Consider the following 144179-nt stretch of genomic DNA (forward strand, 5'->3'; position numbering starts at 1 on the left):
AGAGTGGAAATGGTAGGATATAATTATTATTAGGCACAAAACATTGAGAGAAGGGGCCCCTTTTTCCAATTAATTCATTCATTTTCCCTTATACTAGGGAATAGCTTAGGTAGGTAGTTCATTTGTTAAATTAATATTGTGTTCCACTACCACCACGAACATGAATATAAATATGATCAATATGAATATGAATACGAACATGATTGTGATTATGATTATGATGATGTCAAATCTTACCAGCCCTTTTGCTTAATAACCAAAAACAAAGACAGATTTGCCCCACCACTACCACCACTTCACTATATAGTTTAATGCATCCCCATGTGAGCCTCACATACTTCAATCATAACTCTAAATTTTACTAATTAATATGCTTCTTTTCTTTAGGACATTCATTCTCAAACTATAGCTTATTTTTAAATTAAGTTTTACTAGCTTTTACCACTAATGTTGTTATTTAAGTTTTAAAACCTTTTTATCATGGATTAACATTGTGTTTGAGATGAATTTTGAAAAAAATATGTGTTCAATGCGTACTTGATCATCAATCTTCTATAAGTACTTGATTATATGAAAACACTAGTGAATCTTTTCTTAAAAAAGTGGTTGAGAATTTTCAAAAGTCGTCTTGAACTAGGTGTGCATAGAGAGGGTATTGTATGAGAAACTTTTTTAGGATAAATAATTTACAACTTCAACGGTAAGTGCTAAAGTAAAAGAGGTGCGACTTAGACACAAGAAATGATCACTAGTTCTGATTACTTTGCATTCTTGTGTCTACATCATGATCAATACTATAAAAATAAATGACGGAACTTTACAAGAAAAATGCATTTTTGTGTCACTCTCTCAAACTCTGATTTTGAAGAAGTGCTTTTAACTGGTACAAACTTTAGTCCACAAAATTTGTTCTAACCTAAAATAATGTGAGAGTTGAATTATGAATGATATTTGAAAACAATGCTCTTTTACTTTTTTTTTTCCCTCGTTTTTTTTTTTGCAAGAAAAAAAAGAAGGTTATGTTTCCTAAAGTATTTTCTTGGAATTTTTTCAAGGCACTTCCTAAGATAAATTCAGCTACAAACAAAGATTTTATTTGTAGATTCTAAATGTTTCTTAACTATTTTAAAAAGTCATTCAAAAAAGTTAATTAATTTTACAACCTAACACACTCATCAATCCATTATAATTCAAATTTGTGCACTTTGACCATGAAAGGGATTGGTGATTTATTGGGTCCAAAGTTATATGGTGAAAATGAGTTCATGTTTATATATGATAATGAGGAATATATGAATTTAATTAATACAAGATATTAAAGAAAGTCTAAGGTTTTAAGAAGATTAGATGCTTAGACTTGAAATATCAAATCATGATGATTTTCCATTTGAAAATAGAAGAATTTTAAATGAGACTTGATATCATGCATATGCAAATGGCTATGGAGGTGCAAAGAGATGGCAGGGGACCTCCAAATAGCATCTTTCCCCCCAACTCACAAAGTAGGCCCATCAAAATCACCTATATCACTTCAAAAACCACTTTCTATTAACTTTATCTTTTTAATTCTAAATACATACACACACAAATACATATACATGTGTATGTGTATGTGTATGTGTATGTAGGAAATGAAAAGATTATATATAGAAAAAAAATCCATTTATACTCATAAATTTTTGTGCTATCACTTTATCAATTTTTTTAGTATATAAACTTATGCATCATCCATAAATAATTGCAATGGTTCAATGAAGTAATAAAACAAAAATGCTTAAATGCTTCACAAAAACACATTCACAAACATTATTTTGGGAATCTCATGATACAAATATGATACATAAAAAAATGGTGTTTTTTAACCATTAATGCAAAACTAAATAAACATGTAACCCTACAAAAAATAATAATTTGGATAATGAACTTGAAATACACCATTAATGAATGTAAACATAAAGCATCAATAACACTAGGAGGCAGCTTACTGCATAAATAACGATACAGTGAGAGACTTCCTTCGAACAAAGACAAATCTTAGTGTAAAAAAAAAATTGCTTTGATAATAGATATGGAATGGAGAAAAATGCATGAAGAAAAATTAAGGGAGTAAATGAGTGGTTTCCTTTAATACATATTTAGAACGACTCATTCTTTCACTCGTTTTGAAAAAGACTAAGTGAACCACAAACAAATTGTTTATTAGATGATTAATGGTACTTAAGAATAAAAATGTAATTACAGGTGTAAAACAATAATTGACTCTGTTGTAATAATAAACCAACTTGGAAATGATCGACTTATTTATAATGATTATATTCATGGACACAACATGTAATTCTACCGTGCAACTATTGGTTTATGGTGATTCACATCTTTCATTAATAAATTTCGATGTTGATTAATTTAATTAAAAAGTTTAATTAATTAATCTAAGATCATTAGAGTTTATAAGTGAAAGTTTATTAGGTTCTGTGGTTAGCTAGCTCTTAATGTAAAACAAAAACTTTTTAAAGAATCTACTAAGAGAATGTAGTTAATGGTTTGAAATGCAATTAATATAATTAATGTAATGTATATAGATATATTTAATAAAAAGTAAAATTTGAATAAAATTACAGAGATATAATTGAATAAAATTAGAACAATAAATAATATGAATAAAATTCATTTTAACACTGTAGATTAGGGGAGAAATATGCCTTTCAATGTTTAATTAAATATAAGATAATTAATTAATTGATGAAAAGTTATTTTAAATTAAAAATATTTATAGATATAACAAAATTTTACAAACTATTTATAATAGACTACAATAAAAAGTAAGATAGAGGAATGTACATCTAAACACAATTTGTATTGGATTTGATAAAAACTATTCAAAAAACACATTCGATTATTTTGAATAGTTGGACAAACACTCCAAAAATTATATTCAAACACTCTCTTGGTCTAAATGGTTAACTCAACCTAAGATATTCCTTAAAACATATTAATTCTAAAATTGAAATACTTCAAAGCTAGCTACAATATATGAAAATGCCATAAATATATCCTTAAAAGAATGCCATAACTACAAATTGAAAATCCCATATAGACACATTTATTTTGTTAGAAGTAAATACAAATATACACAACTGAAATTAGAGAGCCCTAGTTGACCCCTTGAACAAAATGGGATATGTCAAAAGAATTGGAAAAAGCAACACCCTTTTTCAACTTATATTGAAAGGGATAGATATCATTATCTTTGAGAGCCAAAGAAACCAAATTTAATCACAATAGAAACGTTTAGAGAGAGAGAGATACTAAAAGATCTTTTTTTTTAGTCAAAAAGATTGTGCAAAGGACACAAGTCTTCCTTCATAAAGATAGAAAAATTAAAAATAAAAAGATTGTTATTATTATTGGATTCTCAAGAAAAAAAGAAAAAAAAAAAAAAAAAAAAGAAAAATGGTCAACCCTCTCCCAATCCTACATAACCCCCTCCATCTCCCATCCCTTCCTTTCATTCCACAAACCCAACAAAAATTCAAACTCTTCTCCCTCCTCCTTCTTCCCTCCGCCACCACATCATGCATAGCTTCTCCCCCGCCGTTGACACCTCCATCTTTCACCTCCACTCCCCCGACCTCATCGTGTCCCCCCCACTTTTTCCATCATTCCCTAACTTCTCATCTTCTCATTCCTCTTCCTTTCTCCTAGCATACAGCCAGCTCGCTCTGAACCCGGTGCTCGAGTCACCTGAGCTTTTACCCTCAGAGGTGATCAGTTATAGTGGTAGTAGTGGACCTTGTAGTAGCTACGGGTCTCCGACGTCATCGCAACCTTCCCTAATACAGCGGAGCATGAGTAGCCAGTCGCTCCAAAAGGATAGGGTAAGGCATGGACCGGGTGCTAGGATTTCCTCGTTAATCGACACGGATATGCCGGCCGTGAGAAGGGTTTACAGCTCCGGTGATTTGCAGGTGAACCCCAAAATTTGGCTGCAAAATTCTAGTGTTTCATTATTCTTTCGCACTTAAGACATTGCATCTTAACAACAATTGTCTTTGAGAATCATATGATCTTTATAAAATCATAGTCAAACACACCAATTATTTCTCCCATATTTTGTTAAATAAATTTTACAATATGAAAAAAATATAATGGTATAATTCATATATGTTCTGAAATCTATTTCTTTTACCATTAAGTAAAAAATATATTTCTCTTGTAAATAGAAAAGATTATACTGAAAAAATTGATATGAAATAATTCAGGGAAGAACAGAAAGAGGGTGCTCAAGTGAAAGCAGTTTGATAATAGAAGGAATGACCAAAGCTTGTAGATATAGTCCTGAAGAGAAGAGAGAGAGAATTGAAAGATATAAAACCAAAAGAAATCAAAGGAATTTTAATAAGAAGATCAAGGTAATTATTTATTTTTCAATTATTTCTTTATTATTATTCAACGAGTTTAAATTTGTGGTTCCTAAGCTTTCATAATAGTTGTGTCTAATAAATCATTCAGGAAGTTTAAACTCATCAAATAATTAAACTTATGAACTTCTTTTAATACTGTGTTTAATAGATTCAATAGATTCATGAATTTTAAAAATAAAAGACTCTTTTAGAGAACAAATTTAAAAATCTATTAACCTCTTAGACTGGAAATTAAAATTACTACAAATCTATTATAAACATTCCAAAGTTTAAAACATATTTGGCACAGTTGAATAATTAAACTTAAAACTTAACCTATTCTCTTATTAAAAAAAACTATTTCTTCTTCTTTCCCTGCTTTCTTTTTCCTTTCTACTTTTACGTAAACTATTACTACTATAAACAAATAAATTATAACTGGGATATAATTGAGATTAACTACTAATTATTTTTAGAATTATTTGTATAATGTAACGTATATTTTCATAATTAAAAATAATTCTATTTCATATAGTCATCTACAAAGATATATCGTAATAGACCATATTAGGTGTATTAATAATCTATTGAATAATGAGACTATGACCCTCAAATTTTGAGTTTGAGTTTAAAATATAACTAAGTAGGCAAATAATTAGTGCTTTTTTTTGCTACATGAATATGGTTTAGAAAAAGAAGAAATAAGGACAAGACATTTCTAAAATAATTGAGGCATTTTGGAAGTTAAAAGACAAAGTGGACTGAAAAATGATTGTGGATAGGGTTTCTATTCATATGTAGCTAACAATAGTGATATGTTATTTTTCTACTCCAATCACATTTTTAATTCGATTTTTTTTAGTTGCCTCTATTTTTCGATTTTGTTTTAACAACTTCTAAATATTTTACATTTGTATCAAATAGGTCATTCAACCTATTGAACTATTTTAAAAGTTTGTAAACTTAAAGGACATATAATAATTAATTTAACAGTAATTTTATTTACATTTTCATGATTAATCTCTTTAGTCAAACTTTAGTTTTTTTTTTTTAATGGAAATTGACAAGTTTTCTTAATTATTTTTATCTATAGTTAAGGTTATATATCTAATCATTTGTTATATAATTTAATAGTATGAATGTAGAAAAACATTGGCCGATAGTAGAAGACGAATAAGAGGAAGATTTGCAAGAAATGAAGAAATTGAAAATGGTAACTCCACCAGCTCTCCATTAGAGGCATGGAGTTGTTATGAAAATCCCATGGTGGAGGAAGACACCGTCCAAGATGATGGCTCATGGATCACCTTTCTAGATTCGTACCATCGCTAAATTGATAAAAAAAATTGAACAATCGACTTTTAAAATGGTAAAAATTAAATCTTTTTTGTTCTGTATCGTTAAACTTTGTAATTAAATTGAAGTTCACTTCGAATGTACTGTTGTAAGAAGTATGTGCATTGTGCATATTTTTGTATACGTGATATCAATTATTACTTTAGTTCTGCCAATTTCATTGTCTATTTATATTTAAATTTTAGGTTAAGTAACTTTTACAACCTTTGTTTTAGTTCATTTAGGAAGAATCAATTCAAATTGAGTGAATTGCTAATATAAAGAACAAAATAAAGGACTGAAATAGAGGTTTGAAGAATATAAAAACTATATAATAACACATACTGAAATGGGATTTAAATTAAAACCTAGTTTTTAATCATCATGTTCTTCCCTTGTAAAGTAGAGTGTATTATTTGGATATTTTTCATTTTGGTTTTCTAATTTTATGTTTTAAAAGTAATTTTTTCAAAATGTTTTGCAATCTTTTTGCTCAATTTGAACTATTTCTCTTTTGCTTTAATTTCTTTTAAGAAAAAAAAATTATAGAAAACAAACAAAAGACATTATGAAAGGAAGTGTGGTTTTTTTCTCTCTTTATTTAATAAAAAGAACTAATACATGAACATTAAAATATATAAATGTTATCAAATAGGCACTACTATAAGACAAACTTATTGTCTACTAAAATATAAATATAGAAAATATTAGAATATATATGTTTTCAGAAAAGAAAAAAAAGAATAAAATAATATTTTAAAAGATACTTTTCACTCTAAACTTTTAGAATTGGTTTATGAATAATAATTTTAGTGGTTGAAATTTTAATTTTGGTGCTTTATTTTACTTTACTTTATACTCTAGTTTCTTTAAATATATATAAACCAAGAAGGGGATTGAGGATTCAATCTCTCTTAATTTTACCTTGACGAATTTAATATGTTATAAGATGAAATAATTCTTAATAATGATTACAAAATTTTGTACCAATTAAACATTACATCTAATAAACCCCCTTTTAAATATTTATTGTATATAAAATATAGGTTTTTATAGTATATTAAAGTCTCAATTAATTTTATCTGTACTTTCCCTCAATTTATATACATTCGATATTCATTTTAGTTTTGATTAAATTTTGAACTTTGCGTTGGAGTGATAATTCTAGATTGGATCGATTTTCGATCAAACAGTCACCAAACCAACTATATGGTAAGATAATAAATGTTTAAACTGACCTCGTCTGTCGAATAGTAAAAGACAGTCGATTAGTTTAACCCTTTTAAATTTTTTAAAAAATTTTCTCAAATCGACACCAATCGACTTCTCTATAATTTTAAAACTATATATATATATATTTAACTCTTTCAAATATTATCATTGATCTTCATCAAAGTTTTGCTTACCAAATGGCAGTTGTGACCAATAATAAAAATTAGGATATCACATCCTCTTACGTTAATACACCATATTGTTGTCACCTAACATTTTTTAAAAAAGTATACTTGAAAGTAGGAAGAGAGTTTGGAAACATTTAGGTAAGATGAAGGGTAAAATGGGTAGTATTATTGTAAATTTGGCAAACGTATTAGGATATTTTATACTATTTTTTAAAACGTAAGAGTATGATTTTCAAAATAAGTAAATTATAGGTCGAAATACCATCTTGGTTTTAATATTTTGAAATTTTTAGTACTTTCAGTAACTTCTAAATTTAGTCTGTTGAAAGTTGATAAATAATAACAATCATAATTTTTGGATACCATAGGTGAATATGTTTTAAGAGAATGATAGTAAAAGTGTTGGCATACATAATAAAAGGTGTTTAAAAAACCTACAAAGATTTGGGGAGGAGGGAAAATAATTTAAGTTTATTGTAAATATATAATATCAAATTGGATATATTTAAAAATACATTAACTAAAATTAAATAGATATAATGAAATTAGGAGACCAACAAGTTATCACACCAACGAGTGCAACAAAAATTCAAAAAAACTAATCCAATTAAAATCTATCAATTCGTTTAGTTTGATTTTTTAATATAAAATTAAACATATTGAATTAGTTCGAGAATATAAATATACATGAAAAGAAAATTTTTAAAAACAACAAATTTTACAAAATATTTAACAACATTTTAAAATTTCATATAAAATTTCATATAAGTGAGTGATTATTTAATAGAATCCAAAATTTTATTATAACTTGTAAATATTTTAATTTATATTGTAGTTTTTAAAAATATCCATAAATAAAACATCTACCTATTATTACTTTTAAATGTAGTAGTTTAATTATGATGCATGCATGTAATTTGTTATCAAGGAAGAAAAGACTTAGTTATTATCCAAAAGAAAAGAAATAAAAAATCCAAATTTCAATCCTAAAAAACCAAATTTTAATATGAGAATTCGGAATAAAATTGAGAGTGAAAAAAAGAGAGAGGACGTATATAGAGTCCAAATCAACGTTGAGCCAATCAAATAATTAAAGAACCAAGTCATTAAATTTATTTCTTATTAGATATTGGATTGGATCCCTCACTATTTTATAAAGCTAATCGAGTTAGAATTTGTATGAGTTTAATTAATTTGCGCATCTGCCATGAAAAACAATGATCACAATTTTGAAGACTAAAACTAAAATTTAAAGCCCATATGATTATAGATATTATAGAAGGAAAAGAATAATGTAAAAAGGATGAAGGCAAAGTCATTATATAGTTGAGAAAGAAACAGGAAAGGGAAAGTGGTGATAGAGATGACAATCACAGTCACAATCACACAATTACTTTTCACAATATATATATATATACACTTTGAAATATGAAGAACTGTTTTGCCTAATTTTGTGTACTATTTGAGAAGACAAAAATCAAGTGCTCTTTCATTTTCACTTCCCTAACTCATAACACACTATAATATTTCTATACACAACTCTTCTTCTTCATTCAACTCATGTGTATCTTTCATGAATCTTCTATTTTACTTGTCTATTCAAAATAAACAACAATAATAAAACAAGTTTTTGTTAAGTTATCATTTTAAACAAAGATATCATTTTAAACAAGAACAATACATTTCCTATCTTCTACTTAATTTACAATTATTTTACTAAAAAAAGAAACAAGTTTGTATCTAGGTTTGTTAGATTCACTTTTAATAGTTTTTCCTTCCTCAATCGATAGCCATCTACTTTTATAAAGATGGACTCAGTTAGACTATTATGCTTTATGGTCGAGAACAACAACTCTCTTTTAAACTTTGACCTAATTAATTCTATTTGTGCGTCTTCAAATTGAGAAAGCAATAAAAAATTAAAAAACTTTAATATTCAAGATTATATATCAACTTTTAGAACTCATTCAAAATAAGATTATAAGATCAAAATTGCAACGCTTCAGTTTCAAGATTTGGCATTCAAATGGCTCTCACATTCCCTAGCATCCTCAACGATCCAACTATGTCACCATTACTTGTCTTGAATGCTTTTAAGAATGAAAGTTGTCTCTATACACCAACGGTACATGCATGATTTGTTCTCAGCTACATGCACTTTAGAAAAAATTTCAAGAAACCATCTAACACAAGATTGCTTCAAACTAAACGCATTTAATTCTAAAGTTTCTACGATTGAATCACAAAAAAGGAAAACACACTTTTATATAGTAACGTTTATTTCCTTGGGACACCTTGAATCATTACAAAGTCCATTGTGTATATATATTCAACCTAAAATTTGATGAAGACATGTAAACTAGTGGGTAAGTAAAGTACCCAAAAATATATATATATATATATCTTTCATTTCTTTTTCCTCTCTTCTTCCAACCTAAATTATATCAATAATTGATGGAAATATCTCTTTTAATTTCTTTCCTTCTCTATACCTACAATCCTAATTTAATGTAATTATAACAAAATTCATTTAAAGTTAAAATTTTTTTTTTTTTTAATTTAACCAACGTGTAAACACAATAAAATATAATTAGCTTTATTGGAATTTCTTTTTTAATTAGTAGAATAAATGAAGAAAGTTATATATAAAAAGTTCACTTGTTTGAATAACTCATTTAATATGTACTATAAAATTTGAAATTTAACATCTTTACAAAAACACACAAAATAAAATTTAGAGGTAAAAATAAGAAAAGAAATAATAAAAACTTGAAATTTGATGCTTTTTGGAACAACAATGAATTGAACCCACTTGGAGAGTGATATAAAGTAAAATAGCGACGTTTCACGATATCACCATTTGTGCTACCCTCAACCTTAGCCCCAAAATCATGATGTTGAGACCTATTCCAATTTTTTATTTTAAAACTTTTAGTTATTAAGTTCAGCTAGTTTTGTTTCTAACAAAAGTTATATTAAATTACTTATTTATAACAGTAAAACTTAGGTTCGAAGTTTTTTCAAGTCATTAAGATGTTTACTTGACCTGTTGGACTTGTAAAGTGATTTGAAAGAAATAGGAGGTTGTTGACTATTAATTATATTAATGTTTAAGCTTTCTCTATAATTTTCTACAAATTCAAAACGAGTTTGTATTATACTTGATTTGTGTCCTTTTATGGGATTATTATGCATCTATCTTATACAACTCAACAATAATCTAATTACACTTTGTTACATGACACTTTTATTTTATTTTTCTTTTCATTTTTAAATATCTTTTAATTTCTTTTCAATAATCAAAACTTAAATACAAAAATCTAATAATCAAAACTTAAATACAACAATCTAATTAGTATGGACTCGAAGGAAAAAGTGATAGAGTTTTTTAAAACTTCACAAAAGTAACTTTTTGAAAACAAAAACCTATATATGAGCCCAATTAAACTAGAAATTCAACTGAAGGTACCGATCAAGTAAATCAACTACATTAAACTTAATATATTAACTATATTAATAATTTAACTTTTCATCTCACTAGTAAACTTAAAACTTGGTAAAAAGATTAACAATCATGCGTCAATATTACCCATTTAAATTAACCTAAAAATCTTTCAAAGTTTAATGAAAAAGGGTCTATATGTGTGTGTGTGATCTCATTCTTAACCTACCATAAAACAAATAATAAAAACTAAGAAAAGAAGTTAATCAAACAAACAATATATATAGATTGATAGTATAATATAAGAATGAATAATTAAAATTTTCTCCACATGTGACATCCATTCTCTAGACACCAATGCCCCCACCACCAACCCTCCAACATATATTATTTTCCCTTTTTCTCCCACATATTATTATTTTAAAACAATTTAATAAAAAGAAAAAAAAAAAAGTTGATTTCATGTTACTAAATCATAGCACTGAAAAACTTAATGAGAAATTAAAAGAGAAAAAAGGTTTAGACAAAGGCTACTCGGGGATGAACTTTAGGGAATGTGGGCGGCGGCGGCGGCGGCGACGGTGACCCGCCCACTGATTTTAATGGCTTCTTCTTTTCTACAATTGAATATAACAAACTAATAATAATAATAATAATAATAATAATAATGGGCCAATGAAATGTCCACTCCCATTTGTTTGGTTTTGTTTTTATTATTATTATTATTTAATTACTCATTGTATCATCATTAATTATTATTAAATTTTAATGTTGTGCTTAGGACAGGATCTAGCTCGGCTAATTAACATTTTTAATTTAACTTAGGATTCTCTAAGGAATAGTTTAAGAAATTATTAATAAATGTTCCTCTTTATTTCTTCACGTGGGGCTGGGAATGTTTGTATTAATATATACCATCAATACTTGATTGAATATACGTTTAATGTATGAGTTAGAGATATATATGAAGGAAAAGATCAAGATCCTATTCGAACAAGAGGAATCCTAAATATAGGATAAAGTATAGAGTTAAAAGGGTTTAGGATTAAAGTAACTAAAAAAATGTTAGTTGTAATTCTACACCGAGTGAGTTCTTGGAAATTTTTCTATAACACGTGTGAAATTAGTTTCTTAAGACGTAGTATGTGAGTTAATTAGGTCAAAACATGTTGAAAAGGTTTGTGTTAGATTGGTCACAAAGATGTTTAAAAACATTGAAACTATATCGTGCCAAAATGTTGATCCAAATCCTAAGCTTAGAACATTACAATATGTCAAGTTAGAATTAGAAATATGAATGTGAATATGGAGAATAAAACATTTTTACATTTAATAATCGCATATATTTTGAAATATACTTTTAATTATAGCATACTTTTATTTTCTCATGGTTCTTTTAAAACTACTTTTGCTTATATACGTATTCATTTATGAATCGAGTTTTTTAAATAAAATTTAATGATAAAAGTAAAAAGACTAAAGTTTGAAAATTAATAGAGAAGAAACTAAATTAAACACATTTCAAAATATATAGATAAAAGAGTATTTTAGTTATTTAAAATGCTTTCCTATATTTGATTTGTTTTATTCAACTTTATATTTCGTTAAGTCAAGGTACATTTAATAATATAATACATGTATTTTTATTTTTCAAAGTTTCTACCGTAAAGAGGAGAGCCTAGCTTTGCTTCTCGTCTTGTAGTAAGGGTTAGGAGGATATAGGCTCTCCTCGTCCTATACATTTTTCTTCCTTTACCTTCTCTATATTTATATTGTTTGACTTATATTGGTGAAATTATCTTTCACAGGCATATTGCTCCTACACGTATGTCATAATATACTAAAGCGCGTTACTAAGTCATGTGTTCTATTTTATAAAGCATAGATACTTACAAATGAAACTTTGAGCCCTACGAGGTTCAACAAAATATATTTCACTTGAAACTTTTTTTTGTTTATCTTCATACTTCTTTTTTTAATCTTCCTCTTGCTTTAATCAATTTGAGTCTCTTTGCTATTACATTCTATTGACTATTGTACTTTAGTATCTATTTAGTATCTATGATGTTGCTTTTGCATGGTATTTTGTCCTGATGTCAAGAACTTCCCATTTTGTAATTTTTTGTGTGGATTTAGAGTATTATATTCAGTATTTTTTTAATGTTAAAATTGCTTATAACCTAGATTTTAAAGGAAAATATATATTCAATGTATCAGTTTGATGTATCATTATATGCTATTGTCCTCGTATCTCGTATCTGTATGTTTCTATCGTTCTTCCAATTTTTTAGGAATTGATGTATCCTATCCTATTGTATCTGATATATCATACCTACCATGTTTATTGTGCTTTACCGTTTATTCTTGCAATTGTTGTAACACTCAGTATTTATAACAAGTTATAGTGTTGTCAGATAACCCTTCTTTCATCTCTGCTATGCATATAGGTTATTAGTTATGAAAATTTTCACAATATTCTAATGGAAAGTATCATGGCTTCTACTTGGACCACTGTGTTAAGATGGCCCACTGATCTTTGAAGGCCCAACCCCAAACCCACTAGAATAGAAGGGTTGAAAGGATGGCCCACTGATGCTGAAGGCCCAAGCCCATTATAATAGAAGGGATGAAAGACAGTAAATTAGCTGGACATGATAATTCATATTGTTATTGTGCTATTCTAATAATTACATAGAAATTTGGTAGTGATTACTCTAATTTGGTCCATTGATTGGAGAAAGTGATTTTGTGGATCCATAATTTGAATTAACACCCTGAAATTTTGAATCCAATTGAATACATGTAAACAACTTTCTGTTTACAGAGCCTTTACCCTAGACACTTAGAACTTGAATGAACAATGCAAAGAACCAAATTGAAATATTCACCAATTGAAACTTGAGAGTGAACCAAATAATTCAACCTAAAAGCGAGTACTAAAATAAGCAAGGAAATGGTAAGGTTTGTGTATATAAATGCAAATGGCAGTAATAAAAGAATGAAATTCACTTTAAATTAAGCAACAATGAAACCATATCCATCAATTTTTCACTAATTGGGGAGTTAACTAAAAGATGTTTTTAGGAATGAAAATAAATCTAAGTTTTACTGTTTCACAGTAGTAATAATATGCTCTGCCACAACAGCTTCAAAAATATTGTTGATGGTAAAATGAAGTTAAAGAAATGGGAGTTCGTAAAACAAGACCCACCCATTTTCTCTACCGCCAATATACTCTTCCTCATTTCAACTTTTTCAGAAACATCAACTCTACCTTTCCTCTCCTTTCTCGTTAATATTGATGAATTTGTAAATGCCGTTGACCATGATACCTTTCTACTTCCCGAGATGTTTACTCAGATTTCTGCTTAGATAATCTGCTCGGGCGAGAAGTCCTCAACCCACTAGTGCGTCTTCCAATGAATTTCAGAATCTCATCGATTATGATTACGGGCAATGCCACAGCTAGAACCAAGAGCCATTCATTCAAGGAAAGCGGGACAATGCCGAAGATCTTGGCGAGGAATGGCACATACAGAATCAAAAAGTGCAAGCCGAATGAAACTGACATGGCGAGGAGGAGCCAGGGGTTAACCCAAGGGGGCATTGTCAACAAGCTACCGTCCTCAGAGAGGGCGTTGAGGGAATTGAACATCTCAATAGCAACCAGAACAGAAAGTGAGAGGGTTGATGCCTTGATCTTGCCTGAGCGGAAATACTCGCACGGATCTGAATCGAAGCTGAAGACTTCATCCCCGGCTGTGAAGGGTGACACGGAGAATCCTTCCCAAGACGGGCACTGACCCCAGTTGGCAAGCTGAGAGTAAGAGACAAGGCTGTGACCATCTCCAGACAGGTCGATGCCCAAGAATGAACCATGTGTAAACCAAATAATAAAAACGCCTACAGTTGCTAACCCTACGTAGAGTCCAATCACCTGTGCACCAACGTAAGGAAATTATGGGAAAAGTACAAAATGATATCATTTCACACGAAAAGGTATTTTATTATATAGTTTGTTAAAGGAAGCGATGGAGCAAATACCAAATAGCGGAACAAAATCCATGTTGTGATCAATGAGTCATCACTTTTCCTTGGCGGTTTCTTCATTATATCGTTATCAGGTGGATTAAATCCCAATGCAGTTGCTGGGGGTCCATCTGTAACAAGATTAACCCAGAGAAGCTGAACAGGGATCATCCCTTCGGGAATACCCAGTGCTGCTGTCAAAAATATCGATGCAACCTCACCGATATTCGAGGAAATCATGTACCTACAATCATTGTTTGGCATTTGAAAGCAATGGTCAAATCCTAAATCCTGTGAAGACGCTTGATTTTTTTTTCAAAACAAGTCTTCAGGCAAAATGCGAAAGTTGAAACTGTTTAAACTTATAACTGAAATCACGCATGCCTGCTTGAGATATTCATGTTTGATGGCAATGAAAGACCAACAAAATATGTAAAATGGCATACTAATACATTATCAACGAAAATGGATAAGAGCTTGTTCAAGTGGAAGAAAAACCTGATAAAGGCCTTCATGTTGTCGTAAATTGATCTTCCTTCACCAACTGCTGCGACTATGGTACTGAAATTGTCATCGGCAAGAACCATATCAGAGGCTTCCTTTGCAACCTGGAAAAATAAAATCATATGTGGCCAGATGTTAAAACCATATCAGACACCAAGCGATTTAGATGTACAAAATGCAAAAACAACCAAGATTAATTTACACATGCCTCTTCTTTTTAACCTTCTTTTCTCAAGTTTACATGGGTGAAAATCTCAACATTTAACATTTTGGTCTGAATATAATGGCTACCACAAGCATTTCAGTTTGTTCTAAACAGGATAAGTACATTCGCTCCAAACAGGGTGTGAAGGGAAAAAAAAGTGCAGGGTATATAATTAGTATTACACAGTGACTTATTTGAAATCGTGTTTCACAGAAAAGAGCACATCAAAGTTTGTACCTCTGTCCCAGCAATGCCCATCGCAATCCCAATATCAGCCAACTTCAAGGCAGGTGCATCATTGACTCCATCTCCTGTCATTGCAACAACTTCACCATCTTCCTTGAGCAATCTTACTATCTCTTGTTTATGTTTTGGTTCAGCCCTAGAGAAAAGAAGTCCTCCATCTTGTCTTAGATGAAATTTCTGATCCTCCCGGCTCATTGTCATGAATTCTTTCCCAGTTAAACTTCTGGAATTTATAGCTTCATGTTGTCCAAATACACCTATTTCTCGACATATAGCTTCAGCTGTGTTCTGGTTGTCTCCTGTGATAACCATGACGCGAATACCAGCAGCTTTACAGTCTTGAATTGCTTGATGAACCTCTTTTCGAGGAGGATCCTATAAGAACAAATTGTGGTGCAAGCTCAAGCAATTGAAAAAGTATTAAAAATAGTAATAAGTATTAAAAAAATCACTTGCTCACAATTACAAAATATCAAGAATAAATAAACAAGACATTCACGCTGAGCAACTCACCCTTAACCCAACAAAGCCAGCAAAAATAAGATTGCTTTCAATTGTAGAGTATTTGGATGGGTCAAGAAGAAGCTGATGTGCTGGATGATCTTCGTCACCAATAGTATAATCAGAAAATTCTGGAAGATATTCCTTGTATGCAAAGCCTAAACACCTTAGTGCACTAGAAGACATCTCACGCAAACAATCTAATATACATCTCTTCGAGTCTGAGTCCAAATTCACTATAGTTCCATCAAGCAGCTGAATAAATGAACTCCGATCCAGAAGATTTTCAACAGCACCCTGCCACATTTCAGTGAATAACCATCTTAAAAAATGATAATTACCATAACACATTCAAAGAAGCAGTGAAGAAAATAATGAGAAAGAAACAAGTGATTACAATTGTACAGAATTACTTTACAATAACGAAGGCTTAAAAGATGAGGGTACAAAAGTCACAAGGTTGATTGAGCTAAAAAGTTTTGTAACCATTTCAATCCTCTTTCATGAGCTACTATGTGGGGTGAGGTACAAAAGTCACAAGCTTGATTGATATCAAGCGCTACAAACTAAAATGTTTTGTAACCATTTCAATCTTCTCTTTCATGAGCTAGTATGCGAGAAGAATTTCATCGCATGACCCAAAGAAGAGGTGAGATGAAGAGGGAAATAGCACAGCACATTCATATAAAAGAGGAAAATTAAAATTTTAAAAATCAGCAAAATAATACAATATCTGAAAGTAGGAATTATAGTAAAATTTATGACCAAACCAAATAAGGCTTAAATAATCAGATTATCATGATATACCTTCACGAGTAATGATTTCTTCCCCGATTTAGAATTTGTGATAACTCCCATGGATTTCCGGTCCCGGTCAAACTCCAAAGTAGCAATGCGTTGCTCATTCTTGTTCCAAGCTTGGCAGCATCCTTATTTAATCATATTACCGTGTCAAAGACATGTCAACATCAAGTTGCATAAGAAATAAAATAAGACAATAATAGCAGTCAGGAACTTACGCAGGACATCCCCATTAGTTTCAACTGAACTTGAGTCATATCCTTCAGGAAGCCCCATCTTTTCCACAAGAACCTTAGCATGCAGATACAAGGAATCAGTAAGAAAACTACATAAAATGTACAACACAATTATTTGTTGGCATCTGGCCCTTTTCTTCATTTCCAACACATCTTAGTAATGTTTCGTCATACTCTATCAACAGGCAGATCCATAAAACAACAGAAAGAAGCTTATCAAACATTACACTCTAAAATATCCTCGTTATTAATTGTCCAATCAGCCTCGTAATTTTCTGTTCTAAGCATTAAAACGGTTTAGCTTTCAAGGTCATGCCAAGTCACTCTTAGATATCCTAAAAATCATCTAGGGGCTAGTCTTCAACATACAAAACTGCTATCGGGGTTGAGAGATGAGACAATTAACTAAGTGACATAAAATCAATGCATCAAAAAGTCATGAGAATAGTTGGTCACCTTCAAAGCTGCTTCAGTAGGCATTCCATTTGCAACAAAATGATGGCCAGATTTTTCAACACCTGCATCATTACAAACGGCAGCAATCTTTCCCAGCATTTGTAGATTAGCATCCAGTTGACCTCCAAGCCAACCAATTATTTTTCCATCCAAAGGATCATATGTAGTCCCCTCCACATCAAAGGCTCGTAGAGTACCAACACGAGAACCAAGAGCCACAATTTTCGCCACAGCCATCTGATTAGTCGTTAGAGTACCTGTCTTATCAGAACATATCACAGTTGTACAGCCAAGTGTTTCAACACTGGGCAGCTTACGAACAAGGGCATTTTTTTGGGCCATCTTCCTAGTGCCAAGTGCCAAGCATGTTGTTATGACTGCAGGTAAACCTTCTGGAATTGCTGCCACAGCCAATGCCACAGCAATCTCAAAGTAATATGTACATTTCTCAAATGAGAACTTAAAATTTGCAGGCCAACCATCGACGTATTCCCAAGTGAGGAAGTATTTGACATTAATAAGCCAAACTAGAGCACAGATCACTCCAATTATTGCTGTTAGAAGCTCTCCAAACTCATTCAACTTCTTCTTCAATGGTGTATCATCTTCGCTCTGGGCTGCTTCTTGTATCTGACAATGCACCTGTCCGAGTTCAGTGCTCATTCCTGTTTGGGTAACAATGCAAATACAATTCCCATTTACAACTGTTGTCCCTGCAAAAGCCATACATTTTTTCCCTTGTATATCTGAATCTTCTGGCACAGCCTTAGAAGTCTTGCTCACTGCTTCACTCTCACCTGTCAAGGAACCTTGCTCAACTCGAAAAGTAGAGCTGATTAAACGCAATACTCTCACGTCAGCAGGCACCTTATCCCCAACTCTGAGTTCTACTATATCACCGGGAACAAGTTCTTTTGCAAGAATTGAAGTTCGTTTACCATTTCGTAATACTGAAGCCTGTTCAGACTGAATTTCTTTAAGAGCTTCCAATGCTTTCTCAGCATTATTCTCTTGCCAAATGCCAACAATGGCATTAACAATCAATATCAAGAAAATAACTAGAGGCTCCACAAATGCTGTGATCTCCATCTCACCTCCTTCCTCTCCATCATACCACGCAAGAACAAAAGATACAACTGCTGCCGCTAATAGAATCCTAACTAGTGTGTCATTAAATTGTTCCAAAATCAGTTTAAAGATTGAAGTACCTTCATGTTTCTCCAACTCATTGTAACCATAGATCTTTCTCTTGTTTTCAACCTCTTCAGTTGATAATCCAAGATCAGGGTTCACTTGGTATATCTCTAAGCATTCTTGAACATCTCTCGCCCAGGCTGGATACGTTTCTTTCTTCGATGAGGTAGTAGCAAAAACCTCTTTTTTCCCGTAGTTTTCACCGCCTCTACCCATTTAGATTAGAAAATCAATATCGCCTGCAAATCAGCAGTTAATTCAGACGAAATCCAACGCAAGAAAATCCCATGAACAAAAAAAAAAAAAAAATCAAAATTACAAAATCAAACACCCAAATCTCAGTTTAATCCACTAAGAATTCAGAATACCCGAACATGAACACTAAGAAAGGAAATCACAGAAAACAAAAAACACCCATTTCATCTATCGTACTAAAACCCAACTGAAAATATAAACAAATGATTCAAATTAAAACGAAATTGAAGGCGTTAATCGACAGATCAAAGAAAGAACAACACCCCCACCTCCCCGAACATCCTCCAGGAGAAAAGAAGATCAAAACAAGAAATCAAGAGTAAAGAGAAATGATTACAATCTAAAAAACCACAGAACATAGTTACCAGAATTCCTGGATCTTTGAAGCAAGAAAAGCTTCCGTTTCTCTCTCTAAACTATGAATCGACTAACTAGAGAGAAGTAGAGAGAGAAGGAAACCCAAGTGGATTATAGGTTAAATAAGGAACGATTCAACCGCATGATCTCCTACATCCGATACTACAGGAGCACGAAGGGTAATTATATTACATTGGGACACGTGTTGGAACGTGGTGGTAGAGTGGGTGATTTGTGGTGAAGGTGTAGGGTAAGAGAAATGTGGGATCCACATGGAATATGGTTTTAATCGTTATTAAAAAAAAAAGAAAAGGCACGAAGCTTCGTACTAATTTCTCTTTGGAATACCAAACTTGGGGATTTGGAAAAGGTACATTTGCTTATATACCCTTCTACTTTTGTTGAATTTCAAATAAGGGCTTGATTCCTTACGATGCTTTACGTCATCGTCCACTTTGGGGTTTCATTTTTGAATTTGCGTTGAACAATGATGCCCTTTTGGAATTTATTTCAATATACACAACAACAACAACAATAATAATAATTTTATATCTACTTTAATCATCCAAAGCTATAATAAATTATGTTACTTCATATAACACATAAGTATTTAGTGTTCCTGTAACAATCTGATAAAACTATTTTTTCATAATTCCATATTTGTTTATAACAAATTTTCAATTCTTTCTTTTCTTCTTCTTTTCCATATTTTTCATCTTCAACTTTTCTTATTTCTCATCTTCCACCATTATCCTTCTCTTTTTCGTCATCTTCAACCATCAAAATCATTTATATTTCTTTCTTATTCGATAATTATTCTAAATATTGTTTTTCTCTTGAATTGTTTAGACGATTATAAAATTTCGTTTAGAATTTTATATTTTATTGTGAATATCGTTTTATTTTTGTTTTTTTTATAAGAATTACAATTTTTTTTCCTTTCAAATGTTTAGAAATTTAAGTATCACCATAAGAATTTTGTATTTCATTATAAAGATCTTTAGTTTGAAATTTTTTATGATCATTTACATTAAATTACATGATCGTTTATCAATATCAATTCAATCACTTACCAATATCCCAACAACAATTGTGTAGCCAAATAATCTTGAAAAAAAATTGGATAGCCAAATCTGAAGAAAAAAAAAAACAATAGTCAAATCTAAATGATCAAATAAAAAAAAAAAAAAAAAAAAAACGTTGAGATATTGGTATACGATCTTTTAGATTTGGGTACACGAGTCTAAATAAAACAATCACGTAGTCAAATCCAAATAATCGTATATAAGATCAAGTGGCCAATAAATTGCACGTTGACTGACGCATTTTTATATTTTTCAGGGGTATTTTTTGTTATGGGTCTACTCGCTTTTTCCGTTTTCAAAATTATTCTAAGTACAAATATTTTTCCGGTTTATTATATTTTTTTAAAAAAAACCCCTTTTACTTTTGTATAACAAAATAATAATAATAATAATTTGTTATTTTCACATGAGATCCCAAACTAAGTAGTTACCCATAAATTAGTAAAATGACAAAAAAATAAATAAACATTTTGATATTTTACTATGTTTGTTGATCATTTTGCTATTTAAAATTCTCTAAAAAAAAAAAAAAAGATAAAACACAATAAATATAGTATTTAAGGGTGTGGCCTCAATCCAATTTTCTTTTAAATTAAGATATGTTAATATGTATTATATTTTAAATTATATGAAACAAAATACTAAGTACATAATTTTTTTAAACATACCATTCAAAATAAATAATCTTCTATCCCCTAAAACATTTTCATAAGTTAATTTATGATATCCTTCAAAATTTTAATTAATAAAACTTTATATTAATTTAATATTTAATGAGATAACTATACTCCGTTATCAAATAATTAAATCACATTTTTATATTTTTGTTTTTTTAAGAATAATAAAACTGTTAAATAGGTAAATATTGTAATTAATTATCGATGTTTTTTTTTTTATTTATTTAGGTACTAAAAATTTTCAAATGTAAGAACTTAAATAGTAAGTAGAAATTAACAGAAAAATAATCATTGTGATATATTGATTAGTTAATTTGATTTAAAAGAAAAAAGAAGAAGAAGAATTATGGTAATGATACTTATTTCATTTCAATTCATTTAAAATGTGAATGTGGACAACCTTCCTATGGTTTATCCAAAAACAAAATACCATAAGTTAGTTGTTGAATTCTGGTTCTTCTTTGCTCTATGAATCTAGGGTCTTGTGGTTCATGTTTTTTAGTTCTAAAATTTGATTATATATCTATGTTAATGAGAAATCAAATAATGTGATGATGATGGTCCATTTGAGTTTGTGCTATGCCATATACATTAGTCCATCAATATTTGAAGTACATGACATAACATATAGTATAAGTTAAATTGAATCAAATTGGTCCCAATCATTCACATAAACTAAAACCAATCAAATTGTACCATGTGTATTTATGACATAAATTCATCAAATTCAATTGAGCCACGTGGCCATAGACTTCAATCAAATAGGGGCCCAGCTCTCTTCTTTGTTCCATTTTCCCATTACATTATTTTTAGATATATTTTTACGCATGTACATCTAAATTTTACTACAACAAAAATATACCACCACCACCACACCCTACTACATATATGTCTTTAAAACTGAAATTTTAAACGGAGGACTGGAAGGTCTAGGAGTTTATGAATTTAAGGTCACTACTGGTTCCACCGATGCAGACAAATGAATTAGTACACTGACTCGATGTTTTCTAGACTACTAGATGTTCTGAAAACCAAAATATAGAATTAGTTGAGGTTATGTTACATGGAGATGAGAAAATGTAGTGGGAGATGGTCAAACAAAAGTTGACCAATGAAGAAAAAATTAAGTTCGAAGATGTTCTGAGGTATGTTTAAAGAAACTGTAGTCTCAAGGGAAAAAAGAAAAATTCTTCCTGGGCTCTGCTCCATGCACGCTGCAAAATTTACAAGAATGATGAAATATGTAACTATTCCTTGTGTTCCAGAAAGAGAGTTGTGTAGGAAATTAATAAATGACATTCTGAATTGAATTCCATACACCGAAAACCACTAATATATAATAGGTAGTCAAGTTTGTACTTACAGACACTTACTGACTGCAACCTTAATTGATATATTTTCATCATTTTCAAAGAATGTACCATATTGTAACTTATGTAATAATATGGTTGAAATATGTTGTTGTTAACTCATTACACTAATCACGTTGGGAGATTATAACCACATAATCCTGGCTATTACACGACTATGGTGTTAGGCCACGATTTGACTATGTGATCCCTAGTATTGCAATAGCACCAACGTTAATTAACATCTAAACCAAAATTAAATTTTGTTTTTATTTACTAAATTACATAATATTAAATTTATCATTGTCTATTGATTTAAACTTTTAGATCGATTTAACATCTTTCTTGTTCTCAGTCAAAAAATCAACCAAAACTTGTTAAATCTAGCTAACAAGGATTTTAGATTTTTGTAGTTGCACAACATGTAAAGGTTAATAATAAAAATCATTTGATTGTTTTGGTAAAATTTAGATGAGGGACAACCAAATATAATTAATTTTGCATTTAATGAGTGGTTAGTGGCATATTAGTAAGATCACATGAGAAAAAGGTTGGATCTTTCTTTCCTTTCCAAACTTTATATCATATTTTGTTTGAAGTTTATGTTTAATAGATGACTTCTAGCCATTAGCATTCAACATGAATTTAACTTATCAATAGTACATATAATTCTTCTCTTGAAATAAAGATAATTTAATATTTCATCTACCAAATTCTTCTCAAATTTATTATTCTTACATTTAAAAGATTTTTAAATATAACAAAATGAACCAAAATATCAAAATATATCAAAACGTTAGATTCTATCAATGATAAACACCGATAGAAACTGATAGAAGTCTATTAGTATCAATTATGAATAGAATCTAAAATTTTCAATAATAATTTTCCTCAACTCTTTCATGAAGACTTTAGTTTTTGGTGTGCAGTTACAAATATAACAATAAGATCCAAATTAGTAGATACAACACTAAGTAAAAAAAATACACATCACAATTTAGATCTAGCTCTTAGTGTCAATAAGTTGATAAACCCACATCTCTAATAGAAGTTTATCAAGAAAAGAATCTATCACTAGTATGTATCTATCAATAATGAGTTTATCACCAACAAATTTTGCTATATATATTTATATTTCTTTAAGAATGTTGCTATATAGAACCAATACACTTTTCTTTCTTTACAATATGTGAGATGAGATAGTCATACTACTAATGTCGAAGTCTACAGTACAATCTACATTTAAAAAAAAAAAACAAAAAATCTTTTAAATGACAAAATTGTTAAACATTATTTATAGAGTAAAATGCGAAGACCTTTCAACAATAGACTATGATGGATCACAATAGACTATTAAATATATCTATCAATGACACAGATAAATGCATATAGTAGTCTATTGCAGTTAATCAATCCAAATTCATTCCTAATAAACAACAAACGATGTCGTACACTATATAAAAATATTAAAAAGAAAAGCTTAAATGAGGTAAGATGATAGGAAAAGAGTTAAATGGGATGCAAGCAAAGTGGAATGGCCAAAGATTGCATAGATGTCGTCTTGGTATAAGACAAGCAAGAGGAAAGAAGAAATTGCAAGAAGAGGAATATTATAACTAAAAACAGCATCTTTTCACATGCCACTTTCTAAGTTAATTTGAGTTTAGTTTACTTTTCACCTTTTTGGTTTTTTCCTTTAACAAATTTTGTTGTTTTTCTTTTTCATTAAGAAACCTTAAATTGTATTATTATAATTTCAATCATTCACTTTACAAATTTTCTCTTTAAGTCTTCTTCACTTTCAATATTACTATTATTTTTATTTTCAAATATAATAAAATCAACCAAAATATTTATAAATATACCAAAATATCACAATTTATTTACGATAGATTGACGAAAATACACGATGTGTCGCGAATAGATTGATGTTTTATTGTGTTTATAGGTATTTTCAATATATATATATTTTTTTGTAAGGATATATATTTGTTTTCACTTGTAATTGTTTAACCTTATTAATACCATTTCGTAAGCTTCATCCATTTTTCTTCTATTTAATGTTGAGGGTGTGGTGATATGACATTATTGTTTAAAAATGGTTTTTTATTTTTTAAAATACTATTGTTTTCAAAAGCTATTTTTATGGTCTCCTTAGCTCATAAGTTTTGTTTTATGAATAATTGAATATGAATATTAAAGATCTAAAAGTTGAAATTTTGAGATATTTAACATTTAAGATCATTGACATCTTGAAATAATAATTAAAACATTGGGTTTGTCTTACAACTTTTGCGTACAAAAACAATAACTTTAATCAATTAAAATAAAAATAAAAACCATCAAATTAGTACTTTACACATCAAAATATTAATTAAATGTAATGTTGAAGATTAAAGAAATTGAATTACTAAAAGATAATAAATTAAGTAGAAAGTAATTAAAATATTACTAATTAATCCGCAATTAATAGTAATGGTAAAGATTTATATTAAATATCTAGAATGCTACCAACAAAATTTAGTGAACAAAATGCATTTTTGGTCCGGTCTTTAGTCCCTAAGTTTTGAGTTTGGTTTAATATGATAATTATTAATTATTATTTTGAAACTAACGGCTATAGACCTAAAATTAAATTTAGATCTCAAACGGTTATTCTTTTTCTACATATTTGAGAAAAAGATTTTGGTGTTAGGAGTTCTTCTTTTCAAACATTTGATTTTTTTAGCAATATTTTTCTTGATTCCATTCTATACTTTGGCGATTAATGCACACTCCATTCCTTACTCGGGTGAGTGCATGCTTGAGTTTAATTTAAAAGATGTGTAAACAGAAAAATATGCAATTTAACATTGAGGTTGCTCCAAATTTTGCTTTCAAAGAAGTGATTCGTTACGACATAACAATGATCGATTGACATTATTTCCAACAAAAGTTGATCTAATTTCTATCAAATTTCTCCACATTAAACGCTACTGAACTCATAAAGCTCGACATATCTGCTTATTTGTTTCCTAGCACAAGAACAAATAGTGAACAATCCATTCTATTCATAATAATATGCAGCTTGTTTCAAGAATTTGTGTTGTATCCCTAGAACATATTTAAAAAATTCAAGAAAAACTATAGACCTAATACTCTAATACCACTTGTTGGAAAGAACTTCCACTTTTATCGTTGAAAATAAGCATAAAAGTAACATAAAAACTAAAAGAAAGCAATATAATTGAAAATACAAGAAGAAATGTGTGCATGGAAAAACTCTAAACTAACAAATCACACACTGTGAAGATAGAGATTCGACTTGATGGAGTTAGAATAACACAAGCAACACAAAACAAAACTCGCACGAACACAACATATTGATCCCCACATTTGTTTCAAGTTATTTATCTGTCCAACCCTTCTACTGTAGTTTAATTCTAATTAAAATCGTTGTGATCCGATGCTTCCACTATTGAAGAATAATTTGTTCATTCCATTCAAAACTATATATCCATATGCTTAAGTTATTGTTAAATTTTCAAACAACTTGGATGAAAATGATGATTCAAACTACAATTTGGAGCAATTATATATCATGGACAGTTTTGCATTTTAGAGCATTAAAGTCATAAATAGAGAGCGATGCATGCAATAATAACCTTACGAAAATATTGTAATAATCCAACCAAGCTCGAACTAATATTTAAAGTGGATATAATTACAAACGAGATGGTCATCGTGTTAGAGCTATGATCATCAACACGACACATTATAAAATATTGTGGTACATATACGTCCCTGACATGCATAAACAGAAAGTTAGATTTTATACGCCCGTGGGAAAGTGGCCGTTTTCAAGGTTCAAAAATTGGAAGAAGAAAAAAACCCTCAAATGTGAAGATAGATAGGAGTGGCCGTTTTCAAAGTTCAAGCAATTGCTCCCTTGTTTTGGGCCAAAAACAAAGATTCTTGTAGGGTATTCAGCTGCTCTATCCTTTAAGATACTTAATTCTATTGACGTTAGTGCTAGCTTCTAATACTGCTTTCTAAGCTATATGTACTTGTCTATAGAACTGCTTTTTTTACCTTTATTTTCACATTTCAGTTTAATTGTTTCTAGAAAGAGACTATATTGGCTTTCATTTTCAAGGAATGGAGTTATGGTTGCTGCTGATTCTCATGCTACCATGGGAGGGATGCTATATATTATATAGTTTATAATTACTTCTATCTCTAGAATGCCTTGAATCTTTTACTTTAATGCTTTGAATGAGATCAACTTGTTGGAGTCTAAGTTAACGTTGTTCGACCCATAAACCATCTATAATGGTAAATGTGTGTATTATATGTTATTTATATATATGACATTTCTCTTTAATAATAAAACTCCTCTTTCTCCTTTGTCCATGAATAATGTAGCTAACACTCAATAAAAAAAAAACTCATCTCTTTCTCTTTTATGGTTGATTAGATTTTAAGATGGAATCCATGTTATCTCTAATTACAGTATTAGAGCTCATAAATCAAGCCTAAAGGGACACTCTTTTTTCAAAAAATAAAAAAAATAAATTTAATCCAAAATAATAAATCCAACGAGACATCACATAAACCCTAAACTTTGTGATTTCTCTACATGGGTGTCAACCTATGTTTATCTTGGAAGCACAGCCACTTTTCTTAGAAAAATAAGCATAAAGACAAGAAGACACAGCTGCACTTTGCAAATTTCCAGAATCGTAAATGTGGATATTTTAAATTTCTTTACTATATGCTTTCATTCCCATGGTAGACACAGGCACACACATTAATATTTCACTTAGAGAAAGAAAAACAAATTTAAAAAGACAAGGTAGTGATTTCATATTCAATACTAAAAAACCACTGAAATTATAAGTTTTCCAACACACTTCTTTTTAACACTTGATTATATAACATTATCGTAATATCGAGCTATATTCATGTTAGACACGTTGTAAAATAGAGGTATTTAGAATCCAATTTTTGCCCTGAAAGGATCACCATTGTGTTTGTTAGGCGTATGGGGTCTGTATAAAGTAAACAATAACACATTTGTAAGATAGTGAGGAGAGAATAAAGGTATTATTATTGTTGTTGAGTTAATGGGGAATAGAAACATAGAAGGGTGGAACAAGCACTATCATGTCTATGTCTTCATCACCATTCACCTTTTTTATAGAAAAAAATTAAAAGGCATCATCTTATGTGACCACTAAATGTGTGGTATGCAACTTTAGACTTTTATTTTATTGTTACCTTTTTATCCCTCCCATTGGTTGTCTCGATTTTGGATAAACTAACAATTCAATCAAACCATCAGTCCATTTTATAAAAGAATATCAAACCAATGTCTTTTATGTTTAGTTTGAGACTGTTATGTATCTTTTAAATGAATGACTAATGGGTATGATTATTTTAGAAAAACCTTTTGATATAAACACGAGTAATTGAGAATAAATTGTTATTGTATTTAATACAATATTGTTACTTATGTAGGGTTGATTTTAAAGTACAGTTGGAAAAAAAAATGGTGTGACTTCCATACTATTAACGTGGATGAGGTGAAATATTTTAAAGAGAGCATTTCACTTTTTTTTCTAAATACTAAAATGATGGAAAATCAGTTATATATATATATATATATATATATATATATATATATATATATATATATATATATATATATTTAATTTCACTGCATAAACGGTCTAATTTCAAAGTTTAAATTCTTTTTTTTCTAATCTTTTCATATTATTCGTGTCTTAAAATGGAATGGTCATATGGTCATATGGTCATGTACAAATGTCATCGTCCATATAGTGTCATTGAAATAAAATCCAAGAGTAGTTAGATAAATAATCATACTTTGAACTCCAAGGGAATAAACCATTAGAAATTAAGAACAAAATTAATTTTATATATCCGTGGTCATTCAAGTAACAATAGAAATTAAATCGAGGTTACATTAAAGTGAAATACAAATGCAATACACTACGACTAATCTTGGTATTTCTACATTAAATGGTATTTTAACCTAAAAGGATGGGTGATTTGGAAAAAAAAAAAAAAAAAAAACTAAATATTTCATATATGTTTACGAACGTACGCTGGAATTTAAATCATTAAGTAATAATGTAAAAAATTAAAAAAAGGAATTAGGCAGTGAAATCAGGTAGTTTAGACGGTGAAATTAAAAAAAATGAGAGAGTACCAACTGATTTTTCATAAGGTGAAATGCATCCATGCCAAAAATTTCATTCCATTCACTTTGATAGTTTTGAATCACCATTTTTTTTTCAATTTTATTTAATATTACCTTATTTTTTCAAATCACCTCGAGACAAAATAGACAACAAGAAAACAAAATTTTTAGTGTATGAGTTTGATACAAATCAGTCAATTGATGAAGATTTAATTAATTTAGGGTTGTGTAGATAACATCGAAGCCAATCCAAATTTGTTTTGGTGTATTTTTATTGTCCATTTTGGTTGGCTCTTTGTAAAAAAACTTTATACTATTTTTCATATATAATGCAATTCAATTAGCACTATTTATATGGCTTTCATTTCTATTATTATGTATTATATAATTGGTTTTGTCACATACTCTCACTTTTCCTTCCTTTCATTTATATTTCTTTCTTTTATTATATAATATATACTATATTATCATTTGGTTAGGTTTGGACTTTTAATTTTATAATTAGCATTTCTACTATGATATCCTAGTATAATTAATTATCACAATTCTATGATACTTCAAATGTAAAATACTTGACGACTTTTTTCTTTTTCTTTTTTTTTTTATTGAAGAAACCTTTTTTATATCCTTAAAATTTCATAAAGTATTAATTTAGTAATTGATGCGGGTTGGTTTATAACCATTTAAAGTATTAATTTAGTAATTGATGCGGGTTGGTTTATAACCATTTAATTCTTCTGTTTTCAGTTTAAAATATCATCGTAGATAACATAATCCTTAACAAAATAATATAATTTTATATTTCAATAATAGACACCTATAGAAGACTGACACTTTCTTTGAATTAATTCATAATACACAGATTAAATTGTTACATAATAAAGTTTAAGAATAAAAATTGAAAGTTACGTTCAAGGCGTAAATATAATTTTCAGGGACTAATTAAATTGTTATTTCTACGAAAGTTTGAGAACTAAAAGTGATTTCCAAACAACGGTTTTAATTAACTATGAGAATCCTACATGTGGTATATACACAAGAATTCACCAACGTTTTTATCAATAATGATAAAAGAGCAATGATTAGGTATATCATACTCCCTCCTCTTTACCATAGAAATAGATTTTTTTAAAAAAAGAACATATATATATTTTTTTAAAAATCAAATTGTCACGTGACAAATTTTTATTGGGTGCATCTTGAAATGCATTGCATACTTAGATTATGCAACTAAGTATTTTTCGTGAGAAAAACATCAGTTCAATTCATCAAATTATCTACGCACAACAATGTTTCAATTTACTTGAATTATAAATATCATCTATTTAATTATTGTGGGATAGATGTATTCTTGTTTTTGTCTAAAATTCTCGATTGCATATTTCTTAATTATAAATAAAGAAACAACTTTACTGATATGGTATTGTATATATCATCTCTAAAATTTGTTCGTTGTTGAAAATTCTCTTCTCTTTTTGAAGCGCAGATCAACCGACTCATTAATTGTCATTGCTAAAATTTAGATGTATCTAGCTACCATTAGTGTGGTCAAATGTTAATTCATCGATCCAATTTGATGGTTCATGGTACATATAAGTTTGGTTGTTAGCTAGCCCTAGGAATGTGTGGCATTTTCAATTATTAGTGTTGCGAAATGTGTCATAAAATGAATTGTTAATTTTCAATTTTGACAGGGTTTCAGTATTGAATAATTAATTCAATACAATGATGAATTCATTGTCAAGATCTTCAAACACGAGGATCTCAAAATATTCTACATGCTTAATAGGAGACAACCCATTCTTGAGAACATCAAACGAGCCCACATACAAGAAGGAAAGAAAATATCACATTAAGGTTTAGAGACGACTACACTAATTACTTTCAAAGTGATGTATGCTTTTTCTTACCCTTGAACTTTAATTATTTTTTTAAAAATTACCAAGATTATATTGAAATTATTATTCTTTCTTCATTAATAAATATGATTAAACTTTAATATTAGTACTAGTCATGCTAGTTTATATGAATGATGAATTAATTAATGTGCTATGTGTTTCTTCCAATTTTTAGCCATTAGTTGCATCATCAAATTTATATCTTATTTTAACTAGAAAGCTGATCCTTTTTTGAACAAAAGTTCAAAATTAGTCGAGAATAATCAAACTTTTCACAATTTAAGAATATAATTCATACATTATTCAAATTTAGAAGCATAATTGTTACACGTATGTAGATTGAAGTGAAGTTTATATTATCTTCAAATTTAGTTATACACATGAGTGAAGATAAATCTAATTAATATATATCATTCAACATCTCCTCATTTTTAGGTTTAAAATAGGGATATTTACAAAAATAACAAAAAAAAAAAAATGGTAATAATAGGATCCATGTTACTGCATTTTCTAAATTACAAAAGCAGCAAATTTAAAAGTCGATAATCCTCTAATAACCGTCTAATAGCCTTATGATATCACTATTATTTGTCATATTTGTCGTATTCGCAATATACAAAAAGATGTGTCATTGACTGTTTTTTTTTAAAAAATGTTATCATCTGATGTAATTTCCTTTAAAATATGAGGAAAACACTAAAAACGAAAATGAATATAATATTAATTAGGGAGAGAAAGTTTTAAACACAGAGTGTCCCTCAAATGATAATATCTTAAATCATTACTTCACTGAAACATTTAAGTAAACTAGTAAAAATAAATTTAATACATATCATTCTAACATGTAAAATTAGTAAGTGATGCATTGGTTTGGTATGGAGCACAATCTACACACCCAAATGATGGTGATAAGATCCTATTGTATTTTATCTTTTTAAAATGGTTTTTGGAACGAGGGAATGAAGTCCCTAATCTTGCTGTTGACTATACAAATTTTATACTAGTTAAACTATTCTCAATTTAACCATAAACAGTACATAGGTACCTATCTAAGATGTTTAACATTCATATAATCTATATATAAGTATATTTTGCAAGATAAAAGTTTGAAAAAACTACTTTCATTATATAACATCTCTCCTCTAAGCCAAAGTCTCATTAACTTTTATTTGTGGATCACATGGTCCACCTATAAATGAGAAGGCCAACTTGAATTTACTATGCATCAAATAAACCAAAGTAAATTTGATGTATTAGAAAATGTTAATGTAACATTATTTCCATAACTACAAAAGTACTATATATTCTTATTTCGTCCTTCGTATTTCCATTTTATTGTTAACGTGTCCTATTCTATCTTTAATAAAATAGGGTGATGTGACATATACATAAAACCAATGTTAGCACTACAAATTTTTCATAGATGTTGTACACCAATTTTTTTATTTTTTTGGTTAGAAAATGAGTTTTGATTGGAAATATAAAAGATTAAAATTACCTAAGTTGAGAATCACTATAACTTCTAAATAATAAAGAATTAAACATATAATATAAGGACAAAACTGTAATTAAACAAAACATAAATAAATCAATACTTAATCCATCTTTCTTAGTTGTATTTCTTTAACAATCAAACTAATCTCTCTCTCTCTTTCAATTTATTTCTTGACATTAATCATCTTTCTTAGTTGTAATCTCAACTACACACAAAAATCCATTTCCCCATTTTCAAAATTCTCTAAAATTCTATCATTTTCGCCGGAATTTCTTCATCGACGCTACGATGGCCTCCGTCTGCATATCCGAATGCGTCGACAACGCCTGCATCGTCTCTGCTGCCCGGCCGACGTACGTCAACCTGCAGCGGTGGTCGGAGGAGGAAAAGTGGTCTACAGAGCGCCGCCGTCCAAGGCCGAGAGCGGCTGACGGAATCTCTCGCCGGCAAATGTACTTGCGGAGTTACACCTTCTCTAGAGAGGACATCGTTGTCCCTGAGACTACAACTCAGAATTGCTTTGGGAAGATCAGGCGGCGGCGCCGGAAGCCAGCGACGATTCGCGGCGGTCGTAGGAGGAGCCGATGTTTGGCCATGGTGAAGGCCGCCGCCAGTCAGGTTTCTTCCGGCGCCTTGCTCTTCTTGTTCCGAAGGTTGCTTTGTTGCGTCGCGAAAGTCGACGGTCGTCGCTCACGGCCGTAAGTGTTTGTGAATTTTGTGAAATCAAAGGTTTCTTTTTTCTTTTTTTTGTCTTCTTTTCAATGAAATAGGCAAATATGAAATAAAGGTAAAGGAAACATAAAATTACAGTCCGTGGAGGGGCACCATGATCACCATCTAGTTGGGATGAACAATGGGTCATGTTCACTTGGCACCTATTAGTCGACGAGTCACTCTATGAGTCATCAATTAGTTTACATTCGACCTCCTCAATAATGACGTATAACAAGTCTAAATATTGTGAGCTTACATCTTCACTTCATTAAAGGATCATCTCCACCTCCCAAATTTCATTTCCTTTTCCTATTGTGTATGAATCGATGATAAATAAACATTGTTAATTATCTGCTTTGTTCATATGTGTGTTAATTTGTATGTATATATATATTTGTCTTGTTGTTTCTAAAGTGCAAATGAGCGAAGATTTGAAGAGTATATCATATTTTTAACTACTTTGAGTTCTCCTCTATTCTTTCTCATGACTATGTTTGAGATTGACTCTAAAGTAGTTTTAAAAAAAAAATCTATATAAATATGTTTTCAATATCCTTCTGGCTATAATTGCATTTGGAAGCTAAATATCAATTTTATTATTAGATTAATTTTTTATATAGTAATTTTAAAAATGACAAAAATAATTTAAACAAATTTAGAATTTTCACGAATATAGTGGAAGAATAGAAATTAAACTAAATTTATTAAATTCAATCACTCAATAGTTTGAGCTTAATCATCTCTAGTTAACCAAGGATATTAACGAGATTTGAAATAGATGCTTTAGAAAATTAATCTTAAAGTATTTTGTTCTTATCTATTATGTGGTCAAAGATTTGAAATCATCATAATAATGCATATATGGTAAACTCTAAAAAATAAACACCACGTTTTTTATCATCCGCTAACCAACATCACTCTCCTCATCCAATCCATTGCACCATCTTCGTCCCTTTAAGATGTGTTCTTCCATAAAATGTCGTTAGTTAAATTTATTGTTTTAAATATACATTTTTTATTGTTAAATGATATTATATTAAATAGTTTTAGCTACGACTTAAAGCTTAAATATCGATTAATGATTTAAGATTCTATCAACTAAAACAATTTTTTGAATTCTCAATGCTTTTCCAAGTAAGTTAGGCTAATGCATCTAGATGTCCCAATTTGACATACAAACTGCCTCCACCTATTCAGTTTTATGAACGGTTGTCAAGGACTAAAGTATCCATAGATATATCGATGTATTCATGAATATATCCATAAATTCAAGGATTGGATTTGATATTAAATATTTATGGATATTTCCAACATTTATTCAAAATGTTATCTATCTAGTGTAATAAGAATAAACATACTAAATAGTTATATTAATAAGAATAGACATGCTAATAGTTATATTTATAACTTAGTTTTGGAGTAAAAACAGAACTAAATAAATTTTGTAAATTTTGTAAATATATGTCCATATCCATAATTTATTAATATACTCTTGGAATTGAAGTTTAAATATAGACATTATCATTGACATTTGAATCGTTGATTGTAGCTATACCCAAAGAAAATGAAACATTCATGTTCCTTTCAATTACCATTCTAAATTTAAGAAGTCACCTTCTATCAAATATATATATATATATATATATATATATATATATCTAAGTATGGAATATAAAACTATTAAAAATATCCAAACAAAATTGAAAAAAAAAAATAATGTTTTTCTTCATATATCCCCAAATGTAAGTAATTATACATTATCTAATATTGAAATGACAAGTTTTATGAGGGTGAACATCTTATTTTATTTTTGCTATATGGTGAACTTGAAATGAAAATGTTTATATTATATCCTTAGCTATACACATGGCAATTTTGCATCCGTTATTAATGCCATTTTTTTTCCAAAAAGTTTTTTTAATGTTAATTAATTGTGTATTTGACTCATTTGATTTAACAATTGATGTGATAAGATTTTATATTATTTGATGTTTTTTTTATAAAATGTAAATGATCTAATTAATTATCTAAGTCAATGATAATATGCTAACAATTTTGTGGTCATTATTCATTCCAATAATAGCCTATATATATAATATTATAATGTTATCTTCTAATTCCTACTTCAATTCTCTGTCTCTAAAGTATTTCAAAATTATTGAAGATTAAAGTATTGAATTTTTCTCAATCACCAAAATTACTTTTGTAATAGAAAGATACGTGCTACTTTTTTTTTTTTTTTTTTTTACAAACACATATATAAATATTAGTTTGGTTGGCTATTTTTTTAGTAAAGGATGGAAATTCGAACTATAAACCTCTCGATCAAAAACACATATTATATATCAGTTCAGTTGTGTTCGTTTTGACTAGTAAAAATGCTCATTTAATTAGTATATAAAATAAATTTTAATGATACTTAATAATACCCAATTCCTATATGAAGTATGTGGCTTTTCAATCAATAGTGTGTATTGATCAAATTTTTGAAAAAAGAAAATAAAATAGATGTAATGTAAAATGTATAAATGTGATACACTGATATTGTAACATGATTACTGACAAGTAAAATAACTCAATCAAATAATTATAAGCAGAGATAATGAGATGCAAAGATTGATAGTTTAGTTCGGTGAAATATATCACGAAGATTACGTGCTTAGAAGAAAGAAACTTCATTTATATAAATAGTTTAGTAATTACAACTGAATACTTTATTTGATAGACTTCCTCTTCGGTTTCAAAATCTAGGATTAAAATTCCTTCATTTCTATAATAATGCATTTTCAGACTTTGTTACGAGAATCTTTCGATATACAATGTACTTACACTTCATTCTACTCTACAATTAATAGAATTATTAGATTGAGCCCAACACCACATCTCCATAACAGAAAAACTTTAAATTCTTTTTTAACTTTTTTTTTTATTAAAACCTTGTTCGTGCCTTAGAGAAACTTTCATTCTTAAAGTTGTTGACTGAGGAGTTGAGAAATCACCCAAAGAGGACGGACTAAAATTTCAAAAATAAATAAATAATAATAATAAAAGAGAGTAAATCTTGATCATGGAGTCACCGAGCTAGACAGTGGCATATCCAGAAATCATATGTAGGGGGGCACGATTAACAAAACAAAAATAACAACCACTATACCAAAGACAGAATATATTAAAAAAACGCATTTTTAAAAATATATTGTAGTTTGACACTTCAAAACTAATATTTAAATACAAAAACCGAGAATGTGAAGGGGGCACGTGCCCCTTCTGGCCCTTTAATAGATCCGCCCATGGAGCTAGACACAATATCTACTTGTCCTTTGCTTGTCTCAAATGCTTCTAAGAGTGAAGATTACTATTTTCACAAACCAACCTAGATTCTTTCTACGTACTTTGTCTTCACTCACATGAATCTTAAAAAAGAATTTTCCGACGATCACGTACCAAAAAGGAGGGTGTACCTTAGTTTATTTATTTTCACTAATTAGTCTTCAATAACCACTTGATTGAATAGAATATGATTTAAAATTACAAACTATGAATCTTATGACATAAATTGCAAAAAATAGTTTCTATGACTTTTAATTAGAATTTTGTCCATCTAGTTTGATAAAATTGAAGAAAATAGTCCTTGATTGTATATACTATTTATCAAGGTTTTTACTATCATTCATAAATAAATTAATAATAGTTTATTATCAAATAAATTTTAATCGAACAAGTGTAGTTTTATGATTTATACCAAAAATATTTAAATATTCCTTTAAATTCAAATTCAAATTTTATCATTAATCTTTTGTTTTCAAATATCTATTTTCAGATTTTTCACCAAAGGGATCCTAAACTTTTGTGTATGATCCTCGACATTAGGTACTGCACTTTCTTCCTCAACAAATATATATTCTCCCAATATACTTATCCTCACATGATTAGAGTATATTACTAGACCTCCCTATACATTAGAGTGGCATAATAAATATTTCTCCTCACCTCATTTAAGGCTCTGAAGTGCATCAACTACCATATTAAAGGTTGATCATTAATTTATACAGAGATGCCTCATTTTCAACCACTTGAGCTTCTATCTTATCCAACCTCTCTAATAACGTAACTCATCTCCACAACACCTTAGATTAGACTCTAAATACACACTCTTTTAAATGGTCTTCTAAGGAGGGATAGTCCTCTTTTTGGAGTTGGATTATTGTTAGAGAATCATTTAAAGATAACTTGATGGATAAAAGTTAGAATTGAAAGGTTAGAGGTGGTAGTGTTGTTGGACCTCATAAGGGTTTTGATGTGGTGAAATTTTCGTTCTGATGTAGTATAAGATCATATAATTACATGCAACCACCACACTGCAGCAACCAATAAAAAAACTCTTAATCCTTGGAACGTTTTTGTTTTATTTAGGGGCCGACTTTAATTCAAACTAAAGTGAGACTATTCTAATTAAGAAAGCCAAGTAAAATGATCAAATATGAAGATTTTCAACAAAAAAAAAAAAAAAAAAAAACTGTCTTAGAGTACAAATTTCATCAATAAATCTACTAAACTCAATTTTTTTAATTCTTGAACCAATCATCAACACAACTTGATCTAAATTTAAAAGTCTTTTATTCCAATCATCTCTCAAAATCAATATTTTCTTTCACATATAATTATAATAATTACCTAATATCTTGAAACTAGACAATCAACCAAACATGTTAAAACCCTTCATCAACAATTTCAATTGTTTTTCGATTACACTATATGTTCAAACGATATAGTCAAGCAATGCATGATAGATGTTAAATCTTCTTGCGTACACCAACGTATAATAGACAATAGCATTATTATTTATCAATTATGTTTACCAAGCAATAAAAAACAATAAGAATAGTGATGCCAAAAAGTATTAAACCTAATTCAATTCAACCATACAAAAGAGTTGATCATGAATTACTAAAACTTTCCAACATCACAAAGTAATTAATTCTAAAAATTTTCCACCATTTAAAAAGTCTTTAGAATATATATATATAGAGACACATACAAATTGGAATCTCTTTTAATAATCAACTTAAGAAAGTTAAATATATGTTGTAAAGTAAACTTAAAAATTAAAGTAAATTACTTTAATAATTATGTTTGAAAAAATAAACTAAAACCCCTATATCTATCATCAATTTTTTAGGTCAACTTAACTTAATTTGTGTAACATAAACTTTAGAAGATGATCGATCACCGGCCTCTACTTATTTTTAAACTTAATTATTAAGGCCAATAATTATACTAAAATCTCCCACACCTACATCTCCTAATATATATATATATATGTATTATTTAAACTTTTTTTCTCTCCCTTCCTCCTTTAGACCACATGTAAACTTTTTGTCTAGTTTATACAAAATAAACATGAACTTTATATATTGTATATCAAAGATTTTCTACTTTCAAAAATTTGAAAAATACTCAAACTTCGAAAAAAAGAAATGTATCTTTGCCGTTAGTTTTAGATAGTATAATGTTTTGTTTAAAAAACACCGTTGAATTTAAGAAATGTAAAAAAAGAATAGAAGTGGGGATTTTTTTTTAAAATAATGTGTTTTGTGAAAATATTTTGAAAAATAGGGTTGTTGGGAAAGAAATTATAAGAATAAGGTTGTTTCCCAAACTATTTTAAAAAATAGGTGTTTTTTTGAAATTGAAGGAAGTCGTGTACGGGGTACACGACTTCCAAATGAAATTGAACGAAGTCGTGTACCCCGTACACGACTTCCTAAATGCACATGTCAGCACATTTGACCACTTCGCTCCACGTAGGCACGAGTTTGACCCACGTGGACGGAAGTCGTGTACGGGGTACACGACTTCCTAAATAATTGTTTTTAAAATTATTATATTTTAAAAGATTAACTATTATTAGGGTAAAAACATTTGTGAAAGACAGATTTTTTTTTAAAATAATGTGTTTTTAAAAAGTATTTTCAAAATTAGAGTAGTTGGAAATTTATGTTTTTGTTTAAATGTTCAACTTTAAATATGTGAAAATTTTAGTTTTTGTTTAAATGGCCAAATTTTTGGTAATTTATGTTTATTATGAACAAATTAAAAAAATAAACCAAAGGTAAACATATCATTAGTGATATCTTATAAGAATTTTGAACGATTTTTTTAATACTTGGTTCTCTACTTTTAAAAAATATATATTATATATTGATATTATTAAGAATACTCCTACATCTAAATCATGTACTAGCAACTTCTAATTTATAATTAATTTAAAAAAGTTCAACTTTTTATTTATACAACTTGAAGGAAGAGGAAAGGAAAGATGAAGGAAGAGGAAAGGAAAGAGGAAGGAAGAACGAAAAAGAGGAAGAGGAAAAATTAAGAGAGGAAGGAAAATAGATTTGGAATGAAGGCAAAATGAAGGGATTCTAGGGTTTTTAAAATAGGCAAAGTCGTGTACCCCGTACACGACTTCCTGCATGCGCGACACGTGTCCACACCCTCTGAACCCTACGTCCACCCATGAACCCTACGGTTGACTGGACTGTTGACTCGTTGTATGGAAGTCGTGTACGGGGTACACGACTTCCACCATACGCGGCAAAATGTGCCAGCTGTACGGGAGTCGTGTACTGGGTACACGACTCCAGTCAGAAAACGTGGGCCGGGTCCACGACTCCACTCGGATATCGTAAGCCCGGTCCACGACACCATTTTGAAAATACTTTCCCAACTACCCTATTTTTGTAAATACTTTTACAAAACACATTATTTTTTAAAAAAATCCTAGAAGTGGTTACAAAATACCTCTAAACCTTAAAAAAAAAAAAAAACTAATTAAGAAACATTACATTTAAAAAGTTGATAATAACGCTGTTGAAGGGATATAAAAGCCCTTACATGCAGCGGAAGAGCATATACCTAACTTAATTTTGATTGAGATTTGAAAATATTCGTATCCAATGCAATAACAAAATAATAATGTACAAAAACATGGTCTCTAAAATCAACCTATTGCATACAAAAATGACTAAGCATGCTTTCTAAAATTAAAACTCAGAGAAAATAAGAATTTACTCTCGTTGAAAACTCTATACAATACGTACCAAAATTGTTGAAACACCTCTAGTTGGCTACCTTCATCTTCGGAATAATTAAAACTTTTGACTTGTGGGAACCAAGAATTTGGAAATGAAATTTTTTTCTCTTAGTTGAGAGAATTTTTTCTTTCTTCAGCGTCTCAAAAACTAGATTATACTGTTGTCACTCCTTTGCAAATTGAAGGCACATATGAAGAGAGAGAGTAGGAAATATAGGTTTACTTTTACTTTGACACTTAAAAACGGTAAATTAAAATAAAAACTTTAACTCTTGATGCTGGATTATTTTACGTATTGAAAAGTAAAACGTTAGTTTATAAACATTAAGTATATGTGATCATATAGACATGTTGTACATGTCAAGAATTTGTTTATTTTTTACATGTATTATTAGTAAAAAATATTTAATCTTGACACTTATTACCTGTCAAATGAAGTTTTTCTTGATGGAAAAAAATTGACAAGTGAGTTAATTCTTGATATGTTTTGCATGTCAAAACTTTTCTTTTAAAAAAATGAACAGTTTGAAATATTCATATATAATTATATTACACATGTTTTGAAGTTCCACAATCACACATAAGTAAAACCTTTGAGATTACACAAAGTTACTAAATTACACATATTAATTGAACATGAATAAACTTTCAATCAAAGAACTAATATGTAACAAATTGCATATATCATTCGACTATACATATAGTTGGACATTACATACTTACGGTAGCCCAAAAATCAACCATATGAACAAATTGTTCTACCCTAGATCAACCATTTTGATTCACTTGTATTCAGTATTAACAAAATATGTATTTCTAGCTCACCCTTGACTACTATGCTCCCTTTAGCTTGAAATGAGAGCGCAGAACGTCAACTTGGGCGGAGCCACGTTGGTAGGGGCAGTGTCACGAGCTTACGGTGATGGAGGGAGCTGGAGTCAACAACGTGCGGCGGTGGGAGTTAGGGTGCGCAGTTGTGAGAATATGGGGATAGGGAAAATGTTACTTTAGAGAGAAGGGAGAAAAGAAATATGTAATTATTGACATTTAAAAAAAGGTCAAACAAATAAAATTAAACTTCACATTTTTAATATATCAAGTATGGAAAGAAAACTGAAAAATTATGCATTTTTCCACTCGTTTTTTCATTTTATTTGACATTTTTTTTATTAAAATGTCAAGTATTTCTAAATTATAATTTTGTAGAAAAATGTCAAGTATTTCTAAATTATAATTTTGTAGTAGTAAATTAATTAATTAAATCATATTTAAATCAATATCTCTCATAATAAATAATTTTAATTCAATTAATTAAATTAAATTAAATAAATAATTAATTAATTCTAAAATTAAATATTAGATATTTAAATCATATTTATATATATCTCCCTCCTAATATATAGTTTTGAGCGGTATCATATACACGTTAATTCACATTAAATTAATATTTGAACTAATTATTTAAATATTTATTCTATCATAAATCGATTTTGTAATGTAATCAAATTCAAAGTTAAATTTGTATTATAAAGTTTAATTAAATATAAACTTTATATTATACTGTATCATCACACATTATATATATTATTTTCTTCAATGAAATTGAATGATAATTCAAATTTCATTCCAAGATATTACTTCATTACCTTTTATGAGTTAGGAACGAGACCTAATGAACCTACAAATCAGAAGCTACAACGATACAATATTAATTGACTAATACTACAAGAAAATGGGATCTCCTAGCGCATAAACACGTCGAGAGATATACAAAAATACATCGAAAAAGGATATCCTGATGTATAACAGCCTGTCGGGTTCGAGATTGGAAAAAATGTGTCGAGAGATGATCTCTCGATGCACAAAATGATGCATCAGGAGATCATGGAGAACTTCCAATGTTGTTCATACGATGTCGGAATATTATCATTTAACATAGTTACGTAACTCTCAAAAAGTTACATGGAATAAAAAAATTAATGCAATTTGGACAACTATGCTCAAAGTTGTGGTCTTCCAAAGTTTCAACGTAGCTTTGTGTAATTTTGAAAAGAATTCAATGTCAAGATATGTTAATAAAATGAATTCAATGTCAAGATATGTTAATAAAATGCTCAATTTATAACGATAGTTGCAAAAATTATGAAAAAATGCATCAAGTGGTCATATGCTTAAAATGAATTAGTATTGATGGAGATATGTAGCGCGAAAGATAGATGATATGCTATTGAAATTTGGGTGAAAGATACATGATAGCTTTTAAAATAGCTCGAAAGATAGATCATCTAGTAGAACATTTTCGCACCCTTTGCATCATACCAAACTTGGATCTCAGAGCAAACAAAGTAACATATAAATCACCCAAAGAAACAAACTATACAAAAAACTTGGAAACAAAAATGAGTAGTAATAATAGGATAAGACAATAATTTTAATATGATTTTAACAACACCAAATGCAACAAAGAACTAACCCATTCAAACCAAATCCATTTATCCATATTGCTTCATACCTTTCCAACTTTCTAACCAACCTCTTGAAACATTTTTTTTTTATACAAATTTACCACCAATGATTAAAGGAACTCTAAAATGGTAAAAGAATCACTATTGTGAAAAAAAATAGGAAGAGAATTCAAATTCAAACATAAAATTTGATCAAAAGTGTATCACAGGAGAATCCATTATTTATATGCTTCTTAGATAAAAAAAAGTAGCATAATTTCTACATCTATATCCATTCATTTTTCTTAGCCCAAACCAATAACAGTAATTCAAACTCAAGAAACACGAAGAAATAATCCAATTGATAAATTCAAAGAGACTCTAACAATTTCATCATCAAATTTCGCTCATCTCACTTACTGAATCCCTGTTCAAATCAAAAGAAAATTCATGAAATGGAAGAATATAATACCTGAAATGCAAAAAATCGTCAAAAAAAAAGGCTCATGAAATTGATTTTAGACAAGAATATACTTACTCGAAGAGATTGCAATGCCGGTGGCAACATCGATGGATAGGGGCAGCGGTGGCATATGAGGACAAGGGCAACATTTTAGGATTTTTTTGTCGTTGAGGGATCCTTCGCAACACAGATCGTTGGAAATTTAAAGGAGAACTCCATGCGCATTTCAAGCGGTGTCAAGAGTTTGCCTCTATCTCCTGACACCTACACAACATGGTGTTTGGAGATGCACTAATCGCTAGTGTATTTTTATACATTAGGAGATACCATATCTTCCAATGTAACAAATGGTGCATCGTGAGATGTCTTATCTCTCAACCCTGTTCCTCTCAATGGTGAGAAGCTGCGAGAGTTTCAAAATTTCTCGTAGTGTAAACTCGTTAACAAAATTAATCAATATTTGTTAATTGTGTATACTCCACTAAAAACACTCATTTGAAATCTTCTCATTGTAGATATATTCCTATCTCCACTAATATAGATCAATAACAACAAATTAATCCTTCACAAATGTCTATAATACCAGCTGACTCAAATTACAGCTTTACTCTTTATGTTATTCTTAGCCCTTAAATACTAGTGTTCCTCTAATGAACAACTTGCTTATAATTCAACCAATAAACAAAAACTTCTTTCTTGCACCCGGGAGTAGAACTTTTTGTTCAAGTTCATTTCTTAAAATTAAGTCTATTTTCTTTTTCATGTTTAAGTTTTAACTTTAGCTTTAATTTTTTTTTATAAATACCATAAAAAATGATTGATTCAAACTACAAACATCTTGGTCATTAACACTACGTTAATGGACACATAGTAACACATACCATATACCCATTGTCCAAAGTTTAGAATATAAATTGATATTTAAAACTATAATATCTACAATCTCTCATCCGAAATTCAATTTGAGTAATACCATCAACATGTATTTAGCTTCTAAAATGGAGTATAATTTCATCAATGTATTATTCACATGAAAGTTAACTTGTACTAATTGCTAAATTCCCAAATTACATATTTTCTTTGGCATTCTCTATTACAATCAAAGATTAATATGAAGAAACTATAATCAAATAACATTAGACCAACGCCATAGATAATTCATAGCGGTTTCTTTTACTGAACAAGTGAGCAAGTGATGACCCAAATTGTTGCGGCAAATTCCAGTAATCTCTCGACTTGACCATACATCTAAAACATACAGTTGATCCTCCTAAATTTATGTTAAAAGAGTTTTGATATTGTCGTTAGACTATGTGTTGTTGCTTTGCTACCCAATGTGATTCCATTTCCAAGGATGTTAGGGTAAGAGTAAGAGAACTTTCTGAACTTTTGCAATACAGGAACCACGAGACGAGATTGATATTGTATGATGTAATTAGGCAGATAAAACCAGCCCTTTAAGTGCTGGGATTTGACTTTCCAAGAACTCCCTTTTGGTCAATATTCTGTCGGATGAACAGTCGTCTTCCTGAAAGATTACATGTATAGAGAAACATTGATTAGTGCTTTCTTTAGAAAAAGATTTACTAACATCAGGTCGAAAGAAATGTAAATATACTTAATAATATAGGCCTGGTAAGTTTAATAAGCTAGCATAGTTTGAAATTATATATAATGTAGAAGCTCTTTTTTCTCTCTTATGTAAGTACATGATTAGAGACTGAAGAATATAGGTCTGATATTTGCAAATTTAACTTATAAACACGATTAAAAATAGATAACAAAACAAAGAGTGAAAATTATGTTGGTAGGATTTTTCAAAAACCAGATAGTCACTTAGCTGAGCCTATAAAATTGTTTTTGAGATTTAGCTACAATTCAAATGTGTATGAATGGAAGATGAAAACTATTGTAAAGAAGTTGGGACAAAACAAGCTTAATTTTCGAAAAGCAAAATGCTTATCAAACTGGATCACAGTAACCCATCTGCGGTAAAATAAAATTAAAAAAAAAAAAAGAATTATAGAACTAATAACACTAATTTAACTATCACGTATCTAGCTAGATTTGGAATGTCGGGAGGTTTGCTACATGTTGGATAAAAAAAAAATGGTAAATATAGACTTCCATCTTCCTAGTTCATAGGATGCAGAGTCAAAATGCTAAATCAATAATCTGATAAGGAGCAATATCACATACATCTCCAACAGCAGCCGAAATAAGAGACAGCAGGGTCACTGTCGCAGTTTGGTAATCTGATAAGATCTTGTGTGCTGAATCATCCAGTTTATCCTGAAAATTAGCACATAACTTCAGAGGGAAAGCCTTCGCAGTCCCAAATTTAATTAATGATTAAATCTATGCATGATAACAGATTAAACTGGCCTATCCAAAATTGGAATGCAGGTCTATCACGAATCAAAAGCATATGTATGAACTAAACATAAAGTAAGATATTTACAAATCAAATACTTTGAAAGATATTCAAAGAAAACAGTAGTAGCTGAGCTGAGAGTATGAATGTGTTAGGATCCCACCTAACAAGGATTATCTCAAGAAGAAAAGATGAACTCAAGAACACTTGAAAAAGTAACAAGTAACAATAATAACAAGTAGCAAGTACCCTAGCCTTTTGAGAGGGCTAGACTCTCCCAAGGTTCCCTTACAAGGAAATCTTTCTACAAAATTCTTCACACCTCTCCCCAACCCTTCTCCTACTATTTATAACAAAAAGATCTAACCAACTTACTAGCTATTTACTAATAAGCCCCCACTCACAACCCTCCTCATTTTCTACTAGTAATCCACTATTTTCCTATCTAGGGTCCTTACAGAATGATATTGCTTGTTCTCTCTCCCAAGGTACTAGAATTTGGATTAAGAGGCCACTCCTAGTGTCCTTACTTGAGTTTAAAGCAATTAAGGAGAACTCATGAGGCAGTGAGCCATCCTGAAAGTTCCACTTCATTAGGAAGAAGCCAAAGCCAAAGGTTCCAAGCCTGATTTTCAGAGCTCTGTAAGCTAGCCACTGAGTTATTAGGAATCGTGGATAAGTGAAACAGGGATGAATAAAATCAACATGACTCCAAACAAAAGTATGCAGTGATGGAATGGATCTCCAAGGAGATTTGGTTGAACCAGTAGTAAAAATAGGTCACTGATGGTTGGAAAGAGTTGGATAATGTTTTGTTTCAGCAATTTTCCTCCTAAGAGTTTGTTCCTCCTAGAGAAAATGCCAAATCCATTTGGCTAATACCGTTGAATTTCTGTACTTAATACTACCAATTCCCAGATCACCCATTTGTGGGGTTAATTGTGTACTTTCCAAATTGACATTGCCCATACATACTACTATCACCCTTTGCACCTTCCCAGAGAAAACCTCAGAAGGACTTGTCAATCAACTTGGCTACCTTACAAGGTAATGTGAATAAAGAAAGTAAAAAGAGGCATACTAGAAAGAGTTGATTGAATACATGCATGTCTACCTCCTTTGAAGTTTGAAATAAACGAGTTTCCAACAGTGCAGTTCATATTGTAATTTAAAGGTAAGTAGCCTTCTCAGCAAATTCATACTGAGCAGAATTCTCCAAAATTCAGTCAAAATTGAATTCAAAATTATTTGACTGAGCATCTACAACTCCTTGAATATTGAATGCTTGCTAACAACATTGAGTAGCGGAAGTTAATACAGAAAAAACCTATAGCACTATTTCCAAAATAGATTCAATTTTGGTGAAATTCAGTCTACATTTAGTGAACGTTTCCTTACTAAATACTGCCCGACGATAAATCTTTTCTTCTTATCTCATGTTTGGGATTCAGAATGCCTTCTATTCCACCCTTTTCTTCCAGTTTTTTTTTTTTTCCAATCTAACTAAGATCAGTGTTTCCTATTAAATGAAGCAGTAAAACAAATATGGCTATCAAAGCTACACAAGTTCAAGAACTATGAGTAGAGTCTAGAATTCTAGCCGCCTTACACAAGTACTCGTTGATATTGCTTTGAACTAAAACTACAAAATTGCAGCAACTAATTCTAAAATATGTATGGAAAAACGAACCTATGCTCTAACATAATGATTGAAGAAGAGATTTTCGAAACCTAATTGGACCAACTACTTTGATTGTTGCCACTTTATCCTATCTTTTCTAATTGTGTGTCACGTTACCAAGAGGAAAGGTCTCAGATCTACCTCTCTCGGAGTGTAACTCTTTTTTTGGGAATAGAACCTCACGGAGTGTAATTCTAGGAGTTACATCAACTTATTCTCCATTTTCAGTCATAAAAACTTGATTTTTATTTTTGGATAACCACCATACAAATATCAAACTTCAATATACTAGTTATCCTATAATTCTTCTCCATCATTTCTATACCCAAACACCACTGCAAACAGTAGTTCTTGCAGTAAAAACCAATAGGATGACTAGCTAAAAATAGTGACATTTTGGTCTCCATGAGTACAACAGGAAATGCTTGCTCTCTCTTCTAAATCGGACTCTAGGTTGCTTACCTAAAGAACATATGACCACAACAATTATTCGTAACTTCGTTTAAACAAGCACAGTTACTCTGATTTTAAAAAAAAATCTGAATATTCCACTACAGGCGATAAAATTTTAATTATCATCTTCCTTTATCAAGTTTTACGAAAACATACCTTCAACCGAGAAATAGCAACAGAGATTGCCCTTCCAGGAGCTTGAAGAGCTTTATGATATATCTACCAAAGGAAACCGAGATCAACAGGCCAAAAAGCAAAGAGATTTTTTGCAGGTACAATTAGTTTAATTCATTTTATAGTCAAGCTTCACTAACCTGTACGTAAAGAAGGGAAACAACTTTGGGTAGAAGAGCAATTGGATCCATTTCAGCAGAAACTTGAGATGTCAACTCCTGACATTTGAAAAACAAAAAAGAAAAAAAATAGTGACTGAGGAAGAGTGTCGGATAATAACACATTTTAACATCTCTACTATAAATATTGTACAGTAGTCTTTCTTACCTTAGCTTAGGTTTTTATTGTTATAATTCTAGATAGTAAGGTGTAATATATTTTCCTCAACGATGACTTCTTTCCTAGACTAAAAATGTAAGTCCCAGTTACACAAGTAACCTATTGCACATGTTTATTATTAATGAAATCATCATTTGGAAGAAGAAGAAAAGAAAACACTAGTAAATGATAAAATCTTGTAGTAAATGGAAATCCAGAAGTTTCAAACTTTGGAACCATAAAATCAGAATACAATCTTGCAGAATATCTTACCTTACGATATGAATGCAAAAGAGTCCTCTCCAATTTCTTGTCAAGTTTTTTCGGGATCATTCCACTGAACCAAATGCAGATTCGTATGCTGAGCACAGTGTGATAACGACTAACGTTCCTATGGAGATAAATACTAAATAAATGGAAAGGCTACCTCTCTTCTACTAAATCCCCCAGTGCATTTATGAAGGTCTCCACCCGCTGTTAAATAGAACACTAAAACACTGGGTCATAACATTCATATACATTGTCTTTCCAATTTATTAATTAGTAATTAGATGCTAGAATACAGATACACCAATTTCTTCAAGAAATAAGTTGCATCAAACAGGTAAGCTATAATTAATCTACAATTACGACTACAGTTACAGTAATTGTTACTATGCTGAAAAGTCAAGATAATGATCAGAAAACAAAATAATGTGGCAACTTTAACGATAAATAAGTGAAGCTTTAGTGCTGTGGGAAGAAACTTGAAAAAAAAGAAAAAGAAAAGAAAGAAAGAAAACACGTTGTGAAATTAACAAATAATATAAATATGATCGTAAAATGTATTCATTTTCAAAAAGGCATAAAATATAAAGTCCTACTTAAGCTAAACCGAATATTCAATCTAGGTACTAAATGAAGTTTTCCAGTCAAACCAAGTACAAAGAACATACATACCTGATCCAAAATGAAGTTTTTATTTTGAATTAAATACTTCTAAAGAGATAAGAACAATAAATGGTATCTCATTGTTCTCTAACAAAAAAAGAAAACTTAAGTGAAGGGAGTGATAGTGATGCTAGACAGCAATGGAAAATTCTGTTGAGATTTAATTCCCAATTTCATAGTTCATAGATCTTGGTGGGCAGCGGTCAAAATCTCCGAGCAGAAGATAAGACAAGATGGGGAAAAAGAAAATAGAAAGATAAACAAGCACTTTGGCAATCAATCTAGGACTTAATATTTTAATCCGTCCACAATTTCCAACTTAAATACATTATATGTTAGAAAACTCTGCAACAGTTTATGCTTCTGTATTCTTTGATGAGAAACTGCACTTCCATTGTGTAAGAGTGATTTTTTTTTTTTAAAAAAAAACAACTCCGAGATTACTGTTTTCAGCATCAAATTGTTAAAAAAAGCATTGACTAATTTCTTTAATTGCGTAAACTCTAGCTGGCAATAACTCTGAAGAAAAGAAAACAAAAAGACTGAGAGAAAGAGCGATCATGTGGAAGCAGAAACATGATAAATTGTCTGCCAAACAATTTTCCAAAGTATTGAAAATCATTCTCAACAAAAAACCTTTTCTTTGTCAAATAAAAAAAAACGTTTTTTCTTTAATTTTTAAAAATAATATAAATAAATAAATAAAGGAATCAACAAGCACTATCTTGTTGGCAATCAATCACTTACCTTCCCTTCCAAAGCTTCAGCTACAGTGACAGCCTTGTTTGACAGTGATCCAGGAAAGCTCTTAGCCTAAAATGCAATGTACAAAATTACAATATTACTTTGAACATATAATTTCTTGAAAACAATCTCATGTTTTAGAAGTTTTAAAAGAAAGAAAAAACATGATAATCTGTCGTTTATTTTTTCAAATCGTTATATCATTCATGAAAGGGTTTTTTTATTCATACTGTTGGAATTCTTTCCTTATTTTCTAAATATTTTTCTTGTTAGAATCCTAGAATGTTTATGGAAAGATTATGGAAATATTTTCCTTATTTCCTAAATCTTTTCCTTGTATTCTCTATTTATTCTCCCCCGTACCTATTATATTATTTATTAGAAAATAATAACAAGCATCGTAGTTTTTCTCCCAGAACTCAGGTTTCCACGTAAATTGGGGTGTGCTCTTTGTCTCTCCTTTCAATATGGTATCAGAGCGAGACATTGAACACACCCTAAAAAACACAACCAGTGATGGAAATCACACAAAGGAAATAGCCGCCAGTTTTAGTGTTGTCGTCGCCGCTGCAGTCGATGCTCGGATCAATGCTGCCATGGACGAATGGCTCCGCCACCTTCAGAAAATGCCGAGAAACATAATTCGGCAGATATTCTCGTCGTCCGCGCTACCACGTGCCGCCACGCGCATCCCACGCGCCGCCGCCAGATCTACACGCGTCGGTCCATCGTGTTCAGACGCCGCCGGCCAACCCAACCGTGCCACCCTCGTCTTTGTCCGTTGCCTGTAGTGTTCCCCACGTGCCGATTCGTGTTCTGCCACCTAATTCCGACCGGCGATCACCACTTCTGCAGTCAAATTTGTATGTGATGCCACCCAATGACCTTATTTATTATCCTGATGATAAGAATCCCCAAATTCACTCAACATTTGAGGTTGGTGAATTTTCGGAACATTCCAACCCTATCGTGCAAGCTTCCTCATCGTGAATAACTCAACAACAACTGGAACGGCTACAACAACAGATTGCAGCAATTGAGGCTCCCTAGGGACGACATCCAACACTCCTGTACAGATGTATTCTAAGAATCCAGTAACCTTGTTCCCTATTTTAGCTTCTTCCCATGTGAGTAAGAATGCTAGTTCTACCACACTTGGAACTATTGTCCAGTCAGGTATACCTCATTTCTTTAGTCTCATTAGTATTGATGGAAAGAATCCTTGGATCTTGGACTCAAGTGCCACTGATCATTTAACCGGTTCCTCTTAACACTTTGTGTCCTACATTCCGTGTGCTGGAAATGAGAAGATAAAAATTGTTGATGGCTCCTTGGCTTCCATTGCCGGGAAAGGGCAGATATCTCTTTTTGACGGGTTCTCATTACACAATGTGTTGCATGTGCCACGAATTTTATATAATCTTCTGTCGATTAGCAAGATTACTCGTGAACTAAATTGCAAAGTAACATTCTTACTTGATTCTGTTTCTTTTCAAGACTTGAGCTCGGGGAAGATAATTGGCACTGTCCGACACCAATAAGGGTCTTTACTTACTTGATGATGATCCCCTCCCTAGTAGTATTTCTAGGACCAGTCTTTTAACATCCTACTTTACAACCTCTGAAAAGACCTTATGTTGTGGCATTTCCATTTAGGTCATCCCAACTTTAAATTTATGAAATACCTATTTCCTCATCTTTTCTCCAAAGTTGATGTTTCTTTCTTATCTTGTGATGTATGTATAAAAGCTAAACATCACCGAGTCTCATTTCCTTTGCAACCCTATAAGCCAACTCGCTTTACTCTTGTCCATAGTGATGTTTGGGGACCATCCAAGGCCACTACCTCCTCTGGGAGACGATGATTTGTGACCTTTATTGATGACAATACTCGTCTTACTTAGGTTTTCCTGATCTCTGACAAATACGAAGTTACCTCCACATTCCGGGACTTCTATCACACCATAGAAACATAATTCAATTCAAAGATTGCAATTCTGCGAAGTGATAATGGTCGTGAGTTTCAAAACCACTCTCTTAACGAGTTTTTATCCTCTAAAGGAATTGTTCACCAAAGTTCCTGTGCTTACACCCCCAACAAAATGGAGTTGCCGAACAAAAGAATCGTTACCTTTTGGAAATTGCTCGTTCCCTTATGTTGTCCACTTCTCTTCCTTCCTATCTTTGAGGTGATGCCATTCTTACTGTAGCTCATCTCATAAACCGCATGCCTTCTCATGTCCTTCACTTCCAGACACCGTTAGATTGCCTCAAAGAATCTTATCCCTCCACTCGTCTCATCCCTGTTGTTCCCCTTCGGGTGTTCAGTTGCACTGCTTATGTCCATAGCCATGGTCCTAATCAAACTAAATTTACTCCTAGGGCTCAGGCTTGCGTGTTTGTTGGATATCCTCTACACCAATGACGCTATAAATGCTTTCATCCTTCTACCCGTAAGTACTTTGTTACCATGGATGTCACCTTTATTGAAGATCGTCCCTTTTTTCCAGTTAGCCTACTTCAGAGGGAGAATGTGAGTGAAGAGTCTAACTATATACTTCCCGTAGAGTCTTCTTATCCTACTATGGTTACCTTACCTGACCATAGCCCTCATAGTACAATCTTACCAACATTGGAAAACCTACTATAGGAGGAATCTCATAAAGGAAGTTGAATCTCCTATTGTTCAGACGGCTCCAGTGCAGGATTCTGAACCAATAAGAGATTAAGGTATGACTGATTCAATTAATAACAGAACATGTGAGAATGACAGGTCTGAGACAACTATTCTGGAATATATTGGTAAGCAGGGCAGTATTGATGAGGCCATTATAGACAGAGAGGACAAAATTATTGAAAACGAGGTTGTTGCTGAACATACTGAAAATAGTAGCAGGTATGATTCATCTCTTGATCTTTCTATTGCACTGAGGAAAGGTACAAGGTCCTGCACAAAACACTCCATATGTAATTATGTGTCATACAAAAATCTCTCACCACAGTTCAGAGCTTTTACTGCCAGCCTTGACTCTACCACAATACCGAACAATATTCATATGGCATTAGAGTGTCCTGAATGGAAGAATGCTGTCATGGAAGAAATGAAAGCTCTCGAAAAGAATAACACTTGGTATTGACTATTCAGAAACTTTTTCTCCGGTTGCTAAATTGAATACTGTTAGAGTTCTGTTATCTGTTGCTGTGAACAAAGATTGGCCTCTATACCAGCTAGATGTTAAGAATGCCTTTTTGAATGGAGACCTTGTGGAGGAAGTCTACATGAGCCCCCCGCCTGTATTTGAAGCCCAGTTTGGTCAGCAAGTGTGTAAACTCCAGAAATCCCTATATGGTCTGAAACAGTCTCCCAGAGCATGGTTCGATAGATTTACTACCTTTGTCAAGTCCCAAGGGTATAGTCAGGGACACTCTGATCATACTTTATTTACAAATGTTTCCAAGACAGTGAAGATTGCTGTTCTAATGGTTTGTGGATGACATTGTTTTAAGTGGAGATGATCAGACTGAAATCAGTCAACTAAAGCAAAGAATGAGTGATGAATTTGAAATCAAGGATCTGAAAAATCTGAAATATTTCCTTGGAATGGAGGTGGCCAGATCTAAAGAAGGTATCTTTGTGTCTCAGAGAAAATACACCCTTGATTTGCTAACTGAGACAAGTATGTTGGGATGTCGTCCCGCTGATACTCCTATGGAATTCAACTGTAAACTAGGAAACTCTGATGATCAAGTTCTAGTTGATAAAGAACAATATCAACACCTTGTGGGTAAATTAATTTACTTATCCCACACTCGTCCTGATATTTCCCTTGCTGTGAGTGTTGTCAGCCAGTTTATGCAGGCTCCTTATGAGGAACACATGAAAGCTGTCAACCGAATTTTGAGATATTTGAAAACAATACTTGGTAAAATGTCTGTTTAGTAAAACAAGCAGAAAGACTATTGAGGCATATACTGATTCGGATTGGGGAGGATCTAGTATTGACAGAAAGTCTACCTCAGGTTATTGTACCTTTGTTTGGGGCAATCTGGTAACTTGGAGGAGTAAGAAGCAAAGTGTTGTGGCTAGGAGCAACATTGAGGCCGAATACAAAGCTATGAGTTTGGGAATATGTGAGGAAATTTGGCTTCAGAAAGTCCTGTCGGATCTTCATCAGGAATGTGAGACACCATTGAAGCTTTTCTATGATAATAAAGCCGCTATTAGTATTGCTAACAACCCTGTTCAACATGATAGAACTAAACATGTTGAGATTGATCGACATTTCATCAAAAAACGACTTGACAGTGGGAGCATATGCATTCCGTACATCCCTTCGAGTCAACAGGTTGCTGATGTTCTTACCAAAGGACTTCTCAGACCAAACTTTGACTTTTGTGTTAGCAAGTTGAGCCTTATTGATATTTTCGTCCCAACTTGAGGGGGAGTGTTGGAATCCTTTCCTTATTTTCTAAATATTTTCCTTGTTAGAATCCTAGACTGTTTATGGAAAGTTTATGGGAATATTTTCCTTATTTCCTAAATTTTTTCCTTTTTTATTCCATTGTATTCTCTATTTATTCTCTCTCGTACCTATTGTATTATTCATTTGAAAATAATAACAGACAATCGTGGTTTTTCTCTCGATACTCGGGTTTCCACGTAAATTGGTGTGTGCTCTTTGTCTCTCCTTTCAATACATACAATTGTAGTTCTTTCTCCGGTACTAAGTGCGACTGCTTCAGAATTCTGCAATTCTGCAACTTCAATTCCATTCTTCAACTTGTTGTACAAGTCCTACATTACAAAATACATAGCAAAATTGAAATATTATCATCATCTCATCATTGACTCTGAATTCAATTAAAGTATTAAAAGAGAATTTTATAACTTTACCAAATTATGGAAAAGCATATCCACAATCGGTGCAGCTGTTGTTCTTAACAAATGCCGGTGCAAAATGACCTGTAAAAGCATTCCCAATATCTCTTGTGGTTATACCAGTTCACATTCACATTGCTTTAAAATTTATATACCAAACTTTATACATACAGAAATCGACTGGTCATCTTCAAATAAATCTAAAGCCTTTTCGTACAGCTGCAAATTTAAGAAAGACTGCAAGGAAAAATGCAAGCTTAAGTTACACTTTCTTATGGGTAGGTTTTAGTAACACATCATAAACTTCTCAAAGTTCTCGTCAGAAACAGAATATGCAATGTTGAAGTCGAATATACATATGAAGCCACCAGCTGTTAGGCTTCAAAGTACCTGCAAGATGTATGTACACAGCACAACCAATACACATAACACAATACAGTTCACACACAACACAAATATGAGAGGAGAAGAGATATAGGTATACTCATAAGGATTCCAAAAGAGTTCTAGGGTAGTTTATCAGCCAAATAAGAGGGCTGCTCTCTCCCCAATGAACAACACTTTCATTCAAAATTATCCAAAATATTCAGATGCCAACCCTAGCACAAAACACCTACATATATACCCTCCTTCTGCTGCTGCCACATTGCTAAGACCACTGACCATCCTAACAACCATGTTGTCTAGGTTGAATTTCCCTTCTTACCCTTCCTTTGGTAAACTTGGGTGATTGGAGGCCTAGCAATACCCCCATGGAGAAGAGACACCTTGTCCTCAAGGTGGAATTCTGGGTATTAATTCGCAAGCATCGCATAGGACTCCCATGTTGCTTCATGGCTTGGTTGATCCTTCCATTGGACAAAATACTCCCAATCTCGTTCAGCATCATTCCAGCGAATTTGGGTCACATTTTCGGGTTCTAACACCAGCTCCATTTGATCATTGAGCATTGCTATGTCCAGTTGAATTTGATGTTGGTCTCCCACCGCCTTCTTGAGTTGTGATACATGGAAAACCAGATGTATTTTGGTAGTTTTTGGTAGGTCCAGCATGTAAGCTACTTCTCCGACTCTACCCAATATCATGTATGGCCCAAAATATCTAGGAGATAATTTCTCACAACGCTTCTTCGCTACTGACTGCTGCCTATAGGGCTGTAATTTCAGATACACCCAGTCCCCAATGTCAAAAATCACATTGCGACGGTACACATCGGCAAACTTCTTCATTTGTTCTTGGGCATGTTGCAAATGACTCTTCAGGGTAGCTAACATTTCATCTCGCGATTGCAATTGATATTCCACTTAATCATTTGGGGTTGTACCTGCCTGGCCATAAGAGATGATAGGTGGAGGGGGCTGTCCATAAACTACAGCATAAAGGGTGTTTTTTATCGAAGATTGGTAGTTGGTATTGTACCAATACTCGGCCCACGCAATCTTATCGCTCCATGTCCTCGGTTTCTCTTGGCAAAACCATCTTAAATACAGCTCTAAACATTTGTTAATAACCTCCGACTGCCCATCTGTTTGTGGATGGTATGTCGTGCTTCTCTTTAGTTGGGTACCTTGCAATCGGTATAACTCTTTCCAAAAGTGACTTAGGAACACTCGATCTCGATCGGATACTATTGAACGAGGATATCCGTGAAGGCGCACTATCTCTTTGACAAACACCATAGCTACTGTTTGGGCCGAGAATGGATGACCCAAGGTTATGAAGTGAGCATATTTGCTTAGGCGATCCACTACCACCAATACGGTGTCGACCCCCTTGGAACGTGGTAATCCCTCCACAAAATCCATGAAAATATCCTAACAAATACGATTTGGAATAGAGAGAGGTTGTAGCAGTCCGGCCGGAGATAACGCTTGGATCTTACTTTGTTGGCACACATGACACTGATCCACATATAATTTAATATCATTCTTCATTCCTTCCCAAAAACAACTCTGCTGCGATTCGTTTATAGGTGCATAATTGTCCGGAATGACCCCCTATGACCGAGTCATGGAAGGTGTGCAAGATGGTGGGAATTAAACTCAAAGTCTTAGGGAGAACCAACCTGCCTCTATAAAACAACTTGCCTTGTCGAACTGTATAGTGAGGAATGCAATCCGGATCTGCTAACAATCGAACGAAAATAGCCTTTAGTTTCGTATCCTCTTGAACTTCCTTTTCCATTACCACAATGTCTAGTAAAGATGAGACTATAATCACATTCAACTGGGCCTCACTTTGCTCTCCGATCATGCTCGATAGAAGATCACAAAGTCAAACCCCATTAACTTCATTATCCACTTTTGAACACCCAGTATTAACTCCCTCTGTTCTAGGATATGCCTCAATGCCTTCTGATCAGTATACACCACAAAACGATGGCCCAACAAGTAGTGCCGCCATTTTTCCACTGCTAGGACTATGGCCATGAGCTCCCTCTCGTAAACAGATTTTTCACGTGCTGCTTCTGATAGTTTTTGACTGAAGTACGCAATCAGCTTCTTGTTCTGAGACAAGACCACACTTAGTCCGAACCATGATGCATCTGTTTCAATTTCGAAAGGTAGCTGGAAATTCGGCAGTACTAGAATAGGCAGCGTAACCATGGCTTTCTTGAGGAATTCAAATGCTTGGGTTGCTTCTTCCGACCAACGAAAATTATTTTTCTTGGTCAATCGCATAAGGGGCATGGCAATGGCGCCATAGTTTGCTACAAATCGGCGATAGTACCCGGTCAACCCCAAAAAACCCCTAAGTTCCCTTACATTCTTCGGCACAGGCCACTCCAACATAGCTTTAACCTTTTCATGGTCAGCCTCTACCCCCTTGGCTGAGACCCAATGACCCAAATATTCAATACGATCTTTGACGAAGTGGCACTTCTTCCGGTTCGCAAACAGGCAGTGCTGTCTTAATAGTTGAAACACCATTGTAAGATGCTCCAAATGAGTTTCCACATCCTTGCTGTACATGAGAGTATCGTCAAAATATACTAGCAAGAATTTAAGTAGATAGGGTCGAAAAACCTGATTCATAAGGGCTTGGAACGTCGAGGGTGCATTGGTGAGTTCGAATGGCATGACTAGGAATTCGTAGTGCCCCTCGTGCGTTCGAAAAGCAGTCTTTCTCACATCCTCATTGCGCACCCTAATTTGGTGATACCCCGATTTCAAATCTATCTTAGAGAAAACACTTGCCCCATTCAACTCATCCAACAACTGAATCATAGGAATTGGAAATTTATCGGGTACCGTTGCTCTATTCAACGCTCTATAATCAACGCAGAATCTCCATCCCCCATCCTTCTTTTTCACTAAGATCACGAGACTAGAGAAAGGACTAATGCTTGGCTGTATAATACCAAAATCGAGCATCTCATTCACCAACTTCTCAATTTCATTCTTCTGAGCATGTGGGTAGCGGTAAGGTCTCACGTTGATGGGGTCTGTGCCCTCCTTCAATTGGATTCGGTGGTCAACCTGTCTCATTGGGGAAAGCTCTGCCGGCATATTAAACACATTCTCAAACTCCAGTTGTAATTGCTCAAATTCTGGTCGAAGTTCTTCCATAGATTCCTTAACCATGATCTGTCTATCCGTTTTTAGATGCCCAAGGCTCTAAAATCGATTAGAAAACCTTGATCTTCCGACTGCCACGACTTCACCAACATTTTCAACGACACTTCCATTCGGGTCAACAAGGGATCCCCTTTTAGGACTATTTTGGAGTCCCCAACAACGAATGTCATGGCTAATTCTTTCCAATCAACGGTCATTGCCCCCTGCTTTCGGAGCCACATCATGCCCAAAACCATGTCCAGATTACCCAGCTCTAGCGGTAAAAAATCCTCCACTATAGTTAGTACCGGTAGCCCGACTGTGGCCCCTTTGCACATTCCCTTCCCCTGGACAGCCTTTCCGGAACCCATAATGATCCCGTAGCTAGTCGTCTCTGCCGTGGGAATATTTAACTCTTCTACCAAATGTAACAAAATGAAGTTGTGAGTGGCCACTGCAGTCCATCATAACCACAACCTCTCTGTCTTCCACCGAGCCTTTATCTTGAACGTGCCCGGCGCCATGAGTCCCACCACCGAGTTCACTGACAACTCCACAACTGGACTGACTTCTACCTTTGTTCCTTTGTTTTCTATATCTTCCATCACCGTGTCTTCAAGGTCATCTGCTACCAAGTAGAGTCGAAGTTCCTTGTTCTTGCAACGATGTCCTTCACTGAATGGTTCGTCACATCTGTAGCACAGGTCTTTATCACGTCTTGCCTGAAGTTCCGAATCCGTCCACCGTCGAAAAGGTGGCTCGCGTCTGATTCCTCCACCAATTGTGTTGGGTTGAGACGTATTCGAATTATTTGGTTGGGGGGAAATTTTTTCGGCAAGCGTAACTATTTTCGTGATAGGGTATTCCGAATTCTTGGCTATGGGTTTTTGGGCCGTTTTTATCTCTCTCATGTACAGGCTTTGGCTATTTTTGGCTGTCTATTTTTTCCTCTGCTAACTGGGCTGCCTCCATCATGTCTTCAAGGCCCACGGCCCGCATGGATAGTACTTCTGTCCTGATCATTGGGTCCAACCCATTTGTGAAAGTTCCCTCCAACACATCTTCTGCAATCTCCACCAATGGTGCCGATAACTCCTCAAACCGTTGCAAATAATCTTTTACCTTCCCTTCCTGTTTGATCGCCAAGAATCTCACACATTGTGTTCCCTGTTCTCTACTCCGAAATCGATTATACATTCTCTCATTCAACTCCTTCCATGATCTGAACCGTTTCTGATTTTCCGCCCACCGAAACCAGCTTAGGCCCTTACCCTTTAAACTCACAACCACGATTTTCAACTTCTCACGTTTGTTCAGAAGATGCATTTGAAAATAATGCTCTGCTCTATAGAACCATCCGTCTGGGTCTTCTCCACTGAAAACCGACATTTCTAATTTTTTAAACTTGATTCGATCCTGTCTTACCCTTGTGTCTACGCTCATAGAGGTTTCTCCTTCTTCACCGTCCCCTTCCCCTTCGAAGATTTCTTCAGTTCGGATTTTCCTCTTTCCGGTGTTTATTCCGGTCAATTCGGATCCCTCCATTTGCCTATGACAATCTTCATACATGGTCGTTAACATTGCGTGCATTTTTTCCACAGTTTTCTCTAACATTGGCAGTCTCTGGACCTCTTGTTTAATCGCTTCAACCTCAGCCTCCGAAGCGGCCAAACGCTCCTCTATCAGTTTTGCCGTTATTTTCTTCCACCTCCCCAGAGTGTCGACTGGCTCTGATACCAATGTTAGGCTTCAAAGTACCTGCAATATGTATGTACACAGCACAACCAATACACACAACACAATACAGTTCACACACAATACATATATGAGAGGAGAAGAGATATAGGTATATTCAATAAGGATTCCAAGAGTTCTAGGGTAGTTTATCAGTCAAATAAGAGGGCTGCTCTCTCCCCAATGAACAACACGTTCATTCAAAATTATCCAAAATATTCAGATGCCAACCCTAGCACAAAACACCTACATATATACCCTCCTGCTGCTGCCATGTTGCTAGGACCACTAGCCATCCTAACAACCATGTTGTCTAGGTTGAATTTCCCTGCTTACCCTTCCTTTGGTAAACTTGGGTGATTGGAGGCCTAGCACCAGCATTGGGAAATATAACTGTATTTACCTCGTCAAGTTTCTGCTGGGTATTGTCAAGTAAACGTTTCATTTTCTCTGCATTTTCTGTAAATAATGCCTTCCTTCTCTCCCTCCACAAATTGTTCAGCATAGGTCTAAGATGATTTGCCAAAGGTTGGACGATTATTGTAGGATCATCTATGCCTGATATAATGCAGTATGTTAGAACAAGAACTAAAATGGATGCAAAATACTATAAAATTTAAAACATTGAAAACAAGTTTCAAACCATGTTCCTCAAGATCAGGTATTAGTGTCTTGATCTTCTCAATAACCCATTCTTCGGTAGGGTAATTAATATTGCTCTCTTTTGTTTTAGCTGATTCCTTTTTACCCCCTGCTTTCGTCTCTGCCACTTGCACATTGGATGTACCCCTAGTTTTCCTCTGGTTTTTCTTGGATTTCGTTGAAGATTCCTGGTCATCCAGAGCACCTTCAGCAGCAGTAGATTGAGTATTTCCAATTGATTTACCCTTCTTTTTCTTTGATTTTTTGTCCATGATATCTCCAGTTTTACCACTATCATTTCCTGTTTCAATTGACTCAGTAGACATGCTTGGATCATTTCCAAGTTTACTACTGCTCTGTGAGTCTCCAGAAAAAATGCCAGTAGAAGATCCTGGGACAGTTATGGTCTCCATCTCCTTCTCCATGCGATCATATAGATCCTGGTTTATGCAGATAGAAGATTATGTAATATACTAATGTAAACAAATAATTAGAAGAGTGGAACTAAGTTCAAGAGTTCTTTCAATGTTCCGTTTTAGCTTTGAGCAACTTCTTATGAGTCATTTATCCATCATCTTCTAGGGAATTTGACCACTAATTTCACATAATTCAGGGATATGGCCATAAATTCAAACTCCTTAATTTGCACAGGAAAGAGACACAGAAGAGAGTATAGATCAAGTTAAAGTCTGATGACAAGATCTACAATGCAACCATCAAGACATTCAAAATGGTCAATAAAGTTTATTCAACAATCAACCTTCCAATCATGTAAACCACAACCTTGCTACCCCTCAACTCCTTAAGCACTTCCATGATATAAACTAGCAATCCTGGCAAGACTAGTAAACTGAATGCAAACTACTTCACAACTAACATCTAGTAATGAATTACTACTCGAAATCAAAGAAGATGCTAGGAATCCATAGATTCTTTTTATGGAACTGAAGGACAACAAAATTATAAAAGAAAAAGACATACCTTGATAAAAGTATTGCTGAATATAAATGAATCACCAAATATGAGAGCTTTATTAGACTGCAAGCAAGAGAAACATAATAATCTTATACTTCTCATTGTTGTTAAATGAGCAATAGCACAACTTTGCAAGTATACTCACCTTTAGTGCTCCCTGAACAGATGGGCAAGATAACAAAATTTTAGATGCGTCTTGGGGCTCAAATGATGAAGGAAGTACTAGAAGAGAATTGGCCCTGCACGATTATAAAAAAATATGTAAGAAAAACATGGACATAACTATTAACATAAAAGGTAACTTAAACATTTAAAAAAGAGTTATAAATAAAGGAAAATTTATTGTAAACTATCATGTTCCTTTCAGCCCTTGCATATTTACAGGTCTAAATATTTTGAAATCAAATAAGTTCCAAATGTTTACTAACAACAAATTTAAAGGAAAAGTTATATATTACAATTTACAACAAGATAAGTCGTACCAGCTACCACGCTCAAGGATATCCTCAATGGTAGAATCCAACATTTCAATAATTGAAGGGTGAATGAATGTAGTACTTAAAGGTATGCCATCAGGATATCTGGACTAGAATGAAGCAAAATCTCTATCATAAGTTTATGATGTAAGCACAGAAATTCCATTATTTTAAAGCACGAAACTCAAGATAAAAGAAATTAAGTACCTGCAAGTACTGAATGGGGTTGGGAATCCCAAGTTTTCGTAGAAAATCATAGCTAATAACCGAATTCTGCATTAAATTATAGAAATAATATAAATGAGAACAGTTATATTATATAATTAAATATGTCTTCACCCACTAGCCTAAGTTTTTGGGTCAATTGGTGATTTAAGAAGATCTTGTCTTCAAGCCCCTTCAATATTATTTCCTTCCCAACTAAAATTGATTTCCACTTGTTGGGCTTTTCATATATTTCAAGTCCACAAGTGTAGAGGAGTTAGATGCTATGTAATTATATTTTCCTTCACCCACTAGCTTAAGCTTTTTGGTGAATTGGTGATTCAGGAAGAGCACAATATTACAAAGCAAAAATATTTCCCAAAGCTCTCCTCAATCTCAACTTCTCTATGTTTGCAGTAATAGCCACAATTAATTCTTCCAAAAGTGTAACTAATAGTGGAGAAGGAGTGGAGGTCGAGGGAGATGAAAGCAGAGAGAAAGATAAGAGAAAAAGAAGGCAACATAGTAATAACTAAATAAAAACTCACCTAATACATAAGTTAATCTTAAGTCATCTATTGACCCAAAAGCTTAAGCTGATGGGTGAATACAAATTTAATATAATATCTAACAGTTAATTTATGCATTATGCATTTTTTTTTATAAGAAACAATAAAGAAGTATATTCCAAAAAAGCCAAGGTACAAACTGATGGTTGGAGTAGAGGAACCTCCCTAGAGACTATACAAAGAGAGTCTTTAAATCCTTAATAATCATCAGTAGATTATGTCTGCAAAATAATTTAGTACTGACATCCACCAAGAACCTGAATTTTGTACAGAACTACAAAAGATATCAAAACTTAGAAATGTATCTACAAAGGTTTTAGCATTCCTTTCCTTCCACAGATGTCCTAGGAGAGCTCTAAAAGCATAGCTACCCACCACCTCGGCTTTTCCTTTAAGATTCCACCCATCATTTCTTCCCAAAGCCTTAATCCAAAACACAGCCTACACCCTCACGACAAAAGAAGCCAACCACTTTATTTTCTTGGCAATCTATCATCAATATTTAGACTTCCGAAGGCCATGACCAAAGAAAAACTTTGACAAAGTTCGGCCATTTGTTCTTCCAAATCAACCTAATTAGGTTCAAATCAGACTGAAGAGCCAATCACCAATGTACATTAATAACTTCCAGATCCCTCTAACGACCATAAAACTTCATCTATTCCTTCACCCAGATGCACTGCATTGTTTCTATCTACCAAAGCCATCCAACTAATTAACTCTGTCAAAGAGAGCCCTTCGAAGGCCTACATTCCAAACTTCACTATCATTATCTCAACAATCATAACTATGGGCCTCTCTTTGTAATCTATCATTATATCTATCTATCAACCAACAGATTCCAAAAAGCTTTTCTTTAGCCTAAAGAAAAACCAAGGTAACTAATCAGAAATGCTTCCATTTTACATTGAACTCCTCTGCCCATTCTTCAACTCCCTCCTCACTCATATTGAAACCAATAAGTGAGATTTTAGCCACATTCAACATCAAACCAGAACCGTTTCAAGAAAGATTCAAAATATCCCACCAAATTCCAAAAGGAGAAGCCTCGTCTGGGTAAAAAATCACCGTACCATCAACATAATGAAGAATGGGAATTAATAATTCACAGCACTTGTCACCACAACAAAGCCCTACAGATTCCTTTTTTCAAGACAGAATTGAATCATTAATTTAACAGTGTCTCCAATAATGCTGGAAAAAAAGGGAGAACATATCCCTACCTTAGACCCCTACAAGCTGAAAATTTTCCTCTTGGTCTTCCATTGATCAAAATGGAGAAGTCCATTTTCTCCACATTCTACCAAAGCCTTTCAGTTTCAAATCTGCATCAAGGAAATCTCAGCTAAACTTCATAAGCCTCCTCTAAATCAAGCTATAGGGCAAAGCCCCTTTCATTAGAAGCTTTCAAACTTCTACTGACTCTGCAGCTTCCAAGATGGCGTCCAATATTTGTCTGCCTGTCATAAAGGCAGCCTGACAATCACTTATTGTATATGCTACAATTTTATTCAACGAGGAGATCAAGCTTATGGGTCAAAAGTCACTGACTCTTGAGGCAATCTTCTTCTTAGAGTTTCTTTTTCTTTTCTTTTTTTTTATTTTCTTTTTTTTTTTTCTCAGAAACACATTATCTAAAGATTGGTTGCAAAAAGAAAAAGAAGGCACGAGATACCCCACATACCAAATGGTCAGAAAAGACGAGCCCCACCTGATGATATTTTGAGAGAGACTACAATTACGAAACAATTTAGAATTCACTGACCAAGAAAAAGCAAAAAGAATGGCAGGATCCCAAAACACCTCCCTGTTAGACTCATGGTTGTTGAAGATTTTTGAATTCCATTCAAACCAAAGTCTTGAAAGAAAAGCAAAGACCAGACCAGACCAAGAATCTTTGCTTTCCCTTTAAAGGGCACACTACAAAAGAGCTAAAAAAGGGCCTCCGACACTGCTACAAATCAAGTAAATATTAGTTTTGTAAGTTCGTTTATTTTCAGAACTCAAGGGCATAGTTGTAACCTATAGAAAAGATTATGTTCGAGTAAGATCATTTTGCTAGTTCGTTTATTCATGATACCTTTTTCAAAGAATTTGTGGAGCACTTCTATTAAGTCAGCCTTCAAATTTTTCCAATTTTTTATTTCATGCAATTCCCACGTCATCTCATATGAACCAGGGGATTTGAGGTTTCCCATATCTTTGATTGCTTAAAGGATCTCTTCCAATTGAAATGTACTCTCCAAACCCACCCTAATTTCCACTGTAAAAGAAGACCCACCATTATCTGTCTTAAATAAGTTTTGAAAGAAACCAATAATCTCTCTCTACTTCTTTTTCAGAGGATAAGAACTCCCCAGACTCGCTTTCAAGAGTAGCAATAAAGGCTTTATTTTTCCTTGCCAAAACCCACCTATGAAGAAAAGAGGTGTTTTCACCTCGTCCTTTAGCCAATTTATCTTACACCATTGCCTCAAAATGTCCTGCTCACTAATGGTTAACTACAGCAAGGAAGCCTTTAACCTGGTTTTTTGTTCAATTACCTGAGGCAAAATAATCTCTTGCTCTTCTATTTCATCAATATGCACGATCTGCCAAGAAAATTTTGCTTCATAGCAATCATATTCCTAAAATATCCTTTGTTCCACTTCATAATACTAATACAGGATTTCAAAACCCTCAGTTTGTCCATGTATTGGTGTCCTGCCCAATCATTTGGATTCTGCTCTGCCCACCAAATCATAACCTTCCTTCTAAAGCTCACATCACTAACTTATTTCCAAAAAAAAGTTCACATCATTAACAGCACCTATGTTATAAAAGAACGTACCTTTTTGTATCTAAAATCTAAATAAGATTAGGATACTAAACTGACTATAATAGATGTATATATCTTACATATATTTAATGTATATTCTGTGATATATAAGTTTAGGCACTCACAGTCACAACTGACCAGAAAATACATATAACCTCTGTGCATGTGTTTTATTATTAAGAATGACAAACATATAGATAGCATAAATTTACCAAAAAGAGAAGGAAAGATAAAGGCTCCAACTTCTAAGCTAAAAGGGATTAGCAAATAGTTACCTACTTGACCAGTTGACCTAAGCTAAGGAGAGTAAGTAAAGATATTCATATAGAACCATGGATGAAAATCAAATCTTTTATCTATGCTTCATATATAAGAGTATCATAGAGGACATCTATGATTTCTTTCAAATGAAATTGATGCACAAAATTAATTCTAGAAATAAGAAAGAAACTTATATTCGTAATTCCACAACATAAATACAGTAGGATAATAAGAACTAAATACCTGTGAGAAGAAAGAATCTATGGATTCTTTTTGAGCAATGGAAAATATCTGCATTATAATTTCACATTAAACAAACAACTGCATTAGATATTTAAACATAGATGAGGAACTAAAGAAATTTATATGACTACTACCATATCTATCCACTTATAAACCCAGATTCTTTTTTACTTTCAATCTCCTTTGTCGACAACTATTTTAGATCTTTTTTTTCTTCCTACTGGAACTAAAAATAACTACCATGATTAGCAGGCATTCAGGCAGCACGTGAACTCATGAAAAAGTATGGAGATAACTGAACTGCAAATATGCATTCGATAAAAAAAAATGCAAGCGTACAAATTGAAAGTTCAATTACATACATTTGGTGTCCAATGAACCCCTGCACGAAGTGATCCAAGAACCTCATTTTCCTTCATAATTCCATTGAAAAGAGACTGGAAAAATGAAGCATCGACAGCTATCCCACTAGCTCCGTCAATGCCTTGCAAGAGTTGCTGTAAAGTGCTCCATATGACAGTTAAATTTGTAGGAACGGTAATAGCTCTGGTGGCACCACGAACCATGGCAGAAACCCGTGCAACATATGCTGGGGTATACAGCTGACCACCTTCAAGCCTACCTTTTACCTAAATTCACGAAACCACAGTGAAATATTTTCCTTCTAATCCTAAACTTGGCTGATCGTGATAGCAGAACAGAAATTACCAGGGTTCCAAGCCGTTGATCCAACATGGATGCAAGCAATTCTGAACCAACTTGCAACTCCGCAGCAATTTCAGCCAAAGCAATTTGACTAGACTCCTGAAGCCGCTCATTTATTTCTTCCGCCACTGAATCCCAATAAGATTGAGATATAATTTCCCCTTGAATCAACGTAAGTTGGGGGTCATCTGATACAATCTGTTCAGCTTGCTTCTCGATATAATACAGATCCACACCAATAGTATCCGCAAGATCTATCAAAGAAATGCGTCCTAACTTCTCAATCTCAGCCAATATTTCACGCCGCAAGTGCTCCTACAGTATTAACAGGCATTAGAACAACAATGAACTCGAATTGAGTTACAATAATCTCTTCTTCCAAGTCAGCACTATCATATATCCAACATTTCAGGAATTAAGCTTCATACAAGGTGGCTAAAATCAGACCAAGCAGCTTCAAATTGTACAAATTGGTCAATTTAACAAATTTTCAATTACATCCCATCAGTTTAACAGAATCAGATAGACATGCAATAAAAAATCGATTGCATTATACAAGATCATTAAAGAAATATAATCATACAGGAGTGATATATTCTTTGCCGGTAACGGTGTGGAGGAGCTCAAAATCGAGGATACGAAGCTCTTGAAGCTTTTGGACCAATTCCACAACATTTCTTTCCGATAATCGAATGCTTGATTTAGCTTGTTGTGCAAATTCAAACTGTCTCTGAAGTTCTAGCAATTCATCGTCCATGTTGCCTTCGGGATCGCGGAGTTCACCGGAAACAGAGCCTAAGCGCACACACACAAAATTGAATTTTGATTTCTTGGATAGATATCCCATTTATTTCAAAATGGTATACTTTTCCAAAAGCCTCCCATTCATGAAATTGGGTTACTTTTCCAATATCTTCAATATTTTTAAAAAAATATATATGCCTTATAGCCTTGTCTTTGTGCTTTTCTTTGCATATGATTGTAATTCATCCGTTAATTCTATCTAGTTTGGTTGGTTAAGTCGTTTATTTTCATTTAACTCATCGTTTTTGAATCAATGAAATTCCAACGATTTTGAATCTATGAGTGTCGCGCCCCACCTCATCTCTTAGAATCGTCACGGCCAATGATATTCATCGATTGTTTTTCAACTATGTATTTTAAAGGTATTCAGTCAGTTGAATACTTTAAAACTTTAAAGTTCGAACTCATGTTAAATTATTGCATGTTACTCGCTTTGACCTTTGCATTTTCTTGATTGAGTTTACTGTTATTAATGTAAATAAAGTAGGCTTAGTTATTTTGGGTAATGATATTAATGTAAATAAAGTAGGCTTAGTTTATTTGGGTAATTACCCTTGTATAAATACACTCCCTTTGGTCAATCAAATACAATCAAGAGAATATTCTTCAGAATATACTTTCACATGGTATCAGAGCTAGGGTTTTCATCTTAGCCGCCGCCCCCGCCGCCGCGCCCCCCACCGTGAAAGTCTCCATCTCCGTCATCCTCATCGCGCCTCGCAGCCGTTCCGTCATCGTCATCCTCATCGCGCCGCAGACAGCTCCGATCTGTCTCCAGCCCTTCCGCGCGCCTCGCAGACAGCTCCGATCTGTCTCCAGCCACAACATCGGCGTCGCGCCGATCAGCAGCAGCCTCGGCATCGCAGGTGGCCGTTTCCGCTCCGATTCGTCTCCATCCGAGGCAGCCGCGCCGTTTCCGCTCCGATTCGTCTCCATCCGCGAGGCAGCCGCGCCGTTTCCGCTCCGATTCGTCTCCATCCGCGAGGCAGCCGTACGCGTCACCTTGCGGCCGCCGTCCAGATCTGTACCGCAAGACCTTCCGCCGCTGCCGCCATTGCTCTTCCGCCGCTGTCCAGCCGTCTCAACCGGTTCTGTCTCCGTTGAAGCCAAGGTCGCCGCGTGAACCTGTACCGCAAGGCCTTCCGCCGCTGCCGCCATTGCTCTTCCGCTGCTGTCCAGCCGTCTCAACCGGTTCTGTCTCCGTTGAAGCCAAGGCCGCCGCGTGAACCAGTAACCGCACGCGACTTCCCTTCCAGCCGTGAGTGCAAGACGACGTCTACCGTCCGACGCCGCCCACCAGATCTGACGAATCCTTCAGCCGTTTGTCTTCAGATCTGACGAATCTTTCAGCCGTTTGTCTTCAAGTTTTTTTTTGTTTGTCTCCGTTCCCAGCCGTGCACCCCTCAACTGCAGTCACGAATCAGTCAAAACTCGGCCGAAAATCCGCATTGTTAACCCCAAATCAAAATGGAGAGAGACCATATCTTTAGACCCATTTCTACCATACTTGATGGTACAAATTATATCACATGGGCAAATCAAATGAAAAGTTTTCTTATTGGAAGAAAACTATGGCGCATTGTAACTGGCGACATCACCAAACCAACTGCAAAGGAAGGGGATAACACATTCATTGAACGTCTCGAAGATTGGGACAGTAAAAATCATCAAATTATCACCTGGCTTGGTAACACCTCTATTCCCGCTATACATGCACAGTTTGATGCCTTTGATGATGCTAAAATATTATGGGATTTTTTGTCTACACGCTTCAAGTCTATTGGTTTAGCCCATTATTACCAACTGCACAGTACACTTGTAAATCTAAATCAAGATTATGGTCAGTCTGTTAATGAATATTTGACAGTTCTTCAACCCATTTGGACTCAACTTGACCAAGCGAACATCAGCAAAGATCATCTTCGCCTTATTAAAGTCCTTATGGGATTACGTCCAGAATATGAATCTGTTAGAGCTGCTTTACTACACCGGAATCCCTTACCCTCATTAGATGCAGCTATTCAAGAAATTCTGTTTGAAGAAAAGCGTCTTGGCATCAACTCTACTAAACAATCTGATGTTGTCCTTGCTAGCACATACACTCCCAACAGAGCCGCAAATATGTTTTGTAAGAATTGTAAGCTCTCTGGTCACAAATTTAGTAACTGTCCTAAAATAGAGTGCAGGTACTGCCATAAACATGGCCACATTCTGGATAACTGCCCTACCAGACCACCCCGACCTCCTAGCACTTCCACAAAAGAGAAAATTTTTACCAAACATGGTTCCTCATCTGTTGTTGCTGCGACCTCGGATGATTCATCCCTCATTCAGATAAGTGATCTTCAGAGCTTATTGAATCAACTAATTTCATCATCCTCCGCTCTGGCTGTTTCATCAGGTAATCGATGGCTTCTTGATTCTGCCTGTTGTAATCATATGACCTCTGACTCTTCTCTTATGTCTACGTCTAGCCCTACAAAATCTTTACCTCCTATTTATGCTGCTGATGGTAATTGTATGAACATCTCTCATACTGGTACCATTGATACTCCCAGTGTACATCTTCCCCATACTTACTGTGTTCCTAACCTGACCTTTAATCTAGTGTCTGTTGGTCAATTATGTGATCTGGGCTTAAATGTTTCATTTTCTCCCAATGGTTGTCAGGTTCAGGATCCGCAGACGGGACAGACGATTGGAACGGGTCGCAAAGTGGGAAGATTGTTTGAGCTCACATCACTTCGGATTTCATCTCCTTCTTCCATCTCTGCTTCGGTCACTGATTCTGACACATATCAGTGGCATCTTCGTCTTGGTCATGCTTCCTCTGAAAAACTTCGTCATTTAATTTCTGTTAACAATTTGACTAATCTTACTAAATTTGTTCCTTTTAATTGTTTGAATTGCAAACTTGCTAAACAACCTGCCTTATCTTTTTCTCAATCCATCTCTAATTGTGATAAACCTTTTGATTTAGTGCATTCTGATATTTGGGGTCCTGCCCCAATTACTACTGTTCATGGTTATCGCTACTATGTTTTATTCATTGATGACTACTCTCGATTTACATGGATTTACTTTCTAAAACATCGTTCTGAATTATCTCGCACATATATTGAGTTTGCTAACATGATTCGCACTCAATTTTCCTCTCCCATCAAAATTCTTCGCACTGATAATGCTTTGGAATATAAAGATTCCATCCTTCTTTCTTTTCTTTCCCAACAGGGCACTATTGTTCAGCGCTCTTGCCCTCATACCTCTCAACAAAATGGACGTGCTGAGCGCAAACATCGTCACATTCTTGACTCAGTACGTGCCCTCCTTCTTTCTGCCTCTTGTCCAGAAAAATTCTGGGGTGAAGCTGCCCTTACATCAGTATATACAATCAATCGTCTCCCTTCCTCTGTCCTTCAAAATACCTCTCCGTTCGAAAAACTATATGGTATTTCTCCCGACTATTCTAAACTCAAAGTTTTTGGTAGTGCCTGCTTCGTTCTGTTACATCCTCATGAACACAATAAACTTGAACCACGTGCCCGTCTCTGTTGCTTCCTTGGCTATGGCACCGAACACAAAGGATTTCGTTGTTGGGACCCTCTTTCCAACCGACTCCGGATATCTCGGCATGTCACTTTTTGGGAACACACTATGTTCTCTCGTTTGTCCTCCTTCCACACCTCCTTCTCTAGTCCTCAATCTTTCTTTACAAACACATCTGTTGACCTTTTTCCTCTCTCTGAACCCACCTTGGATACTGAGCTTGCACAATCTTCACCTGCTACTGCAAATCTGGATCCACCGTCTGTCTCCGATGATGTTCCTGAATCGCCACCTGCTACTCCTCTTCGTCGCTCTACCAGGGTAAGAGAACCTCCCCCTCATCTCACTGATTACCATTGTTTTTCTACCATTGTTTCCCTTGTTGAACCCACCTCTTATCAAGAGGCCAGTATTAACCCAGTATGGCAGAAAGCAATGGATGAAGAATTACAGGCTCTTGAAAAGACGCACACTTGGGACTATGTTGATTTACCTCCCGGTAAAAGACCCATTGGTTGCAAATGGATTTACAAAATCAAAACTCACTCTGATGGAACTATTGAACGTTATAAAGCTCGGCTTGTTGCAAAAGGATACTCACAAGAATATGGGATTGACTATGAAGAAACATTTGCCCCTGTTGCCCGGATGACATCTGTTCGCAGCTTGTTAGCTGTTGCTGCTGCCAAACAGTGGCCTCTTTTTCAGATGGATGTCAAAAATGCATTTCTTAACGGCAACCTATCTGAAGAAGTGTATATGAAGCCACCTCAGGGAACTTCTCCTCCTCCCAACAAGGTGTGTCTCCTTCGTCGCGCTCTATACGGTCTAAAACAGGCTCCACGAGCTTGGTTTGCCACGTTTAGCTCCACCATTACTCAACTTGGATTTACCTCCAGCTCTCACGACAATGCCCTTTTTACACGACAGACAACTCATGGTATTGTTCTTCTCCTTCTTTATGTTGATGATATGATTATTACTGGTAATGATCAACAGGCCATATCCGACCTACAACAATATCTTGGTCAACATTTTGAGATGAAAGACCTTGGATCTCTCAATTACTTTCTCGGTCTTGAAGTCTCTCACCGTTCAGATGGTTATCTGTTATCTCAAGCGAAATATGCATCTGATCTAATAGCACGCTCAGGAATTACAGACTCCACCACATCTTCAACACCGTTAGATCCTCATGTCCATCTAACTCCGTTTGATGGTGTTCCTCTTGACGATGCAAGCTTGTATCGGCAACTTGTTGGCAGTCTTATATACCTAACAGTAACTCGCCCAGATATTGCATATGCTGTTCATATTGTCAGTCAATTTATGGCTGCTCCTCGAACAATTCATTTCACTGCTGTTCTACGCATACTTCGCTATGTCAAAGGCACCTTGGGACATGGTCTTCAATTCTCATCTCAGTCTTCCCTTGTGTTGTCGGGATATTCTGATGCTGATTGGGCGGGGGATCCTACTGATCGACGATCCACTACAGGATACTGTTTTTACTTAGGTGATTCTCTCATCTCATGGCGTAGTAAGAAACAAAGTGTTATATCTCGTTCCAGTACGGAATCTGAATATCGTGCTCTGGCTGATGCTACAGCTGAACTTATATGGCTTCGGTGGCTCCTTGCCGATATGAGTGTCCCTCAACAGGGTCCTACCCTCCTCCATTGTGACAATCGTAGTGCCATTCAGATTGCTCACAATGATGTGTTTCATGAACGTACAAAACACATTGAAAATGACTGTCACTTTGTTCGTCACCACCTCTTAAGCAACACCCTCCTCTTACGTTCTGTTTCTACTATTGAACAACCTGCGGATATCTTCACCAAAGCCTTGCCATCTAATCGATTTTGTCACTTACTTACCAAACTCAAGTTGATCGCTACTCTACCACCTTGAGTTTGAGGGAGGGTATTAATGTAAATAAAGTAGGCTTAGTTATTTTGGGTAATGATATTAATGTAAATAAAGTAGGCTTAGTTTATTTGGGTAATTACCCTTGTATAAATACACTCCCTTTGGTCAATCAAATACAATCAAGAGAATATTCTTCAGAATATACTTTCACAACTGTTATCTCAATATGTACAGCCAGAGACTTGGTATGGAAGAAGATTGAGATAAAAGTGGATTTCAATGCAAGTTCACCCTATCAACAAGTATCACAAACAAGAACCCAAAGGAATGGTTGTAACAAAACTATAAACTGAACAAGATTTTCCTCCAGAATGCAAAACTGTAAGAGGAACAAAAGAACAGTAGTTGGTATCAAATGGTGGATTTTGTGAAAAAAAAAAAAGAAGATGAAAATAAAGAAGGGATACAAATATGTGCACAACACTTTTGGTTTTGGTTAATAAAGAGTATCATCTATCTATCATGCAATTGGAACTTCCACTTAACTTTTAAAATATGGTAGACTGGCCGATTCAACACCTATTGGACCATCTAAGTCCCTCTAAGTCTATGAAGTATCTTTAGAAATCTAAGCATATGTATTGGGAATTGCTTTTGGAAAAATAGAAGCCATCATTTTTTGCATTTGGTAAAACATATTTAATTAAAATCAATTTTAAAAACACCTTAATTCCATGCCTACTTTAAAATCAAAATCTTAAGCAGCTTTTGAATTCTCCTAAAATCAACTAGAATTTTTTTTATTAATATTTTCTTTCATTTTAATTATATAATCTCAGTCATTAAACCTATATGTATAGTTAATGAGAACTTAGGTGAATACAAACATAATCTAAAGGCTCCAAATGTTTTGCCTTGCTTATGTCTAAGCACTTTTTCCTAGAATGTTTTTAGTGAGAAACAAGTCTTATTTGACCCATTTAATATTACAATTAACGTTGATGTATTAATCTAATAGAAATCAACTCAATAATAGCAAACTATATGGAAGTTTTTGGGGGCGTTTTGGCGAGTATATTTGGAAACAAATGCTTGAGAATTAAATGTCAGTGGCCTAATCTAACGAGGTTCTGATGTTTGAAAATTACAAATGCATGTATTTAGGGTGCATAATTTAAAATTTTGGGTCTTTTATATGCTTGTATTTGGTGTGCTGGTTTTGAATTCACGGGTTTAGCCAGTCTATTTAGTTTTTTTTTTAATTATACATCCTAAATTTTAACATGTATCAATTTTTTAATAGAGTTACATTTAGTCATTTTTGTATTAACATTCGATTTATATATGAAATCATAATAGTTAGGTCATCCATTTTCACCTAGAAAAAATATAACAAAATAAAAACTATCTCGGAAAGATTAATTTTAAATAAAAAAGAGAAAAAAGATAATTAAAAAAACTTGATCTAGTAATAATTATTATTAAAAAAAAACTCCAAAAGAAAAAAATAGAAGAATGAGAATGTATTTTAAAAAGTATTGTTGTAATTAAGTCAAAAGGGAATGACTCGGAAAAAAATAATTCAAAATTTTATTTTAATTAATTTTTCAAGGTTCGGCGGTTGCTAGTGTTGGTGGTCGAAAGTTTGCCGACAGAGTTGTTGGAAATGACACCTATTGGTCGGCTGACAATGGTCACTTGGGGTGGTGTCCGGAGTTAACTGACGAATTTTATAGATTGAATTAAAAAGGAAAAAAAAAAGGTAATTTGCATTAAGTACTAAATGAAAATGATAAATAACAACACAACAACAAAAACAGATGAAATTTGTAAAATAAAGAAAGTTTTAATATAGAATGAAGAGAAAAATACAAAATAATTAAGGACACTACAAGAAATTTTGGTTACGATAGCATAAAAAAAATGTTATTGTAGATTTTCGATAACATTTTCGGAACAAAGTCGTAGTCCACGTTATTGAAAGTTCGTGACTTTTTCATAGCGTTTTTACAATGTTATAAAATTTTGTTGCAATAGCATATATTTGTTACCATAAAGACCCTTTGAAGAACCGGATTGAAAAAGACATGTTTGAAATACTTGAAATGTATGACATACTTATATCGTTAATTTATTTTTTCTTGTATGCAACAACTTTAATTAAGTAACAATTCTATATTATTTTATAGGTCATTCAATATATCGAACAAAGAAAAATCAAACTGGAAGGTCGTGAATGTATGTAAATTTGTAAATTAGTTATTACTTTTAACATATATGTATATTGTTGTATGTGCATCCACAGTGTCCCAAACAATCAGGCGTAGTAGAATGCGAGTACTATGTCATCCGGTTCATGTGTAACATAATTTTATCAAGGAGTACTTCTATTGTAGATATTGTAAGTATACCAATTTTAAAAATATCATCATGTCATTTATTTTGAATCAACTCATGTACAACCACTTTATTGTCCACATATGAAAAATTTACCTCGTACATACTCTCAAGGTGACATCGCTAAAGTTAGATCGAAATGGGCAGTGTTTCTATCTAAGCATGTACTATATCGTGCTTAGCATCAGATTTTTTTGTAAACTTTTTGAAGTATTTTGTCGATTTTTTTTGGTGGATATAATTTTGTTGAACATGAAAGACATATATATAAATGTTTAAACCATATTTTTTAACAAACTAAAGGAGCATAGAGGTAAGTTCATAATTCTTGTATCACATTTATATATATGTTCCCAACTGAGAACTAAACTTAGACGAATATGAATGTACGTGCATTTCTTTTTTTTTCATAGGGCCGCAATTCGACCCCCTCTCAATCACTCACAAGTTTGTCAATCTCGCAATGCACAATTGTTTGGAATTCTACCTTGGTATGTTATTTGTAATTTTATAATTTGAATCTACTTCATTTTTTATTTTTTATTTTCTATAAGTTCATTTTTTTCATAAGAATTGTGCATCTTGTTTCATGCTGATGAGTTTGCAAATTAAATTTTGTTTAATTTAGAGGATATAGTTATGTTTTAGTTAGGAGAGCGTTATTTGTAATTTTAAAATTTGAATATATTTTGTTGCTTTATATCCAATTGTGCCGGGGTGGGGTTGGAATTGGACAATTTACATGGGTCAATTTTCAGCCCTAAATGTATTTGCAACTTCATCTTCTGTATTTTCAACTCTACCATGCTTCCATACCTATTGATTTCTTCATTTAAAAAATAAAATAGATTTGGTTTTTTAGTTAGGGCAGGGGAGGATGGAGGAATTGAAGGCAGAGGGGGAATTGGGGGGCTGGAATTGGACAGATTACATGGGTCAATTTTCAGCCCTCAAATTGAGTTAATTAATCATTTAGGGGAGGGGGAATCAAGGGCATTCTAGCCCTCTTGACAGTTTACATTATTGTTTCGAGCCCTCTTGACTGTATATACATATTATTTTGCAAAATTTGTAACTTACCGCTTTACAAGTTTCAGCACTTTAGTTATTCTCCTATTATTTCACTATTGTTTTTGATGTACTTGTAAATTGTTTCAAACTTGATTAGAAATGTTATAATTGAAGCTATGGTTGTTGTTCTCTTCTGTGTATTAATTAACTTTAAATAGAACCTTCTTTTAGATGATGTTCTTACTCTAAAATGAGATTTTCTTTTCTTACTAGGTTTGGAAGAATCTATTGGAGCAGTGAAGCCAACATGGAACAATTGATTAAGATAGGACTTTTTGTATGGTTGGTAGAAAAATCTTGGTTCCAATGTACTGATGTTAAGCTTGTTGGTACCTAAAGATCTTAATGTTTATTCTTTTTTTATGTAAACTACCTTTTAGTGGGTGTACGAATATTACAAAATGTATTATAGCGTATATATATTAAAGTGTCGATTTTTTGTTTCCATATGAGTGTGGTGTATTAGAACATTATTGTCATTGAAATGGTTAGTGTAATAGAATAGCAACAAGAAGAACAGTGAAAAACTGTAGTAATTGAAGAATATATAACAGGAAAAAATATCATAATATACGAATTCATGACATTTTGTAATTGTTGTCAATATTAAAACAATGACAATTTAATTTTATAAAAAAACTGTCACGATTGACCTATATTTGATAAGGAAAAAAATGTCATAATATACAAATTCATAGCATTTTATAATTGTCGTCAATAGCGAAACAATGACATTTGCTTTTATAAAAAACTATTACGATTGACATATTCTTGACAGTAAAAAATTGTCATAATATACCAATTTGTGACATTTTTTTAACTGTCGTAAATATTGAAAAAATGACACTTATTTTTATTAAAACTATCATGATTTGGCATATCCTTAACATATAAAAACTGTCATAATAAACGAATTTGCGACATTTTTGTAACTGTCGTTAATAAGCAAATGATAACAATTATTTGTTGTCATAAAATAAGATATGACAGTTATTTGTTGTCATAGAATAAAAAATAATAACATTTATTTTCTGTTATGAAAAAACTCAATGTGACAGTTTTTGAAAACTGTCATGGATAGACTTTCCACAACAAGCGATACTATGATTGTAACTAACTGTCATAAATTTTGTTCACAATAGAAAATAATTGTCATCATAAACCATTTTTGTTGTAGTGTCTATTTAATATCGCTATCGTTGATAATAGGCAAGTCTTTCTTAAGACATTCTATAAAACTTAAGAAAAGGTATATATCAAGATTATCCATTATCAATATAACTGCCTAACTTGGATAGAAGATATAAGTCTTGAAAACACATGTTCATTCACTAAAATTTCTCGTTGAAAAAACCATCATAATATAGTGCAATTTTGACCATACCTGATAAGAAATAAAGAAATATATATATATAATATATATATATATATATATATATATATATATATATATATATATATATATATATATATATATATATATATATATATATATCACTATATAATATTATTTTAAATATGCAAGGGTATATAATGATCACTATACAATATTATTTAAATATGAAAGGAAAATGATGTGCTTTATATACTTGACTAACTGTATACTATAATTCATTGATGTAATCTAATGATTATAAATCATGAATTAGTAAATTAAATTTGGTGGTATATATGAAAACAATGCAAAACAAAAGAAAATTACAAATATATATTTTTTTTCATTGTAATTTTTATTGATAAAAATCTTCAACGAAAAATTAAATCGGTATACTATATGTCAAGATGTCACATAAACATAATTAATAATATGAAACAAATATGCACTCATCGAAAAACTTGAAGTAAATGAATTAAATAAGAAGTATAGGATAGAAAGAGATCAAAGGAAGAGAGATATTGGAAAGTGAACTGGAAGCTAGACGGAGAGACAGTAAATTAGATGCCCCGATGATGTGAAATAAAATAGGTAAGTTATAAGATAAATAATAAATGTGAAATAAAATAATTATGACAATATATTATAGGGGAATTTTTAAAAGTAGTAGATATTACAAAATATTTACAACCTATAGCAAATTTTATCACTAATAGTCATTGGTATGCTATAGTGATAGAATCCAAAATTTTGCTATAGCTCGTAAATATTTTAATTTATTTTATTATTTTTAAAAATACTCTTTATTATAGATATTTTTAAAAATATAAAGAAGATTTGAACATATGCTAGGGACAAATCGGTCAATAAAAATATAGAAATCTTGTTAATAAAAATAATAAATAAGATTTTGAGACCTTTGTATAAAATCATTCCAAAATGAAGTGTTTTATCTGATTGTTTCAAAACATAAATTAAAAGGAATTCCTCTCTTAATACTAAAATGTGTTTCTTTTCCACTTATATATTTGTTGGAAGAATGATTCTAGCAATTCTTCACACACATTCCTGTAAGCCACACCTTCAAATTAAATCATTTATTGTTGCAACTTACTTAGGTTTTCTTTCCCTCCGTGGCTTTGATTGCTCATACAATTTGGACTAACTCACGAAAGTGTTATGATATATAGACCCTTGTTAAGGTACCACACACTCTTGTAGTGAATAGTCACAATGTCGACAACCTTACAACGACGTGTGTTTTTAGGTTGTTGACGTTATTTACATTATGTGTGTTTCGTAGCACTATTGTTTCATTGAGTACCACAAAACATAGGGAAAAATAATTTAGACAAAATGTGAAAGTGAGTCCAAAATTTCATTATTGTGATTACAAGACATAGACGACAACCCAAAAACAAATTTAATCGTCAAAAGGGGTCTGACTGTTTAGACCATTGCCATTAATTTATTGCTTTTCTCTAAACTGAACATGTCTTTAAGTTAGGCTTTCTACTCTTTTTTTCTTAATATGATTGTCATCTTTTTCTTATTGAAACATTTAAGTCTTTGGTTAAATTCTATATTTTTTAAATTAACTATTTTTAGATCGTTTAAAATATTGACAGAAAATAGATGTAATAAGAAAAAGAACGTTCTTAATAAAATTAGGGTTTACACGCTTAACTTCCAAAACCAAAATGTTTATAGTGCTTAACTACAAACAAATTAACAATAAAGCAACTAAGTATAAATCTATTGAAAAATTAAATAGACATACACAAAAGTACCATGACTAAAATGAAACAACGCTTGTAAACTACACAAGAAGTCGTATAAACCACACATCCAAACAAATGGAATACTACTTTTAACCTATTAAATTAAACATCATTATTAAAAATGTAGCAAAACTCCAAACGCCAACAATTTTTTTTAAAACAATCCCAATGATGATCATTTCAAATAGATTATTCAAAGCCTTGATTAAATATACCAACAAAAGCTTCTATTTCATCCCTTTTCTTAACAACACCAATCTCCATTACCACATCACTATTTCTACTCTCAGTCAAAGAAAAAACATATGGCGATTCTGCTGACACAATCTCCACTTTCTTTGGCTTTCCTAATCCAAAATCAATATTATAAACTCCAAATCTTGGTGAACCAGCTAGAGATATGCCTTGCATTTTTAAATAATCATTTGTCACTTCTTGGCTCATCCTTGACCCCCAACTCTCACACCCATTTAAAGGTCCATCATCCAAATTTCTAATAGCTTTTGAAATCTCATCACAAGCCAAAATTATTCCATTTTCACTCAAAAGTTCAGACCTTTCAAGACCAACAAACCCAGCAACCACACAATTTCCAAAGTAATTCAATGGCACTTGTGGCTTTAAACGAGTTCTTGCATCAGCTGCAAACACAAACCATAATTTCCCTTCTTTTAAACCTTCTAATTTGGCTGTACAAACACAAAGATAAGCTGTTGCTATTGCAAATGTAGATATGTGAGAAGAAGAATCAAACTTTTCATTTTCGATCTTCTTGTTCAAGATCCATTCCTTTAGCTTTTGAATGTTTTGGTGTGTGAATTCTAAAGTGCTTCTAACTAAACCATGTTTTGTTTGGGGGAATTTAAGGTTTAGGCTTTTGTTGTTGGGTCCTTCCGCATCTTTCCATGCTTTTGCATAGATTTTTGCAAGATCTTTTGGATCATTTATAACTGACCTATTATATAATGGCACTTGTTTGGGGGTTGGTACAGAGGATTCTTCCATGCAAATTTGAGCCCATGATTTGATAAATGAAGTTGAGCTTCTTCCATCGAAGATTGCATGGTGATTGGTTATTCCAATCGAAAAACCTTTGTTTTGAAATTTGGTTACCTATATATTGAGAATATAAATAATTAATTAATTGTTACCTTCCAACTATAGCAATCAAATTTAAAGTGTTTACAAATATAATACAATCCAAAGTTATATATATAGCAAAACGTTGAAATAACCAATCACTAATCAATTAATAATAGTCGTCTATTAATAATAGTCTATTACTAATATTGGAAACATAAATAATTAAGTGATTGGTACAATTGCAAGTATTCCAAGATCTATATTTGGATTTTATAATCTATCTAGCTATTAGTGATATTTTAGAGATATTACAAGTCTATTACTAGTAATATTCTATCAATGAAAGAAATAATGTATTACTAATGGAGAAATTTATAACGAGAATGTCTATCATTGATAAATATTTTACAATACCTGTATAATTCAACTTTAACGCATGGTTGTTATACATTTACTTATTTAGCTATAAAAGTTATATTCTTTATAATAATTGTTATAACTAATCTTAATTAAATAAGGTTTGGTTCTTAACCATGCATTTAAGTGACTTAAATGCAGTACGTATGTTTTTTCCTTTCAATTTAGTCCTTTAAAAATTTTTAATTTAGCATTTTTGGTTAGTGAATAATGTCAAGAAATTTTTTAGAAAGAAAAGAAAAAAAAGCTATCTTATAAGCAAACAAAAAGTAAAAATTTCAACTAACTTCGTAGAAACAAACAGGGGGAAGAAATTAGAAACCTTTTTTTCTTTTTGTTAAAATTGAAACAGATGAACAAGAAGAAGAACTAGCTGAAGATGAAAAACAAAGATAATAAAACATCAAATGAAAGTGATGAAGAAGAAAATATAAGGTGGGAAAACAAAATAAGAAAAAGGCAATAGAAAAACTTAAATATTGTGATATTCCGCTATATCAACCTATCTAAATTGAATATATAGTGATTGTCTACGATTGATTGTTCTTATTATTAATTCCAACAATTTCTTGTTGCAGAAGAAAGAAAGAGAAAATAAAGAAAGAAATAAAGTGATAATTATCTGCAATATTGAACACAAAATCTCAAAATTTTAAAAATATTTTACTGCATCTTAAAATCTTTTGGTGTTTTCTTACCAAAATTAACCTAAACGTAAGTATAATTGTTCTTTATTTATTTGGCAATATGCATGATTTATTGTTTTCAGATAAAAGGCAAAAAAACAAAAGCTTTTATAAAATACAGTAAATTTTATTTAGATTATGTCATTTACCATCATTTTTCTAAGACTTTTTATGATTAATTTCATAAATTTTCAAACATCTTTAATTTCCGAAGGACTTATTCTCATCCATTTTGTTCTTAGAGATACCTTATTCACAAGGTATACATAAATTTCTACAAACATTTTTTAAAAACTTATAAAAACAACCCAAAATATAAAAATAATAAATTATTAAATAAAATAAGTAATCTATTATTTTCGAATAACTAAACATATCTAAATTTTAGAAGGATATAATTCACATTAAGAACGAATTTATTATAGGCACCTGCCCCTCACATTATCGATTTTTTATTTTAATATTAATTTTGAAGGATTAGATTACAATATATATTAACTTTATTTGACCTAAATTCTGCTTATGCTATAATGGTTGTGCCCCTAAATCTTGTCTGTTACAATTATTTTTACAAAATAGATTTTATTCCAAATATCAATAATTTTCTTTCCTCAAAAATTAAATTTCTTTCTAGATTTTCATAAAATAAATTTTATTCAAAACATCACTAATTTTCTTTTCTCAATCATCAATAATTTTATTTCCTCAAATATCCGATTTATTTCTAAATTTGAATGATTTTCTAAAAGGGAGATAATTTGATTTCTTAGAAGGAAAATAATTTGATTTAAAAGAGAGATAATATTTTAAAAAGAGAAAAAAACTGATCTCGAAAAAAATCTTAACCTATTTCCAGTCTTTCTTTATTACTACAATTTCTGAAACGTTGAGATATCTTTTAAACCGTGTTTATTTTACTGTGCTCGGTGCTCCCTGTATAAAATTTATAGATCCGCCACTAGTTCACATATTGGAAATATCTACACGGATGCAAACTGATACTCTATTATCGCCTACTTAAGAATTAGTGGTTAAGAACCTGAATAGCAATAACTGCAGCACGATCATGAGAGACTGTCAATACAGGAACAAGAGGATGAAAATCCGAAACTTCTCGAAATCCGTTACCAGAAAGATGATCAAAATCATCGTCGGACTCCGCCACCGTCATGGAAACCCCATTACCTTCTACAAATTCAATGACAGGTACATCGGATTGCGATGGCCAAACGAGGTTGCCAGCCAAAGGAAGATGGTGACAAAGAGCGAGAGAAAGAGAGCTCTTGAGCTTCGAAACAATGACATCGTAAGACGAGATCTGATTGGATGGAAATTCGTAGAAAAAAAGACGTTGAATTGGATAAAACCTTAACCAGAACAAATCAAAGAAAGTGAGGGGAAGAGATATGGGCGCTGCCGCTGTGGGAGGAGGGGAGACTTTGGAGACCTCAATTACTTTCAGAGAAGGAAAGTTAGCCATCGGAAATAATAGAAAAGTGAGAAGATAATGGGTTGGATCCTTTCAAATCTTTGGGGTCTTTTAAAGGTCCAAAAACGTTGAAAACAACAAACAAATCATGACGTATTGGCTTTCGTCTTTTTTACTCCTTGAAATTATGAAATGGAAAGTCTTCTAGAATTTCAAAAATATCGCTCTAGCCTGTAGCCTGTAGCCTGTAGCCTGTATATATCATTATGAACGAATAAACCAAAAATATTTTTACTCTTTCTAGTACAAATACTAATAGATTCTAATTTTTCTAAATTTTTTTAGAATTTTTATTATTTAAAATAATTTTTTATAACATATAGGTGTATTTTCAAATATAGAATACAAATTAAAACTTTTATAAAAATATAGCAAAATTTTAAATCCATCGAAATCAAACGATAAAATTTAAAATTTTACTGAATTTTGTAAATATTTTCAAGAGTTTTGTCTAACGTAAATGTCTATTACATCTGATTTTTATTATAAAATATAAATATTTAGTCGATTTTTATAAATTATACTTTTAAAATACGTATTTCAAATGTAATATTATACCTGTCCTTTCAATTTCAATTCATATTTAATTGTCTTTATATATCACATATTAACTAGTGTACGATTATTCATTAAATATAAGAGAAATGCATTCAATTATTGTTTGAAAAAGTAAAACCATTTAAAGAATGATATTCACATGGTGAGAAATGCATTAAATATACCAAAGTCAATCTCAATTCGGTATAAATTCCAAATTTACTCTATCTTGGTATAATTAAAATCTTCATGTCTTATCATTTTTCCTTTTCAAGTTGCAGGGTTAAATTTGTAATTTAAGCTTTAATTTATATATAAAAAATGGTAATGGATAAAACTTTTGTTAAATAATTGGCTAATCTACTATTAGGGAAATAATTGGCTAATCTTTGTTTTTCACTAGTTGGAAGGAAAATCTTCTAGAATTTCAAAAATATCATCATTTGTAAAATACACCAACATAAATCAAAATATTTATAAAATATAACAGAATTTTAGATGTATCACTATTGGTATTGAAGACAAAAAAAGTCTATTAGTGTCTATCATTGATATAATCTAAATTTTACTATATTTTGTAAGTATTTTCAACTATTTTGTCATTTAAAATAATTTCTCCAATATAAATGTCTACTACATCTGATTTTTGTCATAAAATATAAATATTTTGACAACTTTTATAAATTATACTTTTAAATATTCATTTCAAATGTAATATTAAAAGTCATCTCTTTTGAAGTGTATTATTAATGGTCTTTTATCAAATGAGTTTAAATAAGAGAAATTGTAAAAGAAAAGTAAAATGGACAAACTATTTACACTTTGTGACAAAAGTGTAATGAGTTTGGGTTTTTTAGTGATTTTTTTGCCACAGTGTAAATTGTTTGTATTTTTTTTTAGAAAATGATACTTGTATGGTTGGTAGGCGAGGTCGATACCCTTTTAGCTCCCTCATCATTCTCAATAGTTTGTATTTTTTTTTTATTAAATCTATCAAAATCGAACCTTAATTTGTTTCTTCAGGATATTTATGTATTTAAAACTCATAGAGAAGGATTTTGTAATGACTCAAACTCTTAAATTAAGCTGAGGTTCTTACCTAAAAGATAAATATCAATTTTGGCACTTTCTTGTAAAGAGAAAAACTAAATCTTTATTAAAATAATTTTCAAACAACTGTTCATAAAACAAAATTTAGCGAAATCTATAAAATTCCATGAAAACAAACTCGAGCTAATTTTAACTAATTAAAGAAAATAAATAAAGAAATAAAATGTTTACAATCGAAAAGACTAAAAATTAATAAATGAAAAGCGAAAGCAAAATTGAATCCTTCCATATGGCATGTCATGGACCCTTACTGTCGTTGACCAACTTTTCAGATCCTCTACCATTGCCTGAAATATTAAAAATAGAAAAATGGCGAGTATATAAAAATATAGCCAGCAACGGATCCACCTATTGGCCCCTCTAAGTGATCTATTAACTTCTCATTAGGAGATCCCATAAGGTAATAATAATATCGTTTGTCCCATGGAGCACACGTGAGCAAGTGGTACCGTAGGAACACTTTTAGTCGTGCGAGTGATCCATAGGTACACCTCTAATTGTGCGAGTGATTTCGTCAAAACACCCTTAGGCATGCAAGTGATTCTGTTAAAACACACCTCTAGTCGTGCGAATGACTCCATTTGAACCCAATACAACTGATACTTAACCGTGCATATGATATTTAGGTACACGTTGTGCAAGTGATCCCGTAGGAACGCCTCTAGTCGTGTGAGTGACCCCAAAGGTAGAAACACAATACATGTGGGGTAAAAGCCTAACAACCAAAATTAACAAACATCATAGTCCAAAAACATGTGACAATCAACATGAATCATCAGTCATAGCAATTCATAATCATGCAATTCATAAAACATCGATAATCACCATAATACACCAACTATCAACAACAAAATCTCGTTATGTATTTGTAGTTATTATCAATACATAATCATAAAATACGTGCAGAGTCTTAAATTTAGTTCGAAGGTTCAATAGTAGAATCTCTTACCTGATATTAGCTAAAAGTATTCCTTTGCTGATAGTAATTTTTTTCAATTATATTAAAACAGATCCTAAATAGTAAATTTTTTTTCTCATATCCTTAATTAATAAAATTTACCAATGGCTAGCTAGCATCTAAAATTTTTCAACTTAACTTATCCAATAACTTAAGTAAGATTGAATCAATTTAAGGTTGATGGAAAATTTTCACAAATTAATTCCTACAAAAGTTTCCAATTAAGCCTTAAAAAAAATCTACCAATTAGATTTGAAATTAATTTATCTTTAATTTAACTTTAATGACTAATGGGAAAATTTTCGCAAATTAATCTTTCAAAAACTTCTAGAAGAAAAAGAATCCAAATTTTAATACAAAAATTAATTTATCAAAAGCTTTAACTTATATATATATAACCCACATTAAACATATCCAATTAATTATTCTTTACAACTTTAGCCCATTCCAATTGGTATGCTTTAGTAACGATAGGCTATATAATAATTGACCATCACAAACATATCACATACTACGCATATAATTGTATTACTATTATCATACAATAATCTAACCCTCAATTGAGGATCCAATAGTAGAACCCTTATATTTGGTTATGACAAGTTTCCTACGGCAGATAAAACCACAATTTCACCTATGTAACCAAATTAAATTAACAATTTTTGCCAACAAATTAATAATTTCATTATCTTAGCTTATAAAGTTATCGAAATAGAGATCGAAAAATCCTCTCAACCTTGATAGAAAAATTCACCACTTAAATCTTCAAGCTTTGTGAAAGAGACCTTCCAAATAAAAGTAACCAAAATCAATTGCAATAATAAACTTAATTTATTTGATTATGGATATTTGCAGCCTAATTGTGCTTTCACCTTGATAAACATAAATTAATTAAAAGGAATTCCTCTCTAATTAATACTAAAATGTGTTTCTTCTCTAATTATTTTTGTTGGAAGAATGATTCTAACAATTCTTTCAAACTGTTTGTTGCGATGTAGTCTTAATGTCGAGTAGCTAACATGTTCATTTATTTAATTTTAATAATTAAATAGGTTTGAATTCGTCACTAACTATATTAAAGTGTGATTGGTCATCTAAAAATTTTTTTAAAAAAATTGTCTAAAATTCATGAGATTTAAGTTCGGGAGTCTTTAGGAACGTGTTAGCACCCTACAGCACCCATAAAAATGATTACCAAAATTTATCTCTTAAACTAAATTAAAATGGTTCACAAAACAAGGTTTTTTTATTTATCTTTTTAAATGTCTCATGGTTCTCAATTCACACCGAAAAAAATAAAACCTAAGCAATAATTAATAATTATGAGTGTCATAAGAGCAATTAGAAAAATGAAGTTTATTTTTTGTTTCAAAATATGATTTTATTTTATTATTATTCACCTTAAAAATATTAAAATATCAAACTTTAATATTTTAATCTTCATAATAAGTAAAAATATGATTTTATTTTATTATTATTCACCTTAAGAATATTAAAATATCAAACTTTAATATTTTAATCTTCATAATAAGTGTTTAATGAGAAATTTCATGTACATAAAATTAATAAATTCATAGAAAACAATACTTAGCCTCATTTAAAATATGAAATTGTTTATAATTTTAAAGATAACTTATTAATTAAATTTCAACCCGAGAAATAGAAATTTCATATATTCTTGATATTTAAGTTATAAAACCCATAAAAAACATTACATATTTAAATTTTTATATTCATATTAGAAAATAAATAAATAAATAATAATAATAGTAGCAATATAATGTGAAATTGAGAAATACAGGTTGTGAAATAGTTGTAAAATAATATAGGTGTGAAATAGTTGCACGAAAACTGTGAAATAAAATAATATGCACGAAGGCTGCGAAATAAAATAATATACAGAGAGACGGTTGTCACACCCCAAATCGTACTATGACCTTGGGTAGAGTCACTCGAAAATTAAAGAAATTTGACAAATAAATGTTTAATCATTACTCTTGCAATTCTCTTGAAAATGTAGGTAAATCTACAACATCTCAATTGTTAAGCTCGAAATCAAGTGGACATGCATAGACTGTGTCCCCTTCAAATGATGCTTCTTATGTCATTGTTGTAATTGAGAAACTCTCCATCTTTGTTAACAAACAGTACTTTGAATCAGAATCATGTGATGAGTGACTTATACCAGCACTCTTGAAAGTATCATATAATGTTGGTATAAATTTTAGACTTGGGATCAAACTCCCTCATCTCTAGCTTTGTCGAACGCTTTTTCTTATTTTCTTCTTCAAGCCTAATCTTATCATATACGAATGACATTTAGCTCAAATCAAACATCTCATCATTGCTCGATGTGTTTAGAAGTGTTTCTAAGTTTGATTCAAACAATATCTTCCACTTCTCATCACCCTAGTGATCATAACTTCCACTTTAGGCCCATGTGACTTTATTACTTCATTTATAGCTGCTTTCATTATAGTTGCATGAACAATTTTAAAAGAGCAAAAATAGTATTCTAATGCTTCCTCTGTCGCCTCAACATATGGGGTTGATACCGATTTTGTTATCAGAAATTTTCCTCTCCCATCAAACAAATCACCTACTCAACAATAAATTTCAATTTTGATGCAATGTGGATGACATCACCCCTACAGAGTGAATCCAAGGACGTCCTAATAAAAAACTGTAAGTATGTGTTATTTCCATTACTTGAAAGACTATATTGAAAGTACATAAGTCAAACTTGATTGGTAATTCAATGTCACCCATTACATCTCTACGTGACCCATCAAAAGCTCTCACAACCATAGTGCTTGATTTTATGTGTGACATGTCCATTGCAAGCTTGAATAGTGTAGATTTAGGCATTGCATTAAGAGATGAACCACTATCCACTAAAACTCTTGCTATTGCATAGTCTTTGCACTTTACTTGTGTTGGAATTTATATCCTAAAACTCGTAGATTGTACATATAACTCATTGACCGTTATTAAGAAAGTGTTATTTTTATAATTGCAATAAATATTATTGATTATATTAATAGTTTTGTCTTAATAACCCAAATCCAATAAACTAACATCCTAAGATGTTTGATGAGTCTTGAACAGTATGTAGAGACATATAGAAATCAATGTTCGAGATCAGCTTAAAGGGTCTATAGTATAAGGATAAGATTGGGTACCTTATCTTGGTAACACTATGGATACGACTCACTTTGTATTTGATACAAATGCAATGATTTCATTTGTGTAGTTGATATGCAAGTGAAGGTATCTTGCAACGGATTTGCATAAGACCAGACCATAAAATAGTAACCACTAGTTATAACTCCGTTTACTAGTTAGGTTTCTATTTCATTAGGATGACCTAGTTAACTTAGTCTTAATCATGAGTGTATTATGAACTCTTGTTCGCGAGAGATTGTTCTTTGTTTTGTACAAATGAGAGTGACCAAATTTCCGACTCAATAATCTTATTATTTTGGGGACAAGATCGAGTGGAGAGTTGGAAACATAATTTACGCAAGATGAAATTCACTCATTTTCTACTTTAGGGTACGTAGATGGTCCCTTAAATGGTGTTTTTGGGACTTGAACAAATGACCTTACCCTCTCTATGATACAAGAGAAATTTATGTTTATTGGTTGGACCATAAACATGTTGTTCATTAGAGAAGCACATGTACTTAAATATTAGAGGTAACCCAAGGATCAAATGGTAAGTTGATCTAGCTGGTATTACAAACACTCGTGAATAACTAACTTACTGTTATTGGTCGATATCCGTGGACACAGAAATATATCTACAGTGAGAAGAGTTCAGCTATGAGTCTTTGGTGGAATGTACACACAGTTAACGAATATTGATTAATGTAGTTAATGAGTTTAGCCAATTAATCTCAGATTGTTGTAGCTTCTGATCTATAGGTTCATTAGATCCCCTAGCCTCTAAAGGGTAATGAGATTTATTTATGTTGGTTGTAATTTGAAATGTTCAAAATTACTTTGAAAATTAGTTTAATGTATAGTGATACATTATAATATAAAGGTTGTCAAATTTTTTTATATAAATTTAATTTTGGATATGATTCAAAATTAGTTTATGATAAAATATTTGAATGAGTTCAAATATTAATTTAATATGAATTGAATTCATATTAAATTATCTGTTATGATATAAATTTATATTTGAATATGATTCAAATTTAATTTAGCTATTAATTAATTAATAGTTATTTTTATTTTATTTAATTAAAATAATATAAAACTATAAGATATCGGAGAGATATTCATTAAATAAGATTTAAATAAAATATTAATTAAATATGATATAATTAATTATTAACTAATTGATTAAGGGTTAATTAGTTAATAGATTTAAAATTTTTATTGATTTAAAATTTTTAAATTAATAGAATCACAAGATTATCTCCTAGTCCCTGAAGAAAAGAGAGTTATAAATATGCGAAGGAAAATTGTTTTTTGGTAAAAGAGTTTCTCTAAACAATCTCTAAATTTTTTCACATACCAATTGGTTCTCACAAACCAATCTTATCCTAGAGGATAAGAAGGTCACCGACGGATAGTGTCCCAATTTGGAGATTTATTTTGTAGATTCAGAGACGTCAAACAAGTAAATTTTTCTCTCTCTAATCTATAATTAGAAAACATACTTAGCCTTTAAGTCTTAATAAAAAATTTTGTTTCTATATCATTTTGCCAATGTACTGATATTTTAGAATTTCCAAATTAAATTGAGGAATGATTTTGTAAAATCCTCCGTTGTCATGGACTTTTATCCCTTCAACTTGAATATGCAATGCTTTTGTATGACTTAAACCTTCAAGAGGAAAGTCATCATCCGTGAAGACTATGAAATTTGAAGACGTAATGTTTCCAATAATGTTGTTAAACTTTTTCATTCAAATGTCATGTCCAACTTGTGTCTTGTTCAAAATATCTAATAGCACTTTGCGATGAGACTCTGAATTAAAAAACAAAGATAATAAAGAAATTCGAGCTGGAGTATGATGCATTTCCTCTATGATCTTATACTTATATACTTTGTTTTACTATTTTCAAGAATTTATTTGCTTCCTCATCCGTAATAGGCTTCTTGTATTCTACATCTTTTGCTATTGATAGATATCTCTACATCTTGCTCTTTGCAATGTTCATTCACATTTCTTCTCTAATTTTTCCTCTATTGCCCCATTATAAAACTACTTGAAGGAGCTATTAAATTATCTAGTTTGTAACATCTTCCACTTTGAGTTATCTCGATGATTTCTGTAAGATTATAAACTGAAGGACCTGTATTAATGACAACTTGAAAATCATATCGTCATGACACTGCTTTCACATTCTTAAACTTGAAAGGACTCGGTACTGGATCGTGGGTTATTTAGGATTGTAGGAAGTTGACTCATTACGACTTTCTTGATAAAAGACCGTCAAAGGCCTTGGTAAAAAGGATTTTTCCTTTTTTGCAACTTCATCCATTGATGCACATATTTTATTGTCTTTTATCTCATCATTTCCTTGTCCTCTGTATGAGTATATTTGAATCCATAAGTTGTTGTACTTTAGATCTGAATTTACAACACAGTTAGACAACGTGACTTGCAACTCTTTGATGAAATATACAATGTATGTTTCCATCGTATCCTTCATTTCTTATGTTGGGGTCTAAATATTCCTGACTAACATATCCTGCTTCAAAAAGTGTTTTCATAGACGTCACTATCTCATGAACTTTATTTTTACACTTTTCAACAAGGCAATCTACAACGTTCACTTTGAATTTTCATGATTAGGCAGTGGATTGTTGTTGACATCCGGCTTCAACCAACTTTTTTGAAGCTTAACCATCTAACATTAATTAAAGATTGCACCTTTCTTTTAAAGGCCAAACAATTTTCAGTTGAGTGTCATGCTCCACCAGCATGATAATCACATCTAGCATTTGAATCATACTATTTTGGATAAGGAGGTTGTATATGATTCATTGGAATAAGAGCTAACTATGGATTTTGAATTAGCTAGGGTAAAAACTCTGTATAAGTCATGGAAATTGAATCAAAATCGCCATGTATCAGAGTTGGTCTTCCTACCATGACCTTATACAAATGGTCGATGAGAGTTTGAGTTAACAGGTTTTGGGGTTCCAAAGAAAGAGTGAGCTGGTACATAGTTGTTATAAGGGATATGAGAAACATTGCTTATATATGAAGAGAAATTTTGGTCATGTTTTCTTTGGCCAAAAATCGATTTGTGGTTCCCTAAATTAGAAAACCCAATTGCATGAACCTCTCCTTCTTTCTTCTTAAATGTTGTTCCTTTCTTTAAATCCTCATACTCAATTGAAGCCTCTACTAACCTCCTATGCTTTATCTCATATTCAATTCTTTCACCAATAACAATAATGTCAGAAAAATTGGTTGTAGTATTACCAATCCTTTGATCATAAAACAGAGCCCACAAAGTACTCATAAACATAGATGTCATTTCTTTGTCCGTTAATGGTGGTTGAACCTCTGTAACCATATCTCTCCATCATTGAGCATATTCTTTAGAACTTTCTAAACTCTTCTTCTCCATCCATTGTAGGTCTAAACGATCTGGTGCCATATTCATATCATGTTTGTATTGCTTTAGAAATGCATAAGCTAAGTCCTTTCAAACATGAATGTGTGCATTATCTAATTGAATATACCATCGAGTCATTGGACCAATCAAATTGTCCTGAAAACAATGGATCAATAATTTATCATTACCAATATGCGCTGCCATCTTTCTATAGTACATTATAAGATGACTCCTTGGACACTATGATCCATCATATTTGTTAAATTTAGGAACTTTAAACTTTGCTGGAATTATCAAATCTGGCACCAAACACAATTGTGTTGCATCTATATTCTCATAAATGTCAATCCCTTCAACATTTCAATTGCTTGCAACCTTTCTTCCAAAACATCTAGTTTTTGCTTAGCCGGAGTGTTCTCATTTTGTCCCATGTCTTGAATTTTAGTCTGAGCTTCCAATTGTTATATTTCTGGAATAGGAGGTGGAATAGCAAAAAGCGAATTCATATCAATATAGTATTGCATGGGTAAATCTTGGAGGATAAATGGGATCATCGGTGTCTTGAACTCGATTGCTTGATTGTGTTGTATCTACAACGACTTTCTCTTTTTTTTTATTGAAAGCAATTCCAGTATTTTTGAAACTTGTTCCTCAAGCTTATTAATCTCTTATCTCATTTTATCCATGTCTTTATCTTGTTCTTCCATGATTCGATTTTTATGCCTCATATGGTAAGGATGTTGAATTGAAGTAGGACGAGTGATGTTTTCATTTGATGATTTTGAAAACTTTAAAAACCAAAGAGAAAGGGAGAAAGAGAGAGAGAAAATTTATTAAATAATGAATTCAAATACATTAAAGCCAAACAAAATATAAACCTGACAGAATAAAAATCAAACTAAAACAAAAAACAAACAAAATGTAATGAACACTCTCATTTGTCATTAATTGCAAAATAAGCAATTAATGAAAACGATCAAAATGCCCAAGTCCTCTACATATCATCTTCAAAATCCTATTCAGATCATCTGCATGAGGTTGCATTGAGAAAAAATTAATCCTTAAATTAGCTGCCCATTCTGTAAAACTATTTGCTCTTCTAGACATTATTTTGAGAAATTTAATCGTCTAATCTACACATTCAACTAACACCTGGAAATCTTTTCTTTGCAAAATCACAATCAACCTTCACTTGCATGTAATCTGTCTTTAATAATTCGTATTCTTGTACTATCCCCTCACTTGAATTTTGAAATGCAATAAGTTGATAGTGTAAGGAATCAACATAATTTTTCAGTATTTTATACTTTTCAGAGTACTCAACTATCTTCACATGTGGGTTATCATTTGTTTGATGTATAGAGTGATTGTGTGCTTCCAAATCTACTATATGTGCTTCCTGTTTTCCAAATGATGTATTCAAATCATTGACAACTCGAGAAAATATCCTTCTCAATTTCTAAATCTTTAATATATTCATCTTGCGATTCTATTGTTGCCTGTAATGTTGTCTTTTCATTTTTCAAGCTTCTATTTGCTTTACTCATTTGCCTAATCTCTTTATCTAACACCTCAAAATTCTTTTTTAACTTATCTTGATTTCTTAAGAAACTCTTGGTCTTTTCGAGCTCTTTCTACAAAAAAGTCACATGATCACTCAATTGACTTGTCTCTTTACGAAGTTTCTCATTCTCTTGCTCTAACAGTTGATTTTTCTCTTATAATTTTATGCTCTTCTCAGCCCACTAGTTTGATTGTTCAAAGCTTGTCTCTTATACCCTTTCAATTGATGGAAACGATAGACATGCGCAGCAAAATAAAGATCGAATTTTACTCTAATTGCAACTAAACAAGTTTAGTAATTAACATGCATAAAAATAAAACCCTAAAATAACATAGATAGGGTTAAAAGAAAAACTTACCTTTGAAGTTTTTCTTCTCTTGTATTCTCTTCACGAATTTGAAGTCAGCACAACCACTAGAGTTTACCTCCTATTCTTCGGACTTGGAACCGAGTTGTGGGACTAAAAAATGGTGGAGGAAATAGAGAGAGATTGATGATATCCTTTTGATGAAAAAATCTCAAATGAAAAGAGTTCTTGGTCTTATTTTGTAATTCTCAATTACAAAATTAATTTTCAATTTCAAATCCAAGAGTCCTTTCACATTTGCATAAAACTTGTTTACAAACAAACTACATGCAAGAGCTTCCGTATCTCACCACTTGACATTCTTAGTGGGGTAGGTGTCTTACATGCAATAAGCCACTTGCATACCACATGCAAGTGATAAGCTTGTCAAATCTCAACCAATGTTATTATTTAAATTAGTTTAAGGTCAATATGGTAATTCAACATTTAAATCAAATTCAAAGTTTGACTTTTTCAAGTCCAAAATCAACATTTTATCCGTCTTGACTAATTTCAACCTCCCAAGCATGAATCCGTATTCATTTCTCCAAAATTCAAATCACATTTGAATATAAAGTTAGTCAAATTTTGATTTTTCAAAGTCAAAAGTCAACATTTTAACTTTTTACATCTTTGACCTTTTTCATCAATTCTAAGCTTCCAAATATGAATCCATATTCATATTTAAATCACATTTAAACATGAAGCTCTATCTTAAGTTATAACTTATAACTGTATCAAATATATTTGTCGGTTTCTCTCTATTTACCTAATTCAAACAATTCAAATTATTCCATCATAATGTTCTAAGTTGATTCCTTATGAACTAGCGGGGGAACCTAATGAACCTATAGATCATAGACTCCAACGTTCAGAGATTAACTGACTAAACTCTTTAGACTGAGTTAATCAATCTTCGTTAACTAACGGGTCATTATACTAAAATCCCGTAGTTGCACTCCCCTGACTATAGATATATTTGTGTCCATGTGATATGACCATGATAAGTAAGTTAATCCTTCATAGGTTGTTCATAATCTCGACTGGGTCAAAGTACCATTTTACCCCTGATATTATATATTTTCTCCTTAAGTCCCACTGATCCACTATTGAACAATTGGTTTAAGGTCCAACCTTTAAACCGAATCCCTCTCGGGCCAATGAGAGGGTGGGACCCCTTGTTCAAGACCTAGATTTAGTTCTTAAGGAAACAACCTATCTACTAACCCTAAAGTGGGTAGGAGTGAATTCCATCTTGCACCCTATGTCCTTAGCTATCCACCCAATGTTACCCTTGAAATGAGAGGCTTATTGGGCCAGCACTATTGAGTTGCCCTCACCTATGCAGATCTATGAATAATCTCGTGTGAACGTAATTTTATAGTTAGCTTAGGATTAAGATTAAGTTACATTGGATATCTATAAACGAAATAGTCAGTTTTACAAAGTTAACGGTTTTATAACTTAAAAATGACTATTTCATGGTTCCAATCTTATGTAAACTCTTTACATAGGATGCCCCAACTTTCATGTCTCTACATGAACGATTCAGGATCATATCGTTTATACTAACTACAAAGTAGGCCGCATCCATAGTGTCCTCAAAATAAGGTGCCCAATCGTATTCGTATACTATAGACGGTTTAGGCTATATACTCAAACTTGGTCCACATTTATGTCTCTACATAAGGTTCAAGTTTACTCTATTATAGCATTGAGACCTTAGTTTATTGGCTTTAAGATTATAGTATCAATAACGACTTATTGAATAGAATATGATTATAAACCACGAGTTTTGGGACATAAATTTCAACATCAACTACATCCCTTAAGGTATCTATTACATTTTTCCTTTTGTTTGCTTGCCATGCCTCGTATTCACTGGTAACTCCTTCATAGTATCATTTTCCTTTTATCTTCCTCACAGACTTCCATGCACATACTACTCGATATTTTTTTCTTGACAATCTTCAAGATCGTATGAAAAGTCAGAGTCCTGTAGATTATGAGTTGGTGGTATAAACTGTTTGAGCCACACTTGACACAAAACTAACAATGGTGTAGAGTTAACACCTTCTTGTGGTCCCAACAAAGGCACACTATGAAAATCTCCACATCTATAAATCATCGCCTTCAAAGGCATCCATTGAGCCTTCCATATGACATTTTCAAAACTCATTGTTGAAAAGAAAGACACCCAACCCAAGTCTCCATCCTTAGATATGTTGGGTCCCAAACTGCCATACCAAACTCACTAACAACGTTCCACAATAAATTTCATGATCTACTAAAATCTATCCTTGGACGCCTAAACTCTGCTAGAAATTTAATATGGTTGTGTATCCAAATATATAATAAAAGGACACAACAATTCAATTTTTCTTCCCATTTATTTCTACAATAGGTAAGAGATTGAAAAGTTTAAGCCAATATAGGTATAATAGGATCAACTCCTCGTTCTATTTTAAAAAATAATCTGATCACTTTCTCATAAACATAACCCTATACTTTAGGAAAAATCACCGCTCCATAAATGCACAACGCTAAGAGAGTAAAACATTTGTCTTGATCAATGTAAGTTTGTGCCATCTTTATTAAATAGTCAAACGACACATTCTCCTCCAAACCCTGAACTTTTACATGCTTTTGAATTTCTGTGGCATGGACGGTTTCTAAAAACTTTGATAAAGTCCTATTTGTTATTTGCTTAGGGTTAAAGAAATTAATAATAATTTCCCTTTTTTTTTCAGGCATGCTAAGCATAGCGTGATATTCTTCTATAGTTGACAATAAATCACACAACCCAAACGTGAAACAACCGTATCTGGATTCAAATATTAATTATGACTCTTAAAGCAAAATAATTCACCGGTATGTACATCAACTCTACTGTATGTCCATACTTCTTTGAAAACATGAATCTTCGTTGAGGTGTCAATGCCTCCCAGATCATCTTTAGTTTCGCTAAATCATTTTGTGTAGAAGAGAGCTGACACATGGATAGTACTAATACTTGAGAAGAACTGTTTATGCTATCCTAAATTTTTGTTGCATCTCTTTAGTCCATTTCAGAACATTGCTTGACTCATCAAACTTAGATTCAAAAGGTGAATGCATCGACATATTAGACAACTTGGCATTTCAATACTATTACTTTTTTGCACAATTATGATAAAAAAAGACAAAAATAAAAACATATAGTCAATTCACTTCACACAAAAAAGTAAAAAATAAAAAGAAAAAGAAAAAAAGAAAAAAAAAGAGTAAATAAGGTTTTGATGCACTTGTAAACACTACTCTTCTTATTATTTTTTAAACAAATATTTAATTTTAGAAAATGTAAATGTTTTCATGCACTTAGAAGCACTACTCTTCTTATTATTTTTTTAAAAAATTATTTAATTTTAGAAAATGAAAAGTTTTCATGCACCTCTACCATGTAAACACTCTTTTCCTCATTTTTTTTTTTTTTTAAAAGTCATTTAATTTTACAAAAAGAAAAGTTTTCATGCACCTGTTCAAGGTAGACGCTACTCTCCTTATTGTTTTTTAAAAATATTTATTTAATTTGAAAAAAAATGTAAAGGTTTTCATGTACCTCTACAAGGTAAATATTATAATGTTATTCCCTTATTATAATGTTATTTAAAAAGGGTTGGTATCATTTAAACTTCTAGAAGGGAAATGCCCTCAAACTTATTATAATGTTATTTAAGAAATAACAAAAGAATTAATCTGATCGAGGATCTTTCATGTGATTGTATAAAAGTCGAAACCCCTCGAAGGTCAACACTACTCCCTCCTCAATTCTAGTCCTATAAGGTTGTAGCCCGAGTAGAGGGCTTGTGAATGTGTAAAATGCATGATGATATATATATAAAAAAACAGACCAATAACATAGTACAAATTAATATTCCATATGAATCAAATCAAAAAACAAATAATTAAGTGAACCAACAAATCATAATAGACTAAGAATAAAGGATAAAAATATAACGATTTGTCTCTCTTAAACACTTTTTAAGTCCACAATGGAATCGTCAAGTTGTTGCGACTTGGTTGCAATGCGCCAATGTTCTCGTTTATTTAATTTTAATAAATAAATAGGTTTGGAGCCACCACCAACTAAGGTGTGATTGGTCACCCAAAAATAAAAATGGTCTACCCAAATTCATGAGATGTAACTTCGAGAGTCAGTTAAGTGTAGGAAATGTGTTAGCACCCTACAACACCCATTAAAATGATTACCAAAATTTATCTTTTAAACTAAATTAAAAAGGTTCACAAAACAAAAATTTTTATTTTGTTTTTTTAAATGTCTCATTGTTCTCAATTCACGTGAAAGAAAATAAAACCTAAACCTTAATTGATAATTATGGGTGACATAAGAGTCATTAGAAAAATAAATTTTATTTTTTTATTTTAAAAGATTATTTTTTCATTTATTGACCTCAAGAATATTAAAATATCAAACTTTGATATTTTATTATCCATTATAGGTGTCTAATGAGAAATTCCATGTATCTAAGAATTAATAAATTCATAAAAAACACTACTCAGTTCTCATTTAAAATTCTCATTTAAAATATAAAATTATTTATGATTTTAAAGATAATTTATTAATTAAATTTCAAATGAAGAAACTTAATCATGAAATTTAAGTTATAAAACCCATAAAAAATATTGCTTCTTCACTAATTTAAAATAATATGTAGTGAGTCTGTGAAATAAAATAATATGTAGGGAGAGAAATAAAATAATATGAAAGGAGGTTGCGAAATAAAATAATATATAGGGAATCTCGGTGTGAAATAAAATAATTATATGCAGACATGTTGTGACAAAAAATAGTATAGTGAGATAAATAACCGCAAATAAAGAACACAAGCAAACAAATAAATAATGCATGATGCCAAATAAATAATGCACGATGCCAAACAATAAATTTGAACTCATGATACTTAAATTGACCTAAATCTAAAAAACCGTTGAACCACGTAATAAGTCTGGCATAAATAAATTTAAAATCACAATGCCCAAATAAAATTAATATGAAAAGTAGGTAGTAATGTATGAATCATTTAATTGGGAGAAGAAGTGAAAAATAGCACAAAGTTTCTTCCTATCTTCTCAACCCTCCCAATTGACAACTAATGGAAACAATTTTCTTTTGCACCTCTCGCAACAAAATCTTCCCCTCTATTTTTTATAGGGGATAAGGTGATAGTTTTTTAGAGAGAAGGAAGTGAGTCAAAGGCAGAGGAAGTGTTGATGGAAAAAAAGATCGAGAGAAAATGGAGAGTAGTGCATATTGAGAGTGGTTAAGGAAAAATAGGAAGAAGGTAACGTGAGATTTTTCCTATATTTTTTCTTTTTTCATTTTAAAATAATTCAAATTCATATTTCTTTTAACAAAATATAATAAAATAAATTAAAGTAAATAAATGAATCTAAAGAAAATGAAGGACAAAATATGTTTCCTTTAAAATTATTATTGTAAGCCACTCCTTCCAATTAAGCATTTATTGTTCTAACTTATTGAGTTTTCTCTTCCTTAATGCCTTTGATTCAATATATGATAAGACAACTCCAATAAAGTCATGGTATGATAGGTAGTCCCTTGTTAGAAGTATACCACACACTCCTCGTGGTGGATCGTGACAATGCCCACAACCTTACAAAATGTTTTAAAGTTGTTGACGTTAGAGGAGTTTTCTTTTTATTACATTATGTGTTTCGTATCATTATTATTTCATTTATTCCATTATGTAAAAAAATGATTTACATAAAATGTGAACGTGAAATCAAATTTCATTACGATCACACAACATATGCAGCCCAGACAATAAACTTAATCGTAAAAAAGCTGCATTTACATGATTCTATTGTTTTTCATACTATAACTATCTTTTTTTTTCATATAAATATTTAAATTTTTAGTTAAATTCTATATTTTTTTAACTACTTTTTTTAGTTAACTCGAGTGTTTGAAACATGGATAATAAAACAAATAAATCTTCTTAACAAAAATAGCGTTTACCAAACTTAAGTTCTAAAACCAAATTAAAAGGTTTATAGTCCATGACTACACACAAATTAACTATAAACAACTGATGTTAAAATTTATTAAATAAGACATACATAAAAGTCCCATATAGTCCCATATAGCTAAAATGAAAAAAGTCATATAAACTACACATGGATAAAATTGGAATAGTAAAAACCTTTGGAAACAATTATCCGTATGATGATCATTTCAAATAGATTCAAAGCCTTGATTAAATATAGCAACAAAAGCTTCCATTTCATCCCTTTCCTTAACAACACCAATCTCCATTACCGCATCACTATTTCTACTATCAGTCAAAGAAAAAAAATATGGTGATTCAGCTGACACAATCTCCACTTTCTTTGGCTTTCCAAATCCAAAATCAGCGTTATAAACTCCAAATCTTGGTGAACCAGCTAGAGAAATGGCTTGTGTTTCTGAATAATCATATGTCAGTTGGCTCATTATTGACCCCCAATTCTCACACCCATTTAAAGCTCCACCATCCAAATTTCTAATAGCTTTTGAAATCTCATCACAAGCGAAAATTATTCCATTTTCCCTCAAAAGCTCAAACCTTTCAAGACGAACAAATCCAGCAACCAAACAATTCCCAAAGTAATTCAATGGCACTTGTGGCTTTAAACGAATTCTGGCATCAGCTGCAAACACAAACCATAATTCTCCTTCTTTTAAACCTTCTAATTTGGCTGTACAAACACAAAGATAAGCTGTTGCTATTGCAAATGAAGATATGTCAGAAGAAGAAGAATCAAAATTTTCGTTTTTGATCTTCTTGTTCAAGATCCATTCATTTAGCTTTTGAATGTTTTGGTGTGTGAATTCTAAAGTGCTTCTAATTAAACCAGGTATTGTTTTGGGGAATTTAAGGTTTAAGCTTCTGTTGTTGGGTCCTTCTATGTCTTGCCATGCCTTTGCATAGAGTTTTGCAAAATCTTTTGGATCATTTATAATTGATCTATCATATAATGGCATTTGCTCCGAGATTGGTACAGAGGATTCTTCAATGCACATTTGAGCCCATGATTTGATAAATGAAGTTGAGCTTCTTCCATCTAAGATTGCATGGTGATGGGTTATTCCAATGGAAAAACCTTCGTTTTGAAATTTAGTTACCTATATTAAGAATATAAATAATTTATATATTGTATATATGCAAATATAGCAATCACCTTTAAATAGTTATATATATAATACAATACAATGCAAAATAAGTTTTATATATATAACAAAATATTGGAATATTCAATCATTAATAATAGTCTATCACTAATATTGAAAATATAAATGATTAAGTAATTGGTAGAGTTACAAGTATTTCAAGATATATCGTTAATAAAAAAATTCTATTACAATAGTGTCTATCAGGTATGAATATTTTGCTGTACTTCTAACTCTTTAACCATGGTTAACTTATTTGGCCATAAAAGATATTTATTATAATAATTCTTATAATTACCCGTAATTAAATAATACCTTAATGGGTTAGTACTTAACCATGCATTATTGAAGTCTTTAATGCAGTACGTTATTTTTCCTTTCAATTCAGTCCTTTAAAAAAGTTTCAATTTAGTATTTTTCTTTTTGTTTGTTTCTCAATTTAGTCTATGATGATTAGTGAATAATGTCAAGAAAACTTTTAAAAAGAAAAGAAAAAGTAGTAATTTCAACTAATTTCGTAGAATCAAATAGGGAGAAGAATTTAGAAACTTTCCCTTTTTAATGACTTTTTTTTTTCTTTTAAATGCCTTTGTACCAATGTTCTAATAAATAATGTCACTAATATTTATATAATTTAAATAATAGTTTTTTTCAACTTATTTGAAAATAATGTTTACTAATTTTGGTGTTTCTGAGTGGTAGGTTTTTATAACTTTTTCACACATATCCAAGCACCCAATAAAAATGTGGCACGTGACATTTTTTTAAAAAAATAAAATGATCGATGAGTGTAAAAAAGAGTGAGAGTATTCAATTAATCGCACCTATTTATTCATATACACGTAATTTCTCGAAAGTATATTCTCTAAAATTAAAATACATTAAACACAATGAATGAAATCGAGAACTTTTAAAAGACGTTTAGATCAGGGAGTTTGTTATTATAATCTTAAATTATGATAGTTCAATTATAATAGTTTACAACCTAGGTGTAGATTATAATTTTAGTCTGGTTTGAACTATAATGTTAACAATAGTAAATATTACATAAAAGAATTTTAATGATTTACTTAAAAAAAACTATAGAGATGGACAAGTTTTATATTATTTTGTGGGAATGAGGCATAACATCTTTTCACCATATTTGGTGTAAGTTTTCAATCTTGGGAATGATAGCATCTTATTCCAAAGGCATTTCATATTCTCTTTCCATGCAGATTTTTCATAACCTTCCAAATAGGATGATTTCTCTCTCTCTTACTTCTTATCTTTTTCATTTTATTTATTTTTCCTTCTTTCTTCTTATTATTTAATTCAAACATTTTTTATAAATATTTCTAAACTAAGCCATCTATAATTGACATTTGTATTCATTTTTATTACTAATGATGCTAATATAATAATTTATTCTATTTTATGAATTACAATAATTAAACATAATTATAATTGCTTAATTTTTTTCGACACCCTAAATTGTTTTCAAATACAAGAAAAAAAAATCAATCAAAATATTTACCAAACATATGTTTAATAGAATTTGATATTTCTTTTATATTCGTAGATAAGTCGGCAGCTTTTTCATTCGCAATAATTTTCTTCAAAAATTTTATACTTAATTTCATAAATTAAGTACAAATATAGTTTTTGTTATTCTCATCCATTTTTTTTCCAAGCATACATAAATTTTTACAAACATTTTTGAAAAACTTATAAAAAAATTAAATTAGTAAATAAAATAAGTAATTTATTATTTTCAAATAAGTACACATACGTATGTTTTAGATTCGTGATATTTTGATGCTTATATAAAAGAGATATTGATTCATCCATTGAAAACATCTACATGTAGATGCAAATTTGATACCAATTAATTATTACCTACTTTAAGAATTTGTGGTTAAGTACCTGAATAGCAATGACTGCAGCACGATCATGAAAGACAGGTAATTCAGGAACAAGATGATGAAATTCGGAAACTTTTCGAAACCCGTTACTAGAAAGATGATAAAAGTCACCGTCGGACTCCGCCACCGTCATGGAAACCCCATCGCCCTCGTGAAATTCAATGACGGGTACATCCGATTGCGATGGCCAAACGAGGTTGCCAGCCAGAGGAAGATAGTGTTGAAGAGTAAGAGACAAAGAGCTCTTGAGCTTCGGAACAATGACATCGTGAAACGAGATCTCATTCGATGGAAATTCATAGAAAAAAAGACGTTGGGTTGGAAGAAACCTTAGCCACAATAAATCAAAGAAAGTGAGGGGAAGAGATGACGGCACCACCGCGGCCGCCGGAGGAGGAGAGACTTTGCAGACGTCAATTAATTTTAGAGAAGGAAAGTTAGCCATCGGAAATAAAAAGAAAGTGAGGATAATTGTTTAGATTTTTTCAAAACTTTGTGGTGCTTTAAAGGTACAAAAACGACTGAAAGAAAATACAGATGACGACGAATTGGCTTTTGTCTTTGCTTTTTAATCGTTGGAAAGGAAAATCCTACAGAATTGCAAAAATATCGGTAGTATCATTTGTATAATACATCCAAACATTTATAAAATATAATAAAGTTTTACTGTATTTTATAATTATTTTTAAGAGTTTTATTCTTTACAATCATTTTCTCTACTACATCTCATATTTACTATAAAATATAAATATTTTGCTGATTTTTATAAATTATATTTTTAAATATTTATTTTAAATAGGTTTTTTTTTAATAAAAAAAATAGAACTAAGTGACAAAATATTTACAACGTATAAAACAATTTCAAAAACGAAAAAAATTCACAAATCCACATTAGAAAATATAAAAAATGTCCATAATTAATTGACATCGATATAATATATTTTGGAAATCATGGTTCAGTATTTGAAAAACGATCGTTTAAATCAAATATAAATCTAATAATTTTTTAATAATTTTTATTTCACACAATTTTTTAAATTTGGGTTGCCAAATCTCAATCATTTTTTTCAATTTTTTGAAGAAATGATCGTTTATATTTAGTACAAAACGATTTTATTAACGATTATTGGTACACGAGCGTTTAAATTTAGTACATAATTGTTTAAATTCGTTTTTTTAAAGATTGTTTTGGTAAACTATCATTTAAATTAAATTTGGTACAGATCGTTTATATTTGGCTCTTTAAATTTGGAAAGCCAAATCTAAACGAATTTTTTAAAAGATTCTTTGATATTTAAATTTAGCTATACACGATTGTTTAGATTTAGTTATATAATATTTCAATAATTTTTTTTTACGATCTTTTATATTTGTTCCACAGTCTAAACAATCAAATAAAAAAAAACATTGTTTATTTGGTACATAAACTTGAACTAAATGAAAATCGAGAAAAAGTATGCAAATTTCGTTATGATTACAAAATTTTGGGAACAACCCAAACAACAAACTTAATCTAAAAAAGGGGCGGACTATTTAGATCATTGCATTTGATTTATTGTTTTTCTTACCATGATTTTCATCTAATTTTTCTCACATGAACATTTAAATTTTCACCTAAATTCTATATGAAAATTATATATTTTTTTAACTTGTTTAAAACATTCCTAAAAATAGATAATATAAGATAATGAATCTTCTCACTGCAAAATAATGTCAAATTAAGATGTTTATAGCCCTTACCTACAAGCAAATTAACAATAAATTTACAACAAATTAAATTTATTAAATCAGACATGCATAAAGTAATAGTATTTTAAACTATTAATTAAATTAAACATCATTATTAAAAATGTATCAAAACTCAAAAGAGCAACAAATTATTTGGAAACTAACAATGATCCCAATGTTGATCATTAAAAAAAGATTCAAAGCCTTGATTAAATATAGTAACAAAAGCTTCCATTTCATCCCTTTCCCTAACAACACCAATCTCCATTACCACATCACTATTTTGACTATCAGTCAAAGGAAAAACGTATGGTGATTCAGCGGACACAATCTCCACTTTTTTTGGTTTTCCAAATCCAAAATCAGCGTTATAAACTCCAAATCTTGGTGAACCAGCTAGAGAAATGGCTTGTATTTTTGAATAATCATTTGTCGCTTGGCTCATCATTGACCCCCAATTCTCAGACCCATTTAAAGCTCCATCATCCAACTTTCTAATAGCTTTTGAAATCTCATCACAAGCCAAAATTATTCCATTTTCACTCAAAAGTTCAAACCTCTCGAGAGAAGTATACCCACCAACCAAACAATTCCCAAAGTAATTCAATGGCACTTGTGGCTTTAAACGAGTTCTTGCATCAGCTGCAAACCCAAACCACAATTTTCCTTCTTTTAAACCTTCTAATTTGGCTGTACAAACACAAAGATAAGCTGTTGCTATTGCAAATGAAGATATGTGAGAAGAAGAATCAAAATTTTCGTTTTTGATCTTCTTGTTCAAGATCCATTCCTTTAGCTTTTGAATGTTTTGGTGTGTGAATTCTAAAGTGCTTCTAACTAAACCATGTTTTGTTTGGGGGAATTTAAGGTTTAGGCTTTTGTTGTTGGGTCCTTCCACATCTTTCCATGCTTTTGCATAGATTTTTGCAAGATCTTTTGGATCATTTATAACTGACCTATCATATAATGGCATTTGCTTGGGGGTTGGTATAAAGGATTCTTCAATGCAAATTTGAGCCCATGATTTGATAAATGAAGTTGAGCTCCTTCCATCTAAGATTCCATGGTGATTGGATATTCCAATGGAAAAACCTTTGTTTTGAAATTTTGTTACCTATATTGAAAATATAAATAATTAATTAAATGCATGCAACAGTAAATTAGATTTAATGTATTCACACATATAATAAGTTATTATAAAGCACAACATTGGAATAACCCATCTAATATTACAATATAAATGATGTGAAACCTAGTTTCAAGTATTCGAAAGTTTATATTTGGCTTTCTAGATCTACCATATCACTAATACAAGTCTATCACTAATAATATTTTATCAATGAAAAATGTGCCACTAATAGAGAAATCTATTATGACAGCATATATAGCCAATGAATATATTTTTTTGTAACTGTAATTTGTTTTTAAGATATTGTTGTTATATACTTGCTTATTTTGCCATAAAAGTTATATTCATTGTAATAATTCTAATTCTATTTACTCCATAACTAAATAATACTACATTAATGGTTTAGTACTTAACCATGCATTTAAGTTTTTATTGCATTACATATTTATTCTTTTTGACAAAAAATGTATTTTTAGTTCATGTGATGTAAGGTTAATGTTTATTTAGTCTTTCAAGTTTTAAAATTGAACACTTTAGTCTTCGAAATTCGACGAACAGTTTTAAATGCCCCATAAAGTTACTTACATAGTTAGTGGACTAATGAAAAAATGATGTGACCCTTAAATATGATTAGTTTTGCAAAAATATATTATAATATTATTTTCTTATGATTTGAGATTCTTCTCTTCTTTCATTCTCTCCCTTCTTCTCCTTCAACCTTCCTTCATAGTACTGCACTTTTTTTTTTTTTGTTAAGTTTTTGAAGCCATTCCACTCATCATCACCTAGAATATCTAGCCAATCTTGTTTCCTTTTTTTATCTCTAGCTATTTGCCCCCTTTCTTTCTCCAAATCTTAATTGTTTCTTTATTTTCCAAATCTCAACCTCCCACTTCGTTAAAGAAATTTCCATACTTCTAGCCCCAAACTTCTTTGTTAGCATCAAATTCTGCAACTTTTACTTGCATTTGGAGTAATAATCTCTCCATTTTCTCCATCCAAATTCATTATTTTGTTTTTGTTCGATATGTTTTAAAATCATAATAAGTTTCACAGAAGAAATCTTAACTGACCAAATCTTTCATTTTATAGTTTGGGGTAATATTTCTTTTCATTTTGCAAATTTATTGTGAGAAAAAAAAAACCATAGGAGTATAGCTTGGGATAAGATGAAAGAAAAATAAAAATTTCACGATAAAGAAGAAGATAGACAGCTATGGAAGTTGAGATTAATTTGGGAGTAAAGAAAGAAAATTAGATAAAAAATAAATAAAGAAAAGGTTGAATATTGACATTATGGACTATGGATAAAACAGAGTGGAGGGGAGAGGTGTCACACTATAGACAAATAATATTGTAATATATTCGATTGTTGAGAGTTCATTTTAAAACTTTAGAACGAAACAGACATCCAATTCAAATCTTAATACCAAAAGTATATTTTACCAATTTTTTCTTCTTTCAATTTAGTTCTTTAAAAAGTCTCAATTTAGTTTTTTTTTCTTTCTTTCTTTTTTCTCTCAATTTAGTCTATGATGGTCAGTGAATAATAATGTCAATAAAATTTCTAAGAAGAAAAGAAAAAGGCAATCTAAGCAAACAAAAAGTAGAAATTTCAACCAATTTCGTAAAAACAAGTAGGGAGAAGAAATTAGAAACTTTCCTTTTTTAATGACTTTTTGTTTCTTTTAAATGTTTTCTACCAATGTACTAATTAATATAAAAGGAACTTAGCTGTAGCCATATACAAGTTCATGAAATTCAAAAAATAAGTATCAAAATGTCAGTAATATAAATATAGTTTAAACATAAATTTGTTAACTTATTTGAAAAGAATTTTTACTAATTGAACTTTTTTTTTTTAATTTTTAGTTTTTATAATTTTTCCACCAATATCTAACGTTTTATCATTAAAAACCTTAATAAAAACTTGTTTATTTACAAATAAATAATTTATTATTTTCAAATAAGCAAACATATTTATGTTTTAGAAATATTTATCAAACAAATGCAAATCTAATATCATATTATCACCTACTTAAGAATTAATGGTTAAAAACCTGAATAGCAATGACTGCAGCACGGTTATGAGAGACTGGCAATTGAGGAACAAGAGGATGAAACTCTGAAACTTCCCGAAATCCGTTACCAGAAAGATGATAAAAGTTGTCGTCGGACTCCGCCACCGTCATGGAAACTCCATCGCCTTCTGCAAATTCAATGAAGGGTACATCAGATTCTGATGGCCAAACGAGGTTGCCCGCCAAAGGAAGATAGTGACGAAGAGTAAGAGAGAGAGAGTTCTTGAGCTTCGGAACAATAACATCGTGAAACGAGACCTCATTCGATGGAAATTCGTAGAAAAAAAGACGTTGGATTGGATGAAACCTAAGCCACATCAAATCAAAGAAAGTGAGGGGAAGAGATGAGGGCGCTGCCGCTGTCGGAGGAGGGGAGACTTTGCAGACCTCAATTAGTTTCAGAGAAGGAAAGTTAGCCATTGGAAACAAAAAGAAATTGAGAGGATAATGGAGTAGATTGTTTCAAAACTTTGGGGGTGCTTTAAAAGTCCAAAAGCGACTAAGAGAACTAAGAAAATACAAACCATGACGTATTGGCTTTCGTCTTTCCTTTTTACTCGTCGGAATGGAAAATCTTCTAGAATTTTGGAAAGTATATCGGAAATATCATTTTAAGAAGTAAACCAAAATATATTATAAAATGTTAATCTGGATCTACCATGCTCTATCTTGTATATGGATTATAATATTTTATTCTATTTCATAAATATTTTTAGTAATTTTTATATAATATAAGAGTATATTTTTAAATATAGCAAAATAAACTAAAATATTTATAAAATACAACAAAATTATATATATATATGATCATTATTGATATTGATAGAGAAGAAAATTTATTAATATTTAAATTGATATTATATAAAATTTTATTATATTTTGTAAATATTTCAACCGAATAATATTTTTAAAAATAGTAAAATAAATTAAAATATTTACAAGTTATAGCAAAATTTTAGATTATGTCCGTGATAGTCTTCTATCATTATGGTATATAAATGACTATCAGTGATAAAATTTGTTATAAGTTGTAAATATTTTGTAAAATCTACTATTTTTTAAAAGTTTTTTTTTTTATTTACAATAATTCTATAAGTGTCTACTCCATCTCGTTTTTACCAAAAAAAAAGTATAGATATTTTGCCAACTTTTATAAATTATCTTTTTTAGCATGTATATTTCAAATGCAATATTATACCAATACCCTTCCGAACTTCAATTCATATTTAGTTATCTTTATATGGTACGATTATTTATTAAATATAAGAGAAATACGTTCGATTATTTTTTTAAAAGTAAAATCATTTAAAAGAAAACTCAAGAATGATGAGAAATGCATTAAATATACAAAAATCAATTTTAATTTAGTAGGGTATTAAACACAATTATGAAAATTAATCAGATGAGACCATAAATTAATTAATGGTCGATTTTAGAAAAATCAGATACATTGAACTAAATCAATTCCAAATTGACATATGTGAGAATTAAATATACAAAACCAATTTTAATTTAAGATAAATTAGAAATCCGATTCATCTAGTTTCAAAAGAGTTAAAAGAACAGTGTTTACTGTAATTCAACCATTCCTTTTTCTTTGTTTTGTTTCTTTAAAGATAATTGTTTAATTATTGGCTAATGTAGCCCTAAGACGGCAGTGGGTTAGTCGTCATTTGAACAAAATGATGTTAGGTAAAGTAATGAGTGTTATTGCTATGAAAACTAATGAGGAATAGAGAATCATGGAACGATACATTTATTATTAGAAGTTACACCGTTGATAAATTTACTATAGGTGACATCGAATGTGGGTCATTGTTAGGATAGAAAGAAATAAATTTTGTGTAGTGATCCGTGGCGTGGAAAACAAGAATTCCTTCTGCTTAGCCGGCATGGAAGTATGGGAATTAACTTAAAAACAAAATAATAGTAATTAAAAAATATCTTTGGATTATACAATTGTAATTAGAATAATAATATAAAGATGAGGTTTACAGCTAAGTTTTCTCCGTCTTTCATGTCGTGGATTCTTCTGTTTCTATATTTTTCAAATTGGATTGGATTAGCAACTTAATAACTAAAATTTCTATATTTTTCAAATTGGATTGGATTAGCAACTTAATAACTAAAACAGTATTTCCAACTCAACCCTATTGGATTGTTAGATTTTGAGAAGAAGATGGTGAATGTGAAAGACTGAAAAGGAGATGTTGAACGCCAAAGATGAGAGGAAGGGTGTGAGTTAAAGAGATGAGGCGGTCCTACTTTTTTTCTTCCTTTACTAAATTAATAATATGTATATATATATATATCATTAATTCAGGTAGGTTAGATTGAACTAAAATTTACAACTTCAAACTCAAATCTAACCCAACACAAATTTTAAACTAACTCAACACAAATTTTAAACTAACTCAACAAACCGTTATAATATGGATTGAGTAGTGTGGACTATTCAGATACACGAAAAGGGTCAAATATGTCACAATTAATAACATCCAAATTTTAAATTGGAGAATATTTTTGGCAATTTTAGGACATGTTGTAAATTGAAAGAATAAAAATAATGTTCATATATAAAGTGTTGTAGGTGTCGTCCCACAGTGAATCTAGAAGAGGTTGAAAGAAGATAGTGTTTTAGTTGTAGGTTGATGGAGGGGAGTTGGACACTTTAGCACATAAAAGACAAAGCATGGAAAGAGAAGAAGTTGGATTTTGTTATTTGAAAAAGAAAAGAAAGAAAAAAGATAATGATAATAGTGATATTATTATTTTTTTAAATAAACAAGGGATGGGATGCGTGAACTTCATCTTTCTTTGCTCTTTTCCATTTTGCAAACCTAAGCCAGCTGTCCATTTTCGTTCATCGTCAGCCAACATCTGACCACTGCTCCCCTCTGACGAACCTCAGTTGTCCACTGCACCATCCCCCACTCAGTTGGATTTTGTCATTTGTCGCACCTAGTTGAACGCGTCTAATCGTCTCCGTTCGTTTCTCACTCAACCGAACACTTCCTTCACGCCACCATTCGTCTCTTTCTTCACGCCACCATTCGTCTCTTTCTGTCGATGAAGTCTTCCTCAGTCTTCCACATGTAAATTATCGGTAGTCGAGCTGTTCCAAGCCCATCCTCTTTGTATCACTTTCTACTCCATCCGTCAAATTCGGGTCAGTTGAAGTTGAACTTGTATTAATATTGTATTTATGTTGATTTGATGTGATGCGTGGTTCGATCTCTAAGGCCATCTGAGATAAGAAAAGAAATAGATGAAAAAATTATTATGAAAAATGGAGGATTATGAAATGGAAAGGATTATGAAATGGAAAGGATTATGATAACCCTTGCTTGGAAAAGGAATAAGTGAGAAGGATTACGTGGAAAGAACTATGACAAAAATATATATATATATATATATAATTTTTTTTATAATTCGTACTCTTGTTTTTTTAAAAAAAAATTGTATTTTAAATCAAGTACACAAATATTCATATTCGTTTTAATAAAACATATCCATCAACAACAAAAAAAAAAAAAAAACTCTCCAACCAATAGTTACACAACAAAAAAATGACATAATTTAATATAATAAGTAAACCAACAATAATTTCATTAATCTTTGCAATGTCATCAACAATTACATAATTTCAATCCAATATAGTCAATTAAAATTATTATATGTGACCTATTCCAAAATCAACAATAATAATAGTTATTTTATATAACCAAAAGCATGTGTGGTATACCAAAACTAAAGTCTATCCTCTTGTTATACCAATGAACAAAAGCTCCAAAAATACTAAATGCTCTTTGCATCAGCTGATAAGCAAGATAAAAACCGGGTTCTCCTGAAAGAAAAAACAACAAAACAACTATAAGAAGTTTTAGATCCAAAACAACTATTTATGATGGCAACTCTAGATTGATTAGGAGATCAAGAGAGAAGAAGATGGAGGGGCGTTTTTGTATAAAAAAAAGCTTAAATCTAACATAAATAATATTCACCATACCATACTTGGCCTTAATATCTCTAGATCATGTACCAACCATATGTAACTGTAATATCAGGCTAATAAAAAGAGATCTCAATTTTCAACAAATACAATGCCAATAACATTATAAAGATACTGCACCCAATATCCCATCCAAACGAAGTACAATTCAGAGGGTTGAAAGTTATAAACTTTAGTTACACAAACTCTTTTAGCTAGTAGCTATAATACACATACATATATACATACACACACATATAACAGAATAAAAAACTTTGGAGGAAAATAAAAAATTAAAAGAGGATACCAAATTTCTACCAAAATCAATTCAAGAAGGAAGACACGGCAAACCAGTATCTAATACTCAAATAATTTAGATCCCAGATCCATAAAAGAAATCAGAAGGACATACCCATGTAGAAGTACAAACAGAAAATGACTGATGCCTCTACTCCATTTGTTCTCTTAAAGCGCCAATTATAAGAAAGCTATCATAAGTGAGAGAAGTTAAAAACTTAAACGAAGCATATATATAGATGAGATCATTCATACTTAACCAACTGGATCTAAACACACAAAGAGACAATCTACAACTTACAGGAATATCCGTAAGAAGATCTATCAAAGCACTTGATGTAAAACATACAACACAGACAACTGCTAGACCACCAACCTGCATGTAATACAATTATTCCTGAATCTTGAGATTTATTAAATTTCAGATAAATGTCCTATAATGTATACTTCGTGGATAATATCTTTGATTTTAAATTATTAAGCAATTTAATCTTAACGAATTTCACGTCCACATCCATACAAATTCAAGAACTAACACTTCAACTAACATGAGAGGGAAAATAATTACACGGTAATTATATATAACTTGAGTCAATTAACTTCATCTCTGAAGAAGCTTCCCCGGAACGAACTTTTTTCAACTAGACAAACAATCACAGGATGTTTGATTTAAAATTTATGATTTTATGGAATTAAAATTAATTAAATATTTGTGGGTGTTAGAATTTATGTCCTAAAACTCGTAGTTTTTGTAGTTTAAAATTTATATTCTATTCAATAAAGTAGTTATTGGGGACTTACGGGTGAAAATAGAATAATATAATCTTGAATCCAATATACTAAGGTCCTGAGGCTATCTAGTATAGACTTAACTTTATGTACAGACATAAACGTGGATCAAGTTCGAGTATATAACCCAAACAGTCTAATAGTGTATGAATAAGTTTGGACGTTTTATTTTAGTAACATTATGGATGCGCCTGCTTTGAAGTTAGTACAAATGATGTGATCCTGAATCGTTCATGTATGGAGACATGAAAGTGAAGGCGTCCTATGTAAAGAGTTTACATAAGACTGGAACCATGAAATAATCACTTTTAAGTTATAATACTATTGACTGTATAAAACTAACTATTTTGATTATTGATCACCTAGGTAACTTAATCTTAATCCTAAGCTAACTATGAATTTTTTTTCACACATAAAAATGTCCTTAGATCTTCTAAGGTGAGGACAACTAAATGACGTTGGCTCAATAAGCCTTCCATTTCAGGGGTAAGACCAGGTGCGCCGACTAGGAATATAGATAGTCCTACTTGCGTTATAGATAGTAGATAGTAGATAGGTCTTGAATAAGGGGCCCCACTCTCTCATTGGTCCAAGAGGGATTCCATTTATAGGTTAGACCTTAAACCAATTGTTCAATAGTGGATTAGTGGAACTTAAGGAGCATGATGTAATCTCGAAAGTAAAATGGTATTTTGACCCAGTCGAGATTACAAACAACCTGTGAAGGATGATTAACTTACTGATCATGACACTACAAAAAAGAACCATCTACTACGACAGTTGTTTACATTAGAAAATAGAAGGGAGGAAAAAAAACTGCCATAAAAGGTAAAAATACGCGTTTTTGGCGGGAAAAGACGAAATTTTTCGGATAACCTTTTTCGCTACAGTTATTTGATTTCGTAGGCAAAAAAGTCATCTCCAAACACGAAGATGACCATCTCCGAACGACACTCGTTCCCATCATCGTCACCGCCACCACCCTCTCATTCTTGTCTCCTCACTCTAGCACCGCCGCAACCTCCTCTATCGGGCAACAAAACCTGTTCTGCCGTAACCTGTTCAATTCGTGCATGTCATCATATAGAAGTAAATTTGGTTAAGCTTTCTTCTTTTGAACATGAATAGATCTCAGTGCTGAGAATTTGCACGGACATATGTGTGCTGGATTTTGTATGTTCATCATTATTAGCAAGAAGTTGCGATTTCCTTTCACCACTAGAGGATGTGATAGTATATTTCGGTGGCTGCACCACTTATGATTTTCCCGTAGCTGTGGCCAAGACTTTAGGAGATGCCATTGCTCACCCACAGGTACCCAAATTCTTAATTCATGGTTGATTTTCATACAAATTTAGCTTCTCTTATATTTAATATTTAATATCATGAAAAATAACCGTTTTGGTTTTGTTTTTATCTTCTTCTTTATTTCTCCCTTTTTTTGTCTCTTCATTTGTTCAAACCTTATTTTTATTGGAGGCGATAGGACCCTCTGAAATCACACATCACTTGCTTTACTTTATTGTTTTTCTAATTGTTGTAGTGAATTAGAAAGATTCTAATCAGTGATACAATACATTTATTTTCTGGTTTAAGCAATGTTAGTAATATTGGTTCAGGAGTTGATGCCACATAGGCCTGTACATAGCAAGGGGGAGAGGAGCCAAGGTGGTATCAGAGGTTTCAATTAAATCGCTTCGAGGAAGCCACTTAGTTTAATTAATTAAGCTAAGCTTTGCTCTAGAGAGGAACATAAAGACCTCTTGTGTATGGAAGCACATTTAGTTCTCAGTACATGTAACCATGAACCTGCAAAATCCACATTTTTAAAAAGCTACAAAAACGATAAGGAATAGAAGGCAAAGAAATAAGGTATATCTATGCACACACACTTACCTCTGTTTTCTACATATTTTATGGCTTTGGTGTTTATTTGTAAACTTCACAAGTCTAATCTCTCTAACATTTAAATTTGAAGGTTTATTAATTTAACTCTTTTTTTAAAAATCTTATAGTGTTTTTGCATTAATTGCTTCTAAATAAAGGGAGGAGGAAGGTGATTTGCTCTATAACAAAGGCACAAATAAGCTCTAAGAGACCTTTTTTTCCCTTTTCCTTTCAAGTAATTTTCTTTCAAAGAGATGACTTAATTAATATTGTCAATTGATATGTATGCATTGTGTATCATCTATTATTATTATTATTGATGGAATTTTGACTACGGTGATGTGGTTTTTTACTCTTCAATTTGGAGAGGTTAAGTTGTTGGCGTTATGTGTTAGTGTAAATTCTTTATTTGTTGCTTAACTCCTACAAGATATTTAAACGTGAAAGAGATAATCTAATTCGTAGCAAATGTGATTTAGCTCATGCAAGAGGTCCAGTCCAATGAATCAATAGCAAATGCATGCACAACCATTTCCAAAATGATCATTATTTTGATTCATTTCATAGTCACGATGATTTCTATATAAAGAGAAAACTTGGACGGTTGGTTCATTTTAAAGTCTGATCCCAAAATGTTAAGTAATTTTGTGCTGATGTCATGGTTGAGTGAAGTTATGACTGTTTGAAATTGTTTATTGTTGGGCTTTCTTTTTGTTCTTTTCTGTTATTATTCTTTTTTGTAATTCTGTCATTAGATGGTGTTTTTAGCTTTAGCTTCTGTTCTTGGTTTGTGAGTTTTAGTTCCATTCTAAAGGTAGTTTCAGGTTGCAACATTTCATATATTAGTGAAAGGTTTGTTTTTTTAATGAGAAAGAAACGACACTTGAAATTTCGATTTGAGTTTGTGATGAACGAGTCATTGTCTGTTGTAATGCAGTACTGAACTTTTTAGCTTCTTGGATGCCATAGACCTTTAGCAAACTGTCAATTTGGAAGAGCATTTCTATTTCAAACTGCCAAAGATCAGCTAGTTCTTTCATTTTTGTCAGTCGTAGTTTTTTTTTTTTGTCGATTTTGACACTTGAACAAGTTTTTTTTTATGAGAATACATCAAGAATCTTGCTTTTAAGGCTTCCTCTTTTCTCTCTCGCTTTATTTAAATGATAATAAATGGTTCAAATTAGTTTATTACAACAATGATTTGTATGTAGTTTCATTAATAATGTTAGTATATCAAAATTCTTGATTAATTAATTGCAGTTCAAAGAAAGTGTTAAACAATTTGCTCAAGATAACATTGCTCCCCATGCCACAAAAATTGATCAAACCAACTCTTTTCCAAATGTTAGTTGGAAGTCCTTCTCTATATGTTTAATGGGTTGCTTTGTATGATTTGACTAAAATGTATTATATTGTAGGATGTTAACTTATGGAAGCTCATTCGGGACTACAATCTCCATTGGAATTACAACATCAAGTACATGTCATTTATCTTGTTTGTTAATTTTCAGTTTCTTTTCTTGGGGTTTGTAGGCTACTTTGGTTGATTCCTTTCTAGCAGATCTTGATGAACTCTCTGATGAAGACAAATTTCAGGTTTGTAAATGCGTTTTACTTCTCCATGTAAATGAAGTAATAATTATGTTGGTTGTATGTAAGTGAAGTTTTTAATTTGTTTGGTTTAGTTTAGTGGCTTTAATTAGTTTTGTTAATTTGATGACTTTAATGGTTGTAATGTTTTGCTTATTGCTTTTAGCCTCTCACTTTTAAAAAATGGTTTGTTTCATTTCCACCACTCAAGTGTGGTAAATGGATTGAGTGAAAGTTACAAGACTCTGCACGGATTTCTCATAATACTTAGTTATTCAGATACAAAATTTAGGATACCTGTTTTATAGTGTACTTCAGGAAGCTAATGAAGCATTTAATTCTTTGTGTTTCTTTAGGAATCTCACATGTAACTTAAAGAATTGAGTAATTGGTCAGTTGACTTCCTTACTTGCTGATGTTGGACTTGACATGCAAGAAGCTCATGCTTTCTCCCCTGTTGATGGTTTCTCTTAATGTTTCTATCATCGATGGTTGGCTTTATGAGATAAGATATAATTTAGGCATTTAAATTTTCTTCTCTAATTACTTTCTGATCAATGTTTGGAAGTTCACAAGAGCAATTCATTCTAACATCTTTTACTATTTTATTTTAATATGGTATACTGTTCTTCATATTTGGGAACCTGTAAATTTTATCTAATTATGACATATGATTGTTAACTAATAAAAAAAACTTGTATGTCTATAAAACTTTGTATGGATTGATTCTGTTGTGTATAATTTTTTTGCTATTTTTTGAAATCTAGATAATGTTTTGGAGATGGTTTTGTTGGTAGAGGATTGATACTATTGGGGGGTGTTTGATAATGTTTGAAGGAATTCTTGAGTTTTTTTATGAGATTTGATTTGGGGGTGTTGTAATTTTGAAGGTTGTGTGTGTGATTGAAATTGTATTTTGTGGAGGTGTTTTTAGAGATGAAGATGGAAGATTGGTATGCAAATTATATTGTATTATGTTTTTTGGTATGGACAACCATAGTATTTACTTCCTTATATTCATGTGGTATTTGTAGGTTCTAATGGAGCTGAAAAATTCATAAAATTTCCTTCAAAGAAGCTAATTAGGGTCATCAAAATACACTGACTGTTTTTAGAAATGAAGGATTTGACCATGGTTCAAGCAACAAAGAATATTTTCAGAGATAAAGGCTATAATTCCATACTTGTAAATTGTTCAAACTTGATTGGAAATGTACGAATATTACAAAGTGTATTATAACGCATATATATTAAAGTGTCGACCATTTGTTTCTATATGGGTTTTATATATTATAACATTATTGTCATTCAAATGGTTCGTGTAATGGCGGAGCGACAAGGAGAACAGGAAAAAACGGTAGTAATTAAGAAATTCGCAACATGAAATAAATGTCATAATATATGAATTCGTTACACACCATAATTGTCGTCAAGATTAAAACAATGACATTTTTGTTATAAAAAAAACTGCCACGATTGCCCTATATTTGACAGAGAAAAAATGTCGTCAATAGCAAAACAATGACATTTATTTTTAAACAAACTGTCACGATTGACATATTCTTGACATTTAAAAAATGTCATAATAAACGAATTTGCGACATTTTTTTTACTGTCGTTAATACGCAAATGATGACAATTATTTGTTGTTATAATATAAAATGTGACAGTTATTTGTTGTCATAAAATAGTAATTAACGACATTTATTTTCTGTCATGAAAAAACTTATTGTGACAGTTTTCAAAAACTGTCATAGAAGGATTTTTCATAACTCCTGATACTATGACTGTAAATAACTATCACAGATTTTATTTGTGACAGAAAATATTTGTCGTCGTAGACCATTTTTGTTGTAGTGTGGTTATATCAGATGGACATTACTATATCTATAGTGATCAGAGGAATGCAACTACATAACTTATGTAGCATGACTCATTACTTAACAAATGTTGATTAGCTCGGTCTAAATGGTTTAGTCAGTTAATCTCAGACCGTTGGAGCCCATGATCTATTGGTCCATTAGGTTCCCCTACTAGCACATATGGAATTAACTTAGAACAATATGTTGGAATAATTCGAATTGTTTGAATTAGGTAAAGGGAGAGGAACTGACGAATATATGTGATATAGTCGTCAGTTATAAGTTTGATATAAAGTTTTATGTTTAAATGTTTTAAATATTACAAATATGAATACAAATTCATATTCGAAATATCAAAATTGATGGAAATAGTTAAAGTTGTAAATGAAGGGATAAAAATCCTATGGCATCGGAAGAATTTACTTTGTTCGCTCTTCTACAAGCATTAAGTTTTTTATGGATATTACGAGGATGCTGTGTTCTTTAGTTTCACTTTGTGTAACTTTAATTTATTACATTTGGATTGTGCTGGAAAGATTAATGAATCTTAGATGCTGTAGTTCAATGCTGATGATTCACTTTTTGACTTTTTTCAGTTAAACTAAAACATAATGTTTTGTTATTTCTTATTGCTTAGTGCCTATGTTACATCATTTGCTGAGAAGAGATACTCTGTTTTTCTTGCTAGACACAATTCATCTTCTTCTCAGCCTTATACTTCAAATCTCACCACTCCTTAATCCATTTTCATTAAAAGGTTGTTTTTCTCTCATTTTTTACTTTATGTTAGTGCATCGTTTGAACAATTTTCTTGCTTTTAGTCATTGATATGCTTGTAGGTGTTTTAGCTTTTAGTTTTGTTATTGGCTATTGGTTTTGAACTTTGTGTGAAGTTCTGTAATTAATTTAGCTGAGTTTGTGGGCTTATCCTTGGAGGTACTCGACTACTTGCCTAGTGTTTGAAGTTTATCATCTGCTTAGTGAACTCACATTTAGTTCTTCTAGGTGCCTTAGAACCGAGTTACCAAAAAACTGATGCATGTCCTAATCATTGTTGTTTGTATAGAAGAGAGTATGCAAACATGAAAAAGTGTCTTAAGTGTGGTTTGTCAAGGTGGAAGATTACTAAAAATACAACGGTTGAAAAAAAGTGGAGTGGCTGCCAAGCAAATGTGGTATTTTTCAATAGTTCCAATATTTATAAGAATGTTTAAGTGCTTTGAGAGTGCTAAGAACTTGTGTTGGCACGTGATCGATGGAAAAATCAATGGTATTATGAGACACCTAGCTAACACTTCATCTTGGAGGTTGATAGATCACATGTGATCAACCTTTGGGTCAGAACCAAGAAATCTTCTTTTGGGTTTGTCCACTAATGTAATTAACCCATTTGGAGATTTATCAACGAACTACAGTTGTTGGTCAGTTATTACTACAACATACAACCTTCCACCATGACTGTGTATGAGAGAGAAGTATTTGTATTGACAATGATAATATCAGGTCCAAAGCAATCGGGATACGATATCAATATGTACTTGACACCCTTAATTAATGACCTAATGTTTTTGTGGGAAGATGAGGTTCGATGTTTTGATGCATACAAAGAAGAATATTTCACTTTGTGGGATGGCTTATTGTGGGCCATTTATGTGGTTGTAGTGTCAAGGAATACAATGCTTGTTCAATATGTGGAGAGGAGACTACCTCAATAAGACTACAAAATATTTGCCAAGATATCATACATGAATATAGTAGGAACATTGCTTGATATACCAGAAAAAAAGTAAAGATGGTATGAATACTAGACTTGATCTAGTTGAAATGAATATTAGACCAAAATTGGCACCAATGTGTACATGTAGTAGAACTTGCATACTCGCAACATACTATACATTGTCAAGAGAAGAGAAGTACTGGTTTTGTAAGGCTTTATTCATGCTTTATTCACCATTCTTGTTCAAATATCAGTAGAATATTGGACATCTGTAATTGCATTGCTGGCTTTGAAGATATTTTGAGTCAAATTTGTGGTTATTTTTGCTTGAAGAATTGGTCCTTTCTAGTTTTGATTAGTCTATAGAACTAAATAATCATTGTTGCATTTTCTTTCTTGATCTTTCCTCTTCATATTAATAAGATTAGGGAGGTTCTTTCTAGTTTTGATTGGTCAATTAAATTAGATAATCAATTCTATCATTTTCTTTCTTGATCTTTACCCTTCATGTTAAGAACATTAGTGGAGTTTTATAGTTTGTATTAACCTGTTAGGAGTAGTTTATGTTCCATTTATTATAATTTGTTAAATCAAATTATTGGACTGTACTTCAAAACTTTCAATGTGGTTTTTACTGTAATTCAAAACTCTCAATGCAAAGTTTAGAAATTTTTGTGTCATTTGTTGTATGCTGTTGTAGTTCAAAAATTCTCTATTGTAGTTTGAAAGGGATTTTGACAAGAAAATGTGTTTGGACAATACCATCTTGTCAGGTTCTATGTTTCTTTGGGCGTCAGTGTCAAAATCTTTTTGTAATTATTCGTCTTGTCTTATTTTGAGTCTCTTTCTTTGGTGGAATTCCTTTTTGTGGGCTTCATTTTTTGAATGCTCTTCCATTCTTTCAAATGCACTACATTGTTCACGTGATCATGTCTTTGAATGTTTTTGGTTTAGTTACATCTTGTTGGAAATTGCACTTACGATTTCTGGGGTAATTTGTGTTTGCCACCGAACCAAAATGCTCATCCTTCAATTCTTAAACAACTCTGTTGAAGCAGTGAAATCATATTGGAGCAACTTATTGATCCATAGGACTTTTTGTAGAGTTGGTAGCAAAATTTTGGTTGAAATGTACCTATTTTACCCTTGTTGTAACTAAAAGATGTTTGTTTATTCTATCATTGTAAACCTTTTACCAACAGTTGTACAAATATTCCAAGGTGTTTTATAACGTATATATATTAAAGTGTTGAATGTTTGTTCATATGGATGTGTGTTGTATCGTACTTTGTGATTGAACTGGTCCGTGTAATGGTAGAACGACAAGAAAAATGGAGATTGCCCAAGAAAATAGGGAAAGAAGAAAAGGACTAATAGAGTAACATTTGATTTAAAAAAAAAAAATTGTCAAGGTAGAGGTATTGTTGACAGTAAATTATAGTCATGCTAAGTGTTTTCTTGACATTTAATAATGTCATGATTGACATATTCTTAACAAGAAAAAATGTCAAAATATAAGATTTCATGACATTTTATAATTGTCATTAGTATGCATGTAATTGAAAGTCTACATCATAAGTGATTCATGTTTTGTGAAGTCCAAGACTAAAACAACATTAGGTCTTTACAACATAGTGTAGTCTTTCGGAGTTTGGATTCAGTTGTTTGATACGAAGAGTGACGAGTTTGAAAGCTTAAAAAGTTCTCATGATACATGTCTTATTCTATCTTATGACCATGCTGAGCAATTGTTAGTGGTATTGGTAAAATGGAGTAGTGAGTTATTTATTTTGAAAAGCACAATATTTTCAAATTAAATTTCAACTCAGTTTAAAAGAACAAGTCCTTCATTTATCAAACTCAGTCCTGGAGCTAATGTTGATATCTTTTCAAATTTGATTAAATCGAGCCAAGATCTAAAGTTGAGGTCGAAACTTGTCCTACAAATCCTTTATTTATCAAACCTAGCCCTAGAGCTAAGGTTGATGTTTTTACAAATTTTATTAAATCGAGCCCAGATTTGAAGCTGAGGTCGAAGCCTGCCTAACAAGTCATTTATTTATCAAACCTAGCTCTAGAGTTAAGGTTGACGTTTTTTCAAATTTAGTTAAATTGAGCCCAAATCTAAAGCTGAGGTCAAAACCTGTCTGTCATATCCATTATTTATCCGACCTAGCTTTAGAGGTAAGGTTGATATTCTTCTCATTTTATAGTTTTCTTTCTTTTTTTCGCTCTCTAAAAAATGAAAAATAAAAAAATGGCCCAAACACCTTATCTATTTTCTTTGTCCACCTTTAAATATTTTCATGATAGATAAAGGAGACAAGTTATAAATACCGTATTTTGTCCTACATTTTTTATTTTTCATTTATATATTTATGTTTATTTTTTTTATAAAAGAATTTGAATTTAATTTTTTTAAAAAATAAAAAACAATAAAATCAAAAACAAAATAAAAAATAAAAATAAAAAACAAATAAGTTTTTTTCCCTTGTCACCATGCTTCTATTCTCTCACTTTCTCTCCAATAGTCTTCACTCCATTTCACTCTGATCTAAAAATAAAACGACCAAACTTGTCCTATAAAAAGAAAAAGGAGAGATTTTTTAGTGGAAGATGTTGAGATTTTTTAGAGGAAATGTACACTATTTACTGTAAAAAAAACATTTTCATTTACTTGTCATTTGAGAGGATTGAGAAAGCACTTTCTCGAAATCAATGGGGTTTCAATTTTATTAGATTTAAGTCGGACCTGAAATTTATTGTGTGTTTTTTTAAAAAAATTCATGGTTCATGATTGACTGTGTTGAATTTTTTTATACTCATTTGACATACAACTTTAACTGTTTGGCATTGTTTGACATCCTACTTTAATTATTTGATACTCATTTGACATCTGTGTTAATTACCTATTTGGCCTCCTATGTTTATTATTCATTTGAATTATTTGCATCTTACACTAATTAATTAACGTCCTACCATCCTATACTAATTATTTGACACTCATTTGACATCATGTGTTAATTATTCATTTGAATTATTTGCATCATGCATTAATTAATTAGCATATGTGTTAGTTACCCATTTGTCCTCCTGTGTTAATTATTTATTTAAATTGTTTGCATCCTATATTAATTAATTAGCATTCTGGCATCTGGTTTAATTATTTTGCACCCATTTGGTATCATATGTTAGTTATTTGGCACGCGTTTGACTTCCTATGTTAATTATGTTAATTATTCTTTTGTCATTCTACTTTAATTATTTACATTTTGCATTAATTAATTAGCATCGTGCGTTAGTTAATTATTTAACATCCCAATATAATACATTAATTACGCTCTCCTACGCTAATTAAATATTTTGCATGACATCTTGCATATTTTTGCATCCCGCTTTATTTTGCCCTTATTTATTTGTTTTCTTATATTATATTTGTATTTATTTTATCTTCCACGTTATTTTATCTCAAACTTTCTATGTTATTTTATCTCAATTTCTTTGTATTATTTTATTATTTTTTCTCAATCTTTTTGTATTATTTTATGTTACTGTACTATTTTATCTTATCATATTACCTTATTTATTTTTCAATTATTTCTCAAATTTCACAAAGTTTTTTCATTATTATTATTATTAATTATTTTCTAATTTGAATATAAAAATTTAAATCAGAGAAAAATCTATTGTTTTTTTATGAGTTTTATAATTAAAATTCCATGAATACATGAAATTTCTTCGTTTGAAATTTAATTAATAAATTGTCTTTAACATTATAAATCATTTCATACTTCTAAACGAGACTTAGTAGTGTTTGTTATGAATTTATTAATTCTTAGATACATAAAATTTATCATTGACACCTATGATAAAGATGAAAATATCAAAATTTGTTATTTTAATATTCTTGAGGTGAATATAAAAAAAATAGTATCTTTTGAAACAAAAAGAAATTTCATTCTTCTAATGGCTCTTATGATAACCATAATCATCAAATTCATGCTTAGGTTTTATTTTGTTCGATGTGAATTGAAAATCATGGAACATTTAAAAATAACAAAATAAAAAACTTTGTTTAATTTGTGAACTTTAATTGGATAACAATTTTATGGGTGCTGTAGGTGCTAGCACATTTTCAACACATAATTATCAATGCATGCTTACATACACCATTTTTTATTTTGTTGGTGACGACTCCAAACCTACTTATTTATTAAAATTAAATAAACGGACAATAGGCCATGACATTGATAAACATAAATTAAAAAGAATTCCTCTCTTAATATTAAAATGTGTTTCTTCTCTAATTAATTTGAGTCAATTCTTCACACTCATTCTTGAAAGTTATAATTGTAAGTTACACCTTCAAATTAAATATTTTGTTGCAGCTTATTAGGTTTTTTTTTTTCCCCTTAATGGCTTTGATTGAGTCTAAGGTTGTACATTGTTAGTTGTTTTTTTTTTCATTAATACATTGTGTGTGTTCATACAACTTCCTGTTTTATTGATCACAAAATGTGAAAAGAAGTTATTTAGATAAAATGTAGAACTGAGTCCACTATAATTAACAACAAACTTAATCGTTAAAAGGAGTCCACATTTTTAGATGATTGCCATTAATTTATTATTCTTTTTTCTAGTGGTAGATTCAGAAATTTTACATAGGGACATTTGACACTATATATTAAACACACTACAAATGTTAAAAAAATATCTTGATGTTTCACTGATGCTCTAATAACATCAACTACATTTGTAGCAATAAAGAAAGATCAACAATTTTAATATGATTTTTTTTGTAACGTAAATATGTGAATTTAAAATTTGCATCCAAAAAAGAAAAGAAAAGAAGAAAGAATAATACATTTTTCATGAGATATTGTTGAGGAAGTGAAGGTTTGAATTACGATTTTGTTACATTTTTTTTTTATTTTTTTTGGTTAGATAGCAAATAAGGTCTAGAAAATAAGTTAGGGTTATATATGAGTTTTCTTTTCTCTTTTTAACATATTGTCTTCCATTTAAGAAATCAAAATATCTTCTATTTGGAAAATCGTTGAAATTTAGAAAAAAAATTAATATTTTCTTTTTAGAAAATCATTAAAATTTAGGAATAAACTTGATATTTAGGAAAAAAACAACTATTGATATTTGAGAAAAGAAATTTATTGATGTTTTGAATAAAATCTATTTTGTAATAATTTAGGAAGAAATTTGATATTTGCGGAAAAAATTATTGATATTTGAAAGAAAAACTATTTTGTAAAAATAATTGTTGTAGATGAGATTTGAACTCACAATCAAAGGGTTTGCAGCATAAATAAAATTTAGGCAAAATGAAACTAAATTTAATATATATTGTAATCTAACACTACAAAATTAATAAAACCGATAATGTGAGGGGAGCGCGTCCCTCTTGGCCCCTTAATAAATTCATCCTTGCTTTTTCCTATAGTGAACATGTCCTTGAGTTACACCTTTTTTTTTCTTTTCATACAATGATTCTCATCTTTTTTTGAACGTAGGTTTTTAAATTTTGAGTTAAATTCTATATTTTCTAAAGTATATTTTCACCTTGATCAAAATGGATAATAAGGCAAAAAAAATCGTCTTATAAACTTAATTTCTAAAACCCAAAATGTTTAGAGGGGCGTACAAACAAATTAACAATAAAGCAACTATGGTTAGGATTTATTAAATCAGACATACATATATAAAAACAAGTCTTATAAACTACACATCCACACAAATGGAATAGTACTTTAACCTATTAAATTAAACATTTTTATTAAAAATGTAGCAATACCCAAAAGACCAACAAAATCTTTGGAAATTAACAATTATCCCAATGATTGATCAATAAAATAAGATTCAAAGCCTTGATTAAATATAGCAACAAAAGCTTCCATTTCATCCCTTTCCATAACAATACCAATCTCCATTACTGCATCACTATTTCTAGTATCAGTCAAAGAAAAAATATATGGTGATTCAGCTGACACAATCTCCACTTTCTTTGGCTTTCCAAATCCAAAATCAACATTATAAACTCCAAATCTTGGTGAACCTGCTATAGAATTGATTTGTAATTTTGAATAATCATTTGTCATTTCTTGGCTCATCATACCCCAATTCTCACACCCATTTAAAGGTCCATCATCCAAATTTCTAATAGTTTTTGAAATCTCATCACAAGCAAAAATTATTCCATTTTCACTCAAAAGTTCAAACCTTTCATTAACAACAAACCCAGCAACCAAACAATTCCCAAAGTAATTCAATGGCACTTGTGGCTTTAAACGAGTTCTTGCATCAGCTACAAACCCAAACCACAATTTTCCTTCTTTTAAACCTTCTAATTTGGCTGTACAAACACAAAGATAAGCTGTTACTATTGCAAATGAAGATATGTGAGAAGAAGAATCAAAATTTTCGTTTTTGATCTTCTTGTTCAAGATCCATTCCTTTAGCTTTTGAATGTTTTGGTGTGTGAATTCTAGAGTGCTTCTAACTAAATCATGTTTTGTTTGGGGGAATTTAAGGTTTAGGCTTTTGTTGTTGGGTCCTTCCACATCTTTCCATGCTTTTGCATAGATTTTTGCAAGATCTTTTGGATCATTTATAACTGACCTATCATATAATGGCATTTGCTTGGGGGTTGGTATAAAGGATTCTTCAATGCAAATTTGAGCCCATGATTTGATAAATGAAGTTGAGCTCCTTCCATCTAAGATTGCATGGTGATTGGTTATTCCAATGGAAAAACCTTTGTTTTGAAATTTAGTTACCTATATTATTGAGAATATAACTAAATAATTAATAACCGTGCAAATATATCTATTAGAATTAAAGTACTTATCAATATAATATAATGCAATGCAAAATAACTTATATATATAACAAAACATTAGAATAACCCATCACTAATAATAGTCTAGTACTAGTATTAAATATAATCAATTAAGGAATTGATACCAGGGTAAGTATTTCAAGATTTATATTTCGCTTTTGGAGTCTATCGATGATATATAGAGTTTATTAATAGTTAGAAATGTATCGCAAATAAAAAAATCTATTAAGACACCATCTATTATGGATGAACATTTTACTGTACCTATAATTCTTTAATGGGCATTCTTGTTATACATTACTTATTTAGCTATAAATGTTATATTCATTATAATAATTCTTTAATTAAATAATACGTTAATGGGTTAGTACTTAACTATGCATTTAAGCCTTTAATGCAGTACATTCTTTTTTCCTTTCAATTTAGTCCTTTTTTAAAAGGCTTCAATTTGTTTATTACTTTTCTTTTGTTTTAGTGTTCCTCAATTTAGTCTTTGATGGTTAGTGAATAATGTCAAGAAAATTTTGAGAAAGAAAAAGTATGGCTATCTAAAGCAAACAAAAGGTAGAAATTTCAACTAATTTATAAGAAACGAATAGGGAGAAGAAATTAGAAATTTTCCTTTTTTAATGACTTTTTTTTTCCTTTTAAATGTTTTCTACCAATCTACTAATCAATAATGGTCAAAATATAAAAATAGTTTAAATAATAAATTTTTAAAGGGTTTTCTTTAAAAAAAATAACAAATTGGTAAAATATTTACATTGTATAAAAAAATTTTGAAAACGGAAAAAACTCACAGACTCACAATAGAAAATACCAAAAATACCCTGGTTAACACACATTTAATCGGTCACACGTGCACACGAGTAATATTCTTCTAAGCAACCATGTGCTACAGTCTAAATGACTGATTTACGATCGTTTAGGTCATAATACATGACCGTGTAGATCTTTTTAACGATGAAAGAAAAATGCTTCAAATTTAAACGATCATGTTGATCATGTTGATTGTGATAAGCAATCGTGTAGTCCAAAATGTAAATGATCTTTAAAAACTTCAAATCTAATGATTGTGTTAACCATGCTAAACGAATGTGTTGACTATGCTAAGAGATCATTTAGATCATGTCATCACGATCGTGTAGTGTTCGTTTTAAATGATGAAAAAAAAGTTTCAAATTTAAACGATCATGCTGACCATGCTAAGCTATTGTGTTGACTATGTTAAGTGATCAGTTTAGATCATGTCAATACGATCGTGTCCTTCGTTTTAAACGATGGAAAAAATGTTTCAACTTTAAACGATCGTATTGACCATGCTAAGTGATCGTTTAAATTATTTCAACACGATCGTGTACTTCATTTTAAACGATGAAAAAAAGGTTTCAAATTTAAAAGATCATGTTGACCATGGTAAACGATTGTATTGATCATTTAAAATGATATTTAAACGATCTTGATGTTCTCAAATATGAAGAAGATGAAATACAATTTTAAAAGAATCTTGAAGTAGCTTCAAATCTTCTCAAATATGACGAAGAAGAAATAAGAGATTTATTACAAAAAAAAAAAAAAAAGAAATCATTTTAAAAATAGAAGAAAGAAAATCAGAAAGAGGAGATGAAAAAAATCTGAAATAGAAGAAATCACAGAGAAGGAAAAAGTAGAAAGAGAAATGACAAACATCCGCAATTTTCAAATGCAAATCTTGAAATGATGAAAATATTTTATTGATTTTATGGACTTTTGTTTACATAGACCGTAATATATTTTTGGGTTTTGTTACATTCATATAATTTATCCAATTTTAACTTATTTGAATTTGGTTTTTATAAATTTTTCACAGATATCCATTGAAATTGACATTTTATCGATATTTTCATAAAATTAAGACCTCAATATTTTTATTGGTTTTGATATTTTAAATCTTGAGTGCAGCCAACTATTGCGCAACCTGACAAGCACCCAATAGAAATGTGACATGTTAACTTATTTTAAAATGATCTTTTTTCCTTTTTGTCAAGTTGTAAAAGAGATGGAGAGTGTTAGATTAAATGCCCCTAGTCATTATTCGTATATATGTAATTTCTGAAAAATAATTTAACCTCTAAAATTAAAATATGTTAAACACAATGAATGAAATCAAGAACTTTTAGAAGACGTTTAGATCAAGGAGTTTGTTATTATAATCTTAGATTATGATAGTTGGATTATAATAGTTTACATTTGGGTATAGGTCATAATTTTAGTTTGGTTTGAACGATAATCTACTTTAACTTGATAACAATACTAAATATTATAGCAAAGAATAAAAGAATGATGGACTTAAAAGAAAAAGAAGTATAGCTAAATTGATTGATGGACAAGTTTTATATTGTTTCGTGTAAATATTTGGTGTAAGTTTTCAATCTCGGGAATGATAGCATCTTATTCCAAAGGCATTTCATATTCTCTTTCCACGGAGATTTTTCATAACCTTCCGTCAGTTTTTTCTCTCTCTTCGTATCATTTTACTGTATTTATAAATATTTTCAACAATTTATTATATACAATTAATTTTTCTTAGATTTTATTAGGCTTAATTTCATAAATTAAATACAAATATATATTTTTTTCATAAAATTCTAACACAATAAAAAATGCACCCTTAAAGTATGAGAAGCTAGTAGGGGGAAATAACTTTTCAAGTGTATTTTTCCTTACCAATTTTCTCAAACTAAATAAAAACTTTTAGTTATTAGTAATTACGAATTTACCTTTTAAGAAAGAGAGGTATAAGAGGCTGGAAAAATACAGCTTCAAAAGTTAGTTCCCTCCACTCGGTTCTCATACTTTAATTCCCAAATATTTTATTCTCATATATCTTAGTCTTAGACGTATATAACTTTATTCCCAAGCAGATGTAAATTTCCACCAACATTTTTGAAAAACTTATAAAAAGCAAACAAAAAAATTAAATTGTAAATAAACATTTCATTAATTAATTATTTGTGAATAAGTAATTTATTATTTTTAAATAAGTAAACCATATTTATAGTTTAGGTAAGTGATAGTTTTATGCTTATATTTTGTCTTATAATAATATAATAGAAATATTTGTTTTATGATAGAATCACCTATTAAAAATATCTACATGCAAAGATGTAAATTTGATACCATATTATTACCTACTTAAGAATTAGTGGTTAAGAACCTGAATAGCAACGATTGCAGCACGGTCATGAGAGGTTGACAATTGAGGAACAAGAGGATGAAACTTCGAAACTTTCCGAAACCCATTACCAGAAAGATGATAAAAGTCGTCGTCCGACTCTGCCACCGTCATGGATACCCCATCACCATTGACAAATTCAATGACGGGTGTATCGGACTGCGATGGCCAAATGAGGTTGCCAGCCAGAGGAAGATAGTGACAAAGAGTAAGAGACAGAGAACTCTTAAGCTTTGGAACAATGATATCGTAAAACGAAATCTCATTCGATGAAAATTCGTAAAAAAAAAGACGTTGGATTGGATGAACCCTTAGCCACAACACATCAAAGAAAGTGAGTGGAAGAGATGATGGCGCCGCCGCTGCTGGAGAAGGAGGGACTTTGCAGACGTCAATTAATTTCAGAGAAGGAAAGTTAGCCATTGGAAATAAAAAGAAAGTGTGAGGATAATTGATTAGATTTTTTTCAAAACTTTGGGTTGCTTTAAACCTTTTAACTTTAATTCATATTTAATTATTCTTATATATATTAAATCAACTGTACGACTATTCATAAAATACAAGAGAAATACGATCAACTTATTGATATTCACATTATATTCACATGATATTCACATGGTAAGAAATTACATTATATATATATATAACAACTTTAATTTAGTTTCTCTTGTTTAGAAAAAAAAAAGAAAGTAGAATTTAAGGTTTAGAGAATAGAGTTTAGGAGTTAATAAGTTCTTCATCTTTTATCAAATCATTTTTCTTTTACAAGTTATAGGTTAATTTTTTTAAAAAAAAGTTAAATTGAAAAAACTTTTGTTAAGATAATTGGCTAAATCTATTCTTACTAAATATACAAAACCAATTAAAATACAACAATCTCCAACAGAGGTTGAGTTTGAGTTATAACCTATAGATAATGAGAACTCATGTGAATAAAAACATAATCTAAGGCTCCAAATGTTTTTCCTTGCTTATCTCTTAGCTCTTTTTCCTAGAATGCTTTTAATGAAAAACAAGTCTTATTTGACCCATTATATTTAGTATTACAATTAACTTTGATGTATTAATCTAATAGAAATCAACTCAATAAAAGCAAACGACCCATGAAAAATGAGCTAAAATATTTTCTTTGGCATATATAAAAGTTCTAGAGTATGTTTCATATACATTTTCAAGTGTTTAACTTAAGAAACGAGTTGGTTTTGAAAAAATATTAAAGTGATTGATTACCACCCCAAATAGCTTTTAAAGTGTGTATTTTTAATGGTTTTTTTAAAAGAAAAATTATGAAGTCAATCAAAACCGAACCTTATTATGTTTTTTTAGGATATTTATGTATTTGAAACCCATAGGGAAGGATTTTTAACAACTCAAACTCTTAAACTAACCAGAGGTACTGGTCATTACCTAAAAGATACATATCAATTTTGATACTTTCTTGTAAAAGAGGAAAACTAAATCTTTATTAAAATAATTGTTCATAAAACAAGATGTTTCGAAATCTGTAAAATACCATGAAAAACAAGCTTAACTAATTTTTAAAGAAAATAAATAAATAAACAAAATGTTTAAAATAAAAAAGACTGAAAATGAATAAACGAAAAGCAAAAGCAAAATCAAGTCCCCATATGGCATGTCATGGACCCTTCCTGTCGCTCGTCGGCATTCAAGATCCTCTACCTTTGCCCAAAATATCAAACATAGAAAATGGTGAGTATATAAAAATATAGCTAGTATGCATGGATCCTGCTAGGTCATGATATGTTAACTTCCCGTTGGAGATACCATAAGATAATAATAATGTTGTGTGTTCGATGAAGCACACCTAAGCGAGTGGTACCATTGGAACACCCCTATTCGTGCAAGTGATCCTATTGGAACACCCCTAATTGTGCGAGTGATCTGTAGACACACACTCCTAAACATGTATGTGATTCGTAGGTACACCTCTTATCGTGTGATTGATCCGATTGGAGCACACCTAATCGTGTTAGTGACCCATATGAACACTGTACAAGTGACCCCTAATTGTGCATGTGATTCATAGGTACACTTCTAATCGTGCAAGTGATCCTATAGGAACACCCCTAGTCGTGCGAATGATCCTATACGTAGGAACACAATACAGGTGGGGTACAAAGCCTAACTACCAAAGTTAACTGACATCATATTCCAAAAGCATGCAACAATTAACATAAACATGATTTCAGTCATAACAGTTCATAATCATGTAATCCATAAAATGTGCATACTCATCATAATACATCAGTACGTCGAAATACCCAATTTTGACATTACACCAGGAAAAGTTTTTCTCCAATGCATAGACAAGATGTCAGGGAAAGTGACCTATATTGACGTCGGTGTGCGTCGACAAAAATTAATTTTAATTTTTTTAATTTTAATTTTTTTGTTATTGGTGAATATTGTTCTTGATTCCTCTGTTTGGCAAGAAACAAAATGTGCAATAAATTATAAAATTAAGAAATTGCAATTTATAATAAATCGAGTACGATATATATGTTCAAAATGTTTTAAAAAATTACATTAAAGTATGAGAAAAACCTACACCTATCTTCTAAATATCTAGTAGTCGCGAACGTCACATAAAAAAATGCAAAACTTACAAATGACATAAATGTACAGTTAGAATTTCACAGATGCAAAATCAAACAAATTAAATGTTGAAAAGTATGTACCCCAAGTTTTCACGATCCTCTATGTTGTCGACTCATATCCTCGATCATCTTCCTCATCTCTTTCATTTGTCATGTATAGTTTTCTTTCATTCTTCGAACTATTTCTTCTATTTGTCTATCACGAACTGTTATTTGTTGATCAAGGTTTGCCATTAGCTGATCTCGCTCCACCTCTCTTAGCCTTTGTTCTTCAATCATGCGGTTAATGTTTTCAAGGTTATCCTTAAGTTGGCTAACCTTCGCAATGTGTGTCTGGTGGTCGTAAAAGGAGAAAAAAGCGAAAGCAGAACTCTTCCTACATATGGGTTTGGGGCCCCAACCAACACTTTTTTAGTAGCTCGGTTGTCTATCCAAAAAAATCTTGCATATCTCATCTCCAGAGAGTGGTTGAGAATCCTCTAAGACGGACTGGGACTGAAATTCCAACATTTGATTAGGCACAATAATACAAGTTGGGGTTAGAAGAGATCATCCAAATTCAAATAGAAAGTAATAAAAAGTTTTTGTGAACTTACATGTGCGTCCTCTGCTGTCGATGAAACAAACTCGTCAGTCCTATTAGCGTGCATCTCCTGAAACAACTCGATACGGTCTGCTAGACGATCGTGTTCTACAGTGAGCTCGACTTGTCGCTAAAGAAACGACTTGGATCCGCTCCTATGGTTGTAAGGCTGCTTCGCTTTAGCAGCTTTAAAAGTACTTGATTGTTCCTACAATCAGACAAAGTGTAAAATGTTATATCCAAACAAAAATTTAATGAATTACTGTCAATTGATTTTAAGGGTAGACAATATAAATCACCTAAAACTGTCGAGTCGTGTAATGGTCACATAGAAAGTGCCAATCTAACACCCGATAGATCAATCTTTGCAGTGGGTTTGAACGTGCTTCTTCAGGATTGTTGTACTTCTTGAAGTATCTGTGGTTGTCTCCCATGAATTCCTTCCACACTCTGAGCATTGGATGCTCAACAAACCAATTTTATATCATTTTGATTTTCTTATATGTTTTTATTTGTCTTTCACTCTTTCTTCATTCCACTCCCTGCATCTCTCTAAACATTTGTCATTCACAGCCCAAGACCTCCATTTTTTAAAAAGAATGTAGCCAAACTCATCATTTTTATTGGTAAAAAGGTTAAAAGTTTTGTAGATATCGTATTTTGTCCTGTTTTTTTTTATTTTTCTATTTATTTATTATTTTTAAAAGAATTTGAATTTAAATTTAAATTTTTAATTTTAAATCTTAAATCTTAAATCTTAATTCCTAAATTTTAATTTTATGTTTTAAAACAAAAACATATTTAAAATCAAAATTAAAAATAAAAGTTTTTCTCCTCCCTATTTTTTCTCAACCATCCCCTATTTTGGTTTTACTTCATCACCACACTCCCACTTTCTCCCACTTTCTCACCTTCTTCCACCTTCTTCCCCTTTTCTCGACTGCACTCCATTTCACTATCTAAAACTACTCCACTCCACTATCTAAAAAAATTAGACATTGCCCTATAAAAAGGGAGGAGAAGATTCAATTGGGAGGATTTTTTTGCTGGGATTTGATAGAGAAGGGGACACGTAAAAAAAAATTTTTGGGAAGAGGTGAAGAGGATCAACAAAGAACCTTTTGCATCTAAGGCAGACCTGTTGGTAAGTTCTTTTTTTATTCATGCTTGATGATACTGAGTTAATTATTTGGCACCCATTTGGGTGTTGTCTTAATTATTCATTTAAATCACTAATTTAATTAGCTGCTATGTTAATCATTGTCTTAATTATTCATTTAAATCACTAATTTAATTAGCTGCTATGTTAATCATTTGACACACAGTTTTAATTTTTGGCATTTTCCATGCTGAGCTAATTATGAGCATATCATTAATTATGTTGGTACTCACTCATTCTAATTATATCAGTATGCATCTTGATAATTATGCTAGTGTGATTATTTATTTGCATATTGCGTTAAACCTAATTTGACATTTTACAGTTAATTATTATTTCATACCCATTTGGCATCCTCGTCTAATTATTAATTACTCTCGGACCTTATTAATTATTTTGCATCTTTTTGCATTAATTAATTATTTTTCATCTTTTTGTATTAATTAATTATTTTACATCTTTCTGCATTAATTAATTATTTTGCATTATTTTGAATTAATTAGCTATTTTGCATCATACGTTAATTAATCATCTGTACATTTTGCATATTGCTTATATTATCCATGTATTTATTTTATCTTAGCATATTACCCTTCAAGTATTTCTCAAATTTCATAATGTTTTGTCATTGTTATTATTCATCTTCCAATTTAAATATAAAAATGTAAATTAGAGAAAAAATATTGTTTTTTATGGATTTTATAATTTAAATTTCATGAATACATGAAATTTTTCCGTTTGAAATTTAATTAATAGATTGTTTTTAAACAAACACTTTTCAGATTTTAAATGTGACTGATTAGTGTTTTCCATGAATTTATTAATTCTTATATACATGAAATTTCTCATTAAACATCTAGGATAGAAATTAAAATATCAAGTTTTGGTATCTTAATATTTTAAGGTGAATAAAAATCTTTTAAAACAAAAATAAACTTTGATTTTTCCAATGGCTCCTATGTCACCCATAATTATCAATTCATGCTCGGGTTTTATTTTCTTAGATGTGAATTGATAAACATGAGACATTTAAATAAAACCTAAAAATAAAACTTTTGTTTTATGAACCTCTATAGTTTAGTTTAAAAGATAAAATTGGGTAACCATTTTATGGATGTTGTAGGGTGCTAACACCTTCCCTACACACAACTCACTCCCGAACTTAAATCTCATGAATTTACGCAGACTATTTTTTTTCTTTTTTGGGTGACCAATCATACCTTAATATGATTGGTGGCAACTTCAAAACTATTTATTTATTAAAATTAAATAAACGATGGAGGTCGCCCGCTCCGTGTAGCGATCACATCGTGACAGCTTGACGACTCCACTGGTGACATTACAATGTGTAAGAAAGTCAAGCTAGTACATTTTTATCTTGTATTCTTATTATATTATAATATGTTGGTTCACTTAATTATTTGTTTTTTATTGATCCATATGTAATATTTTGTACTATATTATTGGTACATTTTTTTAATGCCAACATGCATTTACACATACTCACAAGCCCTCTACCTGGGCTATAACCTTATAGGACTAGAATTGAGGATGGAGTAGTGTTGACCTTCGAGGGGTTTCGACTCCCGTGGAGTCACATGAAAAATCCTTGCTCAGATATTTCTTTTGTTATTTCTTAAATAACATTAGAATAAGTTTGAGGGCCTTTTTCTTCTAAGAGTTTAGATGATGTCAACACCATGTCATTTTCTTTCGGGCATATTTTATCCAAAAGTCAACTGTTCAAATTATTTTTATTTATTTATTTTAACAAAGTTTCACATTTTCCTAAAATTTTCAATAATACATATTTTATTTTTTAAAAAAAAAGGGTTCAATAAGAGTATTTTCTATATTATTATTATTTTGAGTTTGACATTTAAATTTTATTTATCTTGGTTCCCTAAAAATTGGGTCTTTTGGCTTCATGCATACTTTAAAGGAAGTAATGTTTACCTTGTAGAGGTACATGAAAACCTGTACATTTTCTAAACTTAACTAAATATTAAAAAACAATCAAGCAATCCAATTCAATACATCGATGGTCTTATTTATCCCCAGGATTTACGCCACGTCACATGAATGTTCCACGGTCCCAAACCACTCAACACTATGTTACAATACGAGGCATAAAAGTCGAATCATGGAAGAATAGGACCAAGACATGGATAAAATGAGACAAGATACTAATAATCTTGGGGAACAAGTTTCAAAAATACTGGAATTGCTTTCAGCGGGAAAATGAAAAGTTGTCGTAGAAACAGCACAATCAAGCAATCCAGTTCAATACATCGATGGTCCTATTTATCCCTCAGGATTTACGCCACGCCACACGAATGTTCCACGGTCCCAAACCACTCAACACTATGTTGCTATGAATCCAATTTTTGATGTTCCACCTCCTGTCCCAAATATAGAACAATTAGAAGCCTAGGCTAAAATTCAAGACATGGGACAAAATGAGAACACTCCGCCTAAGCAAAAACTAGATGTTTTGGAAGAAAGATTGAGAGCAATTGAAGGGATTGATGTTTATGGAAATATAGATGTGATGCAGTTGTGCTTAGTGTCAGGCTTGATCATTCCAGCAAAGTTTAAAGTTTCCGAATTTGACAAATATGATGGATCATTGTGTCCAAGGAGTCATCTTATAATGTATTGTAGAAAGATGGTAGCGCATATTGGTAATGATAAATTGTTGATCCGTTGCTTTCAGGACAGTTTGACTGGTCTTGCTACTCGATGGTATATTCAATTAGATAATACACACATTCATGTTTGGAAGGATTTAGCTGATGTATTTCTAAAGCAATACAAACATAATATTGATATGGCTCCAGATCGTTTAGACTTGCAACAGATGGAGAAGAAGAGTTCAGAAAGCTTTAAAGAATATACTCAACAATGGAGAGATATGGCCGCAGAGGTTCAACCACCATTAACAGACAAAGAAAGGATGTCTATGTTTATGAATATTTTGCGGGCTCCATTCTATCATCGAATGATTGGTAATGCTACAACCAGTTTTTGTGACATTATTGTTATTGGTGAAAGAATTGAATATGCTATAAAGCACCGGAGGTTAGTAGAGGCTTCAGCTAAGTATGAGGGATTAAAGAAAGGAACAACATCTAAGAAGAAAGAATGTGAGGTTCATGCAATTGGTTTTCCTAATTCATGAACCACAAATCGTTTTCTAGCCAAAGAAAACATGACCAAAATTTTTCTTCATATATAAGCAATGTTTCTCATGTCCCTCATAACAACTATGTACCAACTCACTCTTTCTCTAGAGCCCAAACACTTGTTAATTCAAACTCTTCTCAACCATTTGTACAAGGTCAAGGTAGCGAGACCAACTCAGATACATGGTGATTTGATCCAATTCCCATGACATATACAGAACTTTTACCTTAGCTAATTCAAAATCGACAGTTAGCTCCTATCCCAATGAATCCTATACAATCTCCTTATCCAAAATGGTATGATTCAAATGCTCGATGTGATTATTATGCCGAAGGAGCAGGACACTCAACTGAAAATTGTTTGGCTTTAAAAAGGAATGTGCAATCTTTAATTAATGATGGATGGTTAAGCTTCAAAAAAGTTGGTGAGAAGCCGGATGTCAACAACAATCCACTGCCTAATCATGAAAATCCAAAAGTGAACATTGTAGATTGCTTTGTTTGAAAAGTGCAAAAATGAAGGAGAAACAGTTTATGCATGTCCACCTGATTTCGAGCTTAATACTTGGGATGTTGTAGATATACCTACATTTTCAAAATAATTTCAAAAGTAATGATTAAGCTTTTATTTGTCAAATTACTTTTATTTTATAGTGGCTCTACACAAGGCCATAATGTTTTGTTTGCTTTACAATATGAATGTACTGTTTTATTTGTTATTTAATGAAATCTTTGCATTTTTCTTTCATTCTTTCTAACTTCTTCTCTTTGCTTTCTTTCTTGCATTTTGCAAATTAAATACAAAAGTTCAAACATTTTCATAGACAACATTCATAAGAACGAAGATGTTAGTAATTTCAGTTCTACCCTTGATACCTTAATATACACTATGGAATCTGACAAAGAAAGTGTATATTAAGAGAAGTATAAGAGAAGTATGTTGGATTTTTTTTTTTTTTTTTGAAACAGTAAATCATTAGAAAACTCAGACATAGTGAGAAATGCATTAAATATACAAACACATACTGATAATAATTTTATTATAACATTAACCTTCCATAATTCAATCCTTTTTCAAACGGCTCCTAAAGTTTGTGAATTTAGGATACGATTTATCAAATATGTTAGTTAGTTTATTAATCAATGCTGTAAAAATTAGTCACTAACAGAGAATCAATTAATTCGAGTGGGACCATACATTATTATTATGGTTGAAATATTTGTGTGACATTAAATGTGGGTCATTGTTAAATAGAGAAAGAAATATAAACGTTTTGTGATGTGTAAAAGAAGAATTCTTTAACCGACGTCGACCAGTTAAAGTGGCGTCTGAAAGTTGGTTGACGAAATTTATAAAGTGTATGTTATTATATGTTGGTTTTAAAACAAAGGATCTGTAAAATCTCACGCACTCTTCTTGAAGAAAACAAAGATAAATACTTTGTAAGATATATTGTCAAGAGGGAGAGAAAATAAATGGAACTTTTTGCCTTTATTCAATTTAATGGACTGATATTTATAGTCTAAAAAGGAAGCAAAAATTAGTAACCCACTAACTTAGTGCTTGCTAAAATTTTAGATATCATAATTAAAAAAATAAATAACCAAAACAATAAATAGAAAAATAACTTAATTCTTCCACCTATTTAGGAAAATCATGGCAGATTAATAGCCCACACTATCCCCCTAATCCTGACATGATTCTAAATTACGAACACCAAGTAGCTGATGCATAGCAACTAACTTTACTCCTGTCAATGCTTTAGTCATAACATTGGCTCGTTGTTCTCCAATGTTGACAAATTCAATGATAATTTATCCATTCTTGACACACTCTCGAATGAAATGAAAATGTGTATCTATGTGCTTACGACCATGAAATACAAGATTCTTCATGAGAGCTATCGCAGATTTGTTGTCCACAAATAATGTTACCGGCCTTGGCTCCATTCTGACTATCTCGTTAACAAGGCATCTTAACCATAATGCTTGGCAAGTTGCAGTAGTGGCTGCAATGAACTCAACTTCGCAAGATGAGACTGCCACCGTCTTTTGCTTTTGCGAATTCCATGAAACCAAGCTTTCGTTTAAGTAGAATGTCATTCCACTTGTGCCTTTTCTCCCATCAAGATCACCGGCTAAATAACTGTCAGAGTAACCGAATATATTGAATTCTCTGGGACCTTTCGTATAAGTGAACCCAAAGTGAATTGTCCCTCTCAAATACCTAAGTATTTGCTTGACCACCTTGTAATGCATGGTTATAGGCCTTTTCATATACCTACTCGCCATCCCAACAGCATATGAAAGATTTGGCCTTGTGTTCAGTAAGTATCTAAGACAACCAACGATGTTTCTGTACTCCGTAGCATCAATTGATGCTCCTTCCATGTCTTTGTGAAGTTGTACCTTGGGTTCCATCGGGTACTTTGTGGCATTGCAATTAGTCATTCCAAACTTGGACAAAATTCTTTTGGCATAAGTTGGTTGTTTAAGCAGGATTCGACTCTTCTGTTGTTCAACTTCAATTCCTAAGTAGTAAGAGAGATGGCCTAAGTCGATCATTTCAAATTCTGCCATCATTTGCTGCTTGAACTTCTTAACCTTTTCAGTGCTACTTCCTGTTACAATGAGATCGTCAACATACACTCCAACAAGAACACATTCTTCTTCTTCTCTTCTTGTGTAGACTGCTTGCTCTTGAGTGCATTTTCCAAAATCAAGCTCTTTGAGACTCCTATCAAGTCGAATGTTCCAAGCTCGTGGAGCTTGTCTCAATCCGTAGAGAGCCTTTGACAATTTATACACCTTGTGTTTTTCATTTGAAACCTCAAAACCCTCCGGTTGAGTAACATATACTTCCTCTTCCAATTCTCCATTGAGGAATGCCGACTTCACATCTAGATGGTGTACCTCCCAACTTTGGTTTGCAGCGAGTGCAAGAATGACTCGAACGGTGTCAAGTCTTGCAACCGGTGCAAAAACTTCTTCAAAGTCAATGCCTTATCTTTGTATATAGCCTTTAGCAACCAATTTTGCTTTGTGCTTGACAACTTCTCCATTAGGGTCTTTCTTCATTTGAACACCCATTTTAGACCAATGGATTTGTGTCCTGGTGGAAGCTCGGTCAGACTCCATGTGTTGTTTTTCTCAATGGATTTTAACTCGTTCTCCATTGTTTGGTATCAGCGGGCCTCTATAACAGCTTCTTGGTAACAAGTCAGTTCTTCAGACACTACCATTATCACCTCATTCTCTTGTTCATCACCACCTACAACTTCATCTTTGTTGGCGTAGATGTCAGTGAGAGATCTTAGATGGACCGGTGTGTTCATCGATGGAGGAGATGGACTGGTCTCTCAAATCGCAGGTATTACAGTTGCATGTGGTACGACATTTTCAACCCCAGTTTCTGCATCCTCCAAGTTTTTGAACTCAATAGATTAAAATTGGTCCATCACCTGAAACTCCGTAATCTCCTTACTGTCACTAACGACTTCGTTACAAGTCCATTCAAAATTCTCTTGAAAAACAACATCTCACTAATTTGTAGTTTTCCACGGCCTGGGTCATATAAGCGATGAGCTTTGCATCCTTCTTCGACACCAAAATATACCACCGGTGAGCTTCAATCATCGAGTTTCTTGAGGTGAGGGGTTGTGTTCTTTACCTATGCCACACAACCAAGTACTCTCAAGTGTGCAAGATGTGGCTTTCTCCCCATCCAAACTTCAAATGGTGTGCGTTCTCCAAGGACCTTCGTTGGAAGACAATTTAACAAATAAACCGCGTGTCTCACTGCCTCTTCCCAAAATTTTGCAGGCACGTGCATGCTTTTGAGGAGTGATCTCGCTATCGCCATTACGGTGAGGTTACGACGCTCTACAATGTCATTTTGTTGTGGTGAATATGGAGCGGTGAGGTATCATTCGATTCATTCTTTTTTGCAAAATTGAGTGAACTCTGCAGATAAGAAATCACCACCTCGATCCGTCCGGAGCGTTCTGATCTTGTACTTTGTCTTGTTCTCCATTAAGAGTTTGAATTTCTTGAATGTTTCAAATGCGTCACTTTTTGCCTCCAACATATACAACCACATCCATCTCGTGGAATCGTCAACGATCAATAGAAAATACTTGTTTTCAGCAAGAGTACATGGTGAAATCGGTTCGCACATATCTCTGGCAACAACCGCTCTTCGCTGAGTAGTCTGACATCCTCCTGATCACATCTAGTGTGTGTCCCCTCCTGGGACACGGCCATCATCAAAGCTGGTTCTTCTTCGACGACACAAGTTAGATGAGCTTCATCGTCACGATCTTTTCCACGACATTTCGACATGTAATGTCCCATCTTGTTGCAAGTGAAACACTTAATGTGACTTTTATCACGAGTGTCATTTTCAGTGTTGCTAGTGCCTCGCACTATTTTGACGCTCAGTGCCACGACCACGTCCTCGCCATCTTCGTCGATCGATACCACCAAATATGCACCCTTTGTTCATCGAAGAGTTGTCACCACTATGTCCTGTCTAGCTTTCCATTCGGCATGAGTAAGTAGGAGTTGTCAATCGGTGTTGTTATTGTTTTCTCGGAGTCGCGTTGTTCGTTCCTCGTACGCCATCATCTGTCCAATTACTTCTTCAAACGGCATGGTATCGAGCTCTTGGAATTGCTCGATTCTAGTGATAATGGAAAGATATTTGTCGAGGACGAAATCGAGGAGCTTCTTGACCAATGATGAATCCTCAAGTGCAACTCTGAGGGTGGTGAACTTGCTTACTAATCCGCTAATTTTTCCTGCGAACTCATCGATCGTCTCAGTTTCCTTCATCCAAAGAACATTAAACTCACTCTTCAAGGTTTGAACTCTCGCCATCTTCACTCGCTCACTACCGAAGTACCTTATCTTAAGACTATCCCATATTTCCTTTGCAGTCTTCTTCTTTGCGATTTGTAGAAGCACGTCTTCCAAGATGCATTGGAGAATGTATGCATGCGCATTCTTGTCTTTCTTCACATTCACTTCGGCTCCTCTTGCTGGCTCTATTGCTTCCCAAACTCCTTGGGCATCGAGGATTGCTTCTGCCTTTATCGTCCACACCGTGTAGTTGTGTGGAGTTAACATCGGGTAGAGAATTGGCATTATGCCATTCTCCTTTGTTTGCTGCGAGATGCCTGCCATCTTCGTTGGAATATGTGATGAGAAGACAACCTGCTCTGATACCAAATGTTGGTTTTAAAACAAAGGATCTGTAAAATCTCACACACTTTTCTTGAAGAAAACAAAGATAAATATTTTGTAAGATATATTGCCAAGAGAGAAAATAAATGAAACTTCTTGCCTTTATTCAATTTAATGGATTAATATTTATAGTCTAAAAAAGAAACAAAAATTAATAACCCACTAATTTAATGCTCGCTAAAATTTGAAAGATAATTAAAAAAATAAATAACCAAAACCATAAATAGAAAAATAACTTAATTCTTCCGCTATAGGAAGATCATTGAGATTAATAGCAACAACCCAACACTCCTAGTGCCCTGATTATTCCATATGAAGGACCCAATCCGACGGTATACAAGTTTGCGAAAGAATGACACGAAGAATGTGATATATCGAGGGCATGACTGGTGAAGGTCGCCCCTAAAATGAAAAAGTGGGCGGACAACACATTATAGCCCTAAGATGAAAGTCTTTTCAGTGGAAAGATCTACGGTGCATTAAATTAACTAGGGTCCACCTTTCTTTTAAAATCATCGCAAAATTCTGTGGTATGTGAAAGAAAAGGCCCAAAATTCTGTAGTAGGTGAAATGAGAGATGGTGAGTGAGCCACGCTTGTAAACACTTTGAAGAACACGTGGTACTCAGGTCATACGAAAATCAGAAATAATTACTCTGTACTATTCAACTCATTTGTACCCAAAAATGGTGAAATTTCTCTCTGTTCTTCAATGGTCCCTCCCAAGCTCTCAAGGGTTTGTCATCTTCGGGTCAACGTAAATCAGAAATAATTACTTTGTTTCTTTTCTTTTATTGTTTCTTCCAAGCAAGCTTCTAATGGGTGTTGAAGTTTGCAAGGAAAATAACATCACAGTAGAAGAGTAAAGGAAGAAGAAGAGACTAACACAGGAGCTACGTGGTTCGATATAATTGTCTACATCCATGGTAAGGGGTTTCTTGAAGAAATCAGATGAGTCGTTTTCTCTCTTCAC

The 144179-nt window shown here is 31.6% G+C and overlaps 8 protein-coding genes and 1 long non-coding RNA gene across 12 annotated transcripts in view; 3 read left to right on the plus strand and 6 right to left on the minus strand.

The window, feature by feature from the left end:
• Nucleotides 1–3460: 3460 nt before the first annotated feature.
• Nucleotides 3461–5911, plus strand: LOC105435928 (two-component response regulator-like APRR9). 2 transcript variants are annotated; one of them, XM_011659689.2, is made up of 3 exons: nucleotides 3475–3965; nucleotides 4260–4409; nucleotides 5535–5911. In XM_011659689.2, exons 1-3 carry the CDS (start codon nucleotides 3573–3575, stop codon nucleotides 5730–5732), a joined length of 741 nt encoding a protein of 246 aa, XP_011657991.1. In that variant the 5' UTR covers nucleotides 3475–3572; the 3' UTR covers nucleotides 5733–5911. The 2 variants fall into 2 exon arrangements, with proteins under 2 accessions (XP_031738516.1, XP_011657991.1); XM_031882656.1 differs by lacking the exon at nucleotides 4260–4409 and having other exon boundaries at nucleotides 3461–3965.
• Nucleotides 5912–13565: 7654 nt separating this feature from the next.
• Nucleotides 13566–19527, minus strand: LOC101206729 (calcium-transporting ATPase 4, endoplasmic reticulum-type). 2 transcript variants are annotated; one of them, XM_004152850.3, is made up of 9 exons: nucleotides 19370–19527; nucleotides 17556–18988; nucleotides 17082–17154; nucleotides 16870–16991; nucleotides 16075–16359; nucleotides 15553–15936; nucleotides 15105–15214; nucleotides 14622–14850; nucleotides 13930–14514 (listed from the first exon to the last, which is right to left on the minus strand). In XM_004152850.3, the coding sequence occupies exons 2-9, from the start codon at nucleotides 18963–18965 to the stop codon at nucleotides 13930–13932; spliced, it is 3198 nt and encodes a 1065-aa protein (XP_004152898.1). In that variant the 5' UTR covers nucleotides 18966–18988; nucleotides 19370–19527. The 2 variants fall into 2 exon arrangements, with proteins under 2 accessions (XP_031738733.1, XP_004152898.1); XM_031882873.1 differs by lacking the exon at nucleotides 19370–19527 and having other exon boundaries at nucleotides 13566–14514; nucleotides 17556–18965.
• A 12831-nt stretch (nucleotides 19528–32358) lies between these two features.
• On the plus strand, nucleotides 32359–32772 carry LOC105434501. Its single transcript, XM_011650206.1, has one exon. The coding sequence runs from the start codon at nucleotides 32359–32361 to the stop codon at nucleotides 32770–32772; it is 414 nt and encodes a 137-aa protein (XP_011648508.1).
• Nucleotides 32773–43748: 10976 nt separating this feature from the next.
• LOC101208187 (E3 UFM1-protein ligase 1 homolog) lies at nucleotides 43749–67346 on the minus strand. Its single transcript, XM_011659699.2, has 20 exons — nucleotides 67108–67346; nucleotides 66528–66839; nucleotides 66182–66448; nucleotides 65820–65867; nucleotides 61932–61997; nucleotides 61731–61834; nucleotides 61394–61487; nucleotides 61255–61311; nucleotides 60275–60713; nucleotides 60035–60189; nucleotides 54512–54577; nucleotides 54356–54424; nucleotides 54164–54256; nucleotides 49465–49530; nucleotides 48215–48261; nucleotides 48061–48124; nucleotides 47610–47687; nucleotides 47452–47514; nucleotides 44987–45079; nucleotides 43749–44315 (listed from the first exon to the last, which is right to left on the minus strand). The coding sequence occupies exons 1-20, from the start codon at nucleotides 67279–67281 to the stop codon at nucleotides 44223–44225; spliced, it is 2448 nt and encodes an 815-aa protein (XP_011658001.1). The 5' UTR covers nucleotides 67282–67346; the 3' UTR covers nucleotides 43749–44222.
• Nucleotides 67347–79227: 11881 nt separating this feature from the next.
• Nucleotides 79228–83089, minus strand: LOC101208432 (malonyl-CoA:anthocyanidin 5-O-glucoside-6''-O-malonyltransferase-like). The gene is made up of 2 exons (XM_011659706.2): nucleotides 82596–83089; nucleotides 79228–80483 (listed from the first exon to the last, which is right to left on the minus strand). Exons 1-2 carry the CDS (start codon nucleotides 83034–83036, stop codon nucleotides 79560–79562), a joined length of 1365 nt encoding a protein of 454 aa, XP_011658008.2. The 5' UTR covers nucleotides 83037–83089; the 3' UTR covers nucleotides 79228–79559.
• Nucleotides 83090–100244: 17155 nt separating this feature from the next.
• On the minus strand, nucleotides 100245–103779 carry LOC116401813 (phenolic glucoside malonyltransferase 2-like). Its single transcript, XM_031880410.1, has 2 exons — nucleotides 103285–103779; nucleotides 100245–101334 (listed from the first exon to the last, which is right to left on the minus strand). The coding sequence occupies exons 1-2, from the start codon at nucleotides 103726–103728 to the stop codon at nucleotides 100405–100407; spliced, it is 1374 nt and encodes a 457-aa protein (XP_031736270.1). The 5' UTR covers nucleotides 103729–103779; the 3' UTR covers nucleotides 100245–100404.
• Nucleotides 103780–105059: 1280 nt separating this feature from the next.
• LOC101210224 (phenolic glucoside malonyltransferase 2) lies at nucleotides 105060–108717 on the minus strand. 2 transcript variants are annotated; one of them, XM_031885618.1, is made up of 3 exons: nucleotides 108480–108619; nucleotides 108201–108349; nucleotides 105060–106125 (listed from the first exon to the last, which is right to left on the minus strand). In XM_031885618.1, the coding sequence occupies exons 2-3, from the start codon at nucleotides 108330–108332 to the stop codon at nucleotides 105172–105174; spliced, it is 1086 nt and encodes a 361-aa protein (XP_031741478.1). In that variant the 5' UTR covers nucleotides 108333–108349; nucleotides 108480–108619; the 3' UTR covers nucleotides 105060–105171. The 2 variants fall into 2 exon arrangements, with proteins under 2 accessions (XP_031741478.1, XP_031741446.1); XM_031885586.1 differs by having other exon boundaries at nucleotides 108201–108717.
• A 17392-nt stretch (nucleotides 108718–126109) lies between these two features.
• LOC105434428 (phenolic glucoside malonyltransferase 1-like) lies at nucleotides 126110–130901 on the minus strand. Its single transcript, XM_011650208.2, has 2 exons — nucleotides 130401–130901; nucleotides 126110–127142 (listed from the first exon to the last, which is right to left on the minus strand). Exons 1-2 carry the CDS (start codon nucleotides 130839–130841, stop codon nucleotides 126195–126197), a joined length of 1389 nt encoding a protein of 462 aa, XP_011648510.2. The 5' UTR covers nucleotides 130842–130901; the 3' UTR covers nucleotides 126110–126194.
• A 12903-nt stretch (nucleotides 130902–143804) lies between these two features.
• Nucleotides 143805–144179, plus strand: part of LOC116402347 — a 1285-nt gene continuing 910 nt past the window's right edge. The window contains exon 1 of the long non-coding RNA XR_004214837.1: nucleotides 143805–144179. This exon is cut by the window's right edge and continues 43 nt beyond it. This is a non-coding gene — a long non-coding RNA (uncharacterized LOC116402347).

This window comes from Cucumis sativus, chromosome 1, assembly GCF_000004075.3.
Source record: "Cucumis sativus cultivar 9930 chromosome 1, Cucumber_9930_V3, whole genome shotgun sequence".
Classification (NCBI taxonomy): Eukaryota; Viridiplantae; Streptophyta; class Magnoliopsida; order Cucurbitales; family Cucurbitaceae; genus Cucumis; species Cucumis sativus.

Bases quoted from the DNA above. Each gene is read 5' to 3' on its own strand.
- LOC101208432 (XM_011659706.2), bottom strand. From the start codon at position 83,036: ATGGCTAACTTTCCTTCTCTGAAAGTAATTGAGGTCTCCAAAGTCTCC. The intron at 80,484-82,595 runs GTTCTTAACCAC...CTCAATATATAG, and splicing joins CTGCAGTTATTGCTATTCAG to GTAACCAAATTTCAAAACAA.
- LOC105434428 (XM_011650208.2), bottom strand. From the start codon at position 130,841: ATGGCTAACTTTCCTTCTCTGAAATTAATTGACGTCTGCAAAGTCCCT. The intron at 127,143-130,400 runs GTTCTTAACCAC...TCAATAATATAG, and splicing joins CTGCAATCGTTGCTATTCAG to GTAACTAAATTTCAAAACAA.
- LOC116401813 (XM_031880410.1), bottom strand. From the start codon at position 103,728: ATGGCTAACTTTCCTTCTCTAAAATTAATTGACGTCTGCAAAGTCTCT. The intron at 101,335-103,284 runs GTACTTAACCAC...TTCTTAATATAG, and splicing joins CTGCAGTCATTGCTATTCAG to GTAACTAAATTTCAAAACGA.
- LOC101208187 (XM_011659699.2), bottom strand. From the start codon at position 67,281: ATGGACGATGAATTGCTAGAACTTCAGAGACAGTTTGAATTTGCACAA. The intron at 60,190-60,274 runs GTTTGAAACTTG...GCATTATATCAG, and splicing joins ACCTGATCTTGAGGAACATG to GCATAGATGATCCTACAATA. The intron at 47,688-48,060 runs GTAAGATATTCT...TTCAAATGTCAG, and splicing joins TTTTGCATTCATATCGTAAG to GAGTTGACATCTCAAGTTTC.
- LOC101206729 (XM_031882873.1), bottom strand. From the start codon at position 18,965: ATGGGTAGAGGCGGTGAAAACTACGGGAAAAAAGAGGTTTTTGCTACT. The intron at 17,155-17,555 runs GTGACCAACTAT...CTGCATGCTAAG, and splicing joins CTACTGAAGCAGCTTTGAAG to GTTCTTGTGGAAAAGATGGG. The intron at 16,992-17,081 runs GTAAGTTCCTGA...TGATTAAATAAG, and splicing joins AACTAATGGGGATGTCCTGC to GATGCTGCCAAGCTTGGAAC.
- LOC105434501 (XM_011650206.1), top strand. From the start codon at position 32,359: ATGGCCTCCGTCTGCATATCCGAATGCGTCGACAACGCCTGCATCGTC.
- LOC101210224 (XM_031885586.1), bottom strand. From the start codon at position 108,641: ATGGCTAACTTTCCTTCTCTGAAACTAATTGAGGTCTGCAAAGTCTCC. The intron at 106,126-108,200 runs GTTTTTAACCAT...TTTTCAATATAG, and splicing joins CTGCAGTCATTGCTATTCAG to GTAACAAAATTTCAAAACAA.
- LOC105435928 (XM_011659689.2), top strand. From the start codon at position 3,573: ATGCATAGCTTCTCCCCCGCCGTTGACACCTCCATCTTTCACCTCCAC. The intron at 3,966-4,259 runs GTGAACCCCAAA...GAAATAATTCAG, and splicing joins ACAGCTCCGGTGATTTGCAG to GGAAGAACAGAAAGAGGGTG. The intron at 4,410-5,534 runs GTAATTATTTAT...ATAATTTAATAG, and splicing joins ATTTTAATAAGAAGATCAAG to TATGAATGTAGAAAAACATT.